The 144,179-nt window shown below is 39.3% G+C and overlaps 7 protein-coding genes and 1 long non-coding RNA gene across 14 annotated transcripts; 3 read left to right on the top strand and 5 right to left on the bottom strand.

The window, feature by feature from the left end:
* Positions 1–2,986: 2,986 nt before the first annotated feature.
* On the bottom strand, positions 2,987–10,771 carry LOC119265380. Its single transcript, XR_005131614.1, has 3 exons — positions 10,695–10,771; positions 3,468–3,541; positions 2,987–3,248 (listed from the first exon to the last, which is right to left on the bottom strand). It is a non-coding gene; the product is annotated as an uncharacterized LOC119265380 (long non-coding RNA).
* Positions 10,772–12,952: 2,181 nt separating this feature from the next.
* btc (betacellulin, epidermal growth factor family member) lies at positions 12,953–24,289 on the bottom strand. 4 transcript variants are annotated; one of them, XM_017714002.2, is made up of 6 exons: positions 24,051–24,289; positions 23,429–23,533; positions 21,728–21,845; positions 18,143–18,289; positions 16,351–16,483; positions 12,953–13,897 (listed from the first exon to the last, which is right to left on the bottom strand). In XM_017714002.2, exons 1-6 carry the CDS (start codon positions 24,088–24,090, stop codon positions 13,832–13,834), a joined length of 609 nt encoding a protein of 202 aa, XP_017569491.1. In that variant the 5' UTR covers positions 24,091–24,289; the 3' UTR covers positions 12,953–13,831. The 4 variants fall into 4 exon arrangements, with proteins under 4 accessions (XP_017569491.1, XP_037401660.1, XP_017569486.1 ...); XM_037545763.1 differs by having other exon boundaries at positions 16,344–16,483; XM_017713997.2 differs by having other exon boundaries at positions 16,351–16,486.
* A 1,910-nt stretch (positions 24,290–26,199) lies between these two features.
* On the top strand, positions 26,200–31,062 carry LOC108436717 (myosin light chain 5-like). Of its 2 annotated transcripts, none has more exons than XM_017713379.2 (7): positions 26,200–26,439; positions 29,920–30,027; positions 30,104–30,179; positions 30,264–30,368; positions 30,579–30,657; positions 30,757–30,805; positions 30,892–31,062. In XM_017713379.2, the coding sequence occupies exons 2-7, from the start codon at positions 29,992–29,994 to the stop codon at positions 30,991–30,993; spliced, it is 447 nt and encodes a 148-aa protein (XP_017568868.1). In that variant the 5' UTR covers positions 26,200–26,439; positions 29,920–29,991; the 3' UTR covers positions 30,994–31,062. The 2 variants fall into 2 exon arrangements, with proteins under 2 accessions (XP_017568868.1, XP_017568877.1); XM_017713388.2 differs by lacking the exon at positions 26,200–26,439 and adding an exon at positions 28,109–28,168.
* Positions 31,063–31,250: 188 nt separating this feature from the next.
* hpse (heparanase) lies at positions 31,251–41,911 on the bottom strand. Of its 2 annotated transcripts, none has more exons than XM_017714043.2 (12): positions 41,544–41,911; positions 40,756–40,895; positions 39,362–39,490; positions 39,088–39,261; positions 38,744–38,915; positions 38,370–38,417; positions 38,019–38,112; positions 35,643–35,749; positions 32,966–33,023; positions 32,512–32,636; positions 32,249–32,401; positions 31,251–32,134 (listed from the first exon to the last, which is right to left on the bottom strand). In XM_017714043.2, the coding sequence occupies exons 1-12, from the start codon at positions 41,777–41,779 to the stop codon at positions 31,978–31,980; spliced, it is 1,593 nt and encodes a 530-aa protein (XP_017569532.1). In that variant the 5' UTR covers positions 41,780–41,911; the 3' UTR covers positions 31,251–31,977. The 2 variants fall into 2 exon arrangements, with proteins under 2 accessions (XP_017569532.1, XP_017569527.1); XM_017714038.2 differs by having other exon boundaries at positions 32,909–33,023.
* A 306-nt stretch (positions 41,912–42,217) lies between these two features.
* On the bottom strand, positions 42,218–55,874 carry helq (helicase, POLQ like). Of its 2 annotated transcripts, XM_017714026.2 has the most exons (18): positions 55,405–55,874; positions 54,516–55,116; positions 54,047–54,225; positions 52,739–52,939; positions 52,567–52,639; positions 52,367–52,464; positions 52,156–52,254; positions 51,917–52,062; positions 50,854–51,093; positions 48,830–48,971; positions 48,524–48,628; positions 48,225–48,435; positions 46,639–46,796; positions 46,391–46,489; positions 45,998–46,171; positions 45,123–45,236; positions 42,576–42,710; positions 42,218–42,396 (listed from the first exon to the last, which is right to left on the bottom strand). In XM_017714026.2, exons 1-18 carry the CDS (start codon positions 55,576–55,578, stop codon positions 42,313–42,315), a joined length of 3,033 nt encoding a protein of 1,010 aa, XP_017569515.1. In that variant the 5' UTR covers positions 55,579–55,874; the 3' UTR covers positions 42,218–42,312. The 2 variants fall into 2 exon arrangements, with proteins under 2 accessions (XP_017569515.1, XP_037401628.1); XM_037545731.1 differs by lacking the exon at positions 54,516–55,116 and having other exon boundaries at positions 55,405–55,535.
* Positions 55,875–56,155: 281 nt separating this feature from the next.
* On the top strand, positions 56,156–59,374 carry mrps18c (mitochondrial ribosomal protein S18C). The gene is made up of 6 exons (XM_017714082.2): positions 56,156–56,316; positions 58,516–58,571; positions 58,668–58,751; positions 58,850–58,907; positions 58,992–59,051; positions 59,221–59,374. Exons 1-6 carry the CDS (start codon positions 56,238–56,240, stop codon positions 59,295–59,297), a joined length of 414 nt encoding a protein of 137 aa, XP_017569571.1. The 5' UTR covers positions 56,156–56,237; the 3' UTR covers positions 59,298–59,374.
* A 54-nt stretch (positions 59,375–59,428) lies between these two features.
* On the bottom strand, positions 59,429–65,105 carry abraxas1 (abraxas 1, BRCA1 A complex subunit). The gene is made up of 9 exons (XM_017714067.1): positions 64,817–65,105; positions 62,334–62,424; positions 62,188–62,224; positions 62,034–62,100; positions 61,736–61,932; positions 61,532–61,651; positions 61,359–61,443; positions 61,150–61,264; positions 59,429–60,129 (listed from the first exon to the last, which is right to left on the bottom strand). The coding sequence occupies exons 1-9, from the start codon at positions 64,901–64,903 to the stop codon at positions 59,759–59,761; spliced, it is 1,170 nt and encodes a 389-aa protein (XP_017569556.1). The 5' UTR covers positions 64,904–65,105; the 3' UTR covers positions 59,429–59,758.
* A 1,296-nt stretch (positions 65,106–66,401) lies between these two features.
* On the top strand, positions 66,402–78,460 carry gpat3 (glycerol-3-phosphate acyltransferase 3). Its single transcript, XM_017714055.2, has 13 exons — positions 66,402–66,589; positions 67,018–67,214; positions 67,943–68,009; positions 69,716–70,010; positions 71,286–71,360; positions 71,588–71,677; positions 71,787–71,880; positions 73,018–73,133; positions 73,243–73,298; positions 76,957–77,042; positions 77,140–77,268; positions 77,352–77,431; positions 77,536–78,460. The coding sequence occupies exons 2-13, from the start codon at positions 67,068–67,070 to the stop codon at positions 77,624–77,626; spliced, it is 1,326 nt and encodes a 441-aa protein (XP_017569544.1). The 5' UTR covers positions 66,402–66,589; positions 67,018–67,067; the 3' UTR covers positions 77,627–78,460.
* Positions 78,461–144,179: the final 65,719 nt, after the last annotated feature.

Here is a 144,179-nt window from a genome sequence, read left to right on the forward strand (position 1 = left end):
CAAGAGTTACTTATAAAGTGTATTACGAATATTACTTTTAAAAAACACATTGAGTCAGTGTGCAGTGTGCATATGTGGGTTAGTCTACCATTTACCATGATTTTTTATAGTTAATAAATATATTGAATTAATCTAATTATAGGGAAAACTTATCACTGATATCATACTCGATTATAGCTTAATTTTTATACTACTTGAAAACGTCTGCAGCCCTTTACATGGTGTAAACACCTTTCTGGATAAAAGAAATTCTCCAAAAAGTGGTTGGAATAAAATCTCATCACAATAACCAAGAAATGCAATTTCTTCCTTATCTGGAGGGCCCTCAGTTGAACTGTACATGGGTTATTCTAACACATTTGAACTGACTTGGGCTTTAGACTAAATCATTTTACTGGGAATGTCCCTAAGTCTTAATTATGCTTATTTTCTATTGAAATAAATGACTGAATATACTTTTTCACTGCATAAACCAATCATAACACTACTGAAATTTTACCAAATGTTTTGGTAGTGAGAATTTTTTTATATCATTTTAACTCAGAAACATAAGCTGGTAGAGGACTAGTAAATCCAGTTTTGTTAGTGACAATTTTTCAGACTTTTTACCTATTTATTTCCAAACAATGGGACCTAACAGTTCACCATGTGGCCATGTGGGACAGGGAAGTGGTCTCATTTCCTGCTCTGAAATTCAGGGGTGTGGCAAAAATAATGCTCACTTTACATGTGAAGAACAGGAAAAGCTGAAAAGTCATAGATTTTTATGTAGTTTTTCTTGCAAACTGTACTTATGAACAAGCAAATGCATGAAAAGGAATGTAAGTCACACAATAGTCAAGCTATGTCTGAATAAACGTGACAATAAGAGCTTACTGAACTGAACTGTGCTCTGAACGAGCTGATGTGCTCACATGAGATTCACTGGGCTGAACTGGACATGCATGTGTCATAACTTCTCTGGTGGCAGATTTAAATAAAGGAATGCAGGCAAATTCTCATGCAGTTTCTTGGGTTAATCTTATAACACAGTTATGGAGGACAAAAACATTATTTATTTAAAAAAATCCAATTTCCATGCTGCTGAGGGAATGACCACTAGAGTCCTGCAGAGAATGGGCTATGAATATTTTATATATATTTTACATTTATATACTGCTCAAAAAAATAAAGGGAACACTTAAACAACACAATATAACTCCAAGTAAATCAAACTTCTGTGAAATCAAACTGTCCACTTAGGAAGCAACACTGATGTCACAGACGTGACAGAGTCTGGAGACGCCGTGGAGAGCGATCTGCTGCCTGCAACATCCTTCAGCATGACCGGTTTGGCAGTGGGTCAGTAATGGTGTGGGGTGGCAGTTCTTTGGAGGGCTGCCCAGCCCTCCATGTGCTCGCCAGAGGTAGACTGACCGTCATTAGGTACCGAGATGAGATCCTCCGACCCCTTGTGGGACCACATGCTGGTGCGGTTGGCCCTGGGTTCCTCCTAATGCAGGACTATGCTAGACCTCATGTGGCTGGAGTGTGTCAGCAGTTCCTGCAAGATGAAGGCATTGAAGCTATGGACTGGCCCGCTCGTTCCCCAGACCTGAATCTGATTGAGCACATCTGGGAGATCATGTCTCGCTCCATCCACCAACGCCACGTTGCACCACAGACTGTCCAGGAGCTGGCGGATGCTTTAGTCCAGGTCTGGGAGGAGATCCCTCAGGAGACCATCCGCCACCTCATCAGGAGCATGCCCAGGCGTTGTAGGGAGGTCATACAGCCACGTGGAGGCCACACACAATACTGAGCCTCATTTTGACTTGTTTTAAGGACATCACATCAAAGTTGGATCAGCCTGTCGTGTGTTTTTCCACTTTAATTTTGTGTGTGACTCCAAATCCAGGCCTCCATTGGTTAATAAATTTGATTTCCATTGATGATTTTTGTGTGATTTTGTTGTCAGCACATTCAACTTTGTACAGAACAAAGTATTCAATGAGAATATTTCATTCATTCAGATCTAGGATGTGTTATTTGAGTGTTCCCTTTATTTTTTTGAGCAGTTTATATATATATATATATATATATATATATATATATTATATATATAATCATTATTAATTAATATTCTATAAGTTCTGTTCATTCAAATATTAACACTTTTCTCAGCAAATAAACACAAACAACACATATAAATAGATTTTAAAAATGTGTCTTGGGTGCCTAAGACTTTCGCACAGTACTGTATATATGTACAAATGCATATGGCAGCATTGTGTTTTGAAGAGATATCTGCCCAACACCAAAGACATGTACATTAAACACTTGAAGAAAATTCAATAAAGCTTCACTCAGAGAAGACTAATGACTGCTCACACAATAATAAGTACAAGAATGTCCATTCACTGAGAGCTTTAAGCATTTAAGTGGGCGTGCAGTGTGTTCCAGCAGAGTAAAACTGGCCATTTACATCGGTGAAAGACTGCCTAAAGCGTGATAAACTGAATCAAATGCTGGACCACTAGCCCATTTTCTCCACAGCTGTCAGGTTGGTAATTGAAGGTTGAAGGTACAGCTACAATGACAAAACAGACAAACAGATGTAGACAAGTCATATATTTTTAGAGTGGCCTGACTCCCCCTGTTCACTGCAATTACTGTTATTTGGGGGGTGAAATGGAAATTCCTGTACTAGAAACATCTATTTTTCTTTCTAATTTTGTTTGTGTTCTTCTAGCCATAGTAAGTGGATTCATTTGGTCCTCAACCAGAAAAATAAATCAATACTATATTATAAATGTAACTTCTGAATAGATTCTTGTGACATTTTTCTTGTGAAAAATGTATGTATTTATGTATTTATTTCACAGTAATCACAGTGGTAATACAGCGAGTTTTAGATCAGAAATCTTCTCAGACATTTTTGAGACTTAGTTCTTCAAACCTCGTAGATGATTTCTCAAGAACAGGTCAAAATGAGATCAAAATGAGATCAAAATAATATCAACATTTCTTTAGTGCTCACATACACACAACTGAGAAGGCCTGAGCAGGCACTCCCAACACATCACAGACTTTACTGGTGTGAAAAAAAAAATTAATAACATTACACACAACTTAGTTGCGGCATCTCTCTGCTAACGGCTGTTTATGACTTTTTAATGGTTTTGTGCTGTATGTGAAGGATTGTGGGTGACTGAAGGCTTCTGGTCCTCAAAAATGAAGGACGTATTTCTCAGCCCATTCGAAGTATCCTATAAAACAAAGGAGACAGCCTTCAATGACAGTTCAGAAATGCAGCCGACTTCAGCTGCATCTTTAGCTTTAAGACAGGGTAAATATCTGCCCAACAATACCAGAAACTGATGAATACTGGACGGGGTAGGGGTACTGATAAATCGTGCAACTGTGGTCCAACAGCCCAAAGTGACATTTTTTCTCATACAATTGATGGAATTGACTGGAAGTCAAACCTTTATTGGTAGTGGTGGTTATTATGCCAGTGGTTAATGTGACCTGTTAGGCCTTCTGTTCAGCTCCTGAAGTCCTAGCCAAAATTAACAGTGAAATAAGATTATTAATACAAATCATGCAGAGTTTAAATACAAAAGTAATGGTTATTATATTCAATAAATCTGAGCTATTTTTTTATTTCACAGAAATGATCCGCCTTCTCTGAAGGTTCTCCACTGAGTCGATCAATAAGGTAAGTGGACCTCATTAAGTGGTCAATGAGTGGAAATGCAAGTCTTTCTGATGTAGTGGATGATGAATGTATTGGTCTTATGTGCTGCTGAAATTCTGAGTAGGCTGTTGTGATGCTGTGCTAGAGTCATTTCAAAAGACGCGAGTAAGAGAAGAGTATCTGAAGCACTTGGCAATGAATTAACTGGTGAAAACAAACATCATAGCAGCATAGCATAGCAGGAACCTGCAGACAGTTTGTTTCTATGCCAGTCTTCTCAGCCCGCTTCGGGTGTCTATTCATCCTTGTTTATCTCTTCGTTCAGACTATTTACTTTGTCTGATGATGTTAATAGTTCCTCTCGTTTGTCTGTTAGAAATGAAGCATAATACATCATTGATTTCAAAATATCACTGTATTTGCTGATGATTTGTGAAGCTCTTGTATGGTTAGCCTACATGCTAACCAGAGAAGTATATTGTAAAGTGGTAATAACAGTAATACTTTGAGAAGGTCATGGAACCCAGTGGTGGGTGTGCAGCTCAGGGAATGGGAAGGTGTGTCAACAATGGCCTCTGAAGAAAGTTTCTGTAGTGAAAAATCTGATTCTACTTGCAGGCCAGTTTGCTTGCTTTTATTTCTTGAAATGATCTGTCAATTAATGGCAAGAAAATAATTGCACTACATAAACAAGCAGAAATATATGGCAATAATAATAATCCTATAATATGCTTATTAGAATCTTACAATGAGAAAAAATTATATATAGCTATGATTCTGAATCAAGAACAGCTGTTTCAGCACTTAACACATAACACACAACAACAACAGCGCACAAACACCCAGGGGAGGTCACCATCAGCCACAGGCCTCCTGCTACTGCTAATCCCAACTAAACCCACTCCCTGACCTAGTAAAGCATCTAGAACACACATATACCTTAACTAAAGAACGAGGAACATGAACATCACAAACAGTACCATTTTTTGTCTCCCATGAGCCCCCATGGCCGTCGACACAGTATTGTATATATAGTACATTTCTCCCATTCTTATTTTTCTTATCTGAACAGCCATAAAAGTTGAGGGGTTCACAAAAATCACTAAATTATTAAAAGGTAAGACTCTAACAACCGTGAAAGACCTGGTAGACCACCACAACTGTCACCATCAGATAAGCAGTGATTCAGCCTTTCATCTTTGAGAGCCAGGAGAAAATCAAGCTTCCTTCTTGCTTCAGATCTGAAAACATCCCTAGATATTTCTGCTCATCCTCAACATTACTGAACGTGATTGGGATCGTGAGAAGAAATTCAGCCAACTTCTAACTGAACCTTGGAGGTGTGGAAAAATATCCCTGCAGATTTCTTTGAGAAACTGAGAGTAAATCTCCTGAAAAGAAAGGAAGCTGTAATAAAGGCAAAGAGTGGACGCACTTAATGCTGAAAATAGATTACATTTAGTGTCGAAGGGTTCTGAATAACATTTGACTGGAATTTAAATGAATGAAGCGTGGTCTCTGACTTTCGCTATATTTACTGAATACAGAATATGAATATATAGAATATGAATAATATAATTTCACTATATAATTTTTTTGCAGGGCACGCTGATGATGTCAATGGAAGGAGTGAGATTTTTGAGCCTCCTGTTCAATGTCATGCAAATGTGATTCACAATGATAAAGAGTTTAATAAAAGGGATTTTCCATGCATGTAATATGACCTAGTTTGGCTGATTTGCCCTCAGGTTTCATCCAGACATGAACAGAATTCCGATTAATATAACTGTAATTGTGGTAGTGCTGAAAAAGCCAGTGTAGCTATTCCACCTGTCTTCTTCCCTCTCACATATCTGCTCCAGTTCACCTAACACACATTATTGGACATCACAAGAGAATAACCTATTAGGAACAGAACAGAGAGTAAGAGCTGAACGTGTTAAGCAAAGTAATTAGGCTTTTGAAGTTGGTCATTTTTATTCGTTTTATTTTATAGAACTGTTAAATGGCTTGTGCCAATGGCTCCAGCACCAGGACAAAAGAGTTCAGCTCTCCATCCCAGAGGAAGCTTTGTGGACCTACAAGGACTAATTTGGACAAACACAGGAGCATTACAGAAAGTACAAAGGCCATTTTAATAAACAAAGGACCAAAGCTAAACCCAAAACACCAGCCAAAGGAAACAACAATCAAATAAATCCTTTGGAGCAGTTGTTTAAAAGCAGCTGAAATCTCCAAGGTTTGACTATATTATGAAAATGTACAGTAACTCTATGCAGTATGGTCCTCTAACTTCTGCCATCTGACCGCTAAAATGGGCATTTCTGTGACAAGTAAGGTAAATGTTTTCTTCAAAAACCCATGTTCATATCATACATGATCCCAAACTTCACGGTAAAGCAAACATGACACCATGTCTTGTATAATGCATGAAGTTGTGAGCACAAATAGTTGACATAACCCTTAGCAATTTGATTTGCATTCAGCAAGTGGGTGGTGGACGCATCATGAAAGTTTCATGCAACATTTTGATGTCTAATCAGACAACAAATTGATATTGGGCTTTTAATATTTCAGAGCGGTTATCACAGCAATGAGTCCTGCCAGGCAGCTCCGTATTTCATATTCCATATCCTAGAAAGGAGCTCTGCAGGGCAGATAAAGTAGCAGGATTTGTTTACATTTGGTCTCATATATATAACTTGTTCAAATCGATGCAATAACCCACCTGTCTTTCATAAAGGCCTGATGTTAAAAGCAGTTTAGATCACAAAATCATATTTTCCATCCAGACTTTTGTAGTAATGGTACGTGATGAAGCCCTTGTGATAGAAAGTGATGGATAGGAAAATGACACAGGGACATGAAGGTGAGAAAGGATGCACTGAAATGTGAAGACCTCAAATGGACAGCTATGAAAAAGCTCAAGAAAACAGAAATGAGGTATAAAAAATTCTGTCATTTGGCACCTATGGATTTAATATATGTAGAATGGCTGGTCTGCTCGTGTTTCTCTATGCATATCGCCACTGTTTTATCAAAACACCAACTGAAATGGTAGCTTTGAAGGAGAAGGAAAAAGCATTTTAACCCAGTGATGTCTGTATAGTGTAACGCGGGGGAGGACGAGGCGGACGCACATGCTGAGAGAAGCGAGATTCATTAAGGGCAAATCCAGAATCAGGGTCTAAACATTCCAGGGTCAAAGAGTCAACATGGAGAGACTGAGGGACAGACGTGACAAAAAGGAACACAGGATAAACACAACAACAGAGAACAGAAAATACCACGGAGGCCAGAAGAAGAATAGCACCGAACACATTTTTACACAATTGTTTTACACACTTCTTTCAATTTGTCCAACATTTTCATCTGATGGACCTACAGATTTTTTAGGACAACAAAAACCAATGATACGAATAGAAATTCCAAACTGAATTGTAAATAAAAGCATTAAAAATGTGATGTAATAACCACAATCCAATTAGACGTTCATCTAATGTCCTAGTATTCATCTCTTTAGACCACAGGTTCTCAACTCTGGTCCTGGAGTACTATGCACATGTTAGTGTTTCCCTGCATCCAACACACCTGATCCAACTAATCAGCTCTTTAACAAGCACTTCATCACTTGAAGTAGGAGTAGGGAAAATGTGCAGGGCAGGGGGGCACTGCTTTAGACCAATCAGAAAAGGGTTCTGTGGTGTTTTTCTTTGTCCTGGACTAAATGTGGTTGTTGAACGTGAACGTTTAGTATAAGTTTTAGTAAGAAGATTTTATTCATTAAGTCATTGCAGACCTTTAATTGGTCCTTTCAACTTGAATAGGGTCTAAAGTGCAGCTGGCTTTTTCAAATGGTGTAATCAAATAAAAACTCTGGCTTTCACACACTTTTTGTTTAGGGATAATCATACAGGAGTTGTAAAGAGCATGTGAGAATGCAGAAAGTTTGAACCAAACCACTGTGGTTCTGCCAAGAGTATGCCTGGTGAGCCAGAGTGCTGTCTTTCATCCCAAACCACAAGCTTCAAAAGCCCTGTTCATATGATCGCCAGGAGCATATTAGGATTTTAGTGAGTTTAAGTCTACTATCAGCTGGAAAACGTGTTCAGCTAAATACGCTATTGTTGGATTAAGGGCTTTATTTATTTGTACTGTACTTCATCATATTATTACATTGATCAAATGCTGAAATGATTATATCATGAAGAATTGCATTTCCAGTTCTTTTGTTCTTTTGGTATCTTTTACTGCAGGCCGTTAACAATCTGTCATGCTGGGTTGTCTGTTGGAGTGCAAGCCAACCAAATCTGCTGAATTTTTGCGAACTAGTTGGAAGAGACTCTGGAGAGGTGGAGGTTTGCACTGGAGAGGAGAGGAATGACGGTCAGTAGAGACAAGACAGAATACATGTGTGTGAATGAGAGGGAGGCAGGTGGAAAGGTGAAGATGATTTTCGTTGGGAGTGACAAGGATGGACAAGATAAGAAATGAGCAGATCAGAGGGACAGTGAAGGTGGAGCAGTTTGGAGATAAAGCCAGAGAGGCCAGGTTGAGATGGTTTGGACATGTGTTGAGGAGGAATAGTGGATATATTGGGCAAAGAATGTTGGAGATGGAGCTGCCGGGTAGAAGGAGAAGAGGTAGACCTCAGAGAAGGTTTATGGATGTAGTGAAGGTGGACATGGAGATGGTTGGTGTAAAAGTAGAGGAGGCAGTGGATAGGACAAGATGGAGGCAGATGATCCGCTGTGGCGACCCCTAAAGGGAGCAGCCGAAAGAAGAAGAAGAAGAAGAAGACGAAGAAGAAGTTGCAATCATGAACAATGACAATGACAGTGACATAGCATTAAAAGCATGTGTAAAAGAGATCTGGTTGGCCAGCTGGTCGGTGAAAACAATAAAAATGTAAACTTGTGTAGAGGCTTCAGAAGGTCAGGTGTCCAGCCATGCAGCTGTGACTAATGTATAAAAATTGCTAACTTCAGAATTCTTTGTGGTGCACAGAAGCAGCAGATGGTGGGATACATCTGTCCTACAGTTACTTAATGAGGTGACAATTGAGATCCAGATCCTCAGAGAGAGAGAGAGAGAGAGAGAGAGAGAGAGAGAGAGAGAGAGAGAGAGAGAGAGAGACCAGATTTTTATCTAGGCAGGTATATCATATCTGTACTAATATATAAATACAAACCAACAGTTGGCCTCCCCACATGTCTGAGGTTAATAACAGTATCAGCTTTCAGCAGCACACGGAAAAGCAGTATGACTCAAAAATATTCCAAAGTGTCTCTAATCCTGGCACACTGACAGGCATGTTACACAAACACATACATGTAAATAGCTTTAGCACCAAGTCACTGGCCATCAAACACAACAGATGGATGTAATATTTAGACATTCAGTGTGGTTGAAACTTTCTGCAACCTTGCCGTGAATATAAGGTTTTGTGCAATCGATACTTTTATATATGCTTAAGGAAATGTTTGGCACAAAATCAAATGTGCATAATTTTCTCCTTTAACTAAATGTGGTCAATCAGCCAGGACATGTGTGGTGTCTCAAATTTGCATATTTTTGCCACTTTTTTGACACAAGTGATGGAAGTCAATTTCTTCTCTTGTACGATTTAGGAAAATGCATATAAGAAAAGCATTTGGCAGACAATCTTATCCAGAGCAACTTACAATTTGATCATCTTTACATGGGTTAGGACTCTAGCCCAAGTCTCTCACTGGTATAGGGGTGGGGTGAGGTGGGGGATCAAACCCCAATCTACAGTGCAGAAGACAGAGGTGTTAACCACTACACTATACTTGCCAAACCATACCTTTACTTTGAGTTACAGTAAGCTGAGGTTATGGATACTATCATATCAAAGGGTTTTTATGGTCAAATAGGGCTCTCTGAAACAATCTGTGGAGCAACACCAAAACCAAACACAAAGCTGATAACAAAACAAACAGCCTATAACATACAAGATACTGAAGATATGAACTACAAATGAAACTCAGTAATAAAATAGCAGGTTCTGCTCAAGAACAGCATCAACCGTGTCTTGTGATTGCTGAAATCTTCTTTAAATAAGGTGACAGAAGCACATGGCACTCCTCACATTAAATCACCTGCCTCAAACATGCCACACTGAAGAGGACAGGGCTGCCAGAGGCCTGCACACTCTAAGGCGCGTGCTACTCTATTGTTGGGCCTGAAAATGCTAATCCACAACACAAAGAGAGAAAGCTTTCCCATTTTTGGCTAAGCTTAGGTTTACTATTTGGTCTTAAAAGACTAGAAGCATTAGTAGAAGCATACCGTCATGTGCCTTACATAATTCAGTACAGTTATGATATTGAGAAAATGGTTCATACTTCTTTTATATTTTCTTTTAGATTTAATATTATACTGTGTTTAATTGAAACCATTTATGCGTTGCCATGGACAATAATTATTACTATTACACATTTTTTTAATCCTGTAAATAAACGGTCTGTAGTTAGAACTTCTGTGGACTCATTATACTTTCAATGCTTTTTATTCCATTAATGAAATATATATATATATGGAATTTCTGCAGATATATTAGAATATCAAAGCTCCACATGCAGCAGTGCTCTGCTTTAATCCAATAATAGCCGTTGTGCAAAGATGTGCAAATTTCAGAGCCCCCCACTGGAGCCTGTGCCTTGATTAGCTTTTTCTTAATTATTTTCTGAGGCTTTCTTCATCAGCCCTATTATATTCCCTAAAATGTAAAGAATGTCAACACCACTCAAATACTGGAGCTGAACTCTAGATGGCAGTGTGCACTATGCACGGAGACAGGGCTTCATTCATGCATGTCCTAGAGATCTTGTTGTGCATGCATGATACATACTGTTCATAAATGTACATACATGTGTACGAATATATTCATGAAAGCACATGTCAACCCAATCCCATGTTCTTTAGCTCAAACATTCGTATCAGGGATTTCTTTCATGCTCATGTAAGAATGTAATAAATTAATTATTTTTACCTGACTTGGCATGATGATTATTTTTCATTCTCTCTTTATCTCTTGGACTTCAACAGGATGTTTTGTTACTGTGTCTTTAATCGGCCTCTTTCCTGATTGACTGCATCGCATTGCGTCCAATTCAAAAAGCAGTCTGGGCTGAAAGACTTCTTCAACTTCAATGTAAATGGGTGGGGCTAAATTACTATGCGCTCTTTGTAAAAAAAAAAGTTTCGATGTAGCATCAGATAAAGGTTCTATGACTTTTATTGCCTTCACTAAAAACCCTTGAGAAGCCAAGTTTGGTATAGGCTGAATAACAAGAGGTGTGTCAATGCATTGGTTTTTGTGACATCACAAAAATAATGAATTCAAAATGCGGGTTTAACAGCTTAGTTTCCATATATGGACTGTTAGGATTGAACAGTATATCGCTGCTGTCGGGACAAAACCTCGGATCTCCATTTTTGTCGTTTTTAATTTTTTTGACATAACTTAAAAATGCTCGTTGGCCTTTACATTGTGTGTAAATTTCATGAAGAATGGACCAAAAGAAATGAATCAAAATGACTGAGAAAGAAGTCTGGTTCCATTGACTTCCATTAAAAGTAAAGTAGGTTTTTTCCTTCTCCTGTAAAGTTACCATTTTGGAGATACAAGGTTTTGTTGCGACAACAGCGATATTCTGAAACTGAAATTTACATACAACATGTATAAAGTGAGGGAAGCCCCATGTTACTTCCATGACATGGGCCCTTTAAAAATGATACTGTGACTCTGTAGACATCAAGAAATCCGCCAGAGGCCATGATGGTAACCACATTAGTGCCAAAGAATCAGACTGAACCATGATCTCATCCTACCGTAATTGTTTGCATGAAAGATATAAGAGGGATGCAGTGAAACTCAGTGCAGCAGCTGGGAAGCACACGTGTCTCATGAGCTGACCGAGGTGTTGGATTCCAGACGTGCTCTGATCACTGTCACCAGGCCAAGGCAAGCTATTTATGGCCCTGCTGAAACACGAGGTTGCCTGTGCTGATTGCCGCCAACAGTTTCTGTCTAAGACTCGAGGACTTAAGAGCAATAAAAGCCCTTTTAAAACTGCGGCTCTCCAAAGCTTTATCAGTTGTAGTTGTGGCTCAATAATACAGACTGGATCACAGCAAAGGCTGCAACTTCATAATCAGGACACAAAGCACAGACTGGTAAATGTGCATGGAATGTTATTTCCCTTAGCAACAGGATCAGAGGAACAGACACTCTAGCAGAGCACCTTTGCACATTCCCTCTTAAGGAAGTTTTCAAGCAGTGGTAGGGCGTGGAAATGTTCAGTTCACTGGACAAAGCCACTCTCACTGGAAGTTCACCTGAAGGGTGGAAACCAACACACATACAAGAGGTTATATCTGAAAATGTATTGCACAGAATGAGTTGCACAGAAGGCTGCATTGAAAATGTGACCTTTCTTTTGGATCTGAAGTGTTAATGAACTAGACCAATTCAGTTTGGTCCACTGTTTTCCAGTAAATGTTCAAATTAATATGCTTCAGCAAGAACAAGGATTAATCTGGTGAACACATCACACATTAAAATTCACATTATTGCAAACTAGAAAGAAGAACATCAATTATTGTTTGTGGTTTGATTTCACTGTAACAACACAAGCACAGTACAGTAAACAGCCATTAAATACAAGTTATCAGTGATGGAAACAAGCAGAAAACAAAAGTTCAACAGAAAAAAAGCACACAACAGCATCCACCCCTAGGTATAATAAGCAAAGTACTTAATTTTTCCACTCTTTACTCTCATGCACCCTAATGCCACTTTAACTCTTCCATCCTTCCAATCTAAAAAGAAGAATTTTTGCACTGGAACTGGACATCTGAGGTGTGGAGTAAGGTTTTATGGACTGATATGTCTAAATTTGTATTTGGGACTACTTGAGCCATGAGACGCAGAAAATGCAATCAACTTCAAAGACAAAATTTCTGTCCAGCTAGATCTGCCCCAGTCAACTGTAAGTGCTATTACTGTGAAATGGAAGGCCCTATGAGCAACAACAGCATAGCTGTTAAATATCAATTATATATGCTTTCTACTTATGTTCTGACACTGAAAAATGAATAACTTAAACTTAATTGCCAGTTTATCTTGAAACAGAACAAAAAAGAAAGGTTTCTGATTTTTGTACAGTACTGTATAAAAGGCTGTATAAAGTAACAGTATAGAGTGAAAGCCTGGCTGTGAAATAAATTCAATTTTGTAGGCAAATGTGCGACAAAAAAAGATTTATTGTGCATATAGTTTACACAAAAAGCTCTCTACAGAGTAACTAATGTGTTTACTTTTTCTGTTGTCAAAACAGCAGGGAATGTTTAACACAACTAAAATATTACATGAGAACACTACATATTAGTAGAAGACAGTAATAAATAGGTCAAAGAAATCGAAAACAAGATTTTCTGTTGGTCCTTAAAACTTTGGACAAAGCAAAAAGCAAGCAACATGAAATGCTCCAGCGACTATTAAACTGACTCTGAGGTAACTGCCAACAGAGAGATGCATTCAAAGCCTATCATTGCACGTTGCCCCAGAGGGTCTTGAGAGCACTCTCCATAAACCTTTGTTTATCTGGCAGGAAGAGACTGCATAATATAATACCTCTATTATGGGTTCATTTAGAGCATTACAGAGTGACTGATCCATTGATGTACCATCCAAGTAACTTTTATCTCCATTTATCTCAAATTATCCATCAATCCGGTTCATTGACAAGAACGCAGCTTCTTTCTCCTGGCCTTGTCAAATGACAGTTGTTCATAACACACATAACATTCCACCATAGGAATTACACCTGAGTGCTAACCTCACTCAAACTGCAGACCACCCCTGCAAAGATTGATGGCAAAGATTCCATGATGACACTGTTTTATTTTAAAGTACATCGATGCCCACTTTCCTGCCACCACAACAACTTGCAGCTGCTGACCTGCTTTTTATCCAGCAAGGCAGTTGTCTCTTGAAAGGAAGAGAACGCAACAGTGCATTTAACAGCAAAGGCTTGCTGACATGTCACATCCTCCAGGTCCATTTAAAGTCCACTTTCACCCGCATTCCTCAGAGGAACACCTCGGTCCTTCACGCCTTAAGGTTCATTTATCAGTCAGGCTGTCATCCTGTCCAGCAGGAGGAAAACCCTGCAGTCCTGCTTCACAGCACTGGAAACAAATGAATACACACATCTGGGTTGTTAGCACTGTGTGGGGTTGCTAGAATGATAACAGTGGTCATTTTGAGTGGCACAGAGTGGCAAAGTACGCTGAATGAATGACTGACACATAATAAACCTCACATTCGGCACAATTTGTTTTGCATGCTGAGAATGATCATTTGCTGCTCAGCGCTGTTTTATAATAAGCATTAGGGGTGGGCGATATAGCAAATAGGATGGTATTTAATTTAAGATAAAAACCCCCAGAAGAGCCTTATTTTCAACCCCCTGTTCAAAAAAACAAAATACAAAGATTTTTATTTAATGTTTTACATATTGCTCTGCACTCAATCCAACTACACAGGACTAAATATGTTGTCTTTGCAATGAAATGTGCAGTTGTGTAGGAGTCTTCTGCCTATCGTTAAAGAGCCTGGTGCATTTTGCCCCAGGAACTGCCTACTTTGACAGGAGGTGAGCAGGTGAGCAATCGTGGCCACTAGTTGCCCGGCGTGTACTGCACTACCGGATCTAGTCCGTCGCTTTTTTTGCTGATTGACCCTGCCGAATTCGTGTCAGCGGTGGAAAGTGAGACAGGGGGAAGAAGGACAGAACCAAAGAAAAAAAAGCCACACAAGAAAACCACACTCTCAACAGAACACACACAGAGAACAGGCTCATTTTTGGACATTTGAACTATTTTTGCTACCTGAGTGTCCAAACATTCAGGTGAATAATCTGTAATTACTGTATTCCCAATGGGAAAAACTAAAAAATAATAATACTGGAATGAATAACTATAGATGCTCAAGAGCTCTGAAGTTGCTCTGACAAGAGACTGAGGTGGGAATAATAGGAAACTCATTCCATGGACCTTTTTTTACTTTTTGTCATATAATTATGAACATGCAACCATTTAAATCCACTGTTTGTTATTCAAACATTCAATATTTTTTTTTCACCCATCCAATGCTGATAACCACACTTCACTTTCACACTTAAGTTTTATTTAAATGTGGACATTTGAAGCTTGTAAGACATTCAAACAGCATTTTCTTTACTGTGAATGCTACAGTTATACAGTAATGCTGCAGTAATATAATATAATATATATATATATATATATATATATAGCCTGGTTCAACAGAACAGTAAATGGCCTTTCCAGAAAGCGAACAGCAGATTTAAGAAATTACTGTACATAATTAATATACAATACAGTTAATTGTCTGCTACAGAGCAGCCTGTTCAATCACATTAGAGGTTATTCATTTTCACTCAAACTAACACCCAACACCTCTCTTCCCCTCGCAAAGACACAGGATGTTTCACTGCGGATATCACACCTACTCATTTATATTAATGAACCACTGTTACACTGAATGGCTGTGTGCAAGAGGCTGCCAAGTCATTTTAGTTCATCATAAAGTAAACAAACTCAGGCACTGTGTAAATAATTCAACCTAAAACAAGCTTCGCTTAGATTTCCATCTTCAGGCATGGAAGTCCCTGATGTGATAAGCACCATTCACATCATCAACACTATCTATGAGCTTCTTGTTTCTTTCGTTTAAGCACTGAATTTGTTTACTTGTATAATTTTTCATGCTTTCAGTAGTTACATCTGCTAGTTTTGTGATTTGCTCGAGGGCACAGCTGTATGGGAAGTAGATAGAAGGAATACAGAATAGGTCAAATAAGGCTTATCAAAAAGACGCCAGACGTTGCTTCAGTCGGGAATGTACTATTTTTCAAAATAACTGACATCTTGATCCCATCAAGTGATGTGGCTTTTTTCTTCTAAGACCACATTCCACTCAAGAAAAGGTTACTTTGACCAAGGGGATATTTCAGCGTGCCTAAATCATTTTGTATGTAGGTTAAAAGTGATTTTAAGCACATCTATTTGAGCCAATTTGCTAAGGCTGAGGTGAAAAGGTGAGTCAGTTCTGTTGTTTTATTCATGCTGAGACATCAGAGAAAGAACTGGCACACGGTACTACTGAGGTGGCCAGATGTACAATGTAATTTGACTTTCAGTAGACAGTCTGGGTGTGAGTTAAACAATGCCTACCACAGTAGACATGCTTTATGGCTGTTGACTTTATGCACACGTTCCCTTTTAAAGCAACCCACAGTGACTTGCTGCTTTTGATACAACTCAGTAAGGATCACTGGGTCTCAACTAAGCTTAAGAGAAGCCAGGGATTCAGCCCAGTAAACACACTGGAACACATGAAGTTGTACATTAAAGATTCCACATTCAATTTTTATAATTGGATCAATAACTGTTTTTGTTTCATTCCTTGATCAGTCAGAGGTTAATCCTACTACTTTACTCCAGATAATCAGATCCTGAGCAGGTCATTCACAACGCACAGGTCAAGTGAGCTGCATATGGTAAACAATTCTGACCGGACCTAAAGGGTTTAAGGGATCCTGAAGATACTCACTTTATACCTCATTTGTGTCAGACGTGTCTGCAGGGGCAGATGAAGCTTCATTTGTGTTCAGTGTATGAAGCGCATGAAGTGTTTCTACCTCGTCCATTTTCTCCTTTTTTCTTCTCCTTTTTCGACATAATTTCAGCCTACTTCTGGGAAGAAGACACAAATATTAGGCTTCATTCATGTGTTAGCGTACACACACCGTTGTATGCAAAATCTGTGTGTCTCTGGTCAAATTACACGTTTTTGATTTTCTCAGTGAAAATACATTTCACAATGGAACACACTTCAAATTTTTATTCACAATTTTTGTTTATTTTCTGAAATTAACATATTAGGAAAAAAAACATAAAATGTGGCCTATGCAAAAGTTATGCTATATGTCAAATGTAGTATATGTTGTATTTTTTTCACTATGTCAAACTTAGCAAATAAATAGAAAATGTGGAGCAAGATTTTTAGAAACATTTTTCATCTTGTTCTCTGTAGAGCATTTTTACAAGGTATGTTCACATAAAAAAATCAGTAAATCAAGTAATTTGCCAGGGGGGCGGGGTCAAACTTTTGCATACAACTTCAATGGGGTGGGCAAAATATACGATTATTCAAGATACACAAAATGCATCACAACATTTAGCTTTTCCGATGTCTGATTACGTGGGACAGACCAAAATAACCAGTGGTCCCACATTTAAAACATATTATCATAAGCTATGCATTTTTCAGTATTTCACTAAAGTGGACTTTTGTAATCAAACATGCAGTTTTCCAGCTTTCTTTAAGCACAAAAGCATATTGTAACATCATGTGACATCAGTTATCACATTTTTTTTTTATAATTGTTGTTGTTGTTATTTTATTTATAATTATTAATATTGTTTATTACCATTATCGTCATACTGTCCACCTCTAACACATAATGTATTAAGACTAAAGCTTAAACAATAAGAACAGCATCCAATTTCCACTTGACATTTAAGGCCCCTGAACACATAAAGCTCATTCTCATTGTCCGGTCAAGGGATCGGCCTGCTTTTAGGTCCAACCACTGCACCTGGATGTGTGATCAATATGACACTCCAGCAGAACATTTAGATTTAAAAAAAGTAAAGACACATTATGATCTTAGAATGTTATCAGTATTGACAAATATCTGTATTAAAAAAACATTGGCATTGGACAGATGTTTACATCTGACAACTATCTCAAATAATTATTTGATGAGGTATTTATGTTATTCTAGAAGAGTACAACATTTAGACGATGCTGGGATACTGTGACAAACAATCTGCATATTTTTCATTTTAATGTGTTTGTAACCCTATAGAAATACATGTTATACTTCTCTGTAATGCTAATCCAGGTGTATCTGGACCTTATTTCTACGCTTTGTAAACATGTATGTATTAGCATCTATGTTGAGCAGAGATTTTAAGGAAAATATTGGCTAAATATTGGCAGCCCACAATTACCATATCAGTGCATCCCTAGTTAAAACCACATATTTCAACAGCACAACCTGCTGAATACAGAGAGCTCAGATAGAATTTCTTCACAACCCTAAGAAATGTCTCATAAACAGCACACTGCAATCTGATTACATTCCACTCGTTGGTGCCCACGCCTTTTAATCACACTGGAATGCGGATATTTGGATGCAGGGGAGTTTTATTGTAAGTAGAGGAGCCCTTACAAAATTAAATTGCGATCATAAATATGAGACGCATAGTAAACATATCAGAACTAGATCATATTACAGTCATATTACACTCTACATACTAAAAAGGATGTTGTCTGTCACTTACTGTGTACAGATGCATATGAAGACAATGACTAGAAGCAGAAAGACCAGTCCAGCTATAACACCAGCAATGACTATCTGCTTCTGACCTCCCACCAGCAAGTCAAGGTCTAAATATTCACATCTTGAACCAATATATCCTTTTTCACATCTGTGTAAAAAAACAGAGATTAGGAGAGGTAGGCGATGAAACGGAGAATGGTGAAAAAGCACACTGTTTATTTATTTTATTTAATTTAACACCATTTTCTTTGCAGTGTATCCTGTACAATGTTGAGCTGCAGCACTTACAGTTTTTTTTCTATTTAAATGCTGGAACATTGAGGTGTTAACAACAAAATATATTGCTTATGGATATCGCTAGATGTGAGTTTTTGGTCATATTTGTGCAAATTATGCTATTTTTATTTGTTGTGAGTACAGCGTACAACTTTTCTTTGGGGTTTGTATTTTTACTATGAACTTAAAATCATACAAAACAAAAGATGAATTCCCGACTTCCAAATTAAGCAGCGTGACGGTCAAAAGACTGTGATGCTCCTAGGCTCGAGGCTTCTACCCTCTTCTATGCGTCGTCACCCTTTCTTACTAAACTCAGTGGCCAATCAGATTACATCATATTAAAGCAATTACATTGCTAAATTCTTATATTGCCCAAATGCAAAAACTGCAAATATTAATGAAGAATTAAATCCAAATTTACAATATACGTTTTCACTTAAAAATACAAAAAGTAAATGGCTCTATTATTGTTTTTATGCAATTTTTTCCCAATCGTCTCCAATTCCACCCACTTATTAGGACTCCCCCAATCACACGATACTACCAATGCTAGGAGGGTGAAGGCTAACACAGGCTTCCTGTATCCTGTAACACCTGCGAAGCGCCACTACATATTTCCGAACTGCTGCTCACGCAACATCATTGGACAGCTAAACCGCTCGAAGGAAAGCGCCAGCTGCCAGATCTGTTACATCAGCTAACAAGACGAAGAAATATATTCTTGTATTGGTTTCATTTTTGTTTATTTTGTTTATTTATTTTTTTTTTTTTCAAAAATAATTGACATTTGCAGGTCTGGTAAAACTAAAAGTTCACCTGGCTACTGACTGATATCATTTTTATAGATGTTCTGTGAAAATACAGGGAATTACTGTATTTAATTATGGCTTATCACTGTGTACAGGAGAACACAGCTACATCACAGCAATCATGTGGTCCAGGTGACTGTGAAGTTACAGTATGAAGTTGCTATTTTACTGTTAAATATTGTTCATTTGGTTCAGTAAATTACTGTGAAAGTAATACTTCCACATTTAAGTAAAACTAGTAGCCAGTAGTTTACTGCAATTTTACAGTGATCCTTTTTAACACGGCATATTATTATAACATAAAGAACAGGTCATCTTCTATTATAAAGACAAGCATTATAAACCAGATAAACCAGATTTAAAAGATTATAGCTATATCTGACCAGCACATCTGAGGGAATTAAACCTATAGTCAAATAAAAGTATTGTTAGTAGAAGTAAAAGTAACCTGATGAAGAAAACTTGAGTAGGAAAGTATTAGGTCAAAAAAACTACCCAAGTATTAAGTTCCCTGTAGAACCTCAGTGGAATTTCTTAGTACATCCAGTTTACAGTAGCATAGGAACCTGATATTTCTCTCGTTTTGGTCTAAAATAAAATGCTAAAAGTTGAAAACAGGAGATGTGAGCGAAGCAGCTTATGTGCTCAACCAACATAACAAAATGAAATCCCCAAAAATCTTGCTTTATTTAAACAGTGTCTACCAAAAAAAACAACCTGAGCAGAAGAACAAACATGTAACATCAAAAAATAACAATTTGCTGTAGAACTGTTGTGGAACTTCTTAGTACATCCAGCATAAGAACTAGGGGTATCTCGATACCACTTCCTGTCCAATACCGATATCTCAACCTTGAGTATCTGCCGATACTGATATCAATCTAATACCATCCTTTTCTCTCTCTTAAACACCTGAACTGTTAATAGTACATTTGTCTGGATATACTTTGCTTAAGCCAGCCATCTAAATAACATCATGCTCAAACTGTGAAACAAATATTTTACTCCCCTAATGGAAGTAATACATAGTCCCCAGCATGACTTAGTAATACAGTACTGTTGTTTATTTTTATCTAAACTACAGAACACATACAGAACTTTTAAAGGCATTTTTCATTGGTCCGCACCATTCAAACATTCCAAATAAAACTGCTTGTGTGAACGATGAGTGCAGCCTACAGCAAACAAGTTGCAATGACACATGCTGCTCTCCTGTCTTGTGACTAGGGCTGTCAAAATTGGCCAAAAATGATAAACACATAGGTTTAAAGCATTTGAATATCTATTTTTTGCGTAATATGTCCATAAGAGGGCAAACCAATACAATAAAACTGTTGGAGCCGCTGCTGAAATTCACATTCTCATTCACAAATCACGTCGCCAGGCGTGCGCAAATGCACTGAGAAGAAATCAGCACCAAACAGCACTGCAGCTACAGAAAGTTAAAAAGAAAGGTTCGTGGAAGGTGTGAAACTTCGGCTTTGCTGCTGACTGGATTACGACTTTTTCATTGCGCTGTCCATTGTTTCAGCCCTGCGTATGTGGGTACCCATGACCATGCTTTACCAGAGGAAATGTGAATTTGAGGAGGAACTGAACTGGATGTGTTTGGGTGCATATTTTTCAGATGTGCCCTCAGGCTGCTAGAATGGTAAGCAAACTGTAGCTTGCATAGCTCTCTCTCTGTGGCCAGTCATGTGAACTCTCTGACCTTGTTACCACATGGCTGTTGAATCACTCGATCAATTCAGCTGGACCAACATTTCATTTTACATCATAAAAGTGATGTTGTGTGACTCCTGTCCATCACGCAGTGCATTCAGTGCAATAGTGCTGTTTTTTTTTTTGTTTGTTTGTTTTTTTACAATCGTATAAGTTTTCACCATCGAATGTCTGTTTTTGTTGTTTTTTTTGATGATATAATTAAATTCAGAAAATTCATTGACAGCCCTAGTTGTAACACATCTTGCTCAGTTTAGTTAAGAATTTACCTGATAGTTAAGGCCAATTAATCATATCACATTATGCCTTTTTTTCTTCCGATATCTAATCCAGTGATTTCGGCCAGTATCGGACTGATACTGATGCTGAGTATCGGATCGGCACACCCATACTAGGAACTACACTTGTTAGATCTTTTTATTCTGAACTATAATGCTAGACCTCAATAATTATGTGAACAACAGTAATCTTGCCTAGGTGCCGAACCAACAGAACAAAATGAAATAAAACACCAAACAGGAACCAAGAACTAAATATGAAGGGCTAAAATGGAACCAAGTAAAAAGTAGATGACTTTCCTCACAACTCTATTTGAGTACAAGTAAATGTGTTATCATTTTGAAATACTGAAGAGAGTAACTTTGGTAGAACTGAATAAATGTAACTAGCTACTATCTGCCAACATTTTGCTCCTGTGGCTCCTATATTTCAAGTGACACACTGCAACTAAAGCCTGACCTGTTGCTTGAAAGGCTTCAGACAGATCAAAGTCTCACCTGCAGGCAGGACTGTTCTGCTCCTGCACAAAGTGGCAGGTTCCATGGATACAGTAATGTGTATACTCTTGAGGACACTTGGAAAAGTGGCCACTCCATCTGTGGTCATCCTTTGCATCTATTCAGAAAGCAGCGATTAAAACACTGACACAAAAGCAGTTGTCCATGTATATGAATGCAGTACTAAAATCCACTGCATGTATTTGAATGCAGTGCTAAAAGCCTTCCATTTTCCTTTCCCCTCATTTTTTGTCCTGAAGAGACATGTTGGCGAGACAAAGATAATCAGATCTTTGATGGAGCCAAATAAAAAGGCAGCCTTGCACACATTTTCCACTCTGCACAGATAATAAGGAAGAAAAGATAAACAAAGGACTAAAATGAAAGTAAAACCTTTTTTCATATTTTTTTTATCCAGTGCCAAAATGGGCAGATCTATTTTGTGTGCTACTATGCAAAAGGGCAACCTTAGCCAAAGGGGTGAGGCAGCAAATTGGTTGCTGTTCAGCTGCCCCACGAAATGAAACCTGAGCACCCGACTCCTTCCGATTTACTTACAAGATGAATGGAGTTGGGTCTGGTTACTACAGCCAAGCGCATGCAACATGATATTCTAGTTCAGTATCAGAGGATTACCTGTTATAGGGACGCTTTGAAGTATTATTAGTTGAGGATCCTTCACAAATCTAACCGCCCTTTGTGTTTAGGTCAACTATGAAACATCAGTAGGAACCATTATTTATAAAGACAATGCCTTCTACGGTTAACTATGCATGGCTACAACTTCTACACTACGGTACTCAGACTTGTAGCGTGATGAGTTTTCCTCGTTGGTTCTTCGTTTTAAATTAAAGACAGACAGAAAATGGGACTCATGACAACCGTGCAAGACCTGATCGACCACCAGAACTGTCACCATCAGATAAACAGAGCAGGAAAACTTAAAGCTTTCATCTCTGAAACACAGGAGAAAATCACACTCTTGCTTCAGACCTGAAAGCATCTAAAGTGCCATCCTTCCACTGTGAGAAGACACTCAACACTATGAGTCTGAAAGGATGCGTAGCTGTCAAGAAGCTCTCACTGAGAACAGGAAATGTGCACAAGAACAGCTGAATATATGTTCAGATATATGTTTATATATATCAAAATATATGTTTTCCTGACGCAGCAAAATCAACAACTTGTACTTAATGGCCATTTTCACTGGAATTAAAATAAAAAAGGCTGGGCTCTTGCACAGCCCTGCATTTAGAGCAGTGTGATAAGAAACAGTGAGGCTTACCTGATGCTGAAAAATGAACAGCTTGTACTTGTTGGCTATTTTGACTGGGCATTAAATAAATTAAAAAACGATCTTTGACTTTTACACAGTAACATATTAACTAAAGGGAAGTGGGAGAACAACCGTGTCAATGAGAGCCATGTAACACCACCTGGTTGAAACATGCCTTCATTAAGATTTAGGTCCCCTGTAAATGTGTCAGAGTAGGGCGCTGGTGCGGCTTCCAGCAGATTATAAAACAAAAATGTTTCACCTTTATCTTTTACGTTCCTTGTGAATATCTTCCTGGTGTGTTATAAACAGCTGGCAACTGGTATACACTGTTTCCATTCACAAGGTTGAGGCTGTTTTGCCTGAAACTCTTGGCAGGTAATTGGAAATGGATAAACAGGGCGGTGCATGTCTGTGTCATTTACCTGTGCAGTTGCTGCTGTTGTCATGGGACCTGCAGGACACGGTTTTATTTGCTGTATCTTTTGTGGCGTTCCATTCAGCCTGGGAGTATTTGCACAAGGCAAAAGCTGCAGGCAGAAAACAAACAAATCACAGGTGGCATAAAGCACACATGTGAAGACCAATCCACACAAATCCTCAAGCATTTGTTCTCCAGATATGGTAAAGGGACAAGACAAGGCCACATGTGTCCTGAATCTTAGACTAGGGGCCTAGTCGTAAAGCTTTATTGCAGCAAAAGATATCCAGAAAACATTCCGGTCTGTGGTTTAAAAAAAAGTATCAGTTTCAATGACGAAAGCTTTTAAGAATAATTACAGCATGCCAAACAGGCTCAGGGTGAAGGTTTCCATACTAGGTTACTACAAGGCATTCTCTTCCACTGCATTACACTCTCACAGCTAACCACTCCCTCTGTGCCATTCATGTGCAAGAACTAGCACAGACCTCCTAATGCATACAAAACAGCTTTGTAGCCAAAGTGCAGACCGTTCAAATGCCATTATACAGCACAGGGTACAGTAACAAGTCAAAGCAACACTTTTTTCTGACTTTCCTCTCTGAAAGTAGCTGAACCACTCTCACCTGTTAATAACCCCAGCATCAGTTTGAGAGTCTTGTCCATCTGTCATGTGTTGTGGCTCCAAATCAAGAGCTCATTCTCCAGGTCACCCTCAGACAATACACCGAGAGAAATCTCACCTCACCTGCTTCACACGTTGAGAATGTTTCATAAATTGGGTTTTACACCTCATTTGACGTAGTTATATCCACACCGCACGGCTGGGTTAACTTTCCTCAGCACGGTTGACCAACCCTCCCCTCAGCACGAGGGCACTTTCGGCTTGGTTTACCGAGCCGAGGGGGCGGGGGCTCTGCGTTCGCCACGCCCACCCCAAAAACCTCCTCCGTCACACAGTGCGGGCTGTAATGAGCTATTAATAACAGTAATAACAGCACCTGCGCCAAAGTAACCCCACTCAAACCCCTCTTACTCGGGCATATAGTGCGGGGGGCTGGTAGCTGAGGAAAGTCTGGTTCAGTTTTTCATCCAAAGTTTCTGAATATGACAAATTCCATTTGAACAAATAGAAAATGCTGTGGAAATTCAGTTTGTATAGGTAGAAACATCTGTAACAACACATTAAACAACACAAAAGACAATTAAAAACTCAATTAGCACATTTCCATCCATTAAATGTCTTGGAAAAAGCCATAAATTGACTCAAACAGTACGTGTTAAAATACATTTCCTAGTTGAATTTTGAACGGTAGAAATTTATTTTTACACTATTTCATGTTTTTTTAGTAGTAATAACTCTTTTCCTAATAGTTGTTTTAGCCCCCCTTTAAAGTAGTGGGGGTCCGGCTGCGGCCACGCACCCTCAGCCTGACCCGCACCGCCAGCCTGGTGATGACGTCAGTGCTGCTCTGCCACGACCGTGTTTTTGTCGGTTTTATGAGGAAAAACAGCGAAACACGAACTGCTGGGCAGCAAGAGCTACACTGGGTGAATATCAGCGTTGCCATGTCGACAAGAAGGTGATTAAATATAGAAACTTTCAAAATAAAAGCACGACGACCAGACGGGAATGTCGGCTTTATTCACAGAAAAACACGAAACGGCCGCCGCTAAAACGCATGAGCGCCGCGCTGAAGACGCCCAGAGCCGGCCATTAAAACTGCCATGCTGATTAAAACTGGGCTTGTGAGGGATTCCAGGAGGCCGTCGACGGAGTACAGATTACTTTAGCCGTCTCGTCAACGTCGTCACGACCTCCTAGAAAACCGTCAGACGTGCTCAGAGCTTTTTTAGGAATTACACTGCAGGGGGCGCTGCGGCGCCACAACAGCACGTCGTCCCAACGTAACGGATGGTTTTGCTTCCCGACGGGAATCAGTCCCAGAACCCCCGATTAAACGACCAGAATCCTTTACACTGTGATATCAACCCGTCAGGAAAACACAGACAACCAGCGACTACCGAAAACCACCAGGAACCAACAGACTTTTTAATGGGCTCTGTGGTCTTTTTCACCAGGAAGGTGCAGTAAATGTGGCTCTCTAGCCGAGTTATGGAGGGAACATGGATTTAGTGATGATGTCGCTGAGCAGCAGCAGCTGTAAGTCTCTGTGCTGCTGGGCCGCTTGTGGCAGAGTGCATGTGCACGTGACGTCACTGGGGCTGGGGCACGTGACGTCACTTTCTTAACAGCTTTAACTGACTACTAGTCTAAGTGAGTTTGACTTATTGGCCTTATGTGACAACCACAGTAATCACTGCAATTCACTATGAAGTCTAGGCCAAAGTGCTGTCCTATACTTATTAAATCAATGAACTCTTATGCTTCGCTTTGTCATTGTTTACATATGCGTACAGTAAAAGATAATCAATCCATAGAAAAACTGCTTGAAGACTATAATAGATTTAAGATTACAAAACCTTTGTGATTCCATTGTCTCAAGATCCCTGACATACAATGGAGACATTGTGTTCTCCAAATGGCTCTGACGTTTCAGTATTGAGTATGTACCTCTGTGGCCAGACGGCGCCTCTTAATGAAGCTGAGAGTCAGCTGAGAGCTGTGGTGCGCTGTGGATACACCAGCCGGTCAGAGCGTGTGTTTGTGTTCATTGGCCAGCAGGCCCGAAGCTTTCTCCCATGAGGCTGAGATGATGTGTGGCTGGCACAGCCTCCAAGAGCCTGCTCTGCCTCTCTGACACAAGCTAGGCATTATCAAGTGCCATGACAAACAACGAGCCCTTCAGCCTCGCCTATTTCCACCTTTGCACTAACAACAGAGGGGTTTTACTGCACTCATCTAAATGAAAACATCGCTGATGATCACATTAGTACATGGGAATAAAGAGCCATGCCAGTAGTCAAATCAAGATCTCCAGCTAGTTCAGTTTGTTAAAGATTCTCAAGAACCCTCATCCCAACACAAGCTGAGGACTGAATATTGTCTTAAATGTAAGTAACATTACAAATGTAACCACTAAACTGACCATCAGGTTTAGAAGGCCAGGATATAAATTCATTTTAATAAAAAACAAGAACAAATCATTCACATAAACTGCATAAATAGCAAATTATGGAATGTCATTCCCACAAATTCTTGCCACCTAAAGTGACGAGGTTGATTTAATGCTGGTAACATGTAAACAATGCATATTCAACTTATGCATGCCAATCAAGAACATTGATTGGTATTAATAATTTTGTAACTATAATAATAAACTAATAATGAATTTGCTCTTCTGGATCATAAACATTCCAAATGGGTTGTGAAATGTAAAAACATTTACTCCAGAGAAAAACAGAAGTCTAAAGCAGTGTTTCTCAACCCTGGTCCTGCAGGCCCACTCTCCTGCTTAATCTAGTGCTTCTCCTGCTTTAACACACCCACTTCAACCTAATAATGGGCTGTAGCTGATTAGTTGGATCAGGTGTGTTGAGAGCATTGAAAAGTACTAGACACTGCAGAGCTGTGGGCCCCCAGGACCTGCGTTGGGAAACACTGGGCTAAAGTATGGAAATATCACCACCTTGTGGACAAGACAACTAGATTCAAGTAAACTAAAGGCGGAACAACAGTCATGTAAACTCATTCACTTCATCCGGAAAACGGAAGCTAACTTTATTGCTTTGTTTCTGGTCCTTTTATTTGCTATGGACAGGTTATAAAGCATTTTTAAGGGAAAATCAGCTTCAGCAAACTGCTGCTGTCTCTTCCCCAGTTTCATTCACTGTTACTCTTCGTTCTCATGTTACATGTTCTGACCATTTTATTAAGACTCCTAGGCCTCTAAACTGACCTGACAGTTGGCTGCTTCAGATGGTGCCTTGTAATTACTTTACTAGAATAGCTGACCTCTAGGGCCTGATTCACATTTTGTGGGTTATTTTTAGACAATGTTAACTTGCTAACCACGCTCTGGAATGAATGCTTAATGGCCCATCTGTTTATAGAGCATTGTACATGTGTAAAGTCAGCTGTGTTAAATAAACATTTACAGTATTAAATAGTTCTGAAATGTTCATTATATATATGTATTTGGGCCAACCTCATATGAATATGTATTGCGTGTGTTAATTTCCCAATGATGATTTTGTTATATGTTACCTGAAACTTTTCTTATTGTTGTTGTTTTTCTTTAACTATTAGTATTACATTAACGAGTTCATTGCAGAGTTAAACCAGGCAGCTCAACTTCACAGTCACACTTTGTTGAAGCATTTATTTAAACATTTTGTCTGAGAGAGCCAAAGTGCAATGTTTGTGGTAGACTGAAGGTCTAAAATGCAAAATAAATTATGTAGGTTTCGAATACACACACACACACACACACACACACACACACACACACACCCACACACACACACCCACACACACACCCATAGTCTAAGCCGCTTCTCCCTCAGGGTCGCGGGGGGTTTCAAATAGAGTTCTTAAAAGTGTATTTCATGACATTAAGCTTGATTTTGTTACTAGAATAATTAAATAATTAAAATGAAAATATCAATTTAACTAAAAGGGCAAAATTCATAAACAAACCCTAAGTTGGTGTGACAAAGCAATTGCTATGGTATCCCAGGTGGTTGCTAAAATGTTGCTGTTATCCCAGGTGGTTGCCAAGATTCTTTGTGGCCATTGCCATGGAATCCCAGGCGGCTGCCTAGAATAAGGAAATGAAGAACAGTAAGTTGGCTTTGTGTTTTGTGAAATAGTACAATAACTCTTTGTAAGTTTGTCTGAAGGCATGTGGTTAGGGTAACTTTTTGGCAAGCAAAATCAAATTTACATTTACAGTTACAGCATTTAGCAGACGCTCTTATCCAGAGCGACTTACAAGAAGTGCTTTGTCAATCTAGAGAAAGTATCTTAGCTAGTTACCAATAGCTTAGAGAAAAAGACGGTCCTGGGCTCAGATACTGCTAGAAACAAGATGTCACTGCGGACCCCAAGAGAAAAAGAACCAGAGTTGAACACAGAACTGTGCCATTCAATGCAATACAATAACAATAAGATACAATACAATAAACTACAATACACAGTACAATACAATAAAATATATTACATAAGTGCAGCTTATAATAGCTTATAAATCAAATGTTCTCACAGCTCACTGGCCTCTTTTTTGGGCAGCTCTGATTCAAACTCTACACAAAACTTTTTTGGAATAGACAACACATTTGAATACAATGACAAACAGAAGTATCTTTCTTATCAAAGTATTCACAAATATTGGCTTTCATTTAAACTTACAAATGTTTCAGTTTTAAAATATTTTCACTTCTTTTTCTTTGTTACTTATCAGGTTTAAATAAGGAGCAAATGCTTTTAAAAATGTTCGGATCATCAAGAACACTAAATTGGCCTCTGGAGGATTTGGGCCTTGCTTGACAGCTTGTCCATGTAAGGACTATTTTGGCCTAATTGGTGGTCCCTGTCGGACCAGACCTATCCCTACTGAGGGGTGCTTCATGCCGGTCAGCGGCTCTGAGCCTCTCCCTCTCACTGACAGCTGTTGTATATAAGCTGAGACTTTCCACCCAATTAGACACACATTCGGATAGCAGCATCAGTGCGTGTGGAAAATGGTGAGTTTTTTTTTTCCCGAAGATTTTCCATTTTGTTATGGAGCTGATATGAACTAAGAACCATCTGATGCTGCCCAATTGATTAACTGAAGGATCATTGATATAATATCTCAATGTTATCTAGTTATAATACATCGTAGATAAGTCTTATCTGGATAACAATTTAAGTTGCATTATTTTTCATTTGCATACTAAGTTTGCTTCGTGTTGGCATTTCTGTTTCTAGCACAGGTTAGTCTGCCACTGAGCAGAAGTCTTTTAGCTCCAGGGAAAGCCATATTTTCTTTCTAAGCAGATTCATCTTGCTCTTGTGGGCACACAGTATACATGTACAAAGTATATTCTGTGAATGAGTTTCAAATGGCTGATGTATTTTGCCGTAATCCCTTGCCCTTTCAATGTAATTGTGTGAGGATGTGGTTCCTCCCACCCACACAGCTTTAACAAAACTATGTGTTTCTCCACAGTCTCTCTGTTGAGTCAGAGAAACTTACAGAGTGAAAGCTAACAACCAAGCGAAAGCTAACTAGTATGCATAACAGAGCAACAGGACAGAAGAATGTAAATCAAGCATTCTCATTGGCATTCTAGGAGAATGTCCAGACAGCTTTCTCATAGGTCTATTGAGCATTAAGTTTTTTATCATCATTTCTAGTTTGTTTATTTCATCCGAACTATACTGGAAGTCTAACACAACACACAATACCAACAGCAGGCAAATATGTTCTAATATTGTACTTCTTTAATGCTAAATACTGCATCCTAAAGATGCAGAAGATAGAGTCACATAAATGGCTGGAGTACTGAATGAATTTTATAGTAATATCACCACTTGAAACTTCCTTTCAGGCCAGCAGGAAGACCAAGAAGAAGGAGGGAGGTGCCAAGCGTGCCCAGCGGGCCTCCTCCAACGTGTTCTCCATGTTTGAGCAGACTCAAATCCAGGAATTCAAAGAGGTAAGGAACGATCTGATAAGAGGAAGCTCACAAATGAACCTCAGCATCTAATATTAGCACATTTTTTTCGAGACAGGCGTTTACACTCATCGACCAAAACAGAGATGGCTTCATCGACAAGGAGGACCTTAAGGACACATATGCGTCTCTTGGTTAGTGCCGCCTGCTTTTAAATGAATTTCTAGGATTAAATGTTTATTTCAGGGGCTGCTTGAGAAATTCCTTGCCATCCACAGGTAAACTGAATGTTAAAGACAATGAACTGGAAGACATGCTTAAGGAAGCCAGTGGCCCCATCAACTTCACCATGTTCCTTAATCTGTTTGGAGAAAAACTGCATGGTAAGTTAAAATCATTGTGGATGCAAATGAAAAGACTAAAATTTCTATTGTAATGCATGGCACATTGTGAAAGGTGGTGCACTGTAATGCATTGCAATATGTAACATTCTTTATGCACATATTTATGAGCATATCTATTCAGCACTTTATTGAACACGGTCTTATAGAACCACCAAAAGCAAGGGGTATTTAACATGTCTCTAAATTTAGGCACTGACCCTGAAGACACTATACTTAACGCCTTTAAGATGTTGGATCCTGAGGCAAAGGGCTACATACACACAGCTGAGTAAGTGCATATTCCTGCTTAATACCTCACATGAGAGAATTTGACAGCTACTCAAATTGTGAAATCCAGATTTCAATTATGTAAACGCTTAAATTCCAGATTACAACACATCCTAATGACGCAAGCCAACAAGTTTAGTGCAGAGGAGGTGAGAAATCTTAAATATAACCCCGTCCTTACTGCGATGCTTAGAAACCTGCTTTATGTTTGTTTCACTTTGTGGTTTAATCATAGGTACGTCAGATGTTTCATTCCTCGAACATTGACTCAGCAGGCAACCTGGACTACAAATCCCTTTGTTACATAATCACCCACGGCGAAGAACAGGAGGAATGAGGAAACTGCTGGGGGAAAGCTGCATATCACTGTCGCTACTCTCGGCTCATGGGGCTAATAAAAGCGAGCTGTGCCACACTTTTCATTTTCTTACTTGGAATGAAAATGTCTGTCTTAAACAAAGAAACAAGTACATGTTTTTTATTTTTATTCTCTAAAACGCTATGAAACCTCATGAAGAGAGTGATAAACATATCTAGAAATGAAGGAAAGAACTGATACCAGAACCATAAAAACAGCATTTTTAAAAATCGTAATAATGAACATACTGTTTATTATTAAAGTCAGCGACCACTTTTTCGTTCATTTAGTGTCCAGGCAAAAACGCCAATAAGTTCTTCCCTTGTTCAGTGGCAGAAAAAGGTTACAATTCTGATCAGATTATGTGTAAAAAAAGGGGAATCAGGAGTTTTAAAAAAACTCGAGAAATTGTTATTTAAAAAAAAAAAAAAAAAAAAGTTAAATAAACTTCTCTTAACTCCTAACATGCATGACCTGACAGACCACCAAAACTGCCACCATCAGATAAACAGTACTTAAAGCTTTCACCTTTAAGCGAGAGGAGAAAACCAAGAAAATCAAGCTCCACCCTTGTTTTGGTTCTCAAACCCACTATTTATGTCCATCCTTCCATTTTGAGAAAACACAACGAAAGGACATGTAGCTGTCAAGAAGCTGTTACTGAGAAAATGGACAAAAAATTAGAGCACCGAAACTGGAGACGTGGAGAATCTTCATTTCTGCATTGATGTCATATATGACAAACCATGTCACGTGTTTATAAATACCACAGTAGCTTAACAAAAAATGTTGGTCTTTTCGTGGAATGTACAAATTTTATATAAACATTATTTTTACACATATTCACTACCAGGTACTTTGGCATCCATCAAAGTTTACAGCACATTCATTTCCAACCTTTGCAACAGCAAAAAAACAAGGCCGTCATGGTAAACAGTTCACTGATCTTATTCTTAGCCCTTATCAGCAAACAGGAGCACGTGCTTGTTTCACAACATAAAAGGCGAAGGACAGTCCAGGCAGTTTAAGATGTTCTCCAGGACGCAGGTCTGTCCCTTGAAGAGGAGGGAATGTCTGCTCATCCACCATCTTAAGCAAAACTCCATTCAGTCTGGCAGCCCTGAAAATGAAAACACACAGATCTCAAACCAGAATAATCTGAACCAAGATGGGGTGCAACCAAACATACTGGACGAGCAATAAACCAGAAAACAGTCTGTGTAGGACACAATACCTGGACTGGAGTCCATCCACACCTGGCTCTGCTGACTGGAGTACATAAGCCTCAATGGTGCTGTTGGAGAAGAGGGCTGGCAGACTGAGTGTGGCTTGATTTTTGCTTAGGTTTAGGGCAAACAGTGTGACTGAACCTTGTCTGTAACTTGAACTAGGGAGAAAAGAATGACAAATTGCTTCATTGTCATTTTTGAACTATATTTGCACAGTTTCACTACAGAATGTCTCAAAGTGTGGTCATACATGCTGAAGATGCAGTACCTTTTTCTGTTAGTGCAGTGAAGATACACCCGTAATAGCCGTTTTTGCTTTGAATTTGAGGCGACTTCAACTTTCAGCACTTCGGGTCCAACTAGCCTTTTATAAAGCACTGACAACCAGTAATCCTACCATAAAGACACGCAGGGTGAATGTCCTGATGAGAATGTAGCATAAAAGATCAGAAAATGCCACATAGGACTTTTATTACTACTATGTTTTTGTGAAAATGAGTCAAAGCAAAATGAAAAAGAAAAAACTGCAGACAGGTACAAACTACATTGCCACATACTTTGCAGGTTCTACACATATTAAACATAAAAGAATGGACATTCTGGTTTGACAGTGAGCTGCATGTAATGGTAAGCAACTCTACATGGCATCGATACAAAATACATACTGGAAGTGGATCAAGGTTATCATCCACTAGATGGTATGTACCAGAGCCAATTAACACCTGTCTGATGACGACGTCCAAACCCAACTTGGCAGCAAGTCCAAGTTTGTCCAGCCACCTTCGGTAAACAAATGACATTCATTCAAAAGACAAAACTGAAACAGATAAGACCTTGGATAACAAACCAATGCATGTTCCTCCTATCAACACAAAGGGGAATTCCACTGTGTTTTTCCATAAATTCTGCACAATTTAAACTACCTCAAAGAAAGCTATTATAAAATATCATTATAAAATACTGCACAATGCCTGAGACTTTGTTTTACGAGAGTTCTCAGACAAAACTTTGCCCTACAATGTATTTAAATACATGCACAGTCCATCAACCTACTCTGGATGTCATTATTTCTATTTCAACCACTGATTTTTGCAGAAGCTTTAAAAAAGTGGAATATCCCTTTAGAATAGATATATTATAGCATTGTTCGATGTAACAAAGTGCTCAACAATGCGTTCTTCTTTCGGCTGCATCCTTTAGGGGTCGCCACAGCGGATCATCTGCCTCCATCTTGCCCTATCCACTGCCTCCTCTACTCTCACACCAACCATCTCCATGTCCACCTTCACTACATCCATAAACCTTCTCTGAGGTCTACCTCTTCTCCTTCTACCCGGCAGCTCCATCTCCAACATTCTCTGACCAATATATCCACTATTCCTCCTCAACACATGTCCAAACCATCTCAACCTGGCCTCTCTGGCTTTATCTCCAAACTGCTCCACCTTCACTGTCCCTCTGATCTGCTCATTTCTAATCTTGTCCATCCTTGTCACTCCCAACGAAAATCTCAGCATCTTCATCTCTGCCACCTCCAGCTCAGCCTCCTGTCTTTTAGACAGAGCCACAGTCTCCAAACCACACATCATAGCAGGACGCACTACTGTCTTGTAAACCTTCCCTTTCACTCTTGCTGCTATCCTTCTGTCACACATCAGCCCTGACACCCGTCTCCACCCACTCCATCCTGCCTGCACCCTCTTCGTCACCTCTTTTCTACACTGTCTATTGCTCTGCCTTTACGACCTCTACTCCTTGCATCTTCACCTTTCCACCTGCCTCCCTCTCATTCACACACACACACACACATGTATTCCATCTTATCTCTAATGACCTTCATTCCTCTCCTCTCCAGTGCAAACCTCCACCTCTCCAGATTCTCTTCCACCTGCTCTCTACTCTCACCACAGTTTACAATGTCATCTGCAAACATCATGGTCCATGGAGCCTCCTGCCTGACCTCATCCGTCAACCTGTCCATGACCATTGCAAACAAGAAGGGGCTCAAAGCTGATCCCTGATGTAGCCCTACCTTCACCTTGAAACCATTTGTCACTCCAACTGCACACCTCACCACTGTCTCACTATCCTCATACATGTCCTGCACCACCCTAACATAAATTTTCAGCTACACCTGACTTCCTCATACAGTACCACAGTTCCTCTCTTGGCACCCTATCATATGCCTTCTCTAGATCCACAAAGACACAATGCAGCTCATTCTGACCTTCTCTGTACTTCTCTACCAACACTCTCAACGCAAAAATTGCATCTGTGGTTCTCTTTCTGGGCATGAAACCAAACTGCTGCTCACTGATCTGAACCTCTCGCCTTAGCCTTGCTTCAACAACTCTTTCCCATACCTTCAAGGTGTGGCTCATCAACTTTATACCTCTGTAGTTACTGCAGCTCTGCACATCACCCTTGTTCTTAAAAATGGGGACCAGTACACTGCTTCTCCACTCATCAGGCATCCTCTCACTCTCCAGGATTTTGTTAAACAACCTGGTTAAAAAGTCCACTGCTTCTCTCCTAAACATCTCCATACCTCCACAGGTATGTCATCGGGCCCAACTGCCTTTCCATTCTTCATCCTTTTTAAAGCTGCCCTCACTTCCACCTTACTAATTCTCTGCACTTCCTGATCCACTATCTCTCCCCAGTTGTCCTCCTCTCTCTCTCGTTTTCCTCATTCATTAGTTCTTCAAAGTACTCCTTCCATCTACTCAACAATCTCTTCACTCACTAGTACATTTCCCTCTCTATCCTTTATCAGCCTAACCTGCTATACATCCTTTCCAGCTCTATCTCTCTGTTTAGCCAAACGATACAAGTCCTTTACTCCTTCTTTACTGTCCAGCCTCTCATACAGCTCATCATAGGCCTGAGCCTTTGCCTTTGCCACCATTCTTTTCGCTATGCAACTAGCCTCACAGCACTCCTGCCTACTTCCTTCATCTCTCTGGTTATCCCACTTTTTCTTAGCTGCCTTCTTCTTCTGAATACTCTCCTGGACTTCCTCATTCCACCACCAACTTTCCTTGTCTTTCAACAACGCATTCTAATTACAGAAAAAAATTAACATTGCATTGCCACTGTACTACTGCACTGCCACAGGTTTTAATATATTTTGTGTCAGGCCACAAAACATCACACATCTCTAAGACAGTTCATGTAACTACAATACAGGTTTATTTTAAAAATCAGAAAACACTTATTGTATTAAATAAGACATTGACTTGTATAAAAGTAACTGTGTTATGGTTCATGGCATGCTACCGACTTTCTGAACATCCGTTTTATAGAGATATATGAATGTTCATAAAATGCACAATGGTGCTCACGTCATTTATTGACTGTTACATAACTTTGACCAAAGGTATCATAACAGGTACTCACATAAAGCCAGCAACAAATGTGTCGGAGAGGCCCAAGGCACCACCACCATATGCTGAGCTCGTCTCTCCAAGCCAGACTCTCTTCCCAGGAGACACAGAGTGGACAGTCTACACAAAGATCAATACACTGATTAAATCAATCAGTGTGTATAACAGAATCACAGCCTGCTGTACACTTGCCCACCTCATTTCGGGAGACCATGAGAAACTGGACAAATTAACAATCTTCAATAAAATCTTTTTGCAAATTCTGATGCCTGTGACTCACAGACATGATGAAATACTGGGCATCACTCTGTTGATGCTCTGTTAAGTTTGTAATGTTGTAATCATCAGTTCCTGTTTGTTTCAGGGGCTTTTTGCAATCAGTCTTCTGTAAATTCCATCAACAAATTCCGGTTTATTCTGATAGAAAAGCAATGCTAACTGCTTTATTACTGCATTTCATGTCATTTTCTTACTGTAAGGTGAAGCACTAACTGAATTACATTTGCTGAAGAAAAATGTGGAAGGGGAGAGGGCCATGCATATTCCATATAGGTTAGGGTTAGGGTTATCACCATTTGGTATATAGTACTGGGCAGACCACTGTGCATTATTTCATTTCAAATCAAAAACAGCCATTTAGCACCTGTTATTCACTCATTCAGCCTCAGGGAAAAACAGAAAACTATTTTGCATTTTAACATTACATAGAAGCCTAAACTAAATATATTCTTTTTCTGTATTTAGTGTGTCCCTCTTCTGTCTTTATTACAGCTTACAAATGTTTCTGGGGATCTGCTTTCAGCTTTTCAAAGAAATATGCAGGGATTTTTCAGTCCTTAAAGCTGGTTGTATTTTCTGCTTCCCCAAACACATTCATGATGTTGAAGTATGAACTTTGGGGTGGACAGTCCATCTTTCTCTCAAAGATAAAAGATCTTATCTGATAGTTACAGTTTTAGTGGTCTACCAGCAGAGCCAGCCCTATATGCTCACTACAGATGGTGCGTAGGGCGCCAAAAATTACAGCTTCCCCCTTTTGTCAAAACTGCTTTTTGCTTACAACTTCAATGACAGGATGAAGCAGAAGTGTTCCTGGAACAGCAATCAGGTAAATTTGTGTTCAGCAAATAACAATAATGTTTATCAAATAAAAGAAAGAATAAAACCTGGGCAGCACATTTCTATCTCTCTCTCTCTCATGTGATGTTCGCCAATGGGCAACGGAGTTTACAAACTGCAGCTCGGAGAAGATAACCACATTGCACATAAATATATGTATGTGTACAAAATTAGACGTGTGCTTTGCAGCCAAAGCCTCTGTGGAGACCTGTCCAGTCAGGACAATATACGGGCGTGATGGCACAGTCCTCATAGGTACACATCATTTTAAAACAAGACGATGATTATCTAGTCTCTCAGTCAATTTTCAGTTGCAATTCTGGACTAATGCAAAATGGAAAGCAATTGATTAAAACTGACTATTGATTAAATATTAAATGCTGGGCAATAAAGATGTTCATCTCTTAGTAAATAATAAAGTATTCAGCCACATTATAAATATTATTTTATATTTGAAAATGTATTAAAGGAAATCTGGGAGAGGCAGTCTGAATGGGGCTGTTGGAGCTGAAAAAATGAATAATCTTATCTGTAATTTACTCCGGTGTCTGAGTTTGTAGGTAATTATGTTAAATGTTGAGATTCAGTTTTCTTCCAGATTCTTTAGCAAAAAAAAATTGATTCAATAAATATTGTTCGTTTATACCTCATTCTATTCCGTACAGGCCTACTTAGTCCTACTTAGTCTTAAACCAGCGGATGGAGCTTTTTTTAAAGGAGGGAACTGTTTTAAAGGAGGGAAGACTGTAATGGATGCACTGGGATGACAGGTGACTGTGTGACAATTGCAAATGAGTTGACAAGGCTCAGAGCTCAGGTAGGAGAGCCCCTTGGCAGAATTTTTCTTAGGGCCTGAGGGAGGTCAGGACTGGCTCCGTCTACCAGGTTTGGCATTGTCGTTTGGAATCTCGTTAATCGTTTTTGACTTCCCTCTTACTCAGCAAGTCTATTATCTACTCTTCTCAGAAATACTGTATCTTCTGAAAATGAATAACTAAAACTTGAAAACGTTAAATAAATGAAGGGTGGTCTCTGACTTTTGCACAGTAATGCAGATATCAACACCTTAAAATATATCTGACATTGTGTAGTTCAAGCTCAGTCACTGCTTCATTTCAAAATAGATATCACATAACCAGAAAATGGCACTTATCAATTATCTAAAATCTGCATGCAATTTTAACAAATGTTATGACTTTTTAAAAATGTATTATGCCCTTCATGTAGGATATGCTAATAAAAGATAAAGATACAGTAAATAGTCTTTTACCTCAAGGACCTCATTAGTTTTGACAGCCAGTCTGTCCAGCACTTCAGGATCTTTAAAGTCCTCCAAGGATGTATCTCTACCATTGACATAATAGCTAATGGCCAAGAAAAAAAAAGGCATTTAAAGTAAAATACGATGAAACTGATAATAGATTATTCAAAAGAACTGTAGACAAATATGGATATAATATGGTACAAAAGACATATGAGGACAGTCATGCTCTCTCTGTGAAAACCCACATGTAAGGTTTCACAAGAAAAACCACAGCCTTTCTGTTTGCTCAACGATCAGACATGTGTGAGACATGCGATTCAGTGTGCTGTACACGAAAAGTTATGCAGTGTAACATACTGGTGCCAAGTACACGCGTCAATGGCATTACTTGCAGTCTCCAAAAACCTGTTAAAAAATAAACACAATGGTTTGAGCTTGCAGCATGACTTCCAATAGCTTTATAGTCAACAATGTTTGGCTCATTAAAATGCACTATGCAATCTACACTGAACAAAAATATAAACGCAACACTTTTGTTTTTGCTCCCATTTTTCATGAGCTGAACTCAAAGATCTAAGACTTTTTCTATGTACACAAAAGGCCTTTTTCTCTCAAATATTGCTCACAAATGTGTCTAAATCTGTGTTAGTGAGCACTTTGCTGAGATAATCCGTCCACGTCACAGGTGTGGCATATCAAGATGCTGACAAACAGCAAACAGACACACTCACCCTGTAAGTAGATCTTTGCGGTGGTTTCTTGGCTGACCGACGTCTGGTCCGTACAGCCCTGAAGACCTGTAGATTCTAGTTTTCTGCAGGACCTTATGAAGATGGAGGAAATCCTGGCCCAGCTGGTAACCATCTACTCTGACTCCTGCCTTCTTCTCATAGCTGTTGGGTTCTGGAAAAAGCCACAAAGCACTATGGTTATAAGGACAATAACTTGTGAAGGCACTTCAGACTAACCACTAACCAAAGGCAGTGGCTCCACTGTCTTAAGAATACAGCACAAGAAACTGAGCATCTTTTCTACTGCAAACAAACTCAGAGTAAAACCACAGATTATAACACACCATTTCCCAGCTCCCAGGACATGATGTACTGTCTTGAGTCACAGTAGTTCATCAGCAGCTCTGCATTCTGGCTGTCCCACACATTGTCAGGAGTTCGGAGCAGTGCGTTCAACCCAAAGATCAGGTCCAATCCAGAGCAGTTTGCAAAGGCATACAGCAGGTCCACTGCACTTTCTGTCCAATCATAAAAATAAATCTGTAAACTCCATTAGTTCTCACAATCTTTGCTATTAACAAAGCTCTTGCCAGACATTATTCAGTGGTAGAGGATTACCTGAGAAATTCTTTCTGTCAAATTTTCCCAGCAGCTCTTCATGTTGTAAAACTGAGGCCTGCAGTGCCCATTCCTGCTTCAGCCTCTTTTCTAACAAAGGTGGAAGCTCAAACCTATCACAGGAATGTCCTGTAAAACAGAATATTTCCGTTTTGGAACAGGTTCTCACAGTATGAAGTAGAAACAGAATGTAAACAAACATCAGTAGAATAACAAACCAAAGACACGACCTCTTAAGGGTGCTTGTGCAAAAAAAAAAAAAAAAAATGAAAACTCTCCAATCTGTCTTTACCCCCCAGAACAGCTCGTTCTACGTCACAAAAAAACTCCACTGATTCCAACTGTCTGCACTATTTGAGCTCAGCTGTCCTTTGCATTGTGTAAAGAGCTCCTAATGAATGGACCAACAGAAATTTACATTTACATTTATGGCATTTGGCTGACGCTCTTATCCAGAGCGACTTACAATTTGATCATTTTTACACAGGTAGGCGAAGGTGGTGTTAGGAGTCTTGCCCAAGGACCCTTATTGGTATAGTGTAGGGTGCTTGCCCAGGTGGGGATTGAACCCCAGTCTATAGTGTAGAAGGCAGAGATGTTAACCACTACACTAACCAACCACTATGCCACAAAAATGCTAGAAAATTACTTACATTATTTCATGTTCCAAAGTTTCTACACTGTTGAATTAAAAGTTCAGAAATTTTGAAGATGCTTGTTTATGCAAGATAACAACAATATGTAAATGAACTTTGTTCTGATTGGCTCTGATTGATTTTACCTCATTCAAAAAGCTGTTTGGGCTGAAACAATTCAACTTCAGTGTTAGCTAAATAAGGGGATACAGGCAAATGAATTGGGCTTTGTGACCTCACAAATTCAGTGAATTCAACATGAGCTGCTGTCGCAGATCATTCACATGGACTGCACGTTTACATATAGCTCGACTTCTATCTTAAATCAGCATACAAAGTGAGGTTTAAAGTTTAAGAATTACAAAGGAGGAAAATATCAGGATGTAGGCTGTGAAAAACGGTTACCGTGGCTGAGATGCTTCAGAATAAGAGATAAACAAACGTCAGGGCTGTCTGTGTAAGGTTGAATGAAGCGGTTTTATTTTTGTGAGGGGGAGTTTATGGAGGGGATTTACACACTAACCACATATTTAAAATCAGCAACACTGCAATGAGAAATCTTCCTTATATGTTCTCCATAGACTCCAGCTCACATGGGGAATTTCACTGAATCAGGGTCCTGTTCTCTTTTTAAAGGAAAACAGGAATCATGCTGGAGAAGTCAGGTGACCAGAGTAAAGCTCTCTGAAGCTCACTCCAGCCGCGAAGCCACACAAGAGGGGGAAGAAAATAAGACAGATGAGGACAAAGTCCGCGTACCTGGATAATGAAGGGAACTGTGGTCGTTTGACGAGAAAGGTTCCCTCTGTGGGCGGAACTGCATAAAATCTTGCTCAGTTCCTCCAAATCGCAGAAAGGCTGGAGTCAAAGCTTTTGCTAGAATTCTCAGTTTTGGTGATCTACAGAAAAGTCACACATACGCTGTGGTTCAGAGCCATAAACTACTAAAAAGACACAAAACCTGGACACAATGGCAAATAGCCAAACGTCGGTTGGCTCTGCAGTAAAGGGTGAAGGGGAATTCCACCGAATTTTCAAATTTTCTTTTATAATCAAATGGCTGTAAACCAAGTCAGCCAGAGTGCTATGATGTGAAACGCTACGTGCTGGAGAAGTTTCCCCTACTCAGCATGGCTCACAGTGGTGCTCATAACCAGACACATGACGCGTTTAACACCTCTAAAAGTTCCTTCACAGAAAATGATCACATGCAATGGCGAGGCCTGATGTTTGAGACACTCTTTGCGATAGTTTCACTATGAGACTTTGGCCTTTGTCGACAAACAGACCCTAATTTCCCACTATATGCCCATCATTAACATCACCTTTAAAGCCCAGAAGACACGTATGTTCACAGGTGGCTTTGGATAGTAAATAAATATTCCTATCTGTGTTGCAGACGTTTGGTTCCAATCACCATTACTTTCTTTTACGCACCAATCTGCTCTGAATGACTTGTTTAGATCACCGAGTTATGCGCAAATTTTGAAAAATTGGTGGCGTTCCCCTTTAAAGTGGCAAAACGTAAGTCACATGGTGAGACTCACCCAAGTAGGTACATGAACTTCTCCTGGGCCATTAAATCTGCATCTATGGCCACGGAGAGAAATCTTTCGTTCACTTTTTTGTCAACATGGGAAACACCCAGTTCAAGATTCACCGATTCAAAATCTTCAGCCAGAGCTGGAACTGCCTCCGCCTGCAACGTGCAGAAGAAAAGAGCAGCACACAGATGAAACGGAGCAAAGGCGCCGGCACAGCTCCTGAGTCTAGGCTGCCCCATGGTGTCTGTGAGCTTCAGACTGAGCTACATCCCTGTCGTTCTCCTCCTACCGAGTACGAGGGGAAAGGAAACATCGCCAAAACTATTAAAAACGCATGACTCCGCTGAACGCGCGCACGTTTCCTGCGACAGCGCGCCCCAGACTAAACAAACAAGGCGGCGGCGGAGCCGGTGGAACCGGTGGGAGGGGCTCGGGGCCCATACGTGTTTCACGGCTCACAGCGGATTGGAAGACAAGTGAGCGCGTGGGCGGAGCCGTGCGTCATGATTGGCCACAGAACTCTTTGAAATCCAGGCGAACATGGAAGGCGTGGCTTTGTTGAGAGGCAAACAGGTACAAGGTGCGCCGCTTCACAGCGTCTTTAACCCATCACCGGATTCATTCCTCAGAGGTTCGTATGATAAAGGATTTCACACTAATGTAAGTCAAAGTCACATGTCTTTTATTTAGGTTAGCCGCATGGCCACAGCAGCAATGAATATTTATAAAAAGCTCAAATAAATATGCATATAAAATTACATTATAGACAGATTTACACTGATGGCAGGTCAACAGGTAGCATAAGCAGGTCGTCGACCTCCTCCTGCAGGGCCTCTGCTTTCTCTTGTAACAGCATCTGAAACAGTTACAGTGACCGTTAAGAGGTTGAATGAGTGCTCGCTCATTATGAAACTGGACAGTCTTAAAACTGACCACACGTCTGTTGTAACGTCTCAGTTAGCATTTTATTTAATATATATATATATATATGTATATATATATATATATATATATATATAATATAAAAACACTAACCTTTGCAGAAGCCACAATCTGACTGGCTTGCCTCTTAAAGAGGTTCTCCACTTTTTTGACCAGTACATTTGGGTCAGCATTGGCAAGATGAGCCAGTGTCTTGTACCCAGCATTGTAGAGCTGCTTTGCCCGAAACTACAAAACAAAGAAAGCAAAGATACATACATGAGTCTTGAGACGGACATATGGTATGGCTTTGAGATATAAGTTTACAGGAGAATTCCACCAATTATTTCACAATTTCTGCATAATTCAATCACGGAGATTTAAACAAAGTCAAACAGAGTAGTCTGATGTGAAACTGTTCGTTGTACAGAAACCTCCTTCTCATTGTATTATGCCTTGTCAAGGAGGTTTGTGTGCACCTGAGAAACAGAGATTGATGCCACATGGAGTTTTAAACCTACTACCGTCATTGGGCAACAGCAATATAGGACGATCTCACTGGTGGATGATCCCAGACATCAATTCAACTCAAACCGAAGACAGGATATTGAGGAGAAACGCTATTTATATGGTTGTCAGGAGTCAGACTTGACTTAACAGCACTTAACAATTAGAGAAACTTACCAACTCAATGGTTTACAGTGGTAGCAAGAGGAATCAGGTCACAATGTGTATATTCATTTTAGTTACTATCCAAAACAGCCAGTAAACCAACACACGTCCTCTGAGTCTTTATTTGTGAGGTTGATAATTATGGACTAGTTCATCTGGAAAAAAAATCATTTGGGTGCTATTTTTTTTCTTACAATGCCCTATACCTCTACAATGCACGTTCCTCTCCAACATGAATGTTCTCAAAAATATATGAGATAAGCAAAAGCTTATCTCAAAACTATCACAAAACAATGTGATGTAAATTAAAGATTCTCAAAATTAAAATGCCATGTATTATGCAGGATAAACCATAAATAAAGGCCTAGCACATTGGAGCAAGTGCCCTAAAACAAGATTCCTCAGTAGGGCGTAAGAGAGAAGACAGACACTTTATAGGGAGCGAATAAACTTGTGAACTTTTCAAGGCCAAAAACCGAGATGGAGAAATGCCAGCGATTATGCTAGAATGTGCCTGGCACAATGTTCTTTTTAAGAATGATTCAGATCAGACTTGGAGATAATGGTTTACACAAGACCCTATATGATAGACATTTTGTCATTTTGGATATAATGGTGGTTTTGTGAAATCAGGAGATGACAAAAAGAGGTGGGGCGATGTCACCCCACCTTCACCGAGGGTATAAAATGTGTACAAACTCTGTATATTTGTGAGTGTCGCCCAAGGGCCCATTGGGAATAGACTCTCCATGCTCAAAAGGAATAAAGGACCTGCACTTCTGAATTCTGAAGAGTCTTCTCGTATTTCTTAGTTTGTTCGATTCTTTTTATTTTCTTTCTTCAAACAATTGAATTCGTTTTATTTTACAAACCATAAATAGTACTTAGTGGTCAAACAAGTGTCGAGCCTCGACAAATGTCTCAGGCATTAGGCAGTGTATTTATAACAAACTCCTGTTGTAACTGTCTGTGTGGGAGCTTTTAGTGGCATCAAACTCAGTAACTTCCTCTGGAACAGCACATTTCACAGCAAAGCACTCTGAATGACTTTATTTACACCTTAATGATTTAATTATGGAGAAATTTAGCAAAAATAGTGGAATTCTCTTTTCACCAGACGGCTTCATTACTTTATCACTTATTCAATATTAATGTATGGGTATAAAAAGAATGAAGTACTTAGTCTGTGGATACTGAGCCAGAGTATATATAAAATCCATGTAAACGGTTTCATTTCTGCATTAGCAAACCACTAAATATGAGTCATTAACAGCACAGGACTGAACTGAGACTTTGATACATGTGACCTTACTGTACAGTATTTAACAAATGGTTCACCCTAAAAATACACACACACACACACACACACACACACACACACACACACACACACACACACGCCACTTTATTAGGTATATTTTGCTAGTAAAAGATTGGACCCCCTTTTGCCTTCAGAACTGCCTTAATTTTTCGTGGCATGCTTTCAACAAGGCGTTGGAAACCTCAGGAAGTTGCCTTGACCATCTCTACATACCTAAATGCATTGAGTTGATGCCATGTGATTGGCTGATTTGTGTTGACAAGCAATTGAACAGGTGTACCTAATAAAGTGGTCAGTGAATGTGTGATTATATATATATATATATATATATATATATATATATATATATATAAAATAGACTAATGCAATAGAAGCACACGTCTTACATTATGTTTTAGCTATTTCAACTTCGTAGCTCCAGTGCAAATTAAATTAAATTAATTAATTGGATTTCTGGGCACGTCCAATTGAACATGTCTTGGCCAATAAACTGTATTCCTTAAAACTAGAACACTATTCTTTACTGTACACTTTATATTGTGCCCTTCGCATTTAAAAGCATGCTATTCAGTTGTATTTCTGTTCATTTTACAGGAGATAACGGTTGCATGCAGAATGATCAGATGTCACTGCGGAACTGATGAGAAGAGATGAGATTTGACACACACCTCCATGACTCCAGCTACCTCCATGAGCGGAATGAGCTCAGTCTGTACACAGTAGGTCAGCCTGCGGGTCAACTCTGTAAGGAGGGCTTTATAGGCCCAGAACTCCTCCAGCTCCTGCAAGGACAAACCAAGATTGAAATGTGCACAAACACCAGATTCTGATTGACCAGAATAAAATAGAAAATGCCAATAAATAAAAAATGGCCAATGATATTATTTAGAGATTTTAAAGCTTTTGGCTGACACGTACAGCAGTGTGTAAATGTCAGAGACAACCCTTCATTTAAGTAATTTCCAGTAAAATATTATTTCTTTTCAGGAGATATTTCTGAAGAGATTAGATATAAAACAATCCACTTGCAAAAGGAGTTCACACGATTATTAAAAGACCTAGAAAACTCAAACACCATGCAAGGGCTAGAAGACCACCAAAACTGTTGCCGTCAGATAAACAATACTACAGGCTTTCATCTGTGAGAGAGAGGAGCTCCACACTTGCTTCAGATCTGAAGAATCCGCTGGTGTTTCTCTCCATCCTTCCACTGTGAGAAGACAACTCAACACTATGAGAGTCTGAAAAAGTGGAAACAGTGTGGAAAAATATCCCTGCAGATTTCTTTGAAAAGCTGAAAGTAAGTAAGTGTCTCAAAAAGAATAGAATATGTAACAGTCACATTTACTGTGGATACAGTAAATATAAAAAAAAGATATATTTATTTGTTGAATATGTTTGCTATTTTTTCCTGACGCTGAAAGATGAATATTATACCTTATACTTAAAATTACATAAATGAAGGGTGATCGCTGACTTTCGTACAGTATATTGCAAATCAATCCAACAATAAAGCAACATGTGGAATGTGCTCTAATTATACCTCTGTGAAGTGCAGCACACAGGAGCAGAAAGCTGAGGCTGAACTGAGAAGTGTCTGAACAAAGCCTCTAGTCAGCTGGAACCTATCAGAGATGCTCCATAGGCTGGTCTCCCTCAGCAGTGAATATAGTACCAATGCCAAGTACAGCCTGTTCACCACCAAAGCATCCATACTCTGAAACACAAAACAAATCCCAAGCAACTTAAGGATCAATGTATGGGTAAATATAATTAAAGCACTAAACCACTCCATATAGCTTTTAAGAGGATTGGGATTTAAGAAGCAATGTTTTGAAGTTTTCAAAAAATTCAGTCCAAAAGTCTAATCCAATTTAATTCCATGTAAAAACACTTTCAACTTTAATACAAAGGTACAAGAAGAATGCAGTCCAACCTTCCTCACGCTCTGTCCAGCTGCTTTCCTAGCCACAAAGCTTTCAGGCACCCCTATTGTGGTTGCCATTTTTTGTTCAGCAGTGGACAACTTGGTGAACTGAGAAAAAAGAAAAACATTTTTAATAAAGGATCACGAAGCAAGTCATAGATCATTTAGCCGAAACATGTCAAAAGCTATTTTTCAAAATAGTTTTACAAGGTTCTACATGCAAACTGTAAGACAAAATTGTCCTGCAAGCCTCTCACCTGTGTGAAATACAGCATCCAGTCTGGTTTGCTTTGGGAAACCATGTCATAAGGAGTGACCAGGTAGACCAAGTGCAGGAAGCTGTTGAGCAGCAGACCCTCCAGACCTTTTGATAAGTCTCTGTAGAGGATATCACAATAGCTTAGGTCCACCGATCCTGAGAAGGAAACAAAGAAAGAGTGTAATTTAAACTTGTATAGTACTGACTCAAATGAACTGCTCACTAAGGCTGCTACAATAAGTTGGCAGGTGCCTCTTTCTTTCAACGTAGCACTGTAGAGTTTTCATTTAACAATTTAAAATGCCTGTTCAGCCCATTAAAGAGCCAATAATGACATTTACATTGTGATTTTAGCAGAACGTACTGGTGCAAGTGTGGTTCATGTGTTTATTTGGCTGTAAAGGAATCAAAACATCCATTATTTAGTGGGAAGAATCCAAACCCTCACTGTACCAGGGGAACCAGCCTGATGTCTGGAGAAGTGAACTTTATTTGTGCTGTGCACAGGTATCAGACACCCAGCCAGCCCGTAAGACTTTGGACTGACACAGTTTTATAGCTGAACTGACGCCAAGATTAGACCCAGCTTATACAGGACAAGTAAGGCTACATTTACACAGCAGGTAAAAGTGGCCCAAATCTGATTTTCTCACCAAATTTTTTTTTGTTTGCGAACACTAGTAGATCTTGGTTTCGTCTTTGCCAACATCATAGGAGCGATTATGAAGTTCCAGTGGTTGACAGCTGGGCTCATCAGCCACAGTGTGTTTTTAAATCGAGTTTGGCATAAAAACGGTGCGTTATTCGGCCATGGTCACTTCTTTGGTTCATGTCCTCGGATTCTTTAAACTGTCCTCTGACGCTGCAGCCTCGGGCTCCTCCAGCCACGCTCGGCTGTTTCATTCGAAACCTTTTCAAACGTGGCTGCGATGAATCTCTTCTCATTTTCGGTACTGAAACATCCGCCTAAATGTTTACGAGTCTCAGCAGCGCAAGATTATGACGAATGCCGAGTTTGATTGACGTGAAAGTCGCATGAATTCCGATCTGGCTGTTCAGACCGAGTCGCATTGCCGCGGATCGGATTTTAGTACCACATATGAAAGCGTCTCAAATCAGAATTAAAAATGTCCAATGCGTTTTTTGCTGTTCACACAGCCATACAGATGACACATCTGGGTCACATATGAGGAAAAAGATCGGATTTGGGCCACATAGCCTAACAGGTGTGACAAACACGACCATGTATGGCTAAACACAAAATAGGCAGCCTAAAATACAACTTCAGCGCATGCACACACAATACAGAATGTATAACACAGCATGTTTCACAACAATAAATTCCTTCAGGTGCATCCTTAGTAAAGTCCATCCATGTTATTTTTCCTTTTTTTAAACTCTGATTACTTAATCATTCACCAAAATAATCTGCCAATTACTAATGCCATCGATAGTGACAGCCCTTTTTCTCATGCTATCAATATAAAGTGCATTGTATTATTCTTTTATCCCTAATTACAACAACAAAAAACAACCCTGTACCAACACTTAATCTCACAATCCAAATCAAATATGAAGTCTCACCTTTATACGTTGCCTTTCCAAGCCTGGTGACTTGCAGACTAGGTTCATCAGTTATAGTTGAAAGAGCTTCAATGAGACCCTTCTGTTTCAGTACCTCTATGGAATCCACTGTGAGCTCCTTTAGGCTTTTTTGCTGACAAGCCTGAGTCTCTTGGACACTGAGTAAAGTTCCAGACATGAAGTCGGTGACCTGCTCCACTGTCCGGGTTATCTGAAATCAAAATCATGTGTGCGTTACTTGTAACTTGGCTATTGACCTAACAAGCTTGAGAAGATTAAATTGTCACTAATGGACTTACATTAAGGCCAATAAGGGAGAGAATGAGGCTCAGAAGACCCTTACTTCCATCATGTAACAAGTTGCTGTAACATTTCTCCATTGGTGCAGACACTAAGTTCTTAACCTGCCAAACATGACAACATGGACAACACATTTTTATTTGTAGTGAATACTTACAAACTAAATGGTGGAAATCTGGAAAACATTTGATGTTGAAATTAAATACTTCATGAAACATATGAAGTCCATTTATTGAGCTATATAGGCTTTTGTGGAAATATACACTGCAGTGTATATGACAAGAAAACAGGATGCTTATATTCACCATTTCTTTGTCTTTCTCCTGTAGGATGAGAATACTTTCACCAACTGAATCAATACCAGCACGCCCTGCTCTTCCCACCATCTGTTTGTACTGACTCCTCTTTAAGAAGTCTACACCCACATAAGGGGAGCGGAGTATCACCCTAATTATATCACAGACATAGGAGATTAGGATTAGCAAGCGCAGTAGCAAAACTATTAAAACACTGGTATGGCTGTTTTAAGACATACTTAGCATAATTTATAGAATATTTAAAGTCATCAGCAATATTCTCCCATCCAAAAAATGGTAACCTCTGTGCAAAACTGAGGCATCACCCTACATTTATTTCATTTCCAATCAAAACAATCATTAAATAAAGGTTCTCAGGATCAGGAAAAAAGCAGAAAAACATGTATTTACAAGAAAACTACACAGAAGCCTGAGCAACTTAAATATAACAAAACATTTTTTACTATTTAGTGTGTCTTTTTGACTTTATTACTGCTTTCTCTTTTCTCAGAGACTTGCTTTCAGTTTTTCAAAGAACTCTGCAGGGTGTTTTTCCATACCTCCAAAGTTCAGACTTAGAAGTTGGTTGCATTTTTTTGCTTATCACAATTCAAGTCATTCCAAACACATTTAATGACACTGGCTGTGTTTATGACTGAATACATTGAATACATATAGATTAAGACTGAGGTGTTTATATATTCACTCTACTCAACAATCTGATGGAAAATCACTGTTTACATGCACACTGTAAGTAATCCGTTCCAAAAGCATGCGAACGCATAGAGCACCACTTAGTATCGACGTTACCATGACAACAAGCATCATGTGAGTCTAGTCAACATGAGGCAAGCAACAGTGTGTTACCTGAGTTTTTAGGTGGTGTGCTTGTGTTTTTAATTGCTTTAAAATTTGTGGCAGACTCAGAAAAGGTTACTTCACATGTACTTATTAAGAAGGGCAAGAGGAAGACCTCGTAAACCCATAAACTGGACGCCCGTCCCACTGCCATCTTTTAAAGTTTAAAGCAACTTCATCTCCTCTGCGGACCAGTTTCTGCTCCTGCCATGCTGAACAAGATAAACTCTCACTATAACGTGAACGCACATGCACAGAACATACTTGGTGATTGGGAATGTAATCAGATACAGACGTTTTCATAGCCATTATTTTTGTATTTAACCAATTATTTACAGGATTACCATTTCAGTAGTATTCCGAATGGCTTTGATAGGACTAGTCCATTCTGACTGAGGTGTATACTGGACACGTTCTATTACAATTGAGCCATTAGTCGGATTATCAACATATTGTCAGGCTGCAGGTTAATGTGGCTATTAAGGTTTGGGCTCTGGGGCGGTTCTCAGTACATTGCTCTGAGAACATCAAAAGCTTTTTTGTTTGATTCAAAAGTTTTATTCTTTTCTGCCTATTTCCTTTTCTCAGTAATGGCGTCTTGACACATCCTTTCACACATCCTTTCAAACCCATAATGTTGTCTTCTCACAGTGGACGGACGGACAGAAGCACCTGTATATTTCTCAGTGAGAATGTTGCTTGACCTTCTCATATCTCTCAAAGATGAAAGCTTTAAGTACTGTGATAGTTTTGGTGGTCTACCAGGTCTTGGGTATATTGTTGTTAAGAGCTCAATTTTCTCTAAATCTTTTAATCATTTTTTTAACTCCAATTTTGGGTACTCCTGTTTTTTTTGTTTTTGTTTTTTATTTGACCTCCTGGCTTTTATTATCCAAATGGATTATCTAATATATATTCTCCCAGGAAACATCCTGAAAAATTGAATAACTTGTACCAGTTTGACCACAAATTACACAAATGAATGGTAGTCTCTGATTTTTGCAGTGATGTATGTTAAGGCAGCAAGACTTTAGTCTACATGCCACATTCATTATGAGATCTTTACACAATATAAGGGCAACCTGGCATTTTCAGATGATTTAAGAAGAACACAAAATAGTGAAATACTTGTGTTATTGTGTTTGAGGACTTCACAACCTATGAATGAAACTGACCTGCGGGCAGGCAAGTTGACGCCTGCAGCCAGAGTAGATGTGCAGGCAAGGAGGCACAGAACCCCAGAGGAATATGCCTCCTCCACCAGCTTCCTCTCATCACTGGTCAGGCCGCTGTGGTGGTAGGCCAGGCCATAAGGCACGGTTTTCTGCAGCACTGGACACAGGGACCCATTCCCACTGTTTTTCAGTTCAGCGAGCAGAGTGGCCTTTTCTTTCTGTTTGTGCACCAGGAAGTTTCTGTACAAAACATTTAACACAGCTGTTAACACCTGCAGGCCTAGTTCAATAGAAATGAAGAAACTAAGAAGGTCAATTTTGATTTCTGGAGTCTGTCCCACAAAGCGGGATTTCTTGCTTAGCCAATTAACTTTAAGCTTAGTCAAATCCAATTTGTTATTAATCACTTTTTACATCACCATGGCAACTTATGATACATGCCTATCCTGCTTTGGGGTAGGTTATATTTAGGATTGCTGGTCATCCACAGCTCTTGGACCAATCAGATTACACATTCACATTAATCAGCTATTTTGTTTTCTTCCTTTTTGATGTTTATAGTGTCAATCACAAGAAAAATATTCAAACAAATCAGACTACATAGATACCATGAGTATAAAACAGTTATTATTCAAATAAGCAATAACATTGTGGCAGAGGTGAAAATACTGTTTTTTACTGTTAGAAATTCCATAATTTCCACAAATTTACATAGTACAATTCCCTTTTCTTTAAAAAATAAGGCACTGAAGTCCACTCAACTCAGTCTTTTAAACAGCTGAAGACAATTTTCAAATTATACACCTATTAGTTTCAGTCGCACAATCTGATTGATTGAAAAGCTGTGCCATTATATCTGATAAAAACATTTTTTCACCTTTTTAGTGTTATTCTGTTCACCATTTATTGCTAAGCGACACCAGTGACTGCAATACTCTAAGCTATTGGAACTGCATCTTAGCCAGTATTAAAAACATAGTCCATGCACTTGGCTTTGGCTCAAGCCTGTGACCACATCACAGCAGTGATGTTATTCAGTTAAATGTTTTAATAGAGTACTTACTTCTCCAAATATCTGCAGATCATAGCAGCTACATTCTCACAGTTCTTCTTGGTTGCACAGAAAATCAAACAGGACTGCTGTGGTATCACTTCAGTAACCAGAGCAATAATGTGATCTGGGTCCATCTTTTGCATTCCACTGGAGTACTGTAACAAAATACTGCACATTAATAATGACCTATGACTTTAACTCAGCAGAAAAGGAGAATTGCCAGCTGATTAAAACGGACTTTGAACCACCTTAAAATCTAGAAGACGAGAGAACTTGAAGCACTGCTCCTCCTTCGGGTCAACTTCATAAATACTGTCCCTGAGCTTCACATACTCTTTCAGCTCAACCTGAAAAATAGCAATGCACAGTCCTAATAACCGGAATATTATCTAAAATACAATGTTTCTGGTAAACTGTCTGTTGTGGATACAGTAAACAGGCATAAATGGTGATGCATACAGGTCTGAAGTCATTGGTATAATTCTCAGCTTTTAAGAATCTCTGAAGATCTCTAATGTTGCCCAAGGTTGCGCTCATTCCAATTATTTGGGTGTTCTCTGCAATAGAGGTAATATTAATATTAACAGTATTGTGGTAACATTAAATTCATTAGAAAGTAAAGTTAGAATCATAACACCCCAGAAGGTATGTTGACTTACTGTTGATGTACAGCACTTTTGCTAAAGTCATTTCAAGAATGGCCCCTCTGCTGCCATCGCCAAGCATGTGGAGCTGAGGTTCATGTTAGAGAAAGTATAAATCCAGGGTCACTTATTATTGAGCAGAAAAAGACCACAGACCTAAATAAAATACTGCTGTACTGGAACAAACCTCATCTACCACAACAAGCCCAATACTGTCCAGTCGGTTTGTCTCAATGAGTGAATTCACAAGGCTGTGGCCTTTCTCGATTGTGGTGATGTAAAGAGACTTCTTGGTTCTTCTTTTCACTGGAGGGAACTTTCCCTTACTCCCAGCATACTCCTCCACCATGAAGTCCAACTCAATACCAAAACTAGCCAGTCCTCGAACCTAACAAAAACAAAATGACTCAACACTAAGTAAGGACGGAAAAATGAATTAAACTGATCTGACCACAGTAATTCAACAGCATTGATTCAGGAATGATGGAGTCTATTATAACATATGATACTAATATTCGGTGAAGTACAGTATTGTTCAGAGATTTAATTTCCAGTCAAAACAGCCATTAGGCACAAGCTAATAATTTTTCAGGACATATTTCTGAAGAAATTAAACATAAAATAATCCATGTGCACAAATAAGGGAAAAGTCAAATGAAAATAAGTGGAAAAACTTAAGAAGAATTTTCCCCCCTGAATTAAACAATATTAAAACATACAGAAAAAAAACAGTTAAGAGCTGTAAAAAACCTAAAAGACCAACTAAGCTATCACCATCAGATACACAGTGTCGCTTTCATCTCTGAGAGGAGAAAATCCACTCCTGCTTCAGATCTAAAAAAATGTTTCTTTTTCTGTTCATCCTTCCACTGTGAGACAACAACCCAACACTATGAGTCTGAAAGGATGTGAAACCATCAAAACCATTACTAAGAAAAAAAAAACAAAAACAAAAAACAGGCAAAAAAAGAGGAAAAATTACAATGAATGTGCTTGGGGTTACTTGGATCATGAGGAGCAGAAAATGCAACCAACATCTAAGACTGAACTTTAGAGGTGTGGAAAGATATCCCTGGAGATTTCTTTAAAAAAAATGAAAATAAGCCTCCAGAAAAGAATGGAAGGTGTAACACAGACAAAGAGTCAACACACCAACACAGATAAGTGTGGTATTATATTTAGTTGCTGAGGGTTGCTTCTTCTTTTCTACTCGATTCCTTATACTGAAAACCAAATGAACTTGTTGGCCATTTTGACAAGAAAGCAAATGAAGGGTGGTCTCTGACACTTGTGTAGTACAGCATGACCCGTTTTTAGTTTACATAAAAATATTGGGTTAATTTCAAATGTGTAAAAGTTTCCATTTCTATATAAATAATTTCCCTAACAATATTTGCAATGTTAATTTATTTTAAATTCGGAATAGTACTAAATTTGCTACATATTTAAGCTACTGTTAAGACGGCTTTTCTAAATTTTCTGTGACTGTGTTTACCTTTTCTTGCACCAAGGCTACATACGGTAAGATCAGCAGTGCATCCATCTTTCTACAAAGAAGCTCTTTGAAAATGAGAATTTCTGCCACCAGGGTCTTCCCACCACTGGTTGGTAAAGAGTAGATAAGGTTCTTTCTCTGTTTCACGGAGTCCAAGTCCAGACATGCTTTCTGCCAGTCTGAAACAAGGAAAGACATTGTTAGTTAAGCTTTGTGATTATGTGCAAAAGTCTTTAAACAACTTCACCATGACCTTCAGCCAATTTGCACTGATGAGCTGTCCTAGCTCCCAAAAAGTCAACCTATTTTCTGCGCCCATGACACCCCTTGAACAATGGGTTGGGAGACACGACAACCAGTACTGACTGAAGGCCCCTTAGGACTGAACTGAAGGCTGTAGATATGCAGAGCAAAATGGGTGGACAGGGGATTATTTTGTAGAGTATTATACAGAACGTAAATTAATCACCATACAAGTCCTGGATTCCTTTCAGTCTCATGATTAAATCCTTGACTTTGGATGGAAGCCCAAAAAAAGGACCAAGGTCCCCTTCCATGGATACGGATTCAAACACCTGCATGGCAACACTAATTTCTTCACTCATCACAGCTTCTTTGTGCTGAGCCGTCTTGGAGACCTTGCTGGATGTGCCTGCATTTTCCAGCATCGCCTTCTTTAGCTGGTCTGTCATACTTCTTCTAGCTTTTGAGGCTGTTTTCTTATGATGAAGGGCAGGAACGGGGGGCTGTTTTGAGTGTTTAATGTCTGGAGTAGAAGTGTTCTCCATGCCAACACCAGGCTGTCTTTTTGGGTTTGCCACATCTTGATGAAATGCAAGCTGAGAGCTCGGCAAATCTCTCAGTGACGTATCAGGGAAATCCTCTGTGAAGATAGAGTCAGTGAGATCATCATCACGTGAATGCTTAATAATGCTTTTAGCAGCAGGGGGGTCAAAACACACATTTTCATGTTCTGCTTTCAGTTCCACATCATCCAGCTTGGCGAGGAAGGAGCTGTCACCCATGATGCTGTCATAGCCATCAAAAAAATCCTCATGGTCACTGCAGCACTGGGAAATATTCAGAGACAAATAATAAACATCTTTCGAATGTGATTCAGAACAACTTGTTATAAATTAAGGCAGCCAGCTGATGTACCACAGCACATCATAGTAATAACCATAGTAATACTATTAAAAGCTATACAATTATGCAACATACTAGTGGTGCTGTAGTGGTGCACTTATATAACAATCCTTATGTTTGTGCTACTATTTTATAGCAGGGTGGGGTACTGGTTACTATAGATGTCGTTCAGTGATCTTACAAAATCAAAGATGTTCAGGTAAGCAAGCTACCTGCTCTGTGGCTGTGCTCCCCTCCGTCCTGATCTGAGCTACTGTGCTGTGCTCAACAGCACTCGGCCGCTTTTTGGCTGGAGTGAAATGACTCCTCTCGGCGTCCCTAGCTCTCTTTTGGGAAGAAACACGTTTAACAACGATTTCACGCGTGTTGTCAACGTCTACATTCATATCCGTTCATTTATAACGAACCCCCATAAACGCATTCGTACACCACTGGCTGCAAGGTGTGACTGTTAACTAGAACGAGGAAACAGCGAGCAGGTAAACAGCCATGTATTGCAACCTAACGTGGGACGCTGGGTGGTCTGAACAACCCCTGACACGCATCGCATAGAACTCGAACATGCACCGGTTAAGTTGTTCATCTGAGAGTCGTGTCAGCCGAGAAACTCAGAGATGAACATCATCAACACAACACCGCTCCTCGGCTGTGAGGTCGGATACTTTTATTATTGTGAAACGTTTGAAAAAGACAGTTGAGGAAACGGACCAATGACGCTCCAGCATTTGTAACCCGTGACCGACGCGCAACGTGCGTCTACCAAAATAGAAGTCCTCCAATTTGAAGACTCGCTGTTCCATTTGAAGTATTTCGTTTTAAAGAAAACGTTACAAACCACGCGGACTCGTCCTATGAACGAGCTATCATATGAACGGTCTAATGCTATTTTTTTCCTTGTTGCTGGGTTTTTAAAAATCGCTGTAACGTTCACTGCTACACGAACGCAGCGTCAGTCCAATGGATGGCGGTAAAGCGCTGAAGCTAGCGGACGCGCGTTGGCGTGTTTACAGAAGAAGACGGAGGGGCATGGTGGACTCCAGGAGAAATGTTTGCCCTTAGCGTTACCAGGAGTCGAGTGTTTCTCACAGCCCTGTCCAGGCATGGAGCCACGCCTAACATTGCAGGTATTAAGGGAGCTTTTTCTGTCCGTGCAAGCATTCGTTGCCCGTTTTGTAAGTCTTCTATCGTTAGCCGTGTAGCGGCTGCTGCTGTCGCCTTTCGTGTTGTGAATGCCTGCAAGTAATAATAATAATTATTATTATTAATATGAATATTTTTTAAAATTCCACCTCCGCATTTAACCCACTCGTGAAGTGAAACACCACATACACACTAGTGAACACACACACTAGGGGGCAGTGGGCAGCCCTATCCACGGCGCCCGGGGAGCAGTTGGGGGTTAGGTGTCTCGCTCAAGGACACCTCAGTCATGGACTGTCAGCACTGGGGATCGAACCGGCAACCTTCTGGTCACAGGGCCAGTTCCCTAACCTCCAGCCACCAACTAGTGAACACACACACTAGGGGGCAGTGAGCACACTTGCCCACAGTGGTGGGCAGCCCTATCCACGGCGCCCGGGGAGAAATTGGGGGTTAGGTGTCTTGCTCAAGGACACCTCAGTCATGACTGTCAGCACTGGGGATCGAACCAGCAACCTTCCAGTCACAGGGCCAGTTCCCTAATTTCCAGCCCACGACTGCCCCCAACTAATGAGCACACACACACACACACACACACTAGGGGAAGTTGGGGGTTAGGTGTCTTGCTCTAGGAGACCTCAGTCATGTGCCGTCAGCTCTGGGGATTGAACCGGTCACGAGGCTGGTTCCCTAACCTCCAGCCCATGACTGCCCCTGTGGCTGTGTTATAGCGATATTTGTAATGATTTAGTACCGTAACAGAGCCTTATAGCTTTAAAGAGCCGATATCCTAACTATTTTTTTTTCTTTGTCATTTTTTCACTGAGGCCCAGTTATAACATAACAGATATAACTCTTTTTTTAAATGAATGTAAGAAATTAGCCTATGCTTTTATCATGTCTAGTTACGTTGGACTGTTGTAGCTAGTGTGCTACTGAATGGATGCCAAACACAGACCAGAAAGTGTCACCCATAGTGCTTACTAGGAAAACACAAGCTTGAGCACATTGTTGTGGTCTTATTCAGTTTATAGTGGGTTCCTGTTACGTTCTGCATTGACCATGAGGTCTCTGCTGACATTTGAAGCCTCAGTGGCGGCACACATGCCTGCACTATATTGTGGAGTTAACCAGTACTAATTGCTTGAATAGGCAAAGATTTTGTGATCTCACAAAAGCAATGTTTGAATCTTATGAAAAGGGGAGTGAAAAGTATAGTTTGCAGCAATACTTGCATATCTACGGAGCTCCGCTGGTGACATCCTGTATAAATAAAAATAATGCGTGGCCACGACTTAGTAAAGCGTCAGGACAAGATCCTAATGCGTGGCCACGACTTAGTAAGCCGTGATCTCATCCCCACGCCTTAATAAGGTGTGGCCACACATTATTTTTACTTATACAGGTTGTCACCAGTAAGGCTCTGTACATATCAAAGCCCCGAACCGCTTGACGTACAGACTCCATCCAAACTGCGTTTCGAAGGTCTCAGCGCTGTGACTTGTGCTGTGTGTTTTTGGAGTCGATCGGATTGGTAGTTTTTAATAAAATTAAGTTTAAAAATTAAAAACCTCCCATAAGAATGAACGGCGGAATGTTCAGAACTTCAAATTCTAGATGACATCGATGACGTCACAGCAGGCCACTCAGTCTCACAGACACAGCCGATCACGCAGGGAATCTGCTTTAAAATCCTTAAACTTTTATTTATTTATTATTAAACTAAATTTCAGTTTTAAACGATAGAGAAACTTGTCATTTCTGTTTATTTCAAGATTTTCTCTGTTTAACTCGTCATAACTCAGACATTTTCTCCTCAATACACAAGATCACACCAAAATAATCGTCGAGGGGCCTTACCTCACACCATCTATCCGGGTAAGCGAGAGAGTAAACATTTCCAGAGTTATGACTGTTTGTTGAGAGGGTGCAAATCGGACTCAAACAAGGCTTCTCCACTAAGAGCTGCATAATAACAGAGTGACGCTTCATTTGTATGACTCTCCGCCCCCCCCTCCCCCCAACACATACACAAACACACACCTAAGGAGGTGTTGTTCACCTACACAGAAACACACACTTGCAGTTCTTTTCAAGCACTCTTGCAGTTCCTTCAGGAAATGCACATCTAGTTGTTATTATAATTTAAATATTATTATTTCTTCCTTCTCACTGTTGCTTAGGTTTGTGTCTCAGAAGTATAGCCACCATCCAACAAGAGGCCAAAATAAATGACATGGTAAGTAGTCAGTAAATAAGCATTGTCCTTCTTACATCCTTGGACCTCTATTTAGAACAACAGTTTGAGATATGATCCCTGAATGTCTCCTTTTAGCCCATCAAAATGGAAAATCCATTCAAACAGCCTCAGAAAGGATGCATTCTTTGCAACATGTCAGTAGATTACAAAAATGTTCAGGTTAGTACTTAAAATTTTAGCAATTTAATTCTTGAGTGTTTGGAATTATACTCACTTTTAAAGAAGTAATAACCTTTGAATGAACTACCTCTTTGCAGCTGTTGTCACAGTTCATCTCACCCCACACAGGCAGAATATATGGAAGGCACATAACAGGTGAGGCTGAATTGATTAAGCAACTCCCAAATGTAGTTTTTTTTTTTTTGCCTGCATTAAGTAACAAAACGCATCCCATTGCAGGCTTGTGTGGTCGGAAACAAAGAGAGGTCACCAGAGCAATCAAGAGGGCTCGATCAATGGGTAATGTTGATGGTTTCTTTTTCATTAAAACAACCATAAATGCTAGCACAATATTTTGTGTTGCCTGTCTATAATAACAACTGAAGTATGTGTTCATACACACAGTAAAACACTGCTTATTAACTAAAGTTGTATGTCTGAGCATTGAAACTACTTGTCCTTCCAACAGGTTTCATGTCCATTACACTGAAGGAGCCACAGTTTATGAAAGATCCCAACGTTTGTTCCATCAGACACTTGGATTAGCTTGAGTCCCGCCTGAAAGATGTGAAGGTTATACCTTTGATTAATTCAATAAAAATCTGACCGTGTTAACCCTTTTATTAGTGACTGGATGTGTGTTTTTCCTTTAAGACTGCACAAGAGAAACAGCTGACTGCTAATTAATATTACATTTAATTCAGAAATCCAATATTAGAACATGGTTAAACACATTTTCCATAAAAAACACACAAAAACAAGTGCAGAAAATATTATAGGTTTTCTTCATTGGAAGAAACGTTTCTAAAGTCATAAACAAACAAACAGGAGTTTCTGATTCCTGTTCCATACCTGATACAAGACCACTAAGCAGATCTTTTTAACTTAACGTGTTTCTAAATTAACAGGCTACACTGTCAACATTGCAGCAAATAATCACATGACAGTAGTGGATCTGACATAGGCCATTCAAACTGATGTCTACCACAGCCCAAGGTAAGAGGCATTTAAAAAACAGGAGAATTACTGGCATTTGGGCTGGTCATCTCAATCTCTGTATCTGACCCACTATCTGATTCATTTGGATCAATGGTGTTCTTTCTTTTATTTGACATACCCGTGACATGGCTTTTCTGCTTTAGTAAGCCGCCTCTGCTCGCTTTCCTCTTCCTCATGCCACGTTCAGGCTCCAGGACCAGTGGCAATCTGGTAGGAATGTCAATGCCATGGTCAGTGCTGCAGCACAGCTCTAGTACAGGAAAGCCCTGAACAGTCAGAGTTTGTGTCCGTAACGATGGCGCATTTGGGAACAGCGCTCTCAGAGCTGCGCATAGTAGTAGGTTCTCCTTGGGCTCATTTGAAGTGGATTTTTCAATGTCTGAAATAAGACATAGGAAGAGTCATTTAATAAAGTTAAAAGAATTGTTCACTGTAAAATCCAATTTACACCATACCCCCTTTTCCAACATCAAATTGATGAGCCATGACAAGTTTGCTGCTTTAGTGCTTTTCTTCTCACTGGTACTAGAAGGCTGATGTACCTAAACAGTCATTAAATGAATGCTCTGACGAATAAAATGTTGAGCAGACTGAACATTAGTGCAGGATGTGATAAGACAGTCACCAAGAACAGTCTGTCAACAGCGAAACTGAGAGGTATATTATAGCAGGACTGCAGAGCATGAACTCCTTATTACAAAGGTGAATTCACCTTTAGAGTTCAGTGGTGTAAGAACCATGAGCACTGGCCTGCAGAGAAAAAAAGTTATCTGGTCAGATGGGTCATTCTTCATCATATTCTCCAAGTGGGAGAGTGTACATGTGGGCTGTGTCATGCTGTGGGGGCGCTTAGAAGGAAAAACTCCTGGAAATCAATACAAAGGTATGCTGACTGATCACTTCATCCCAAGACAAAACATTTCTATTCCTGGAAGTTTCTTCCCCCATTCACAGGACATGAGGGATCACTGAACGGTTGAATAAGTATGAAGATGATGAAAATACAGGAAGCTCTGGGCCAAGGTTAGACAGTGTTCTCCACCACCATCACCAAAACAGCAACTGAGAGAATATCTTGTAAAAGAATGATGTTCCATCCCTCCATTACATTTCCAGAGACTTGCACCACGTTGGCTGAAGCGTAATAAGTCTGGTGGCTTGTGGCGGCTTAGTGCCTTACTAAGATGTTTCGTGTTGGTTTTTATTCGAGTTTCTCACCCCAAATTTTTCTCAATGACATTTTACTCTAGTGCAAAAATAAGCAAAGTTTAAACACCAAAGTTCTTGGCCAATACGTTTGAGGAAAATTGTGTAAATTACGGTAAACAAGTTTTTTTAAAACTATTTTGTAAATCATGTAATTAAATCTCTGTTACAAATATAATAAGGAAAGGCTCACCATCACAGTCTTGATGCTTTTTCTTTCGTTTGCGAATGGCCTCCTTGAGCTCTGTGATATCTGCTTGAAGCTTTTCCACCAAGCGCTCACTCTTCTCTACTTTCTCACTTACGGTCTGGAGCAAGGGAATAATACAATGAAGTTTAGAAACCTGAGCAGGTCTTCAGTGACTAAATTAATTGTTTTAATAAACAGTCTCATCTTCTTACCTTCATTTCATCTAACAAGGCATCATTCATGTCACTGACTTTTTCCACCTCCCTGAGATCATCATCTGAACAGAAGAATTTAGTTCTATGTACAGAAGAAATAAAACAAAGTTAAGGTCCAGGGAACATGAGACATGTGAGCTATGGTCATTTTTGAAGGGTGTGTCTAGTACCGGTGTTTTTTTACAGCTTGACAGTGGCTCAAAGAAGGGCATGTGGCCGAGACTCTCCAGTAGTCATGCTGGTCCAGCATACCCAAGTTGCTAATTGAGACAGGAACGCTGCTGTACTGACTACAACAAAAACAAAGGGAGTTTAGAAACGTTATAGCCATCCAGGCTTTTTTAGTAGTGACACTTGCAGCGTTTCCTCCTAACCTGCCATTCCATATGAAGGCTGTGTATTCAAGACGATGAGTGGAGCCTGATGATGTACCATCTGAAGGCGTCAGCAGCAAGAAAATAAGTTCCTGATGTGGCCAAACCTTCCTTAAATTCTGATGAACCAACTGTTCTTTTAAAGTCATCTGTTGGCTGCTGTTTCTCCGCTGCCGGTACCATCCAATCACATTCTCCTTTATGCAAAAGTGGGGAAAATTGTTAAAAACAATAAGATTTTACATCTACGTTTCCTTCAATGTATGGCATCTTCAGCAGAGAACAACGGTGATGGTACCTCTTTGAAATTCGACAGAATTTGCTTAATTTTCTCCTTGTCTACTTCACAAGCGTTGTTGTAGAAACTACCAAGGAGAAAGCAAGAAAGAATCAGAGATGTGGGGAATTACATAAACACTTAAACAGAGCCGTTCTGGAAAAGGTCCACGTACCTGTGAGTCCTTCTACAGGTAACATGCTTCTGAATATCTGAAAACAAAAAGCACCAAGATCTTTATGTGCATTGCTAACAATTTAAATAGGCTACAGACTTCTTACAGTAACACGTGGGACGTGTTAAAGTGGCAAGCTGGCTTACTTATTGTGTGCACAAACTGAATATGATCGGTCTGGGAGTCTGTGATTTTACTGTTCTCCTCTCCTAGACTCTCCCCAATGAAGAGACCTTCCTGTTCCAAAAACACAAGCCAAAAGAAGACTGAAGGGTCACACATCATCAAAACGTAATTTAAGAACACTTGAAAAAGAGCTTGATGATGTCTGTACTGTACACACCGTTTCAAAATGTACCAGTCACTCTATATCTCAAAGCTTAGCTGCAAAAATGGGCCACTTTGAATTCATTATCGTTGTGATGGGACTGCATTTACACCGGGCAGCCTATAGAAGGTTCGTTCATCCATTCCTGCTAAAGCTGTAACCGGGAGCGCTTTCTGAATGAGGCGCAATACAGGGCAGCCAATCAAAACCATCCATCCATCCATCCATCCATCCGTTTTCTAAGCCGCTTCTCCGTCAGGGTCGCGGGGGGGTGCTGGAGCCTATCCCAGCAGTCTTCGGGCGGAAGGCAGGATACACCCTGGACAGGTCGCCAGACAGGTCGCCACCCTGGACAGGTCGCGACCCACCGGCGCACCGTGCCGCCCAGGCAATCAAAACCATGCATTATTATCAGTCTTAAAGGCTCAGAGAAAAATGGCCTATTTGATTCTAACGCTGCGTTTACATTATGACAGTGAGCACTCATAGTGGAAGCCCAGGTGCACCTCTTGATATTCACACAAATGAAACCATTAGAAACACTGAATGTGTTTAAAACACTATTGTAATGGAGAATTCGAGAACTCCCTGATTGTTCCATCTGCAGAGGCAAGAAGTCTTGGTGTGACCCTGGATGGCCAGTTATCGTTCTCGACTCACATCGTGAACCTGACTCGGTCATGCAGGTATCTACCGTACAACATCCGGAGGATCCGACCCTTCCTCACCCGAGAGGCCACCCAGGTGCTAGTGCAGTCTCTGGTCATCTCAAGGCTTGACTACTGCAACTCACTCTTGGCTGGTCTTCCCATGCAGACCCTCAAGCCTCTGCAACTCATCCAGAATGCGGCAGCACGACTCGTCTTCAATCTGCCCAAGTTCAGCCATGTCACCCCACTGCTGCGCTCCCTTCACTGGCTCCCTGTAGCTGTGCGCATCAGATTTAAAACCCTAATGCTTACCTACAAAGCCAAAAATGGACCAGCCCCTACCTACTTGATGGCAATGGTGAAATCTCGAACTGTACCACGAGCCCTTCGAGCTTCGAGTACAGCTCGGCTTGACCCGCCATCCTTCATGGTGCACGGAAGACAAGCGTCGAGAATGTTCTCTGTACTGGCGCCCAGGTGGAATGAACTCCCCCTGGCTGTCTGAACAACAGAGTGTCTTGCTGTCTTCAAACACCGACTGAAGACTCGTCTCTTTACACAGCACTTAAATGAGCACTGAATTATAAGCTGCACTTGTTTTATTGTACTGCACTCTGTATTGTAGTTTATTGTATTGTATCTTATTGTTATTGTATTGCATTGAATGGCACAGAGTTCTGCGTTCAACTCTGGTTCTTTTTCTCTCGGGGTCCACAGTGACATCTTGTTTCTAGCAGTATCTGAGCTCAGGACCGTCTTTTTCTCTAAGCTATTGGTAACTAGCAAAGATACTTTCTCTAGATTGACAAAGCACTTCTTGTAAGTCGCTCTGGATAAGAGCATCTGCTAAATGCTGTAACTGTAAATGTAGTGTTACCAAAATGACATTTACATGCACTCGGGCGGGGGCTTCTTTACGGCGACATCCTGTATAAATAAAAACAATCTGTGGCCATGACTTATCAACGTGTGAGAACGAGATGATTAAGTCATGGCCACGACTTAGTGAAGCATGGCAACGAGATCCTAATGCGTGGCCACGACTTAGTAAGCCAGGATCTCGTTCCCACGCCTTCCTAGGTCATGACCACGCATTGGGATCTCGTTCCCACGCGTTAATAAGTCGTGGCCACGCATTATTTTTATTTATACAGGATGGTCACCAGCGGGGCTCCGTAGTTCTTCAGTAAAAGGAAGGGTTCTATTAAGAACAAGGAGCTCTACATAGAACCATTATAGAACGTAACAGAAAGAACCTTTTTGGTGCTATTCAGCCTATACAGAACCATAAACAAGGCATTCTCCCTCAATCTGAAGAACTGCTTCACCACGCAAAGAAACACTTAAGACAGAAATGGTTCCATATAGAACTTAACAGAACCACACCATTCCATTCACTAAAGAACCCTCGAAGAACCGGCTTTTTAGAGAGTGTGGCTGGCACTTGGTTTTCAACGCCAGTAAGGGGTGAAGACACTTTGTTAGCTACAGAAATTTTGATGGGGAAATAAAACAGACAGAAACGCGGAACGTGGGCCCTCGATGTGTCTTACAGGAGAACTGGGCCGTTAAATGAAACACAAAAGGCCGTCAGCTGTAATAACAGCGGGGCTTCACTAGTTAAGCTTCAGGCAGAAGGAGTCCAGCCTACCGCATCAGAGTCACTGTTCAAATGCTGAAACATCAGCGACCCCAGCACGAATCCAGAGACGCGGACCGTCGTGCTGTACTCCTCCATGGCGCTGCGCCCACAGGTCGCTCTCACCGCGCCTTCTCTAACCCGAAACGACCGCGCCGGCTACAGCGAGCTAAAGGCACATCTTCGCAGTCTTTAACGCAGCTGCCTCGGCTTGAAGCTAACCGCTAATTCCTTACTAACTTTTCTGAACATCACTCTCTCGCTGCTTGTGGCTTGAGAGCTGGTTCAGTGTGGCGCCGCCTAGCGTCGCGGAATGACGATCGCCATCAAGCTACGTTGAACATGAACCGCACCGTGACCTGTTCGCTTAAAGGGCCCATACAACCGTGTATTTTCCCTGCATATTATTTTTTTCACCATGGTCCACTTGTGGCGTTCGCGCGAGTTTCTGTACCAAGAACAGTTTATTTTTACTCCACTTCATCACTTATAATCAGAGGGGCTGTTCTTGTTACTGGTACCTCTAAGACGGATGTACGCAAATGACTTCTGTCCCGAATTGAGCCAAAAAAACAAAAACCTGTACTGCTTTTGGATGAATTCATCCATGAATTCACAGTACAGGCTGAAAACGTCTTCATAACTTCAGCGTGATTGGTCAGTTGTAAATGTGACATCACAAACTCTGCTTTTGGAGCTTAACGCCTGTATGCGGACTGAGGAGTGAATGGTATGCCTTGAGACCTTAAAAGGGTTTATATATAGTTTATCAAAGAGCTTTCTTTAAAATAAATAAATAAATAAATAAATAAGCAAGACGCTGTTTTCTAGGATATGTGCCCTTTAATGCACCACTCATTGACTTTGAGGCAGAGGTGGACAGAAGTAACTAACACAAACAAGAGATTTGTTAGTTCAGGGAAATACTGACACAGATACAAACAATAAACAAGTATGAGGTCTAAGAACTACTGAAGTATTAAATTCCCTGTAAAACTACCGTGCAACTCCTAGGAATCCAGTATCATTCTCTCTCTCTCTCTCTCTCTCTCTCTCTCTCTCTCTCTCTCTCTCTCTCTCTGCTATGCTAGGGCTCAAAAGCACGGCTTTATTCCCACTCTAATCCTGAATGGACGTTCGTTTCGCTTGATTATGGTTTCTGCGATTGCCAAGTCGATTTCTGACGCAATCACAGAGAAACGATCCCGGTCAGCTGTAGAGCGAGTCTGGGTCCAGTCCTCACAGAAAACCTTTATTTGTCTACGTGATTCTAACAGGCGCCAATTAACCGCATGAGGAATTAATCACATGCGGTGAAACACGGTTAAATGGATTTCTACACGTAATCACAAAACTCACACAAGCCACAGGTGTGATCACTTCTGACCCTGAACGCCTGCAGTTTCACATGTTCAACATGCTGTAACATGTGGTCACTAAATATCCACATGATGTCACACGCGTTTGCTTTCTGTAATAGGAGGACCTTCCCGGGGTGTGTGGTGAATAAATCGCGGTGGGTGTAGAATATAAAACCCCCCTAGAGCCTTTTCTCTTCCATTGGCTTGAATCTGGACAGAGCCGAGTGGCTCTAACCGTACACCCGACTGAATAGAACAGTTTCCTGTGTCCGCCAGTGGAGGCGCTGTTTCCCCACATTCACCAAATTTTGAAATACTTGTAGTTGAACTTTGTGTTCAGTCACACGAAAGGTATTCGGGGAAAAAAGAGGTTTGGGGCTGGAGCGTTTGCAACATCTGGGAATGAGGAATGAAAATCACCACGGTGAGTGTTTTTAGCAAACTTTTGGGGGTTAAAGTTAAGTGGATGTGAGGGGTTTTGCTGGCGCTGTTGTTTATGTGTTAGTACACAGTTACAGCCCAGCGGTTTCTTATGTAAATCAGTACAAGGGACGGTGTGCCAACAGACGTAACATATAAAAAACGTATTTTAAGCTCCCCGATTAGTTGTAAATGGGATAGATTTTTAAAAAGTTTGCGGAAAGTTCACTAAGCTCGCCTGACTGCAAGACGAAGAAAACAGATAACAGCGTGCACGAGTGAAGAGGGCTTCATCGTTTGTATTGACTTGGAGTTGGACGTCCGACTACCCAACTTAGCCAAGGGTACCGTTCCTTTAAGCCAACAGAACTGCACTGCCTTAGAGCCTGAGACCGTTATGTAATTTAGTTTCTCCTCGATTCCCACGTGCAGATGACCTGACATCAGTGTACTCAAGCAGTGGCTGACAGGGGCTTGAAGAAATGGAGGGCACCAGCTGGGACTTGGCGCTGGTGGTCTTCGAGGTGTGGTTGTCTGTGGTGTTGGGGCTCATCGTGCTCCCTGCCATGTTTGGGGTGTCACTAGGCTTCACGGACCTCTACGTTAAAGCCCTGGTCAAAACACTGGAGGTAAATGCACAAAACACGTTTAAACCCCACTTCAGTTGATAATGAGGGCACTGCCTCTTTGACTTTATCAATCAATGTGAAAATTGTTCTAGGATGAACTGAAAATGGAGAAATGGCTTTGAACCACATGTACAGTACGTTTGTTTCTTAACCCCTTATACCATAATGCATCACATGGGGGTTCACGCTTCAGTTCCTCACTCTAGTGATTGTGTGACTGCCATTGCAATTTCACAGTTATTCAATAATCATAGGAGTCACTGAGTAACAAGCCTTAACTGATGTTCCTGTGTTCAACTACAAAACAACTAAGCGCCACAGAACATGTTCTGAAGTGATGAAATCTTGCATAGATACGATTTGAAGGAACATCTAACGGTCACAGTTTGAATTGCATGTTCTTTTCTAAGTTTGATTCGCACTTACATTTGGTTTTTCTCTTTTTTTTATGACCAAAATTCAGAATTTACACTCAGATTTGTACTCAGATTTGCTCAGAGGACATATAGAACCAAAAATGTAAAATGGCATATACATACATTAATGGGCTAAGATTAATAACTGAATAATAAGCCTAGGGTTAAAAAGGGGTTATGATTCACATACGCTCCGGTATCATGGTAGAGCACTTAGTCAGGTATAAATATTCATGGCAGTTTAAACAATGTCTCATATGCGTGAGGCTGTGTAATAAAGGTCGCCCAAAAATAAACTTGTTCTACGGGCAGTGGGCCACTCTGAGGATCCAGAGAGGACAGAAGGAGGAGGATGCAGTCCCTGCTCATCTGCCCAATGGTGAGTGGAATCATACTGGCACTGTGTGTGCACAGCACATAGCAAAAGTGAACAGACAGAGCACAGTGTGAGATGCTATCACATACAAAATGCTATATGGTTTCATTATTGTAAGAGATATGCATTATATATTAAACCCATAGGCTACATGTTCACTTTGTACACGTCCGTGGCTCTGCACATTTGCTTTTATTGTTTGGCCTTAGTGCTTTGGTGAGCAGGCTGGTATTTCAGCTGGTATCTATGAATCTCAAAAAGCCAGTTTTGCAGCACGTGTACCGATGCTTAACTGTGTGTTTGAGGTCAAAAACATCCTGTTTTAAAAGCACTGTCAGTGTTTTGTACTATGCTATTTAATTGCATTGAATTATATCGTAACTTGTTAAGAGTTCGTTTAGTGGCAGTAGTAGTCTGCAGTGACCCGTTAAGGGAATTTGCGTGATGTTACAGAAGGTCAGATTTCATAATTTCAGTTGGACAGCTCACATTCAGATGTGAACTTTAACCAGTGTAAGGCACCAAACATCTCTAGAGACATGATTTATTTATTTATTTATCTGAAATTTGGTGAAAGACAGATGTTTCAAGATACAAGAGACACTGATAACAAGCTATAAAAGTTTACTTCTTAGTTATATAAATAGTGGTATGATAGAGTGCAGTATACTAATGCTTGGATTCAACTGGAAAAAAAAACATTTAAAAAGTATTATTTTAATAATTAAGGCTTGTATTGAGAATAAAGTATAACTGCATTTTGTTGTGATCCATACTGTAAAATCTGGATATAAAAGAAGCCTTTTTAAGTGACTAGGGAGGAAGGAAACGTGACAAAAGGATTGCATAACACCTTTAACCACAAACTCCACATTGATGGCAAAAGTTTGTCTTGTTTGTTTGTTGGCATGTCATTTCCGTGTCCTCCCAATGCTTCATTACATCCAAAATAGTACAAATGTTATTATATTGAAGATTTTAAAGCGAAATGCACCAGAAAACTTGTATAATATTGATTTTTCCAGAAAGTGGTTTTCTTCATAACTCATTAAAGGGGATTTTTTTTCTGCATAAATAAAACAAAGCAATTCAGTGGTTTGATGTGAAATCGCATTTTGAGAAGTTAACCAACTTGAATTTCTTTCCAGTGGTGGTGAAAAGTCGTGATATCCACAATGTACACATAGCCGTTTTATTTACCACACTGTAAAAGATTGAAAGTTATTTCTAAATAAAATACTGGTTTGTTACTTGATCGCACTGTAAACGATTGGGCATTTAGAGCAGTGCATTGGGTTACATAACATACCAGACAACACAATTTACAGTAATTTACTGGCAGCAGAGTGACCAGTCATCCAAAATGACCCGTGAACCTACACTTATATATACTATACACTTCTCTACAATATACTTGAGAGATCTCATATCTGTTGTAAACAAATATCTCAGGCATCAGGCAGCATGTAATAGCTTTGAGGTTGCTTTTAGAGGCAATAAACTCTTCAAATGTCTGGTTGCCAACTCAAGGTGAATGATAGCCTATGGTAAGTTCTTCTAGAATAGATAATTTCACAGCAAACCACTCTGAATTCATTTTGTTTACATTTTAATCATTTAATTATGCAGACAGCTTTGAAAACTCAGTGGAAAAATCCCTTTTAGACCACGGCTACTCAGCTGGGTCTGAAGATGATCTGTCATTTCAGGGATTATTGAGAAAGACGATGGCTCTATGGAAGAAGAGATTGGGGAGCTGCGACGATCACACCCTAAATCTCTCGCTGGGGGAGACTTCACGCTCTGTGATGCCTTTTATTTCTGTAAGAAAGGTATAGAGAGCATTGTTGAGGACCAAGTCACTCAGCGCTTCACATCTGAAGAGCTGGCTTCCTGGAACCTTCTCACTCGAACCAACAACAATTTCCACTACATCAGCGTGAGAGTGACCATCATATGGGGCCTGGGTGTGTTCATACGCTACTGTATACTCTTACCACTCAGGTAAGCCTGTTTATACAATGCTTTCCTTCAGTCTGTGTATACTGGGTCAGTCACTATCGATTACACAGTACTGTGCAAAAGTCAGAGGCCATTTATTTATTTAATTTTCAGTCAAAAGAACCCTTAAGTTTGTTAAATTGTCAGGACATATTTCTGAAGAGAACACAGATAATTCATATGGAATAACTGAAATGAGTAAAAAATGCCTTTGAAAAAGAGACGGAGAGAAAATGAGACTGATAAACATGATAAACCACCAAAACCGCCAGTTCTTGAAGCTTTCATTAATGAGAGAGGAGAAAATTAAACTCCACTCTTGCTACAGATCTGAAAACATCCACAGATGTTTCTCTCCGTCCTTCCACTGTGAGAAGATAACTCAGCACTATGGGTATGAAAGGATGTGTCGCTGTCAAGAAGCCTTTTCTGATCACCCCAGACTGCAGTCTGCCAGTCCAAGGGTACTGTTCCTGAGGTCCATGCAACATTGCAGAAGCATGTCATCCATGGGAGCCCCACAGCATCCAGAGCCTTAAGCATTTCTGGGTGAATCTCATCCACCCCTGGCGCCTTGTCATGACGAGCTTACCAACGACCTCCGTGACCTCAACCAGGGAAATGGAGTCTGACACCCCAGAAGTCTCTAGCCGTGACTCCCATGAGGGAGGCATGTCTCTTGGGTTTAGGAGTTCCTCAGAGTGCTCCTTCCACCAACCGACCATATCCTCATTCAAAGGTATAGACTTTCTCCGTCTTTGTTGAGCGCAGCTTGAGCAAAGCCACTCCGGCCACTCCTGAGTCCCTAGATGGATGTCCCTGAAGGCCTCCTTCTTCACCTTGACGGCTCCCTTCCCACAAGTGTCTACCAACGGGTTCTTGGGTTACCACCCTGACACCCTGTCCCATACCTCCTCCAGCTGTAGAATGGAAGCTGTATTAAATGTAAAGAGTGGAGCAATAAATATCGAAAAGGTTTATGTCATATTTAGTTTTCTGTTAAATGTGTTTTCTGCTTTTGTTCTAATGTTGAAAGAATAATTAACTTGTACTTAATGGCCTTTTTGACCGGAATAAAGTGTGTCTGCATAGTACAGTACATAATCCATAAATGTACCAGTTATTTTTTGTGACTGAGTTGCAAAAGCTCAAATGCTAACAATGAATTTACCTCAAGTTTAATCTAGTAATCATAACAGCCTTAGTGTATACATTATTCTGTTGTCTGAAGTTGTTTTTCACAAAGTGCTTAAAGATATCTGTTGTTCTCTGTGACAGGGTCACACTGGCTGTGCTTGGACTGAGCTGGCTGGTGATAGGAACCACACTTGTAGGCCTGCTACCCCACAGCAAGTAATATTCTTGTTTGAGAGGTTTTCAGAGATAAGGCTTAAAGACTTGTGCTTCAAGAGCAAGTGTTTTGAACCAATGACTAACAACTGATTAAACTTTAACAGAGGTGATTTCTCTAAGGTTCCTTTTTAGGCTGAGGAACTTTAGCTATGTTTATATAAAGTAATAAAAACCCATCTCAGAAGTGAAGTATTATGTTCTAACACTAGCACCTCTATCTGTGTCAGTGTGAAGACCTGGATCAGTGATCTGATACATGTTACATGCTACAGGATCTGTGCTAGAGCCCTGTCAGCCAGGATCCGTTACCATAACAAGTGTGTAACTACTTCAACTTCCTCGGCCCCCTCCACCATTTTATTCCATGTTCCTCTTATATCTGTTTGTCCTTGAGCAAAATAAAATGGCATGTATTTATGTTTGCAGAGAAAATCATCCGAAGAAAGGCGGAATTTGTGTAGCAAACCACACCTCTCCAATCGATATTGTCATTTTGGCAAACGATGGCTGTTACGCTATGGTAGGTGTTGAGCTTTTTTCTGAACTTTTGTAAAACTTTTATTTTAATGCGTGGAGTCAACTGGTCCATGTTATGAAGCCCTAAAGTACACCGGTGAAGGCTTAGATATGTATGTATTAAATTAGTAAGGTAGAACAGAAACATGCAGAACTGTTTAAAAGACCTTTTTGTTTGCGTCAGGGCCCCTGTGTAGTCATTTTCTAGATTTTCTTGTAATCATTATCTTTCATTTTTGTCAGTTTTTTAGTATGCGCTGCTAGAGTATGAATGCTGTTGGTCTTTTCTGTTGAGATTTTTTAAAAAGACTTTCTGCCATGTTCCTCTGTTCGATTTGAGTCGGATGGGTCTAAATTCGGCGCAGGGAACATCAGATCTGCCAAAGTAACGATCAGAGTTAGCAAATATGTATATGTCAGCTACTCACAAAAGGTCCCAGTAAAAATGTAGATATTTCTTGAATGTAACACTGGTAAATAGCACATCTTTGCTATTAAAACAAAAATGTTAGAACCATGTATTTGAACTGTCTTGAGAGGGGATTCAATTTCTAGTCTAAACATCTGTTAAATACAAGTTATTCATTCTTCAGTGTCAGAAAAAATGCAGGAAGCCTATTTAACAGAAGAGTACACAAATGTCTCCAACGTATATATCCAATCTATCAGTATTTAATTTGTCCATTCTTTACTGTTATGTACCCTATCGCCACTTTAACTCTTCCAATCTTCCAATCTTAAAACCAGCGATTTTCCACTGTGTCCTCCCAAGAAAAGCTGGTCCCAAAGCAGTCACTGATATGTTTTCCTTCAAATAGACACCAACATTCACACATGCAGCTACCCAAATTCACCTTAGCTGCCATGCAAATTTCTCTCTCTTGTGCAAAAAAGTCTTAAAAGATGTAAAGTAAATGTGACTCCTAACAACTGTGCACAGCAAAACTGTCACAATCAGGTAAACAGCAATTTAAGCTTTGATCTTTGAGAAATAGGAGAAAATCAAGCTCCACTCTTGCTTCAGATCTGAAAAAATCCACAGATGTTTCTGTCCAACTGGAAATGCATTATATAGATGTGGATGAATAAGGCAAGGCTTACAGCAGCTTGTGTAAGTATCAGTGGCCTTCTCTCTCCACAGGTGGGTCAGATTCATGGAGGCCTGATGGGGGTCATCCAGAGGTCAATGGTGCGATCCTGCCCTCACGTGTGGTTTGAAAGGTCGGAGATGAAAGATCGCCACGCAGTGGCCAAAAGGTGACAAAGTGTGGGAGAGTAAAACTGAGCGAGTGAAAACAGTTTCTGTGAGCACATTCATGCGTGAGGCGAGCTGCATAAAGAGCGGGGTTTCTTTTCTGTGTCACAGGCTGAAAGACCATGTTGCTGACAAAACCAAGCAGCCAATCCTTATCTTCCCAGAGGGTGAGGGCTTTTATGTGCTTTTGTATTTTGCATTACTGTCATCCTGTCTTCTGTTGATTGGCTCTGTGTTTGCATGGGACCTGTCAGTACAATATGGCGTGATATGATATATGATAGTACCTCTTTCTCGGAAACTTGTCTTTTTTAGTGTTGCAGGAAGTTCTAATTCATGTGGAATAACATATTAATTAGTTATTCCATATTTACTACATAAAAATAATAATCACATTATAATCACCGCAATGATAATTGTCATGTACTTATTGTACAATACACTGTCAGAAAAAAAGGTACTGTCTTGGAATATTTGAATCCCCAGAAGTACAAACAGTAAATGTACCCCCAATTTAAAGGTACAATGTGGTCAAGTCAAAAATAGTTCAATTGTCTACCTCCAGTGAGTTTAAATGTACATTACCTTCATGTTCCCAAAGGTACATATTTGTACCTGTTGGTAATTGAAGTTTTTTTAAGCAGAAAACTAAAATATAGCCTGAAGTGAAGACAGGGCATACAGAGCCAACAAAGCTTAAATTACAGTATATTACATATGAATTGAGTGACGCCCCATTCTTAATCCATAGGGTTTAATATGATGTCGGCCCACCCTTTGCAGCTATAACAGCTTCAACTCTTCTGGGAATGCTTTCCACAAGGGTTAGGAGTGTGTTTATGGGAATTTTTGACCGTTCTTCCAGAGGTGCATTTGTGAGGTCAGACACTGATGTTGGATGAGAAGGCCTGGCTCACAGTCTCCGCTCTAATTCATCCCAAAGGTGTTCTATGGGGTTGAGGTCAGGACTCTGTGCAGGCCAGTCAAGTTCTTCCACACCAAACTCACTCATCCATGTCTTTATGGACCTGCTTTGTGCTCTGGTGCGCAGTCATGTTGGAACAGGAAGGGGCCGTCCCGAAACTGTTCCCACAAAGTTGGGAGCATGAAATTGTCCAAAATCTTTTGGTGCTGAAGCATTAAAAGTTCCTTTCAATAGAACTAAGGGGCCGAGCCCAACTCCTGAAAAACAACCCCATAATCCATAATCCCCCCTCCACCAAACTTTACACTTGGCACAATGCCGTCAGACAAGTAGCGTTCTCCTGGCAACTGCCAATCCCAGACTTATCCACCGGATTGCCAGACGGAAAAGCGTGATTCACCACTCCAGAGAACGCTGCTCTAGAGTCCACTGCTCTAGAGTCCAGTGGCGGTGCTTTACACCACTGCATTCGACGCTTTGCATTGCATTTTGCTTGGATGCAGCTGCTCAGCCATGGAAACCCATTCCATGAAGTTCTCTACGCTGTTCTTGAGCTCATCTCAAGGCCACATGAAGTTTGGAGGTCTGTAGTGATTGACTCTGAAGTTGGCGACCTCTGCACACTATGCCCCTCAGCATCCTCTGTCATTTTACATGGCCGACCACATTGTGGCTGAGTTGCTGTCATTCCCAGTCGCTTCCACTTTGTTATAATCCCACTGACAGCTGACTGTGGAATATTTTGTAGTGAGGAAATTTCAGGACTGGACTTGTTGCACAGGTGGTGTCCGATCACGGTACCACGCTGGAATTCACTGAGCTCCTGAGAGCGACCCATTCTTTCACTAATGTCTGTAGAAGCAGTCTGCAGGCCTAGGGGCTTGGCTTTATACACCTGTGGCCATGGAAGTGATTGGAACACCTGAATCAATGATTTGGATGGGTGATTGAATCCTTTTGGCATTATAGTGTATATGACTGCTATGTCCAGCTATGTTTCCTAACTAAAGGTAACCGCATTTTTATGACAGTGTGTTAATTATTTCTTTGTGTCCATCACAAAATAGGTTACAAGTGCAGCATCCACCATGTCCATTAAAAAATTCCCCAGTTTTCGCAGTGCATTATAATGATGGTGGAATTTTGTGAAATGTGTTCTTCTAAAATATTATATGGTGCAAAAATGAATAGAACACAAAACTGTTTAGTAAACAAAATTGCTTCTATAACCTCTAATATAGGATTAATGCAGCAATGTAATATACCAACATTGAACAATGGTTACCATGTTATGGTAAAATCTGAGCCCATAAAATCTGATATTTCAGTGGAACTATTTTACTGGCCTGTGCATGTTTAAAGGTTATGGGTAGTGATGCATTTCCAAATGTAATGGCTTTGTGCTGCAACTAAGCTGAACTGCCTCTTTGCCATAGGAACACAGGTAATTAAAGCAAGCATGGCCAGAATATTAGCTGCATACAGACAATGAAACTTGAACCAATTTTTTTCTTGAAAAAACAACTGATGCTTTAAAATAAGCTTTTAACTTAGGTACATGCTCAAACTAACCAAACATTCAACAGAAATATTTCCATCAGTAATATTCATAAATCACATAATAAACATGCAAATCATGTAGATAATGTAATGTAATATAATATTATAATTTTTATGCTTGTGGTTAAACAAGACAGCATTTTCTTTTTCAGTTTCAGTGGTAGATTCTTCATAGCTACCAGTGTTGTTGTGTGTACATGGCCTCAACAAACTTGCAAAGGTCCGTGTAATATCATAGCGCAAAATTATTACTAAAAATACACTAGGTTACACATGTATTTTCAAGAATTTAAATTGGGATTGATTTTAGGAATTAATTTATAGATAGTCAGTTAATTTATATACAGAGAATTCCTGTATGACATTACTTTATGTTTTTATCTTTAGAAATCAGTAAGAATAGCGTTAATAGTTCATTGAAAACTGAATAATTTTTTTTGTATCGACACTAAATACAGTTTGGACTGTCAGGTCTTTAAGAAAGCCCAATTCAGTCTACATTTGGTGGTAAGGCCTTATGAAGAATGTTATAGGGAGGTGATTGCTTATGTCTTCAAACATCCAGCAGGGGGAGGGCTTGCTGATTTTACTCTAAAGGACAAAGGTGAAACACCACACTTTAGTTCCACTTCTTTTATTATCCCTTTTCAGAAGTACAACACAGATTTCATTCAAATTAAAACCACCCCAAATTAATATATTGGACTGAAAAAAAAGGAGTCATTTTTACTAAAATTCTGTGATGAAACAAGCTTAGATGGTAGCTTCTCCTAGACGCTGACATAAACCAGCTTGCGTCTACCACACTGACTGACTCTGTACCGCAAATGGGATCTGAATTTAGTGCATCTTTAAAAAGTTGTTCATAACAATTTGAAAAAAAAATATATTATTGTAGATTGTATTGTCAATGAATGCTGGCCATTTTGAGGCTGAAGCTGGATGCAGTTCAGTTCCTGTAGAAACCTAGGCGGAAGTCATCTTACCCTTAACATAAAATGACATATTCCACAAAAAAAAACACTTTACACAATTAAACATAGCTTTAAAACACTGGGGAAAAAGTATAAGAAAGAGCGAAATAATTTTCCTTCGACTACTTCCTCAGCGGGAATTTACCTAGGAGTTTTAATATAGCTTAAATGACTGCTACACCACAGTATTAATCCATACTACCTACATACAGAATAAGATCTGACTCCTTGCTCTGAAGAGCTGAAGAGTAGAGCAGATATAAATACACGGTTGATGCAATGCAGATGATGGACTGTAGATTCTTTTGCATGACACTTTAAGGAGCGCATGTTGAAATGTTTGACTTCTCTTTCCTCTTTTGGCAGGAACTTGCATCAATAACACATCTGTCATGATGTTCAAAAAGGGAAGCTTTGATATAGGGGCGACAATATACCCAGTAGCAATAAAGGTATGTTTAATAGCTGTAGCCAACTTTGAAGTGCTATTTTAAGCATTTCTATCAGAGTTTAGCTGACATGGTGATACCTACTGTCTTTCTGTGTCAGTACGACCCGCAGTTCGGAGATGCATTCTGGAACAGCGGAAAGTACAACATGGTGAGCTACCTACTAAGGATGATGACCAGCTGGGCTATAGTGTGTAATGTGTGGTACCTTCCACCTATGAGTCTCCAGGTAAGAAGGCAGATGAAAATGGCTGTGAATGGCTGTTTAGCTCTATATGTTGTGTATTTGGCTTTAACTGGCTTTTTTGTTAGGATGGGGAGGATGCTGTCCATTTTGCCAACAGAGTCAAATCTGCCATAGCTCGGCAAGGAGGACTGGTCGATTTGTTCTGGTGAGTATCCAGATATTTTTATTGTTTATATGTATAAGACATTTGTTTATTGTTTATATGTATAAGACACATGTATTATCTTTTTTAAATTGGTTTTGTTGCAGGGATGGGGGACTGAAGAGAGAGAAAGTGAAGGAGTCCTATAAAGAAGAGCAACAGAAGATGTACAGCAGTATGATCGTAGGACAGGACTGAAGAGACTTCTCTGTACCACAGCTTTAGGCCAGGTCTTCCAGATACTGATTAAGCTTACAGCCTATTACAGGTCCTTTCGGTTTCCTTGTTGATAATGTTTTGTAGCCTAGAAAAACAGTTCATCTGGAAAAAGTTGCCTCTCATTATTTATGGGCTTGATTTGAAATGGCTTCTTTATTGAGGCATGAGAGACGAGCTGTGTGCCAAACTTGCATAACATGGTGGGCTTTTTGAAAAATAGAAAATAGATACTATATCTGACTTTTTCAGAGACTCTTTATATTTTTTATTTTAAATAGTGTTCTAATACCACCATAAAAACACCCAAGACCACTCTTTTATACTTAAATTTAATATTCAATCACAATTGACTCTTATTGCTGTTACATTGCTCTACTCAGGCGGGTTCTTTTGGATCATTTATTGTGTTTATGTAGTATTTTAGTGTTGGTTTAGTCATCATTTTTGTGTATAATCCCTGAAAAACAATATTTGCGTATCATGCAAGGACTACTTTGATCATATGATCACACTTCATTCCAGTAATATCAATGGTATCACATTGCTTTGTTAGGAGATTTTGCAGAGCCTGTTTGAGTGTTCCTCTAAAAGACCACTGGGGGTCACACTACACCAAGAAAGGAAGGCTTCCTTCACATGAAAGACAAGACTGTGAGGTCTAAGTTCTCATAAAATAAGCACGACTTTTAATCAGTGTTATCTTTTCAAACTGTTGAAAATTTCTCTGAAACAATTGTGATGAAAGTGTATTCTGTAGTGTATTTTTATTAATGCATTAAATGGCCAAGGCCCACCAGCGGGCCCAATGTTTTATTGCACTGTTAGTAATTAAGGTTCTGTGCAGGTACAAATCCTCCATGTTCATCAAGGTATAAGCTACATAAATGTACCCTAAAAGGTACAACAGTGGTTTTAAGGTCCATTTCAGTACTTTAAGTTTTTCCTAGAGGAAAAGTACATATTTGTATCTTTTCATAATCAATGTTTTAAAGCAAACCAATAGAGTTGAAAGCCTGGAGAAGAGACGGGGTGTGTCGAGTCAATATAACTTAGAAAATATCATTTCAATGGATTATAGTACAGTTATGTTCCCATATTAAAGGTACGGAGATGTATCCTTGAAGGTACCACCCCATTGACAAGAGGGACACTGCCCCAATGACAGTTTCATACCTTTATTTCTGAGAGTGTACACACTTCTGTTACCTAAGAATAGCTCAACCAGGTTGCACTGAAGTCTTTTTAGTCACTGAATAATAAGCATTAGTATGTAGTAAGCCTGGGGTTTTAAGGGGTTAATTGAGACGGTTTAGTACATTAAGCATTTTGCATGTTTTGTCTGCTGAACCTTAAAATGAAATGGTTCTTGGTTTGCATGTAGGAAACTTTCCTATATCAAACGTGTACATTATGTAGAGGTTTTTCAAACTTTACAAAGGTTTTTTTTACACTCGCATCTCATTTGCAAATAGGGCTATTTAAGGATCCTGGTTCTTTAGTGATCCAAAAGTGGTTCTTCTTACGTCACAGAACTTCTTTTCGGCAGCTTTATTTAAAAGAGTGCACCCTAACATATCATCTGAATGGTAGCGATTTTAGCAAAAAGCCTAAAATGCTGTGAGAAAGTATTAAATTTACCTTTTAAAAATGACTCCAAAGCTAGCGGATACTTTTCAACCTTGTGAAAGAGGATCCATCTCTCTTCTGTCATTCAGTGCTAATGATGGTAAGAGCATCATTGACTTCTCGATTGCAATATTACTAGCTCATTTTACTTACAGCTCAATTGCAACGCCGGCCATTATAAACTCATTAGAAGCTGACATTTTGGAGCAGAAACTGCACCAGAAAACTCAAAGTTTCCTCAGCCAGAGCAAGGAAAATGGAGCTCCGGTGAGCACAAAGAGAGAGACGAAGAGAGGGCCATAATACGTGTTTACTGTGACGGCGCTTTAATAAAGAAAGCAGAGAGTGTGAAATAGCACAGAGTTATTCTCTGGCACAGAGGGATGGAGCGAGCTTAGGTTCCCTAGGTTCTCTCTCTCTCTCTCTCTCTCTCTCTCTCTCTCTCTCCGGCTCACATCCAGACCATCCTGTAGCCCCGTGGCAACACTGGGCTTTAATAACAATCCTGCAACTTAAATTGCTTGAACAGAAATGTTTGTTCTCTCCTAACAGGATTGTGAATTATTAATCGGATCTGGAGCCGATTTTATAACCCGATTGTTGAGGTGGGATTCTCCACGAGAGATGCTCCGGCACACCATTTACTGTGATGTATGTGTCTGCACATCTTTATATCCAATTTAATGTGATTCAGATAGATTTCAAAGAGACATCATAAAAAGCATGGGAGTGACCCCTGCAGGCCCCCCCCCCTCAACGAAGACTCTATGTGATTGCCCACCGCGTCTCAGCGCTTTGATTCAATTTTCCCGATTTCTGTTTTTACCCAGATGTGATCTATACAAATGTAATGCTAGTACACTCAGTAAATATGAATAAATCGCTAAATTAGATCATTTTCCCGGAGAATGTAGTTCAAGCCGAACATCATTTTAAATCACAGCTTCCCTGGAACAGAGTGGCTTACCTAATCAGAAGGGTAAATGACCCTGGCTCTGCCCTAGACCCGCCATTAGTTCGAGGAAAATGTTTTTTAAATACATTGTTCTACAATCCTTTCTGTGACTCAAGCGGACCCTCTGCACTAATGCAGGAGATTGTGAGGTACGATGCGTCTCTCTGAGAAAAATCAATAGAGGAGCACTGAGAGAAATCCCAGCACACTCACTCTGCTCTCCGGCAGCTCTACACCTTGATAGGTCTTAATACTTGATCGTGCCCTAACACTACCCCATTAAATTCATCTCATAGAGTCAAGCTGTACATGCTAAGTGTTCGCGAAGGAAGAAAGTTACTCACGGTCGGCTTGATTTTTCAGATAAGAATCTGCTCGCTCGCACAACTGAATGAAACATCAACTTGTTAAGTGTGAATCATTACCATTCTAGCTCAGCTGCTCTTGGCATTTGCTTCAACTTAATGTGCTCATGATTATGCCAATATGTGCTATTTTCAGCTTAATACTTTGGGGCATGCTTAATGGATTTGAAACACAGCACTACACAGTGCAAAAGTCAGACATCCTTCTTAATTTATTTCATTTCCAGTCAAAATAGCAATTATGCAGTTTTTCATCATGGAGGAAAATAACTGAAAACATATTTAACAGAAAGTGACCCAAAGCCTCAGCAACTAAAGATAATACCAGATGCTGCAGATGCCTTTATTGTGGCATCCATTCTTTTCACTTGCTTTCAGGTTTTATCAAAATCTGCAGGGATATTTTTAAACACCTCCAAAGTTCAGTCTTAGAAGTTGGTTGTATTTTCGGCCAAAGACATTCATTAATAATCTGGGCTCTCGGTTTTTTTTGTATGTTGCCTTTTCGCAGTAAGGACTTCTTGATGGTCACTTTCTCTCCAGATCCAAAGCGTTGCCATGGGTTATCTTTTCAAGCATAGCTTAGAATGGAAGGATGGACAGAAACACCTGTGGAACGAGAGTGGAGCTTCACTTTCTCCTCTCTCTCACGCTGTTTATCTGATGCTGACGGTTTTGTTGCTCTACCAGGCCTTGGGTTGTTCTAATCTCCTGAGAAAAATCTCCAGCAAAATGACTAACTTGTTCTTTATGGTCGATATTATTGGAAGTTAAACAAGTTATTGGGTGGTCTCTGATTTTTTACACAGTAGTGTATATAAAATATATTTTCTTTTTAAAGCCGGTCATTAAAGCCAGTTTGTGTGCTATAACTGATAAGCAGCGGAAGAGCAGGCCAGTTTTATGTAGCTAGACAGTCCTGCCCAGTCACATTTACACTGGTTAAACTCAGACCTAGCTGGAAAAAAATGAATTACGAAGAATGTGCATGGTCCAAATGAAAGGGCTGACTACATGATCATGGAGAGGATAAATAATCCAGTTAGCCTCCAGTAGGCCAGTCTCTTACACTGGACCATGGCTGGAACCAAAGGCCACGTATTAGGCTGTAACATGGTACATGGAACACAAAGCTCAAAGCTTCTAAGTGTATTTCACCCTCCCTGAGTGCACTGCCAGACTCCTTTGTGGTCTTTCAGATGTACAGTACTGTGAAAAATCAGACCACTCTTCATTTTTATTTCCAGTCAGAACCAGTCAGAATTTCCAGTCAGAACACCCATTACAATCAAGATAAAAGCAGAAAATATGTATTTAACAGAAAGTTACACAAAAGCCGCAACAACTAAATATAATGAAAACTTAGTTTCAGTTTTCCAGGGAAATCTGCAGGGATATTTTCCCACACCTTCAAAGTTCAGTCTTAGAAGTTGGTTGCTTCTTCTCAGCATCCATCCAAGCAGTCACAGACACATTCTGTGATGTTGAGGTCTGGACTCTGGGGTGGTCAGTCCACTGTTCTGAGAACTTCAGAAGCTTCTTTGATTTGCAGTTTTTCTTCTCTTTTGTCTATTTTCTTTTCTCAGTAAGGGCTTCTTGACAGCTACACATTCTTTCAGATCCACAGTGTTGATTTATCTTCTCACAGAGGCAGGATAGATCTGAGTACTGTGGCAGTTTTGGTGGTCTACCAGGTCCTGCACAGTTTTTTATTACACTTTTTTTGAATTCCAGTTTGGGATTTTTCTTCCTTTGATTTTTCCATTTCTTATGCATGTGGATTATATATATATATATATATCATTTTATATATTATCTCTTCAGAAACACCTCCCGACAAGTGAATAACTTGTTCTTACCGGAATCGGAATAAATGAAGGGTGATCTTTTGAGTTTTGCACAGTGCTGAATTTTTATTAATATAAAACCAACTGCACATCAGTTATGCTGCACCAACAGCTGTTTACAGCGCATAGAAAATTAAGCATCGACTTACTGAACATGTTCTATTCAATAACAGAACAATATAAGCCAGTTCTGTGGTTGGAGGCTGCCACATAGTTTCCAGCACTGTAAAAATACAGTACTCCAGCTCAGTGTTTGTTCTAACCTTTCTCCACATTGTACTGTACTACGAGGGTCCAGGAGGGGGAAACATAACACCAACTCATTTGCAGCTCTGCCTGATTAACATAGCTTAATGAAACAGGCCAGAATTCGGCTGCATTGATTTTTTTCTTCTTTTTGATTGAGCTCCGATGGAGTCCGAACTTCTTTGAGTAGAGAGCTGATTGATTTTGCGGTGAGATTCCAGACTATTCAGTTTGAGAAATAATTATGTTCTTATTTAGTTATCACCAGCTTCCTCTGTACTGTGCCTTTAGCGCACATTTTGCTCTGTCTGTTGCAATTTTGTTTCTTTATTGCATTTGTAAATTCATTAGCTTTAAACTGATAATGTACTGGGTGAACTTAGCATAACAAACCTGAGATTAAGATGGAACTTCTTTCCAAACAAACATTTAATGAATTAAATCATGGATCACATCCAAACAGCACCGAAGAATTTATTATAATAAGCTTTTGAAGGGAACTGTACTGATTTTTCTCATTTTCTGCACAATACAGTTGTTCAGATGTGAAATGGTGCATTGTAGAGAAATGTATTGACTGACTTCTTTACAGTGGTAGTGATAGGAACCAGGGGTCACAGTGTGCACAACACAAAATTAGCCATTTTATTTATTAACTAAAATGACCAGTGAACCTACATGTGCCTTCTGAGGTGTTATATGTAATGTTAATGATGGTAAAATAGTGGGTGCTATTTTCCGTATAACGGCCTGTATATATTACTCCAACCTCATTGGATTAAAAAATAAATACATAATATTCTAATATACAATAATAAACAATAAAAACATCTTACACCTAAACTTTCTTTCAATAGTCTTTGCAACAGGCAATAGGCAACATATTCGTAAGCCTTTTGTATAATAGCTTTCCGTGAGGGAGCTTTCAGAGGCCTTCGGTGTTTCAGATGTCTGGTTCCTATCACCACCACAGTGAACAATCTGGTAGCATTTCACATCAAACCACTCTGATCTTAACTCTTTACATCTTAACAATTAAATTATACACAAATCAGATCCTTCAACAGTGCCAGTACCGTTCTGTTTGAGGATGCCGTGCTATTGAGTTTATAATATTATTAACTGCAGAACCAGAACAGTATGAAATAATCCTGTTTTGGGAACATGGTCATAAGTAGTCTGCAGCGTTCTTTGATGTGAGACACATTCCTTGACACATTTTATTGACAGAGTGGCAGAATCTCACCTTGAGTTTGAGTCACATGTGCTGCACTGTTCCAGGCATTTCACCCTGTGCTGAGATTGCTTTTGTTTTCAGGTCACCTCCTATCTATCGCTCCAACTTTTCCAATTTGTCAGGACTTGTTATATGAACACCAAAGCCGTGCTAAGATGGTGGCAGAGGCAAGCAGGCTCTGAGGCAATGAACATAATGCCATAAAGAAAAAGCAACTGATTCGCAGTGCTGCACTTTCATGCTTTCTGAGCAATGTGTGTCTTACTGTCGAACAAATTCTGCAAAACTTCGCTCTGCAAGTTCATCAAATAAATTATGAAAAAGAGGTTGCGGTCCATTAATAGAACATTATCCAGCCTCATGATTAATTGCGTTAAAGTTGTGAAAGTGTGTTTTTGTACAAATCAAAGGGAGGAAATGATGGATGAGGATGCGTGATGAATGAAGAAAGCATCTGAACTAAATTGAAAGTGTACTCATCCGTTCTCGCTTCACAACTAATGATAAATTGAGCGTGTCACATTGAACAATACATGTAGAGGTTTAAACCTAATCCCCATGTGAAGGTGGGAAGAGGCCACAGCAGGTAGTTTTGCATCAAATAGATATGAAATGTGAATTACATTAGATTGTTTGCAGGCTGCTTGAAATAGGAATGGGTGTAATTATTAACATTTGGGATGATTTTCCTATTCATGTTTAAGACGGTAGTGCATGAAGCTGATGTTAAGCTCTTATGACCTACAAAGATTTAGCTGCAGCTACAAACATTTAGTGATGCTGGTCATCAGTAGAGCCCTATTTGAATTGAGAATTGATAGAGATTTATAGCTGAAACTCTGCAGTAATGTACTGTAAATATAGCTGATCACTGCAAAAAACTGGAGCATTCTGGGAGATACAGGTCGAGCTTCTTCTCAGTGAAGTTACGGTGTTGGATTTTAAAGTAATTAGCTGTTATTAGCTTTTATTTTCAGAGCATATTGTGAAAGTTACTGTCGTCTTCAGCAGCCTAGATATAGCAGTGACAGAAAGAGAGCTTCCCAGCATTTCACAAGATAATTGGTGAATGATTTTGGCACATTTTTGTATTTCAATCGTGATAATATTTGGTGTGTCCAATAACTGGTTCATCTCATAAAATTACAATTAAAAAAGGAGATACTGATATCTTTGTAGTCTGAACAACTAGCATAACATCACTGTCAAAAAAAGGATCTCGATTTTTTCTATTATTTATTATTTATTTTTCTACATCATTTGAGGTCAGCAGCTGCCCTTGTATAGATCACATTGTGTGAAAACTGCATGATGAATAGACAAATAGAACTGCAAGGAATAAAATATATTAAAAATAACTTACAGTACAAGTACAGAATGTTTGCCTCTGTCTTTAACATAGACATAATAGACATATAGACATAACATAGCAAAACTGAGGGCCCTCGGGCAGCTGGGAGAGCACGAGAGAAGTGCAGGTCTGCAGGAAAAACTATATATATATATATATATATATATATATATATATATATATATATATATATACATACCTTCTAAACCGCTTATCCTTCTGGGTCACGCTCAATAGATTTCCTTTTGTCAAAAATAACTGAGTGCTGTTATTTAAACTATGAGAATAAAACTGATTTGGCTTCTCACGAGGGCAGGGTACTGCCGTAAATAAATGCCTTTGAGCAAGAGAAAAATAAGGATGACAATAAAACAACATCGCAACTTAAGATAAACAGAGAAATAAAGCAAATTCTGAGAGCTGTGTCCAGCAGGAAGCACCTCTAATTCTGTAAACAAGTATGATTGGAGCGATTTTTCTATTAGGGATCTAGATCTGTAGATGCCTTCTCAGCTTGTAAAATGAAAGACTTTCTGTTCCAAAACTAACATTAACAATAATTTGCATTTGTTTTGCATTGTCAACCAAACAAATATCAGAAGCTAAAAAAGAAAAAAAAACCTCAGTAAAAATACTGATGGACATAAAAACAGTCTTATGGAAACGTTGAAATATTTACATGAATTTCTGTATTTCTTAGTATGCGGTATGTCCCTCTTCACTTTAATAACAGTGTGTACTCAAACTAATACAGAAGCCTCTGAGGAGCAGATCAAGGCCACCTAAGTGTAGTCTGAGCACTTCAACATGGTGCATAAATTTGAGTAGTGGTCTAGAAATAGTGCAGTACTTGGAATGCATCTTCTTCATTTTACTTTTCTTTCTTTTAATGTCTTCAAAATTCTAAAACACGGTTTATTTCCATCTTTAAATGAAAAAAAAAATCAGATTTTTAATGTGGTCTCAGACTTTTGGATCCACTAATCATTGCATATAAATACAGGATCAGAACAACACAAACTCTTCCTATTTTCCATCTCAGGGTATCCTAGCCTGGCTGAAAATCACCCAGATACCATGTGTTTTCTCTCTACATGCATACAGAACGTTCGGTCAGACTGGACGTGTGTCCTCTGTTTAATCTAGATGACACAGTGCCGTCATCCATTAGTCAGGTCTAAGGATCATCTGACAAAAGCATGGTTAAGGCCACCCCTTCAGACTCACTGTAGTTTTATACTCTGTGATACTATTTTTTAATATTTTCTCTGTAAACTATCCTTCTTTTTTCCTTTATATTCATATATTCTGACGCAGCGTTCTCCTATAGCAAAAGAAAACTTTGTCCAAAGAAGAGAAAACAGATCAAGCACTCTGTTGAAAAACTGTAGCCTAATTGACAAGCTGCCAAAGTTACAGATGATCAAATTCATATTAAGATTGCATCTGGCCCCGTTCCAGGCCGCAGTGTGCATTGTAAATAATATTGCCATCTGTGAGGTGCCGACAGTTGGGAAATAAGAAGTCACATGACTATAATTAATGTAGAGAAAATAAAGGAGGCAGTGTCTCCATAAAGATTCCTGTTCATTGTGAGTTGATTTTCCTTTTCTTAAGGCGGCCCACCTAGAATAAATCGCGCACATTAACGCTGTATGAACTGTTCATTTTGCTATTAACCAAACTGAGGATTTGTCATTGCTGCCAAAGTGGTATACTGCTCACACATGAGGACTAGTCAGCTAATGATCATTTGCTATGACAGCTAATGAAGTATAATAACAAATGTGGTGATGATTTCAGTTTGGATTTTAAACGCATTTTTCTAGGCCTGCTACGATTTGTTTTTTTCTCCGCAGCAGAGCCGAGAGCAGTGCTCCCTGGGACATCATGGGAAAATCATAATGACAGTCACACTGTCTACATTTCACATCAGGGCCAACAGCAAGCCATGCAATGATATTGAAATGCACTGTTCAATTTCATTTTCTCCAAAGAGGGGAAAAAAATAGAAGCCGAAAATATCAGCTCAGCGGAGCAGCACGCTACAAGTTCACACAGAAATGAATATTTTCTTTAATTTCTCTGCCTGCAATGGGCTTTGAGCCCCCAGACAATGTTGATGGATGATGTTTTAATGCTGCCGAATGTTATTTTTACTGAACAGGGAAAACTATAAATTTTTACTTCATTGCCAATGATCATGCCCTATGCATAAAAGTGTGGCGAGCCCACGTTGCCCATGAATAATCGCCTCTCGCAGCAGATGTTACTTTGCAGAAACCAATTCTTCAGATAAGATTTGCAGAAGATTAATTGTCTACAGCTGTTTCATGGCCCAGTGCAATCTTAATACATTTATGATAAGTTTAAAAGCTCGCTAGACGCAACACACGCTCCCAAGTGAGACAGCAGGGAGAAAGGGAGGCTTTATTCCTACATCTGGATTCATATCCTCCATCATATTCATTATTGCCTTTATGCAAGCTGATGGGGGCTGCATGGATTATTATTGTGCAAGGTGCGGCAACGTTCGAGCCCTCAACCCAATTCTTTTATCCTCTCTTTCTTTCTCGACGGCCCGTATTTTCTATCTTTTTTTTTTTTTCCGGGGAGCGAATTATTCAGATCTGTGCAAATGAGTTGTTTCCATTTCTCGCCCCTCTGGGTGGAAATTGAAAGTGACCTGATGTGACCCTCCTCTATTAATCGCAGCAAATTGCAGCAAATGCACAATCCGGATCATGCTGATGGTACAGGGCTCCCCAATGAGTCCTTAATGAGGGGGATATGACCCAGCTGCCTTCTCTCACTCGCACTAGTTAAGAACAATCACAATGTTACGACCCAAACCAGGGGTCTTATCAAGTGGCTTTACATTTTTCCATTGACGACTAATCATTTGCCTTGGCCTGGTCATATGCCAAATGTTCCACATGCGCAGCATGTTATTTAAAGAGGCCTTTGCGGTTCCTCGCGCAGTCCAACAGAGCAGCAGTCGTGAGAGAATATGAGATGGCGAGTGTTTAACCTGAAATCTCAACAGATCCCCTAAGGATGCTGGGTGTTTTATTTCACATCATTTATTATAATAATAGCTAGAAAAGCCTGAAAGCTCATTTTCTCAATCATAGGGATACATTGACCACAACCACTGTCAAATTGAGCTTTATGTCCTTGACATTGTCAAATGTATCCACCATATGGTTAGTATGATGATTACTTTTGATGATTTAAAATTTCCTAATGAAGATGCAATAGCTAATACAATAGCTAATACAACATGCACCTGTTATTATTTGGAACGCATTGCACATGAAACAAGTTTATAATACTGCAACATTCTCAATGATACCTATCAAAACCCAATAAACTTTAACTGTTTAATTTTATCTACCTAATTTGAGAATGTTGTTCTTTATATTGTGAACATTTCATGATGAATGCAACAGTAGAAATGGTCCAAAATTACTTGGAATGCAATATTCTAATGTCAAAGCCACACTATGTAAGTTTTGGAGATTTGGAGACCTTTCTGGTGGAAACACTCACAGAGTAGGTACTATTTGGGTGGTGGGTCATTCTCAGCACTGCAGTAACACTGATTTGGTGGTGGTGTGTTTGTGTGTGTTGCGCTAGTCTGAGTGGATCAGACACAGCAGTGCTGCTGGAGTTTTTAAACACCTCAGTGTCGCTGCTGGACTGAGAACAGTCCACCAACCAAAAATATTCAGCCAACACCATCCTGTGGGCAGCGTCCTGTGACCACTGATGAAGGACTAGAGGATGACCAACACAAACTGTGCATCAGCAGATGAGCTGTCGTCTCTGACTTTACATCTACAAGGTGGACCGACAAGGTAGGAGTGTCTGAGTGGACAGTGAGTGGACGCAGTGTTTAAAAACTCCAGCAGCACTGCTGTGACTGATCCACTCAAACCAGCACAACACGCACCAACACACCACCACCACATCACTGTCACTGCAGTGCTAAGAATGATCCACCACCCAAACAGTACCTGCTCTGTGAGGGTTCATGGGGGTCCTGACCACTGAAGAACAGGGTAAAAGTGGGCTATAAAGTATCAGAGAAACAGATGGACTACAGTCTGTAACTGTAGAACTACAAAGTGCAGCTATACAGTAAGTGGAGCTGATAAAATGGACAGTAAGCGTAGAAACAAGGAGGTGGTCATAATGGTGTATATCATCGACCAAAAAATTCCTCTTCCCATATTAAATTTATTTTCAACAAATAAAAAATGAACAATTTGCTTATTTAATTGCTACTGTTATGTCTCAAACAAAAGATAATCTGAAGGCATGCTATTCCACTCACTAGCATCTAACATTAAATCTTTATGTTAGAACCTACTGGATCGCAATAATTACATCATGTTAATCTATCTGACATGCAGTGGGCCAGATAAGAAGACTTTACTTGAACCCTTCTAACAGTGCCATAAACAGATCGCTGTCATATTGTTTGTCTGAATACTCTAGTTAGCCATCATGTCATCAAACAATATGCCATCTGTCATGGCAATTACTGCAGATGACACCATTATATCACTTGACAAACTGTCATGATGACACTGTCAATGTTATTTTGTATGTGAACTGCTATCGAACGTTATAGATTTCAGAGAACCCTTGCTGTGTGACATATTGCATTTTGATAAAATGCATATTTTGACATATGGCATTGTAATAGAATCATTTTGATCTTTTAAATTTAAAATAAATATTGTGAATAACTGATTTATCATGTTGCAGGCTGTAATGGATCTATTTGAAAATGGTTGCAATGGATGAGATGCATCATGAACGTGGAGATAAATGATATCAGCTTTGTCTGTGTAGTGTTGATGGAAGCGAACTGGTGAGGTTTGTTGTTAAGAAAATGCATATTTCTGTAAGACACGGGGGTACAATTGTGTCAGCATCTATATGAAGGGCCCCTGATACACCCCTGATGACAATAACCTTAGTCAGCTCTGACTCCAAGAGGCAACAGACAGTTGGTCCCATTGGTCTGACCCTAGAACTCACTCACTGTAAGCTTCCAATGTTATTTCATCAAAGCACTCATACAGTCACCTTTGGCGAATGCAGTAAGCAGCTAAACAAGAGTGGTCTGCACCACAATCTGCTCTTCTGTAGATCCGTCTCGTGACAACCATCATAACCGTGCTCCTTGTTATTGCTCCCCAGCACATTAAAGAGCAATAAAACCCAACTGAGTATTAACTGACAGGTAGGCCATAAATAAAAGCGGCTAACCTTGGCTAATGCTTCACTTCAAAGCCACCTTGTGCATCGAACATGACTTAATATGGTGCAATAAAATGAAACCTTCACTTCATAAATTTGCATGATTTATATGAGGAATATTAAATTAATTTAACATTATGAATATGCAACAACATGAAACTGATGTAGCTCCTTAATGTTCATTTATTCCAATATGACGGCGACTTAATTAGTGAATGGTTGCCTTTTTCTTTCTCTCTCCTTTGTGTGCGGGAAAAAGAAATAATTAAGTTAATGAACTTAATTATGTGCCTCCTGCTCACAGTTTGAATCTCATTACAGGATGACTTTCAGCGACTGCTTTTCCCTTTTTGCCTTCTTTTAGAAATTAATGCGTGGCGTTTGGCATTTAGTATTCAGTATGTGTACTGTATACACATACAGCTCTGTGCAAAAGTCAGAGACCATTTATTTGTTTGATTTCCAGTCAAAATGGCCATCACGCACACTTTCACTTTTCAGGATGTATTTCTGATTAAATTAGATATAAGACAATCCACATATACAAAGAAGGGGGAATAAGTAATTAATAAATCGTTTTAAAAAAGCTTCCAAAAGTGGAGCTCAAGAACGCAGATGGGGTTCAATGGTTCAAAACTTGGTAGACCACAAAACTGTCACCATCTGTACACCAGCAGTACTAAAGCTTTCATCTTCAAGAGAGGATAAAAATCAAGCTCCACCGCTGCTTCACATCTGAAAACATCCACAGGTGTTTCTGTCCATCGTTCCACTTTGAGAAGACAACTAAACACTATGGGTCTGAAAGGACGTTTAGCTGGCAAGAAGACCTACTGGGAAAAAAAAATTGCACTAGACAACCAAAACTGGACATCTGAGATGTAGAGTGAGGTTTTATGATGAGACTGATGAGTCTAACATTGGTGTTGTCAGAACAACAGACTGACCACCCCAAGGGCCCGACCTCAACACCACTGAATGTATTTGGGATTGCTTGGACTGTAAGAAGAAGCAAATGCAACCAACTTCTAAGACTGAACTTTGGATGTGTGTAAAAACACGTCTGCACATTTCTTTGAAAAACTGAAAGCACGTCTCCCGAAAAGCACGGACGCTGTAATAAATGCAAAAGCAGACACACTAAATGCTGAATAAATAAAGATGATTTTCCTGGAAATGAAATAAATATAGGTGCAAATAAATATCATATATATGATAAATCTGATATCTGATAAATGATCGTTCAAAATGTTGCATAATAAGCTGTTCTGGAATGCCGACATAAAAGAAAAGGAAGCATGCTGAGCACAGTATTACCTATCCGTAGCTGTGGAATATATTTGCTGCAGGCTCTTTGGGAGTGGCAGGACAGAAAAGGCTGTGAATGTGCATCGTCTCTTCGCATTTTACATCATCATTCCACTCCACAGCCCCATTCCGCTTGCACACCTTCCAGCCCCGCATATGAACAGATAGCTGTCACGTATGAAAAATAGGATGCCTCCTTAACAAATGTCTCATTCTCTGCAGATTATTTACTTTTAATGGGCGGGGGATGAGAAAAGCACTTAATATGTGGTCACAAAGGCCATGATGTATGGGGTCACTGGAGCGATGGTGGCACCCCAGTTTGCTCTTTTCTAATAAATCTATCAAGGCCTGGCGATTTTGTGTGGCTTATAACAAATTGCGTTATAAAATCTCTATTCCTCCCACAAAAAAGAGACACAGTGCCAGTGCCAGTGAAGTCTAATACATTGCGTTTGCTACTGCTTTAGTTTACTGTAGAAATATGACGCTTAATGGAATTAGAACTTAATTTATAACTGATGTTAAGTAATGTTGAGCTGGTAAGGCACTGTTTCTGAGCCCGGTATGATGTTTTCATAAATTCCTAGTCTTTTTAAGAGTTAACTTGACCTAGTTGTGTCATAGCAGCATGACTGCAGTACAACAATGCTTTGTATTCAGCTCATACAATACGAGTTAAGACCTCCTCTTATTTAGCTTTCAAATGTTTGATGATTAACGTGTGTAAATTTCATATTCTATTATTAATATCCTGAATAGTGGTAATATCGACTGAAGTCTCACATAAAGATGACGAGATGACTTCTATCGTTTGTCTTATTTAAATACCAAATGATAACACTTTATTTCAATTCATAGAGAGATTAATTTTCCTCCGATTTTAAGTGCTGACTAATCACAGTAATTTCACTAAAGCTTAATCAAAACCCCAAAATCTGCCATCAATCTTCTAAAAGAACTTCAGAGGATGATTTGCAATTTAAATGTCCATCCTTTTTTATCTCCTTTTTTTTCTAACCTCTGAAAATGGTCCACATTTTAGCTGGATATAATTCGTCACAGGCATGTCATCACTAATTGAGGCCACTGTAATGTAGCACACAAGGAGTGCTTTCAGTGCTCTGGTAAAGTTGTATAAGTTAACACAAACGCAAGTTAGGATAGTGTGTTTCGTTTTATTGTTGATCGTGAAAATCCTCGGGCTTTTTTAGGGCCGTTTTCTGAGGAACACTGTCCTATAAAATTCAATCTCATCAGGACGGCGTCACTTTAAGGGAAAAAACAAACAGTAAAGTGACACTCACATCAGAACTTCCATCATGCCAAGATTTAAATCAAATTTAGACAAGCACTGTTTGACAAGAGGAAAGATTTAGAGTCAGTAAGAGTGCTCTGAGCATGTAACTGAGCGTGTTTGTGTTTTCACTTGAGGTTCTTTAAGTACGTATAGAACAACTAGGCCAGTGACTCTAGTGAGCCTATAGGTTTTCAGCAGTCAATTTTTCTTGTATTTTATTTTCGATTCTCTGTGGTCCACTTCTATCAATTGTGTGGTTTTACTGACCATCGATCATTTAATTGTGTGATTTTATTTTAGATTTTTATTTTTCTAATGACCATTTTTCAATCTCTCTTAATCCATTAGAATTAAGGCTGTTTTTGTTATTGTGCCTTTAAGACTGATATATGTAAATGATCTCTGATCTGCATTGAGCCTCATTCAAAAAGCAGTCCAGGACTGTAACTCTTTCTAACTATAGTATGAATGGGCAGAGCAAAGCTGCTGTAGGAGGAATTGTGGATCACTAAAAGAAGTCATTTAAAACAGGCTGTTCATGCAGCTTAGTTCACTCACACACACACACACACACACACACACACACTTATTTATTTATTTATGTATTTATTTATTTATATATCTTTGTTGTTGGAAGAAAACCTCATATCTCCAAAAAGGTAACTTTACAGGAGAAGAAAAAAACTATTTTTAATGTAAGTTAATGGAACCAGAATTTTTACCAAGTCATTTTGAACCATTTCTTTTGGTCCATTCATCACAATGTAAAGGGTAGTAGGCATTTTCAAATGATGTCAAAAACTGAAAAACATCAAAAACCACAAAGACTGGGGCGTGAATGGTAAATGGTGAAATAATGCTTACACCCTACATCAAGATCTTTGATATCAAATTAAATTGCATTTAAATTTTTTCCATGATATGGGTCCTTTAATGAAATCATTGCACATCTTTGCTGCCATGCCTCGTTTAAATCTTTCATTTTTTACACCATCTGAAAATTTTGTACCGATTTTTATATTGTGTGAGCATTTCTTGATCAATGGAACAACGGCCATGGTCCAAATTATGCAGAATAAAATCTCATTACATTACCGTACATTAAAAACGCAAAGAAATCCACAGATTTTTCCAAATTTCCTAAATTTTGAAATGAGCTGTTTTAGAGAAATTACAGTTAGTATTGTTTACAGCAGTTTTGATGGTAACCAGACATCCAAAGTGTTTAATGCTTCTAAACTGTATTGCAAAGAATGTTATTATAAATTATGAATATGTTGCCAGACTGTTCATAAGACAATGTAAGATAATATTTTTGAGAAAAGGTTTTGGCCTAAAACACACTTTTAAAAGCCATTTATAGGGCTTGGTAAGGCAAAACAGCAGGTTGGATTTACCACTTTAACATTATCAGTATCACATGAAATTGTTTTTATTATTATTATTTAGGGTTAATAAAAACATAGAAGACTGGTCATTGGATAGTATATTAAATGCACTGTAGACTTTGCAACCCCGCTTTCCTATCATCTTATCATCAATCACATTAAAACACTTATGCGACTGACGTGACTGATGGGACTTTGTTTATATCTCACTGAGTGACTTATTCCGATTTTTTAAGAATCTGCAAAATTCCCCTTTAAGCACATTTTCTCCTACTAAGTCACCAGTTTGGAGATGTGAGGTTGTTTGTACAGAGACTCGGCCTCAAGAAACTCCAGAACTGAGTGTTATTGGACAACAGTAGTGCAGCAGACAGTGTGCTGGATGGCAAATGTTTGTGTTTAGAAGGTGAAATGAACACAGGAGCTCATCATTGGGAACTTGAGCCTGGACCCACTTGTTGAAGGGGAGGGTGAAGATGAATCACTAGATTATGCGGCGAGCCATGCTCTTGGTAAATGAGAAAAGGGGCATCGGCCGACATACGCCGCCGCTTTCTCATCATCCTTTTAATAACCTGTAATACTGTAGCGGGAGCTTTTTGCCATCATGAGTCTGATTGATGGCCTCGTCCACAGAACACCACAAGAGCAAAGTAAATTGACCAAACAGCCAAACATATAAATTATTAAAAAAGGCGGGGTTCGCCGCAAGACACCCAGGGGAGGGAAGAGCAAATGGCCTTTATTTAAGATCATCCCATTTCCAAGAGCAATTTATAGTCTATTGACTCGAGACAGTTTCTTTTCAGGTGCGGAAATTGTCTTACATTGCAGATGAGATGTTGACACCGGATTCAGGGGCCATCACAAGAGCACACATAACATTACATATCCGGGAAGAGGAAAGATGCTATCCAGCAACAGAGCAATCGTGCTCTTCAGGACGCAGCGACTTAACATCTGTTGTCGGCAAAGGCAACCCAACCCGTGAAGCACTTGACGTTTTTCCTGCCCACTCCAAGTCACACTATTACAATGATTAGGAAGAGAAAAGAAGCGATGTTTTCCTGAAACCTATCGTGTCAATGCCGGCTGAGGAGAATTTTCAAGTGGCATTTCTCATTATCTCCCCGTCTCTGATGTTTTGACAGGAGAAGATCCTTCACTGCCACTCAAGTCTATCAATGTCAGGAGAGGGCTTAGTAGCAGACTCATATATTTGGATTAAACAGTCAAAGTCATTATACAAAATGTTATTGACCTTTTAAGATACAACTTTAATAGCTTTTTGTTCTCTCCTCACTGTGTCTGCGTGCCTCAAGCTCAAATGGCAGCTCTCCTTATGAAGTCCCTGCAGGATTTCCACCGAATGCAATCCTGTTGTTTATATTCGTCATTGCGTTTGACTGGAGATGTCGCTGTGTTGTAAGCGAGAAGAACGAATTAAATAAGACTACAATGGAAACGGGGATCGTGATTAGGATTACGAGAAAAAACACTAATTTTCCAGTTGCTTGAGCAAGCTTAGGAAAAAAAACGGACTTTTCTGGTTTATGATTTACTGAGGTGGAAAATCAAAAGAAGACCAGAAAAGGAAGTGAATATTTGAATGTGATTATGGACTTGTATGATTGCAAAGGAGAAAAAAGAGTTTTATTGACCACAGAAGATGCGCTAGGTAGTATTTTGTGAGCCGTCTGCAATGTGATGCATTTGTGTCTATAACAGCCTGTCAGCAGTAAGTGTTAGCAAAATCCACAAAGAACTGTGAGAAACAATATTTAATATGACTTCCTCAGCACTGAGAAATTGAGGGAATCCAAAGGTTTTGAGTGAGCTGGGTGGTCTCGGCGGGCTCGTCCAGCAGGTTGTGTGTGTCCGCTGTACACTCTCTCACCTGTCTGCTGTCAAAGCCAGCACAGTTATTCACCATCTCATCAGCACTTAGCTTTTTTCAATTTCAGGCCCAGGGAAGTTACAGCTCTTTGTAAAAGCGCCTGCAGTAATTGAATTTGCCGCAGAAATGGTGGGCTGGAAAATTTCATTTTCTTCCCCTATCAGCCGTGTATGAGTGTTGGGAGGCCCGAGCAGACAGGCACCTCCCCTCTCTAAACTTATCTTATGTCTCGCCTATCTTTCCATTATGGTCACTCTCTCTCTCTCTCTCTGTCTCTCTCTCTCTTTCTGTCCATCTATCTATGTCTCTTTCTCGTTTTCTCTCAGTTTTCTTTGGCGGAATGCTTACCAAGACTTTAAAGCCCTCTATTTCTCTCTCTATCTATATTTCTTTCTACCTACTTTCCTCTCTTTGGTCGATGACTCACATAGCACATCTCTCTTCTTCTTCTTTTTCTTCTCCTCTCTCTGCCTTGTCTGTGTGCCTCTCTCTGTTTCTTTCTCTCTTGTTTGGGAGAAATCATTCTTATGAATCTTTCTCTCTCTCTCTCTCTTCCCTCAATCCCTCTCTCTGTCTGCAGGACACGTTATTCCTCCGAAGGGACAGCCTGGATCCCCTTCCTTCACCCTTCTCTCTGCCTGCGTCCAAATCCTCGTCCGCGGATAATCTCCGTGAGCGTGGGGGCTTGTCACCGTGGCAATTTTCCCCCTAAATGCCTTCCACAAATAATGGTTTTCAGAATGAGCATTAACAGGCTTGATTACACGAAATGGCCCTTTTAATTTACAGCGGGATTCTATTGATCACAGGAGTGCAGATTAAAGCGTTCAATGAAGCCGGTGATGAGGTATTAACCAGCTGAAGCCCCCCAGGGGAGCTGAGGGGAGCAGGAGGCAGGCCGGCCGCCGCAGCCTGTGTACAGTTATTCCCCCCCGTAATGAAGTGCCTCTATGCGGCGGCATGAAGCACAGACAGGAAAAATAGATCGAAGATGATGAGCTCTTCAAAGTCATTTCTCGCTCTCTCATTCCGCCTCATGCCCTGCTCCTCCTGCCATTTTCCTGCACCACTTCTTTGCCAAAATGCCCCGGATTTACTTAGCTGGACCAATGCAATTTTTATGACCTTATTGCTTTTTTACTATGGTAATAGTTTTGAATCAATTTATCAATCTGCAGGAACCATCAGCCATGTTGCCCTCAAAGATCAAGTCCAGGTCATTCCATCAATTCACTGAGGTGCACCGAGATGGAAAGTGAAGCGAAAAAGAAAAAGACGACCCCCCACTCATCCTTAGCCCCACCGCCCTCGTCTCGACTGCAGCCTCCTATAAAAGAGGGTGCTCAAACTGGCTCAGATGACATTCTAGGACAGGGTTAACTTTATCCCTGTCCTGCCCTTATCATAATCATCACCAAATTGTACAAGCACAAGGCTGTACATTATGTCTGCTTTTAAAGGGGAATTCCACCAATTTTTCAACTTTTCTACATGGTTAGAAGATTTAAGATGTAAACAAAACCATTCAGATTGGTTTAGTGTGAAATGCTCTGCTCTGGAGAAATTAACTGAATGAAAACTGTTCACAGTGGTGGTGATAGGAACCAGACATCTGAAGAGTTTAATGCCTCTAAAAGCGCCTTCACAGAAAGTTATTACATAAAAATGGTTATAACTACGTTGCCTGACACCTGAGAGATTTTTTTTGATAGATATAAAATAAGCTTTTGGCCTAAAACATATATTTAATGGTGGAGATGCAAAATAGTTGCAAAATAGTGCCCCCCCCCCAATATTTTTTTCTGATTTTCCACTATTTTACCATCATCAGCGTTATGTGTGGGTTCACTGGTAGTTTTAGATAATAAATAAAATGCCTATATGTGTGGTGTTGACATTGCCATCACTGTTTCCTATCACCAACATTGTAAATCTGAGCTGGTAGGTTTCTCTACAGTTACCCATTTCAGATCAAACCACTCTGAATGACTTTGTTTACATTTCAGTTACTGAAATGTTCAGAAATTCTCTTTTGAAAAATAATGCAAGAAATGTAAAACACAGAGCCTGATGATATTCTGCATTCTTCAAAATCAAGGTGCCACAAAGAGCTGTAGAGTGATGTGACTGAAGAACCATCTTTGCTTCATTAAAGAACCTTTCAAAGGATGAGCGATGAGTGTGAATTACGTTTAAAGAACCAAATGCAAATGTTCTACGCCAATTAAAGCTTTTTCCTATGAACTGAAGGACTATATGCTCACATCAAGAACCATTCAGGAGTCTTATTTTTCTGAGAATATGACAGCTCAGTACCTTTCAAAGCATGGCTGGTCTATATTTGTCTTCGATATAAAATAATCTTTGTTGCATTCACTTTGATGAAGCAGTTGATTTAAAAACCTTTTCTACAGCATTCGGACGTTTTTTTGAAACTGCAGCGGTCCTTGAGAATTTATCCTGTGCGTTTGAAAGTCTTTTAATTTGGTTGTATTCCCTTGATGTCCTTTGTTTGGCTTGAACAAATGCCAATTAATGTTCCATTTCCCCAGTCAAATGGGATCTGAGCCCCCTAATGCAATTGTGATGAATTATCTGAACTGGCTACTGTACATCGAGTAATGGTAATGCAATAATGTGATAATGACAAAATAGCTTTTAGGGCCTGGCTTTTAAAATGAGCTGCATTTATCAGTGGTTTCATTTCAAACGCATCTCTCGGTAAGGAGCATTCATTGCCTCTTTTCGTATTACATTTTTCTCCTAAATGTTTTGGTCACTTTTAGAGATATTAGAAACCCAAAGAGGACCAAAAACAGTCAAAGACCATTTTAGAAGAAATGTCTCAGGTACTGTGAGCTGTTCAAGGTCTAACAGCTTATATGCATAAACTGCACATGTTTAGAAAAGGAGTTTAACAGGGTAGACGCTTTCATATGAACCTAAACAAATGATGCGGCATAGGGATTTGCCCTTCACTGTCCCTTGGCCTTTCTCCCTCTTTACAATGGGGCAATAAGTCTCTGGAAGGCCCAGCAAATCGGATCCTAATGAGCCTCTTTAAGGCTGTTTGAATTTCTAATGAATAACTCAAGGCACAAAAATAAACACATTGCTATTGATCATGCCATGAAGATTTAGGATAATCTAATAACTGTGGTCAGTATTTGGCTGGAGTCTGGAAGCCCTGTGATCTATCCACAGGGTGCTGCTGTCTCTGTGCTGTTATTACTGTACGGATCATCTCTCTAGATCAAACCCAGGTTTGATATCTGAAACCACTCGCACTGCAAGACGCCTTAGAGGATTATTTGTGTCCCAATGGTATAATTCATCTGATTTTACATTTAGGTCAGGAAACTGCTAGTGTATACTACTTTGTTTACATGCAGTGACAAAACACAAATAATGATTATTTGATTATTTTATAACTTAAGCAAATACTTTCATCGCCAGTCTCAGGAATCATATCTTGCCAAGGCAACAAATCGGTCTTGCGAGCCTCTGACAGTGTCTTTATAGAAATATACATTAGACTATTTCTCTTGGCAAAGCAAGACCTAAAGGAAAAATAAAGAACACTGCCGCTGCTGAACACCACCTATATTTTAAAAATGAGAAGGAAAAAAAAAATAAGCTGCCAGATCATCAGGAATTGTAGGCTACATTTTGTAGCTCACCCGAAAGGCACTCTATCTCTAAAACAACAACTCAGTGTGCCAGAAAAAAAAATCCTGAAAAGCATAAGTTGTTTATGCCTTTGGGCTCATTATCATGATGTCAAGCGATGTTCTCGGATTTTAAGAGAAGCCATTCAGTTCTGGTTTATTTGTCATGTGCAGAACTTGCTTCTGGGACAATAGCAGAGCAGCTGGAATTACTTATCCTGGAACACATCTTGCCAACTGAAATTATTTTAAATCTAGTAAACGTATAAACTCTTATTTTTGAGATTTTTGTGTGAATATTATAAGAGGATTTAACTTTTTTTCTAGACATTTCTTGTTTTTAGTGAAATAATATCACTATATTAGATAATGTTCTTGAATTTTGAAATTTGTTCTTGAAGCATATTTCTTGAAAAAAAAATATCTTCCTATATAATCGGAGGTTTTCCCTTGAAAAAATTATTTAAAGTAAGTAAAAAAACATTGGGGTGGCATGGTGGCGCAGTGGGTAGCGCTGTCGCCTCACAGCAAGTAGGGCGTGGGTTTGATTCCCTCGTCGGGTGACCGGGGTCCTCTCTGTGTGGAGTTTGCATGTTCTCCCTGTGTCTGTTTCCCCCCACAGTCCAAAGACATGCAGTCAGGCCAACTGGACATGCTAAATTGCCCCTGGGTGTGAGTGTGTATGCAACCCTGAAGGAGAGGCAGCTTAGAAAGTGTGTGTGTGTAAAAAAATGAGAAAATTTTAATCTTATAATTATTTTACAATAATCTTACAACAGTCTCAAAGTGAGAAATATTAAATATATCAACTAGATTATTTTTGAAATCATTTTTGTAAATATGCATAGTGTAATGCATATCTGTTTGTCTATCCATCTCTCTCTCTCTCTCTCTCTCTATATATATATATATATATATATATATATATATATATACACACACATGTATATATCCTATACACACACAAACACACACATAAATATATATATCATATATAATGAAGGATTGAAGAATGTATATTTACTTAAAAAATCCAGAAAACATTGTTTGACCAGGAGCTGCTGCCAAATTTGTGTAAAATTATATGAATAGACTCATAGTTGCTGCTGAGGTTTAAGTTGGCTAAAGCATGAAATCTTGCACAGGTGTACTAAATGGATGTAAAAGGCTAAACTCTAATTTCTACATTCTACATGCCTGATTCCCTCTATAAAAACACCTGCAGCAGCTTGGTTGCCATGTCCTCTGCTAATTCCCATGTAATGTATTAAAATGTTATGCAACATGTTTAGTAATAGATGAGTGCAGTCACAGCTAAGGTACATGATTGATTATTCGATGACACTATCTGGTAGTTTTTAACTCATCCCTTTAAAGCAGTGCTATCTGCCCCCTGGGGTATTGGGCCTGGGGATGGTAATGGGTCTTTAGGGCCGGCTCTAATGAATATTTAAAATGTATCTTACATGCGAGTGTGTCAAGGGCATTTTGTTAAATGTTGTATTAGCATCACTCATAGACATTTTAAAGGTGAATGCATTAGGTGCATTAGAAAGGTCTTTATGTTTCAGCAAAATGCTTATTTAAGTCAAAGCACAATTAGTCAGATAATGAAATTTAAATGTTGACTTATTATAAAAAAAATGATTACACTCTGGAAAAAAAAGCCAAAAAGGATTTTTTGGAGCAAAGTCTAAGAAGAACCATTTTTGGTTCCCTAAAAAACTTTTAACTGGTGAAGCATTGTTGTAAATGGCTATTTTCCTATGAACTATGAACTATAAAGGATGGATATATATTTTAATGGAAATTTGTATGAATGTTTGCATGTTTTTAAATGTGATTAAGTGCTATTTTTCATTTTTAGTTTTTTAATCAAGCTGTAGTTGTTCTGTTTTTTCTGAGCATTTTTTGGAGAGATATGAATTGTTTGTACAACAAGAGTGTGGGGGGGGGGGGGGGGGGGGGGGTTCACAAACAATTCACTTTTCACCAATCGTTGCTCACTAGCGGCTCAACACGGAGTCACACCATTTCACACACAGTGTTCAGGTTAATATAATAAAATATTTACATAAAATATCTATTATTTGACTATATTATTTAAAAGAGGCTAGAGTAAAGAATCTTAACACCATTTTAAGGTTCTGTACCAGTGGTCTTTCATTAAGCCCTACATTAAAACCAGGATTCTTATAGCACTCTCCAGATGTGTACACTGCATAAATGACATGATCTTCAACATTGTGAATGCATTTCCACATTCATTCTCAGGCAAATCTTTCAAATCCCTCTAAATTAAGACTCAGGCTGGATCATGTCTACAGTAACTGTGTCTGTTTACTGTGATGCATTCGAAAATTCCCTGGGAGGGACATCCATCTTTCTGCGTGATGGCCGCATGGTGATGCTGCTCTTTTAAAGCAGTGGGGGGGCTATGTGCAGGCCAATAAAGAGGTCATGGTAGTGTATACCCGATTCAGTGGGGAACGTTGCAGCATCCAGAGACCTCTGCAAGCCCTGACCTACAGCATTCCCAGAAAGAGGTCCAGCATGCAGCGGCTATTATTAGACGAGTGCCCCTATCTCTCTCCCCTTAGAGGTCAGCCTTAAAATGAGCATTAAGCAAATAGCTAATGGAATTTAGGGGTATAATAATATAGGGATATAGTGAGAAAATTCTATTAACAAGATATAAATCATGTTGAGTGTGAGGTAAGTGTTTTTTAATTGATTGATGGAAAAGACGATCCATAGGTTTTCTGAAGACTAACAGCCATTTACCGTCTCCTCTGCAGTAAAAGAGGCAAAAAGGGAAAGATAAGGAAATTACACTGTGCAGGGAATAAATTATTCAGAGAAGATAATCATTTTGTGCTGACATTACTAATGTGAAGAAGCATTTAATCTCCCTGTGCAAGGGCCGCTCCCCCGGGACAGAGGACTTGGGTGAAGGTTTTTATAAAGATTAAAGCTGCATCCTCCTCGCCTGGACAGCGATTACTTTTAGCCTCCTGTATTCTAATCACTGTGGGCGGCGGTGGGAGCGCAGGAAAAGTGAAGATTTCAAGAGCACTCCAAAACTCCTAAACTCTACTCAAATGATCGCATGCTAAAGTCACAGCAACTTTCAACTGTCTTTATATTCAGGGCGATATTATGATTAGATTTTGTTAACTATATGTAGCAGCTGTAGTTGCTTATATAGTAGTTTACACACAGAAGTTATAAAGTGGTTAAAAAGCTACTACATATTGTCCATTTCAACACATTTTAGCCCTTAGCAACATACTATTTGGGGGCCCCACAGGAACAAGAAAGTTAAAGGAAAATAAGTGGATAAAACCTGGAATCCCAAAACTGGAGTTCAAAAAATCGTTAAAGAGAAATAGATATAGAGAAAATGGGGCTCCTAACAACCATGCAAGACTTAGTGGACCACCAAAATATAAAAAACTGAACCAAAAATTAAAAAACCTCACTCCACTTTTGCTTCACATCTAAAAAAATTCACAAGTGTTTCTTTCTATTCTTCCCCTGTGAGAAGACAACTCAACACTATGGGTCTAAAAGGATGTTTAGCTTTTTGTGAGAAAAGGAAATAGACAAAAAAGAAAAAAAAATATGCAAGTTAAAAAACAAAAGCTGCTGGTGCTTTTAGAACAGTGGACAAACCACTTCAGAGTCCAGACCTCAACATCTATGACTGTGTAGAACATGCGACCAACTTCTAAGACTGAACTTTGGAGGTGTGGAAAAATATTCCTGCAGATTAATTTGAAAAACTGAAAGCAAGTCACCCAAAAAGAATGGACGTTGTGATAAAGGCAAACAGCGGAAACGCTTAACACTGACACATTTGATATATGTCCAAGCGCAGAGTCAGACGTTGCTGTGTGCTTCCAGGAAAGGTAAGCTTTAAGCTTTCCATGGGAAAAACACTGCCACGTGTGTCTGTTGGGTATGTGCAACCTGATATAGATGTTTCGTTCTGGGCCTGAGCCACCATAACAGACCAGTCCTTTCACATGCACATACTTTCACATGACAAATCAGTCAAAACACTGATTCATCCACACAAACTAACGTAGCACCATCTACGCCACCCGTTCTGAAGAACGAACAATAACGTCTCCTTAGAATTAGCTGGAGACAAGAGACGTGTTCATGTCTTAGATCCTGTAAACATCCTGTTCCTCGCGAATCAACAGATGTCTCCATCTGCCCGGGACGCCCTCTGATCATTCACACGCACCCACAGCCACACACACCACATCTGCAATGTATACCCACATTGATCTCGGCATAGATCCATTGTGTCAGGATGATACACATTATTTACAAGTGGCTGTTCTCCCCCTCTTGCTATTTTTCACCTCACCTCTCTTCAAAGGGCAAATTAGAGGAGGAAAGGGGGGAGGAAAGAAAAGAAAAAACCAAGAGACAAGAGCAGGTCTCCGATAACCATCTACCATGACAAATTATGAGTGTTACAAAATAAAATGACAAACGGGGTGTGCCAGGCTGGAAGTTAACAAGGTGCTGATCAGCCGGGCCCGCTGTTATCTTCTCTTCATGTTTATTGCAGTCAGGCCTCTTATTGCCCCCCACCCTGACATTGATCGACAGCTTCTATTAAGGCCTCTTCCCTGCAGGGAGCAGATACATTAAATAAAACAGTTATTGCTTTTCATTGGCCGCCCCATAAAATATTGCCACTAAATAGCTGCTGCCATCAGATGCAGTTTTTGCTACAAGGTTTTAATTTGAGAGACTGCTTTATAACGCCGGCGCAATTGACACCAGCCTTTGTTTTCTCTGCTATAATGATTGTGTACATATCGCTGAATTGATGGGCCTGTCTCCTCCAGGGGTTTTGTTCTGCTTTAATGTGTGGTCCTGTTTGCCAGGCAGTGGGGGGGGAGCGATGTCTGAACATGGATTTTATCTCTCTGTTTTCTGTCTGCTCCTCCTCTCCTCCCTCTCTTCTTGTCTCTTACTCAGTGAGCGTGTACCTTATCTGGAGCTTTTGCCCTGGAGTGGCCCTAAGCTCTCATCTGGCTACAAGATAAGACATTCTTTGCCACTGGTGTGCATGGAAACGCAACAAAAGCTCAGGTTGTCAGGTTCTAATTACATCTCTTTTTTGTGTGTGGATGGTAACCCCCCCCCACCAAACATACACTGCAGTCTAAATTACAAGCGTGAAATGGGCCCTGAATGCTGGTAATAATGATGCATTTGGAACAGGATTGCACTGTCCAGTGCCACCCCCCCCCCACTCACACTCCTCTCCCCACCCGCCGCTGTTATCTCGGCGGTGAAGGCAGGACAGCTGTGCTCTGCGGTGTGGGTGTCATGTCCCTGCTTTGTGCACTGCATATTAAAAGCTTTATGGAAGCAATTAAATGTGTGCTTAATGGCAAGGAGCTGGCAGAATGAATGTACAATTGAATTAGCAGTTATGATGGGGACATTACAAGATGAAGTAAATGCAATTACCTCAGGCATTTTCTCTCTCTCCTCACCGTCAGGTTTGGCAGCATGACATGACTTAATTACCCCTTTGTCACATGCACTTTTCTCCGCTGATCTAATTTATTTTTTTTTTTTACGCAACAGCTGGAAGCAGCCGACTGAAAGTGAGCGCTCACCCTCTTCTCTGGGCATCCATTGATATTCCTAATACCTTTTTGGAGCGTGATGCATTGGAGCTGACTCATCCCAATAATAATTACCTCGCAAAGTGGCCCCGGCAGAGAGAAGCTGCTGCACCTCACAGCCGGTCTGACCAAACTCAATTATGGGCAACGCTCTCACGACAGCCGAGCCGGCCACGGACAAGGCTCAGCACTACGAGACTGCTGTCACGGGAGTGACTACACCCAACATATTTTGTCTGCACTATTCAGCAATAGCGGTGATTGATAAATGCATGGATTCTTTTTTGATAAGGATATGAAATGTCACCAAGTGTGAACCTGAAAGATATAGTGCCCGAACACTTTGGAAAGGTGGGATTGATGTTATCATTAACAAGTGATATTTACGCCCCAGAGGTCATCCCAAGATCAGGAAAAAGTATTGAAATAATGTATCACAGCAGCTCACCTCTGTCAAGTGAAATAACATGGAAAATGTCCTTCTGTTTTTCAGCAAAGAAAATTTCAGGGCAGAAAATACTGGATTGGATTATGACGTTTGAGCCCTTGCACTACACAATATGCTTTAAAGGAACTCTTATTGTAACTTTAAAAAGTATGTATTCTGGCTGGTTTTTAGGCTCACAGAATTTAAAAGTAGTGAATAAGAAGTTAAAAGTAACTGATGTGTTAAATTCTGCCAGTTTCTTATTTGAGGTTGATTATTTGAATATAATCTCAATTTTGAGCCAGCCAGGTTACCCTACGTTCGGTTAAAACGTGGGTTGGTTTCCCAGACAGAGATTAAGCCTAGTCCTGGACAACACACCCTTTAAATAAAGAATCTCTGTCCAAAACACTCTGTACTCCAGGCCTAAGTTTCATCTCTGTCTGGGAAACGGACTCACTATATTGCACTTTTTTACCTACCTCTGGCTAAATGTGGATAAAAACTACATATCCCAGCAATATAGCATTACTGTGATGGGAATTTTTCATATTATGAAAACATTCAAATATTTAATATTCTGGAAAAAGTTTTAAAAATCATCGCTGTTGGAACAAAACTTTGTATCTCCAGAAAAAAAGTAATGTTACAGGAGAAGGGAAATATATTCTTATATTTATTATTATATTATTTTATTATTTTATTATTTATTATTTATATTATTATATTTTTAAAGCTTACTGTTTGCTCCCCAGTTTGTACAGACCATATATAAAAACTAAGCCGTTTTGAATTCAAAGTTTTTATCATGTCATGAAATCAAGCACTGCCTATTCTGCCCATTCAGCCCATGGCAATTTAGCTCCACCTATTCACACTGAAGTTATATGGAGTGTTTCAGCTTAAACTGCTTTTTAAGTGAGACACAATACAGTCCAGCTACAATGCAGTAACAAACACAGCCTGTATAATAAGAGATGTTGGAAATGCTCATGTAAAAATAAACAAATAATTAAAAACAAATTAAAAACAACAAAAATGGAGATACAACAACGCTAACAGTACAAAACCAAAATCCACCTCAAAGCAAAATACATATAAAAATCCCTACTTACATTGTGAATGGGCTCCTAAATACAGTTTACAAGGAAAAAGAAGAAAATGCATCAGCAAATTCGATGCTTGGGCCACTGAGGGTTAAGACCTCCTGTGCAGTGTTTCCGCTGGACACCTTATCAAAACATTAGACTTTTTCCATGAAATCACATTTGCAAAAGCTGTCGTGAGATGAAAGAAAAAAGCGAGGGAGAGACTTTTTCTCTCCTGCTTTGCAAGAAACAGACGATCATCATGGCACTGAGAGAATGTGGTGTCCTTGCAGATTGAGTGGTCACTTGTTCAACTTTGGCCATTAACCTGAGTGCACCAGGCAGTTTGCACTCCCACTGCGCTGCATTGGCACATTTATTGTACGGGGACAGACTAATGGAACCCAGTTAAGGTGTGTTAACAATTTTTCTATCGATTAATGAAGGGGAATCATAGCCAGACTAGACTTAGCCCCCAAGATTTAGTGGCTTTTAAGGTAGTAGCGATGAATATAATGCTTTAGAAAGAGCTTCTGTACATTAGATATATGACACCTGCTACATTAAGCTACATTAAGGTTTAATACGTCTTCATTACTGGCAGGCCGCCGAACCCCTTCAAGGTTGAAATAGAGATCCACCTTTCATTATGCCACCCATCATCGCTCTGTGGAGAGATATCAAATAATAATGGAATTGTTGAAACAGTTCTGCCCGAGTTGTTAATGTTAATCGATGTATTAAATATTAAGGATTTCCATAACAGGACTTTGAACAGCTGCCACAGTGCTTCGGTAAGGGCGATTCAGAATTCCGCTAGAGGCCCAACTTTTCTCTCATGCTTAATTAAACAAAGTAGAGTGTAATATTGGCCCCGCCACCTCTCACCTCTGGCCTGCGGGAAAGAAGTCAGCTGAGGTACATGTGATTTATGACACAGCTGTCAACCTGAATACATACTTCTCAAACCAACACTCAAATAATGTTGCTGTCATAACAAATCTTGTCTCTACAAAACTTTAAAGGAGAAAGATCAATAATATAAACATTATTATCAAACTGAATGTATATTAATGCAACAAGGTTTTATTCAGAGTAATGTTGGACCATTTCTACCGATCTATTCATCAGGAAATGTTCATCACACAATGTAAAGGGTCGGATGCAGACGTCATTTTATAATTATAATATTATTATAATAATAATGAAAAACGGATTTGATGTGATAAATATGATCCAATCTTCTTAAATTTGATCAGACAGAGATATAAAAGATATCCTGAATTAAAAAGAGCCTAACATGTTTAAAGAAAAAGTTTAAAGAACCTCCACTTAATGTACTATACCGATTAAAGGCAAATTTCACAGATATTAGTTGAGTTTTTCTATATAATTAAAGGGTTGAGATGCAAACAAAGTCATTCAGAGTGATTTGATGGGAAACAGTTCATTGTAGAGAAACATACCGGCTTTGATTCCGTCACTGTAGTAGCGACTGGAACCAGGGGTCACAATGTCTACAACACAGATATAGTCATTTTATTTACTATAAGACATGAGCAGAAAATCTACATGTAATGTTGACGATAGTAAAATAATTGTAAACCTGAAAAAATGAATGGATTTTAAATAATAAAAAAAAACTGCAGGCTAAAACTTGTTAATACTTTACTTGAATAGTCCACTTCAGATGCTTTGTGCATACTTAATTTAATTTCAAGCTACATTCATATAAATATCTACTAAATTGACAATAATTTTCTTTAGTTCTAAACCGGCTCTAATCCTAAGCCTAAACCTTTACCTAAACCTAAACCCAACCCCCAACCTGGTCCTAGCTCTAACCCTAAACCAATGTTTAGAATCAACTGAGGTTCAACAAATAGTTTGCTAACAACGTGAACATCTGTAGATAATCTACAGAGGACTATAAATAAAATGAGACCTAAAATTTTATCTCTAAACAATGTCTCCGTCATGAGGCAGCATAATCAAAGCCATTTCATGCAATAGCTTTCTGTGATCCAACTTGCAATGACATGAAACGGTTTGGATGTCAGGTTCCTATCACAACCTGACTCAGTGATTCTGTTTACAATACTCCATTTCACAAACAAACAAGCCTGAATGACCTGAATGATAAATTAATCTTGTACATCCAAGCCAACAACTATTCAGTATTGTTTATTTTTAAGAGTGTATAATATTATTCTAATAATTATGATGCTTTATAATAACCGTATTACAGCCAATCATAAAAATGAACCCTCTTTCTGTTATATGCAGTGCTGTGTTCACATATTATTATTATTATTATTATTATTACTATTATTATTATTATTTCCAGTGCCATCCAAACCTTTAGTGCACACTGCACTGCACTATTACTGATCTCTGCCTTTTAGGCTGCAACCAACACATCCACTCTGGTCATGACTTTCATTTACACTACTAATGCACAAACACACGCCTGATTTCAAACAAACACTCACAGTGCACGTAACACACTGTGGAACCTAAACAGAACACCCTGGATCTGAGCACGAGTGACGGTGGCCATGCTGGATTCCTGCACGCCGCACACGATGCAGCACAAATAAACGCAGCGCAGCGAGTCGGGGTCAGGCTGCCCTCGCTCAGGCCGGCACTGCCCTGCCCGCTGTATAGAAAGAAAACAGGTTACCCTGCAGGACGCCCAAGCAGAGCCCCGCCAGCCAGATATTCAAGCCCAGTCTCTGTTTCTCTTTCCTTCAGAGTGTGCAAAGGCTTTGTCATGTTTGTCTTGCAGTCCTTTGATGAGAGTAAATGTCTTTTTGTCTCCCGACACAAATTCTGTCAAAATAGTGACAAATCAACTATGGTTTTCAGGTCTGTGGCATGCAGTACTAAAATCTGTGTGTGTGTATGTGTGTGTGTGTGTGTATATATATATATATATATATATATATATATATATATATATATATAGAGAGAGAGAGAGAGAGAGAGAGAGAGAGAGATAGATAGATAGATAGATAGATAGATAGATAGATAGATACATAGATAGATAGATAGATAGATAGATAGAAAAGGTTCTTTAAAGATCCACATATATCATATTCTTAAACATGCTACTACCACTACTACCACCACTTCTACTAACAGTAATGACAATAATAACAATAATAATGATAATAATAATAAAAATAATAAGAAGAAGAAGAAGAAGAAGAAGAAGAAGAAGAAGAGAAGAAGAATTTAATAGAAGTAAACGATGTTATTGGAACATTTTTACTTTTATAAAAGAGCAACAACATGCAAAATGATAACATATAACATAAAAATGTTGTTATTAATAACAGACTCTACAAAAAATTATTTCACCTAGAAATGTATTTTGTGAAGCAAACTGCTGAACAAAGACGAGAAGTTTCAGTCATCCTTTATAGTAAAAAAAGAAATCAGGAAATCTTTCAGGATTTTCATGGGATTTTTTTTGTTATGTAAAGATGACAATATCATAATAAATCACTGTTTAATGCAGAAATCTTCACCTTACACTTTTTTTTTTTCATGCTAGCTTTAATACTACTAAATACTACTTTCCCATGTTAGCTAAATACTACTAAAAACACGGACATTTGAAGCTTGGAAGACATTCAGGTATCATATTCTTTACTTTATTTCACAGTCGCTCAGTAAATACTTCAGCATGAAGCCTGAAACACTGAATATTAAAAGGTTGCTGGCCTGTAGTTCAAGTTTTTAAGAAAATAAGTTCGAAGAAAACAAGATACAGTATGTTTAGTACAGTTTCACAGTTTCAGGCTTTTTGTACTATATGCATGCTGATGCCTGGTTCTGTCGAAAGGCTCAATGGTCCATGTGAGCAACATCATGCATTAATACACAATTCAAATGTTATGAGATGTTCACATTATGTGCATACAAAGTATTACACAACAGCTTTTTATATGGCTTATCCACCATCAGATTTTAGGTTCTGAACTATTTTTTAATCACTCCTTTAGAAAGAACCAGTTTCTGCAGTGAAAGACGTGTTGTCATTTTTTTAAATTAGAATGCGAACATCAATTCCACATTAATAAAATATATCAACACAATTCTTGCACAAAGTAACTAAAATGAAAGGCTGTAATTGTGTTGATGCAACATATTTATTTGATGTGGAATCAATGTATATATTTGAATCAAATAAATTCAAAGTAACATTTTTTACAGTGAGAAAATCCAAATAATTATTTAAAAATTGACTTTTTTTGAGTTGCCGTTGTTCTAATTATTTCCTTTACTAAAGAATCCCTGAAGAATCACTTTTCTCAATAGTTCACTGACCAAGTTTATCACAGATAAAGATGTAGGTCATATATAATTTATGTAGCAGTGCCCCTTAATTATTATTATAAGTTCCTCAGTGAGCTACACAATAAAAGTCCTGGCAGAGATGGAATTATTCCAAATCTGAGACAACAGAATGTGCTAGCGTTGACGGCGGAGCGCTGCAACAATTATTGATGACAAAAATTCTCCATTCGTCGTTCCGTGGCACTTTTACAGTCTGTAATGTGGAACTGTTGCCAATATCCTGCGTGGGGCAGATGGGCAAGTCAGCAAGATGGATCAGATGCCACATAAATTGGCGAGTGCCACCAAAAGCGAGGAGAGATACAGCTATCTGTGCTTTATAGGCCAGAGCAAAAAGGAGGGTTGCCAAAGGCAACAGCTCAAACTATCTATCCTGATTATTCCCTATTCAGCACAGCGAGGAACACATTCAAATGATATTTGCTCTGCTGCTGAAACATAGGAGAACTGTTTGCCATGTAATTGCTAACCATAATACTTACAGTTCAATCATATCAGATGCACCTTTAAGAAACGAAAAAGGATGGCTCTAGAATACGCTCTTTATTTTCCCATTTGAAGTCTATTTCGTTGATGTGAAGAAGCTAATTCTTTTCCCCAGGTGCCATAAACAGCTATAGAGCTGAAATGCTTAAAATAGCTGCATGTCAAGGTGAAATTTGAATGTTTGTATTTCCACGTCATTTATGTACATAAATGGTTGATAGAGTCCTGGAGATTTACACGGCGAACAGATGTGGAGCAGAGCATGACGCGTCTCGTCGCACCTGCTTAAGAAAACAGAGGCCTGCTGAAGCCTGTTTTCTTTCCATAGGCACCTTACTGCATCTCAGCGGCGGCATAGGCCTCCGTCCCCTTGCTAGCCACAGGTGTCTCCATAGTGCACCACTATCTTCTAATTCTTAAGGCCTTTTGAAGGTGTAGCCAAAGTACTTGGACATTTCAGGTGTGTGCAGGCAAAATGGAAAGATATATATTATTTATTTTGACATTGCAATGGTATTTCTGAGGCCTATAAGGCAGACACTAGTCTGTTTTACAACACTATGAAAATGAGGCTCTACTGACAGAAGAAACGTCAAAGTTCTAGACTCTTTTACTTCATCTTTTATATAATTTTACTCCACTGATGCAGCATCCAGTGCTTGGGACCATTTTAGATTTACTGTTAGAAGAAATACCAAAAGCAATGCCACATTTCAGAGCTGTAAGTGTCCATCCCTATTGTAGCTCTTTTTATTAGCTCCTGTGGGTGGGATAAGGGATGCCTGACTGTATCCACCAGCTCGGTGGAACTGTTTAGTGCCACATCAGCCCCAGCCAGACACCATTACATGTGTATCTACTGCAGGCAGACATAGACTCTGATCACTGCTTCATTCTGTGTGCCCCCCCCCCCCACCCCCTTGCCACAATTGACTTGTCATGTATTTCACAGCTAATTAGGCCTTTACAAATGAGGCCCATGTCCACTGATAAGAATGTCGCTAAATTGACCGTAAATGCTACCATTCAATCAGACACAATGACCAGCCCAGCAGCAGTAATCAGGATTAATTAATGCTGCTTTATTGGGAGCAGAAGAGATGAGAGAACAGTGAGGGCTTTGAGAGTGGGAACACCCTATTATGTTTTGCTATCGGTGTGTTTTGTCAGAGCTCGGCAGGGTTAAATAGAGGGTCGAAGGTGAGAGCGTGATCAAAAGGAAACAATGGCGTTAGTGGATTGTTTACGTGAAGACTCCTTTCATTACCTTATCTAGCCTTCTACCTACACAACCCCTACACAACCATTTAGGAAAGGGCATAGAAGTGAAATTGCACACTGCTTTTATTTGGCTACTTTTTGACTTTGTTATTGTTGACATGAATTTTATTATAGTATAGTATAGTATAGTATAGTATAGTATAGTATAGTATAGTATAGTATAGTATAGTATAGCAATAATGCTTATGATAAATGTTAGGTAGCTAACTTTAACTGGCTTATACCACAGTTATAATCAGTACAATCAATATTAGGTAAGTACAGCTAGTATAGCAGTAACTCTTACCATCAAATGTTAGGCAGCTAACTTTGTCCAGCTCATGTGTAGCAATAATTCTTGCCATTAAATTTAGGCAGATAACTTACAGTATATCAATAATTTTTTTCTGTCAATATTAGGCAGCTAAATTTAATTAGCGTATAGTTTAAAAATGATTCTTACTATCAACATTAGGCAGCTAACTTCAGCTGGTCTATAACATCATTCATACTATCAATTTCTCTCATTAGTTGGCAGCTAACTTTAGCTTATGTATGGCAATAATTGCTATGTTGGACAGCTAACTAGCTTCATAAGGACAGAATTGAAATTGGTGCTAAAGTTAGTCATCTCATCAAAAATCATTCAGTCAAAAAGGTTTTGTGTTTTCACTTTTAATGGAGACATTGCTACCGAATTTTGATCCAAAGCTGCACTGACCAATTATGATAGGTCACTTTTTAGCTTCCGTTTTCGGCAGAATATCAAAAACGTAGAATGCATATTTCAGGTTTTCTTGAATCGTAAAGTGATGAGGCAAAAGAGGCTGTGTAAATAAAAGGATTTTTACCCAACCATCCCCCCCCTCTACATTAATTCCATCTCACACAAAGTTTATTGCTATAAACGTTTTTCTTTGTCCCAGAGTCTTGTTTCCTTTTAGAGAGTATTGGGGTGCCTTTGGATGCCCCTCACTGTCTTCTCCCATTTGCCTTGCCCTCACAATCAGCTGCGAGTCCATAGGCTGTGTGATTACTTGTGGCTTCACTAGTTTTGTGGGATTAAGATCCAGTGTCCCTAATCAAGTCAAGCTCTCATGCACCACGAGATGACAATCAGGCAGGCTGGCATGGGATCTGTCCTGAGGGAAGCGGCTGCACGCTGCCTTGCCCTCCCTTTAGCAGCTATCACACTGTTTGTCTCCGGCAATTGCCGGGATGTTTCAGTGCCTGGCAGCAGCGCTCAGCTCTGCTTTGATCTCTGGCTAGGCTGAGGCAGCCATTTTAGCGCTATATCATCAGAGCCAAGCGCCTTTAGTTCAGTTACTGTCAGCATAGAGGGTCACACCACAGCAATATTGTTATTGCAAATCATCACTGTAATATCAAAACTGCATTTCTGCATTGATTTATTCACTCATTTTACAACACTTGAGAACACCAGCTGCCTTTTATGTTATTTCAACATTTCATGATAAATAAAACTGTACAAATGGTCAAAATTACTTGAAATAAAATTTAATTACATGAAATTTCAGAATGTTTTCCTGCTTCTGTGAAATGACTTTCTTAGAACAGCAGCTAAATACTGAAAATTAATCTAATTTAAGGAAAGCAAAGTCTATCTTTTTTAATGCAGTGCTCAGAGGTAAATGCTAAATGTACCAAGTTGCCCACACGACTATATACTACCAATATCATTCTCAATGATGTCCTGGTGTCACGATTGGCCCCTCCCAGTCCTGTCCATGTGCTCCTGTTGTGTTTTAGTCTTCCATGTGCATCTGTTTACATGTCCATGTGCTTCTTTGTTTGGGTCCCCTTGTTTTCTGACTCCGCCCCTGATTGTTCCCACCTGTTTCCCACCTGTGTCCTGTTATTCCTCGTTATCCCTGTTTGTATTTAAGCCCTGTGTTTTCCTGAGTTTCTTGCTGGTCTTTGTTTGTATGTCCTGTTTGATGTAAGGCTTGTGTGCATAGTATATGTATTATTTGAAGAGTGTTTGTTACGTGTTTGGACTTCTCTGTTCCTTGTCATGTCTGTCCCTCCTGCTCTTCGTGTTGGCTACCTGAAGCTGGACTGTCTTGACCCTGATTTTGGATTTGCCCATGATTAATCTCGCTCGTCTCTGCACATGCGTCTGCCTCAACATCGCTCCCCAACGTTACACCTGGATGCAGAACTCCAATTGTTCTACATCCAGGACATCATTGAGAATGATATTGGTATATTGGAATGATAAACATAACAGTCTTCTGGCTTCTGCACGTACATTTTATTCACCACCTGTGTCACAGACCCCCACCCTGGCTCCAGTCCTGCGTCACCTCGTGTTGGCCTGTAACAAAGCCCACACTGGCAGTTTTGTGTGCTTGTTTGCAGGTTCATGTGAAAAATCACTTCAAATACTCCAGTACTAAATAAGTATACGGTTGCTGTCAGGACAAAACCTTGTACCTCAATTTTTGTCACTTTAACTTTATTTGAAATATGTCAGTTGGCTGTTACATTGTGTTTTCATGACTTCATTTTTCTGATGGACAGACCAATAGAAGTTGGGCTCTGGCTAATTAATAGCAAGCCTATCTTACATAACTAGGCATAGATGATTAAAGCAAATGTCCGAAGACCAACTCACCAAGTTTTTGTAACACTTTAGTTTACCACAGTCAACTTGCAAGCTAGGAAAGTAGTAGCCAACCCAGGAAGCAAAGTGATACTTTTTTAATCCCACAAACGGGGAAATTCCACCTCCGCATTTAACCCATCTGTGATGTGAAACACCACATACTCACTAGTGAACAGACACACTAGGGGGCAGTGAGCACACTTGCCCGGAGCGGTGGGCAGCCCTATCCACGGCACCCAGGGAGCAATTGGGGGTTAGGTGTCTTGCTCAAGGACACCTCAGTCATAGACTATCGGCACTGGGGATTGAACTGGCGACCCGGTGACCTTCCGGTCACAGGGCCAGTTCCCTAACCTCCAGCCCACAAACACAGCTCAGCTAAGTTCCTACAATATGCAGAAATAGTCAAGCAGCATGATGTTGTGTTTACATGTTGCCATTGAAGAAAAAGCACTGTTTTGTGACTTAACCGGTGTAAAAAAGCCAAAATACTTCCATGGTGATAGTGTCCTCTGAAAATTGACAATGTCCTAAGAAGAACAAGAAACTTTTACCATCATATGTAAAAGTTTGGACAGTCCTGGTCAAATTACATTTTGTTGTGAGGACACATTTCTTGACACTATAATGCACAATTAATGTTCATTAGCTGAATTTAACTTATTGGGGGGGGGGAGCTTGAAGAAATGCTAAAAAATGCTTCCCTGTAGAAGATGTGTTAACTTATTCCCATTTAGAAAATGTGACTGGGAGTTTTCAAACAGTCTCTAAGGTGGAAAAAAGCCATAAGGATGGACAAACTCCATAAGCGTAAATGTCAAATTACATTTTCTAACATTTTCACTGGCATCAGGGGTTTGTTTTTGAGCAGTCTGAAATTTGGGGAGAGGCTGGCTTCCAAGTTAAGAGGCCTATGCCCTCCCGAGTCCCCATGTATCTAGTAAAGATTGCTCAATCTAGCACCAATACCACCAACTCAGCATTTCGATTATTGGTTATTATCTTATGTTTCTTTCCCTGTAGAAGATGTGTTATTATTGTTTATTATTAATGTGTCTTATTTTTCACTTAGAAAAAGTGACTGGGAGTATTCATTACATCACAATGAATCTAAACCGTTTAAGCTTTAATAGTGTGAAGAAGAGAGTAACAACATATTTCACACTGTATTGCCAGGAAAAGGTATGAAAACGCCTGTGTGTTCCATATAGTTTACTGTTGATGATAAACAGATGACTGTTGATGAAAAAACTCACTGTAAATTTAGCTTTTTATCCAAACTGTAATCTGATCTAAGTGTGTTAAACTTATTTTCCACTTCAAGAGGATTAGCCACTGTTTCAGTTCTATTTCAGGTGAGAATGGCAAATTAAGTGATCTTCTTTTCCCCCATGTTCTTTTTTTCTGTCAGCGGATTCGACCTTCATTTCCCACGAGACAGTGAGTGCTGAAGGACGCTGTGACTGGCTGACACTGCACTTCCACTGCCCGCGGCCTGCCCGCTGCCAAGCCCCGCCACCGCCCGCTTGCTCCCTGCAGCCACTTGATGAAGAAAAGGAATCGATGGAGTGAAGAATGATGAAGAAATAAAAGTGGGAGACAGACAAGCTGCAGAAATGAGTGTGGCAGTTTTTGCAATGACAAAAACTCTTATTCAGACTGAAATGAGGGAAGTTACAAATGGCAAATAATCTGTAACTGAGCAATAATTTTAATAACAAATGCTTCATGGTTTTAAAACACTCAGCCAGTGGACACTACGTACTACTATACATCTCAAAATACAAATATTTATGTTTTGTAGGCCTTAAGAGAAAAACCCTAATTTATTGAAAATATATTATAATATCAACAAACAAATGGGGAACCTGAAGGGCTTCCTAGGCCTTCAGATTTGGTTAAATTCTTGGAATGTCTAATGAAAAATTTGTCAATCACAATTCTTTTCACTGTGCTATCTAAGTAGATACAACCAAGGGAGCTCTCCCATTTGTTAGGACTTTAGGAGCTGGATTGAAGGTTTAATGTGTCAGATTAATTGAGAGCATTTATAATGGGACCAATTTCATGAGAAAAAAATGTCAACCTAGTGGAACCAGATATGTTCCATATGAATGGCGTTTTTTTCTCGTTCTTCAAACAGGTTTTGGTATTTATGACCCGAATGGAAGGCCAAGCTTTAAATAACAACATACAACCATACGCTTCAGCTGGTTTACTAAGGTCTGAGAGGACAGCATGGTCAGAGGGGCAGGCCACTGTAGCACTACGCCTAGCTTAAGTAAATGCTCTACTGCCATTAGTTTAACATGATGTCATGTTAAACTCATTCCTATAATGAAAGACAATGTATCATTTTAATGTTTACTGCTTAGTTTGGATATATATATGTGAATTATGATCACTACTTCAGACAATTGCTTAAACTATTCTGTTTCTACTGTATGCAACAGAAAACTGATTGATGAACATACAAAAGTTTGAATGGCTTTTTGAGATGGTTGGCAGACGTTCAGATAATTTATCTTCATTTTGAGAGCATCTTTGTTCATATTCGGTCTAGGAGAAAACCATTTATTGTAATAAATGTCAATAAGTCTTTGAGCAAACACAGCAGGTTAGACTGTGTATCTTTCCATTTTGCAGATTCTTCCACATACTGTCATAACAGTTACTCCATTTCAGCCACTTCGGCTCTTTTCTAAAAGGAATTAATCATCCACAAGAAGGTAAGTTGCTTCTTTGTTGTCAGCCAGTGTCTCACACTGTTTTTGAGGTAATCAATACAGCACATGTTTTATTCATACCTTCAGATATATGAATATATCACAAGTTTGGGGACACTCGTCATCTTTGGCAGTTTGGGTTTCTCGCTTTTACTTTTCAATTAAGTTAGAAAAATGCCCACAAACTAAATATAATATCAAATTGTTCAGCATTTAGTCAGGAGCTCAACTGAAGGCTCAATATTTCGAATGAATTGCTAGCATAATTAGGAAGTGACCGCAGTATAAAGCAATCACGTTTTGATTCATAATGGGTAGGACCAATTCCACGAGGAAAAAACATCACCCCAGCCTTGTGGAACTCCACTCCTACGTATGTGACTGACTGTGAATATGAATTGTAGTCTAACCACTCTTTGCCTTTCTTGCTGTTTACACACTTTTTGGGGAGGCTTGCTTTCAGTTTTTCAAAGAAATCTGCAAGGATATTTTTCCATACCTCCAAAGTTCAGTCTTAGCAGTTAGCTGCATTTTCTCCTTCATATGATACAAGCAATCCCGAACACATTCAGTGATGCTGCCATCTAGACTCTGGGAAGAACAGCGCATTGTTTTGAGACTACCAGTGGCTTTTTGGGTTGATTTGCAGGAAAATGTTCTACTCTTTTAATTTTCTCAGTAACTGCTTCTTGACAGCTTCAAATCCTTTCAGACCCACAGCGTTGAGTTGCCTTCTCACAGTGGAAGGAAGGACAGAAATGCCTGTGGACCTCAGCTGAAGCAAGAATAGAACTTGATTTTCTCCTTTCTCTCTAAGACCTGGTCAAACCTGTCTCTTCTTTTTTTGTAACTTGTTTTGAAAAATCCTGTTTTTTTTTTTACTATTATTCCTTTGACTTTGCCCTTCGACTTTCCCCTGAACCAAGTGGATTATCTAAACATATATGGTAACACAATTATTCCAATTATCAATTTTTGATAAATGCTCGACACACTGATAGATATGAGATTTTGAAATGGTGCCACAATACAACGGGACTGAATATTTACATTCATTTTCATCCTCCTGCTCCTGCTGCATGTGATGTAGCAATGGACACCTGACCCAACATAGGTGCTGTTGAATGAATGGAAACACACCACATGGACATACATCATCAAAAGATGGGGCTAAATGACCCTCCGACAGCGATTCCTCTATTTCCTCCACAATTGATTTATTTCACATTATTAATGAACTTTGCAGCAGTTCCACTTGTCAGGTCTGCTCTGCAGGGGTCAATAACGAGAGGAAACTTGATGTTAGTGGATCCAGCTTAAGTGATTCTGTCGTGCTAACGATTCAATATATCAGGACAAATGTCAGCCGCTTATAATATGTTAATTCACCACCCTTAATCTGCATAAGCGCTGTGCTCGCAGGGATCCGGGACCCTGCCAAGCCGAGAGATTTATAATGGCCTGCTTAAAAGTCCCTCTGCTTTTGGTAAATATTTGATGTAACAGGTAGAGGCTGCTGAATTGGATGGCCTGCTGAACAATAAATAACCCACTTCCTGTTTCTCTGATGTGAGCTCCAGCAGGTTTGGGACACTGCTATTAGAGGAACGATACATAGCTTTGCTTTTTTCATTTCGCAGGTTGGTTGCATCTGGCTGTCTGCTGGTCACATGGCTGGCTGCGCACATTCTCAAAACTGCAGAAAAGGAAGCAGAGGGCTTCTCTGAGCCTCCACATAAGCTTGTCATGCAAGGTCTACAGCCTTCACACACTGCAGTAGCTACAATGCATGTACTGCTCAAAAATGAACACTATAATGAATTTATTACACAGACATTGTGTTATTGTACAGTAATTGTGAGTATTAGGCTATTTAGTGCATTTTTTGCAAGTTTAACATGTAATATGCTAATGCCATGTACATGTACATTCTGACTAATTATCATTTTACTGCCCCCAGTACTAGTGTACTAGTTTTTTTTAATTAGTTATTTTAACATGCAACACGCAAAGTATGTAACAGATATTCCTGTCAGGTATTGACAGTCATAAGCAAAAGTTTGGGCACCCCCCCAGTTTAAATGACATGTTTTGCTGAATTATTTTGTTGAAGAAAAGCAGACATCCCCTGAAGCAGGGGTGCTCAATCCTGGTCCTGGAGATCTACCACCCTTGAGAGTACAGATCCAACACACCTGGCTCATACCTGGATCAGGTGCGTTACATTTGGGTTGGAGCTCAACTCTGCAGGGTGGTAGATCTCTCGGACCAGGATTAGGCACCCCTGCCCAGCAGAGAACATCTGCACACTTATATATATAATTACTATTTATTTGCTGAATTTAACAAAATATGGCTTTTGAACGTTATGACACATTCATATGTTGTTTTATTTTTTCCCAATATGTTAAAATCAGTAAATAGAAATTTTGCACTAAAATTTGCTGAAAAAAAAAAATCATATGTAAACTGGTTCATGTAGGTGGTGTGTTAACTTCTTTTCACTGAGAAGACAAACAAAAGCTGTAATTTGGCAGTGTTAAAACTTTTGCATACCACTGGAAATTACTTATAGACAATATTTACTATATACTATGTATATTTTTGTGAAGTTTGTGAAACTGGCATTCACAACTATAATTGCTTTACCTGCATTCAACTTACTTGAATAGTCAGTGAATGTGCCGTTAGTAATTCTGTACATTTATGTTCATTCTAACTTGTGTGAGGTGTATACTCCTTTTAAAGGAAGGAAATAGGGCCTTTGTCTGAGAAGCTGCGGGGCCACTCTGTTAACACTAAAGGTGACTAAATTGCTGGCTGCAGTTTTCTGGTCGGCTGCAAAAAATCGGTGGGATGGATTGGCAGGGAGAGATTTAGTTGTGCATGGCAGAGGTCAGTGTATTGTGTATTCTGTGCAGTCAATAATAAAGTTAGGACTTATGCCTGCTGAAAGTTAATGAGCAATCACAAGGACCTTGAAAAGTCATTTGCATCCCAGCATTGGCTGCTGGGCCTGGCTCTGAAAGGACCCAGGGGATCTAGAGTCATCGGAATGCCACCGCAGAACCGACACAAAGCAGATAGACCCACTCTAGCCTTTCATTCAATGGAATCAATGTCAAACAAATCAGACGATTCTGCTGCTCTGCCACCGTCATAATGCACTAAATTATGCATCTGCATCTGACGTATTTAATTGGTAGAAGACATTAAATTCATAAGGTGTTTTTTTAGGAGCTCACTGGTTTATACCGCTTCACTTTCCAACAAAACACACCAGCACTTTTTATGACGCATCTTTAAACCGAACTAGGCAATCTAAGAGATCACAGCTGTTGACTCTCTTTAAATCTCCATGTCAGCTTCACAAACACTCTTGCCTTCTCTCCCGCTCTTTCACTCTTCTGTCTTTACCACAGTCTCAGTAAAAGAAATAACAGAAAACAAACACATACACAAACCCTTTCACATAAGCTTTAGCGGTAACAGCTGCATTCTTTTATGAGTGTTATAAGACACACCGCACAACACAGAACTTAAGTCACACATTACCATGCTTTCCAAGAGCAGAAATCCATCATCAACTGGTGCACTGGAGCTAAATCCATATTACCCCAAGTTCCCAGCTTTCAGAGAGCGTGCCTTAACAAGGGACCACTGCTGAGCCGGAACAATCGGCTGAAAGAGCAAAAGGTGAATAGTCAATCGGAATATTCAGCAAGCCCTTGTAGTCAACAGCCATCTCTGCGCATGCCGGAAGAATTCACTTTATCAAAAGGTTGCACCATGCCACAGTTCGGTCATGTAATCAGGCTCTTTCCTTTCAAATACACTGTAATGTGGCTCTAATCTGAGGCTGTTCCAGCATAACATGCACTATAATATGCTTACAGATGGCTGGATATCTGTCCGCATGCACTACAATCTAGGCCAGTTTCATCATAATAATTTAAGTATAGGTCTGTATCTGTCTTTCCTATAGCAGTCTACATTCTTGTCCTCTCCATCTAGCTTGCTCTGTAGCATAGCCCATGTTCAGGAGTGGCTACTGCAGCTCAGGGCACAGGGCATTGAGCTGGGACAAGAAACTACACATGCTCCTGGTCAGCTTCAGCAAAAATGCAATTTGTTTGCAACAAAATCCACCTAAAATCTGGAATACTGCCACTGATTCTGAAAATTCACCTAAAAAAGCTCAAAAACTAATTCTGCAGACCCTTTAGTGGCCTTTCTGCTGGCAGAATGGACATCGACTGAGATTTTTAAATCAATTTTTGACTCTGTAACTCTGTTGTCAGAATAACTAGGACATTGTTGGCTCTCTGCATGTATGTTATGATTTTGTGTTGAGCTGCTAGTGAGCAACAAGGGCTGAAACTCCCTTGCTGTGAAAACAGTTCGTGCCTCCATAAAGATGGCCATGCTAAAACAGATCAGCATCTTAAACAGCGTCCTCAAAATCAAATAGTCAACTGTCCCGATAAAAACAGCATTCATAAGACTCTTTTATAAATGCTGCCTTGCTTGCTCACCTACATAGATAACAATCCTGTTGACTTTCAGTTTTGTAATTCATACACATATATTTCCATCACACAAATATATTCCATCAGACGTTACTGAAGTAACATTTGATGGAATATACATCAGTAACACTGAAGAAAATAAGGATAACGCAACTCCAAATGGACGTCCAAAACACACAGAAATAGCTTTTTGTGGAAGGAATTCTATGATTTTCAATCGTTTCTGCATTTGCAGCATCAGTAGCACACAGTCAAATACCATGCACAATCATTTCGAGATGCTCTTTTGTACTTAGTGAAGCACGTGCCTCTTGGATTTAACTGTGTGTTTCGATTCTACAGGTTTCCAGTTCAGAGGAAATTACCACTGATGGTAATTGACTGCATGCCATGGATACTGCAGAGATTAGGTTGAACAGGGAATCTAAGAGTCTAAGAGAATCTGAACAAAACATTTTGCACAATTTGCATTTTGCACTTGTTATATACTTATATGATCTTGAAAAGCATCTTGTGTAGAATAATTCACTTTTGTTTACTCATTTCTGAACGACTCACGAGGCTAATTCCAACTTCTCAGACTATAGGAGTCTAATGTGATGCAGAAAAGGGTAAAAAAAATGAAATAAAGTATAAAAAATGGCACCCAAGTTAAGCAAAGAAAATCATGCAGATTGAGGTTTTGTCTTTAAATAAATTTGAATTTCAAGGTGTTCCTAAATCCTTATGATGCAGAAATACAGGCAGGAGGAGAAAGACATTTCATTACTTTGCTTGGTGCCATTTTGCAAAGCAATAATGGAATATCATGGCGAGAAACAGATTGTTCTCCAGCCCACAAACAACAGGCCTTATTCTAATGTGCCAAGGCCACGCGACTCCCAGCTTTGTTACAATCAAGTGTGAGGGCTTTTTCCCCCTCCTATTTTTAATATATCTGTATAGAGAGAAGTAGATGCTACGCTGTTCTGACAAGAGACAAATGTTTCATTCAAATGTTGCTTTCGCATATTGTGGGAGAAGTAATGAATTCTGCTGCTCCGGCAGGCCCAGTTCACCGTGTCAGGCCCGCGCAAGGTGGAACCAGGTTGCAGCAGCAAAATTAAATTTAATGTTCCGGCTGCCATCGGAAAGGTGCATAAATCAAGGCTTTTGATTTGCATGGACTGTGGCGAACCACCCCGTTCCGTGCAAAAATAAACCAAGCCTCGAATATGATGTCAGGCTGAGAAACAAAGCAATCTTAAGAATCCCAATAAAAGCCAGCAAGAGGGTGGGAGGACTTTAATTTCCACTGGTATTATGTTGCTCAGATGTCAAGTATATTATTAAAAATCTAGCTTACACCACCTCTTTTCGATTGAAAAGGGAACCTATTTGTTTTGGACCCATTTTTTTTTTCAAGAGGAGCAAAAATAGGAGTGATGAAAAGTTTTTTTATTAAAAAAGAGTTTTGCTTATTTGGTTGTTTTCTGTGGAATATTTTAATCTGCAACTTGCCACATGACTTTATTAGTATAGATCATCTCAATAGTGTCTATATAAATATATGAAGTTCACAGAAGTACAAAATGAAAATAGTGCCATCAAACTAAATAGTAAACAGTCAAAATAAACATCGGAATAAACAGTGCCAACCATTTGTTCACACAACATCAAGACTAAGCTTTTGCTCAAAACAGCAACATTTCATATACATATAAGCACTAAAGAAGCACCATGCTTTGCAATGTATTAATTAGCTAGTGGTCTCATTCACTGTTGTTGTGTGGCACATGCACACAGTATATAATGAGAGCTGGGAGCTCATGATTCTATGGACAAGCCCAGAGGAAAGCCATCATTGGTATTCCAACACCAGTCAGCTTACTGTAATTTGAAACAGGTCTGCAGTCCCATTAGAAATCAGCCTTGATCAATAGCTAGTGAATTAGTGTCTTGCTGATCCTATCAACTCCCCTACTTCCTTCTAGCTCTAATTTGAGATGCATGATGAGAAAATAGCCTGAGCTCTTTGTTTTTTCGCTATTAAAATACATATATAAATGCTACACTGGGGAGTGCAGTGCTCAAACTAACTCAAGGCAGAATGTAATATGGATATTTCATGTAAGCAGGTTTACGTTGAATCTGCTCTCAGTCCCATGTTGGCTGGCTACTAACTCACTCGCCATAGTGACACTGATACTAGCTTCAGTGACAGCAAAAGGTTTGGGAGCGTGGCCCTACCATCTCCTCAGTCTGAGAAAGGATTAACAATTCACTCTTTCCACCAAACTCTGGGTGAGTTTTCAAATTTACAAATATGCTGTGGTGTATTGTGAAGTTTTCCAGCAATATCTGTGATGGACCAAGTAAGTGAAACGATCTGCTACAGCGCCACCTTGAGGCAGACCCATGCAGCCTCTCCAGTTAATTAGGAATACAAAAGTTTGCTGCTTTCTGCTTGAAGTGGCTAAACAACGAGCTTTCCCTGTTTGTATTCAAGTGTCTACACTACCCTAATAAAATACTTAACATCATAAGTTTCATTTCAGAGACCCTCCAGAATTTTGGACTCCCATGACCCCCTATATTTCACACCCTGCATTTGGCACATCTTACTCGGGAAAACTGCACTTACATGGAGTTCTTCGGACAATAAGATGTTACCAATGTTCATATAAATCTGTTCTGAAATGAAGTTGCTAATCAAATCCTGTGGTTCCTAATAAAATATGTAGCATATCACTGTTGGAAGAAAACTTCATATCTCCATTTTTGAGAATTTTCAGTTTCTGACATAATTTGAAAATGCCTGTTGCCCTTCACATTGTATGTACATTTCATGAATGATGGACTAAAGGAAATGGCCCAAAATTACTTTGAAAAAACGTCTGGTTCCATTGACTTACTTTAAAAATAAAGTAGGTTTTTTCCTTCTTCTGTAAAGTTACCATTTTGGAGATACAAGGTTTTCTTCCAACAACAGAGATATACTAGTATAGAATATAGTAAGTATATAATATATAATATAGAATATTATAATATATATAATAGAATATATAGTAAGTATAGAAGGCTGAAGTGAGGCCTCCTGCACAGCTTCCTCTGCCCTCTAAAGAGAAAAGGCATGAGATCCAGGTTATTGAGATGGAATGGCTCTACTTTAAATCTATTTTTCTTATGCTAAAGCCACTTTTAAAGCCACTGCAGAGGCCTTGAGGTAAGAGAAGGGCAGTGTCCCCCGGCAGAATTATGGGATTAGTGCTGATGCTATAGAGCAATTGCAGCAGCTTCAGATGAAGAGGTTCAGGTGTAGCGACTCACCCCTGTAGTAAAAGAGATTATCAACAATAAAGATAATCTAAAGAAAAGTTACTCCTTTCAATGGCTATGATGAAAAGTCTTGCCTTTTTTTTGAACAATTTCCCAGAAAAGGCTTTTTATTGTATAAGCGGGCAGGAGCCAAGCGGCCCATACAGGTGGCCATGCGCTCACCCTCTGATCCTTACCTGCATCACTCCGCTCTGCAAACTCAATAAAAAAGATAGAACGGATGATAGGCTTTTACATTAAGAGCCATATATTCTGATGAATTTTCCTTTTTCTTACAGTTGACATTCTCTTACCATGATGGAATGAAAGCACAACACACATTGAGGCACTAAAGACAGAAAAGACGCTGCTATATCATGGGACCAGAGTGTGAGGAGGGCTGTGCATGGAAGGTGCTGGTTTTTGATGCATATAGAAGGCATGTAATGTTGATACTTCAGTTCATTGCTGACTCAAATACAACTTAAAGGTCCCATATCCTACAAAGCCCATATCCCTTCATTCTTTCCTCTGAGGTCCACTTATAGCATTCGTGTGGTTTTATACACCAAAAGCAATTCATTTCTACAGAACTATTTCCCAACCTTTATTTAAATGTTTCAGATCATCCAACTAATTTTGACATAAGATAGACAACACTAGCAAACATAGAATGCAGCTTTTAAATGATCATGTCATTCACTGAAGATGGAGATTTATTCATAACCTATATCACCCATGTGAAAAAGTAATCCCTCCCTTAACCTAATAACTTGTGCTGTCCGTAACAACTGCAATCAAACGTTTGCAATAACTTGCAGTGAGGCTTTCACATCGATGTGGAGGAAGGTTGGCTCACTCTTCTTTTGAGAATTGTTTTAATTCTGATACACTGGAGGGTTTTAAGCATGAGCTGCCTTTTAAGGTCTCGCCACAGCTTCACAATGGGATTCAAGTCAGGACTCTGAATCGCCCCCCCCAAAAAAAACCTTCCTTTTGTTTTGAGCCACTCAGAAGTGGACATGTTTATGTGCGTCAGATCACTGTCCTGCTGCATAATCCAACTGCGCTTGAGCTTTAGGTCACCAACTGACTTCTTCAGTTCTTCTTCAAAGCTTCACATTGCTAGACAGGTTCTATTTACAGTGATGTTTAGATTCAACAAGTCTGGCATTAATCATGTCTCGGTGTTGCTAGTAAAACTGAACCGAGTAGTCGACTGAATATGGTTCCCTGGATGACTTAGTAGCTTAGGGGGTAATTACTAGGTTTTTTTTTTGTTTGTTTGTTTGTTTTACATAGGCCCAGGTTTTCAATAAATGAAATCATCATTTAAAAACACCATTCCGCATTTAATTGGGTCATCTTTGTTTAATATTAAAAGTAGTCTGACGATCTAATACATTCAAGTGGGAAAAATATGCAAAAATAGTAAGAATATGGATGGGGCAAATACTGTTTTCACAGCACTGTACATCAAATGTTTTGATTTCCCGTATATAAGCTCTCTAAGCCCAGAAAGGAAGCTGGAGCTAATGTGAATGGCTAAAGTGGAAATAAGTCACTTTTGTAGAAGAAAAGTTTGAGCATTTGAAATAACTCACGTTCAAGTTCATCAGAAGTTCAAATTGATCAAAACTGTACTTAAATACATGTAACAGAGTCAGGACATGTAACCTTTTGCTGACCTACTGAGTGCCTGACATTACCATATTATCACGTATGATAAAATGCTCTTAACTCCCACCGCATTACATAGGATTATAGTAGACCAACATCCGTATTTCATAAGTTTAAAGTTGATATGAGCAGGAGGATAGGAGGAGGTGGGAGAAAGCTTTGTCAGGCCAAAGCTAACAGATGCCTCTTTGACGTTGTGTTCTCAATTAATGGCAAAGCCTTAATTTGGAATGTACAGCTATAAACAGAGTAATTTATGCCGTTGTCTTTATCGTTCAGCAGAGAACTGTGTTTCAGAGTGATTTTATGAAGAATGCTGGAATAGAGGAAGTCCTGAGCATCATGAAACTGAAAGCCCATCTGTGTTTGAGGTTGCACTGCGAAACAGTAACTATTAATGTCCATATGGCCAAACGGAGAGGGCTATCTCCAAGTGACAGAGCTGTATAATGCCAATGGCAAATGGCTCACTGAAGTGAATGCATTAAATGGTTTACTGTTGTCATATCAAATGTATGTTGCATTATGATTTAAGGCCTCTTGAGTCCAATTAAATATTTTGTTGGACACAAGCCCAAATATGCTGTTCCTTTGCAGCATGGGATGTGATTCTATGTCATACAGAGCCAGTCAAAGCAAAACACACAGAACCAAATGAGTGGGGTGCACCAAGGATTACATTAAATAGAGTTCAGAGCTAATCAAGGATTCGTTCATCTACGTTACATATAAAATCGAGTTGTGTTGCCCCACTCAATTACAAATGTGGATTAAGAAACTGGTAAACCTTCATCTGTGATTAAAATCTTCACCTGCTATTCATTTGATGCAGGAGTGTCTGCAATGAGAGATTCAGCGGTATAAATAAACTCTTGATACTCATCATTATCTGTACTTTTTTCTCACATTTTCAATGAAAACTAGCACAGGACCACACCAGAAACAGCTCTCACAGGCAAAGGAGGGACTTAAATAGTCTACCATTATTAGACCAGGGAAGATGAGAAGACTATTCAATTTGTTATAAAATTACTAATTTTATTAGCAATTTAAATGAACATATCTTAACTATAAAGGCTGATTTGAGATCAATTTTAAATTCATAAATACGGACAGTTTTTTTAAATGCATGTGGCCGCTGTATTTCTAGGTCAGTGGTCTCCAACCCCAGTCCCGAAGAGCTGTATCCAACAAGGTGCCCTGGCCTTACTTAACTCTAATGCATGTGATCCAGCAAATGAGGGACTTGGAAAGAGGCTGATTAGCTGGAGAAGGTGGGGCAAATTGTGGTTAGAACTAGGCTCTACAGGTAGCTGTCCAGGACCCACTCTTCCTGCTTACAGCCGAAATATCTGGTTGGGGAATGAAAGTAGCCTTAATACCTGTTGCGTCAAGGAACGTGTGTTTTCTTGGAAAGTCATTGTTTTATGTCTCATTAAATGTCTTGAAGGTGTTTCTGGGACAACCTGCAGTTTGAAACTGAAAACATGGCAAAAACAACGGCAGACAAAAGTGTAAAACCTTAAAAAGGACATTGGCGTCATAGAAACAGCCCAGTTGTTAATGTGTTCCCACTGCACATTGCTATGTAATTGCACTGTTTTACGGTTTAACGCCAGTGTAAACAAAATGTAACTGCACACAACACTTGCACATAAGCATTCAAGCATCTCAACAATAAAGGTTATCAACATTTTTATTTATTCCCACAATTCTATTCCATGCTGATTTGGTCACATCGCAGTTTCCTCACTGAATCTTCGAAAACCGTCCCGAAACTACCAAAGACCTCAGTAGCTTCATGCTAGTTATGAACATGACAGGCTTTCATAACAAACTGAAGGTTTGAAGCAACAATAGCAATGGTTGCTAAGCAGTACATGGAGAGACAAGGAAAATGTGGCACATGGCAGAGAACATAATGATTTTAACTGAAACTACCCATTTCCAGACCCACAAGTCCTCACAGCTAGTTACGGTCATGATAAGGTGAATAAGTAGCCTGTTATTCCTTTTTCCGCTGATAAAATGATGTTAGTGAGATTTCCAGTGTTGTGTTAGTGCTTAGCTAATGGTGGTTTATGTGTACATTCCTACAGTGGATTTAATATTATTTATGAAAAGCCTAAATAATTAAAAAAGCCTGCTTAAATACAGACATATGAAGCATGTAACACATTCAAATAACAAATTCTTTACTTTTAGATATTCTTCAATAGCATGAAATTTGACCACATTGTGAAGTGTGGGCACAAACTGAAGACAATTCAGATGATGGTTATTAGACCTAACCATGATCATTTTTAAGCTAATTTAAAGTCCGAGGCGGGTAGTAACCGGTTACACTTACTCAAGTACATGTACTTAAGTAAACTAGTGATGGATTGTACTTTTCCTGAGTATTTTCAAAAAATAATACATTTACTTCTACTCAATCTACGTTTTACCAATTTTTTGCTATCTGTATTTAGGTACTAATTCCTTTTTTGTGTTTAATTTCATTATGTTTCTGTACTGCTTTGTGACTGGTCACAACTCTGACTTTGGAGCTTCAGTATTTTATTTTAGACCAACAAAAAAAAAAAATAGAGCCAACTAATTTTTTCCAAAGAGGCTCTACAAATAACCCAGTACATAAGTAGTTTTTGACCTGAGATTTTTGTACTTCAACTCAAGTAGACTTTCATAGAATAGATTTATGGGAAGGTACTTTTACTTGTGCCCTAATTTTACCGAAGTATCAATACTTAAGTAGAGATTTAGGCTGCTCTACTCTCTAATCTCCACTCAAGGTTTGGTGCAACTTATTCAATAGATAAACTTTGATTTGAGCTTAATCTCTGTTGGTGCAATCAAGCCTAGGTGTAGATTGCACACTTCATCAAAATCTTATATTTTTTGTACTAAAGCCTTTTCTTCCTTTTGTCTCTTAGCTAACATCTCTACCTCTTTGCTTTAATTGATATCATTTGTCTAATTGCTGCGAGTGTGTGTTGTGCTTTCTTGCCCACATACACAATGTCAGGACAAAAGCCGTGTGAGAAAAACACACAAACCTCCACAAATCAATCCTGCTGCAGAGCGAGAGAGAGAGAGAGAGACTGCAAATTTCTGTAGCAACGAGCTCAAGACACCAACAAAAAACAAGTACAGCAAAAGGGGAGCAGGGGAAAAAAATAAGGCAGGGCTAAAAGTACTCTGGATTTCCAACTTGCAAATATAAAAGAAAAGCAATCAATCATGTGTGAGGGCCTTCATTCCTGGGTTGCTCTTCTGGGCAGCTAGAGAATGAAATGGGACAAGACTAGAATATGCAAACTTGTGCACTCTTTCAGGAGAGTTGCTGGGGAGGGTAAACGGGTAAAGAAACAGTCGCACTGGCATTCCAGTGACAGCCATAAAGGCCTGGTAAATGTTCACCATCACAAACACTAATTAATCACTTTGCCAGCTGCTATTAATCATATATTAATGAGACTATCTCTTTGCTTTGGCCAGTGCAGAATGCTACCCTCCCTGCCACCCCACCCCACCAACATCGCTGGCCCTGGAAGCAGGACGCAGGAAAAGTCTCCAAGGCTCAATTAATCTTACAGCACCTCTGCTCATACAAGACAGACTTTTTATTGAAAGAAAGCAAATAGTCAGGACGTTCACACTGTCCGTATCTCACCACACAATTTCAGGACTCTTTAATCACCCAGAGTCCACACAGGAAGACATGCTCTTTTCTGCTTTCAAGGATAATAAAGGAGAGAATGAAGCAACATGTCAGCCTCATGAGGGATTTTGATTTAAGCATTCTTTAGAGAGAGAGCAAAAAGTGTTGCATATAATGAACTTGGCAGATGATTTTGATTGAAGAGCTTTCAATTATTCAAATGCGATTCAGACTCACTGCAGCCATGTAGCCCTGGGCATACATACTTTTGTTGTACAATTACAAATAACAGTCAAATGATTTAACTGCATGAGAACTGTTCGTTATTGTCCTTGAATTATCGTACTGAGTGCAATGCTTTTCTTCTGACCCCTATACAAAATAGTTAGTACATTATAGTTAGCCTAAATATAATATATATAAAATTTAAAGCCATTCATTTTGAATAATTTTCATCTTAGCGAAACATTCGATTTTGATCATATTTTCACATCAATTCAAAACACTATCAATAAATGTCACTTCTATAAGAAACTGATTACAGGTTGCATTCATAAGGCATTATAAACATGGTTATAAACATGTTATAATGCCTTACATTTTATAGCCATAATCATTATGCATTATAAAATGCTGACATGCTTCATAAGCATTGTTCCCAATACATTCTGTTGTCATATTGCTTTATAACCAACAAACCTGTCTAGTGATAGACACACTTATATAGCCATATAGTTTCTCTATTTTGGTAATATTTCCTATCAATGTCACGCTTGTAAGCATCTGCAAACACATTCATAACATGTTATAATGCATTCATAAGGCATCATAACCGTGGCTATAAATATGTCTAAAAATGCATTACACATTATAGCCATGATAATTATGCATTATAAATTGTCAACATAATGCATAAGTAATTATAAGTACTGTCCATAACACATTATAGGGGCTCATAAGTCCACTCTAAGTAAAGTGAGGCATACTGTACTAAAGCCAGTCTTAAGAGTGAGACTTCCAAGTTGAAGTATATACGAAAGAATTTACTGAAACACTACAACACAGACAATAAAGCACATTACAGGCTTTAAGTGTCAGTGATGCCATCAGTGTTTTATCAAATGTGGGAAAGTCGATGTACACCACTGTTACCTTGGCAACTTAACACTGCAGCCCTAACAGCACTAACTATATAACAGTTGAAATCCCATATAAAAATATGAAATCCTATATAATACTGGAAATCCCAGGGCGTAAACAAACTTTGTATTTGTCTTTATTTTACACTGACTTACTTTGGCACTGACAGTACAACATGTTATTAACACTACTTATAATGCATTACAAGTCATAATGTATAGTAAACATGGCAATAAAGCGTAATGCAGTGTAACTCATTTCTGTAAAGATTTATAACCATTTTTATAACGCCTTATGAATGCATTATAACATGTTATAAATGTGGTTATAGATGCTTACAAACGTGATATTCACAGGAAGTGTTACCTAAATGTTATGTATTTATATTTATATTTATCTGTAATTGAATAACAGCTTATAGTTGTTTTTAATGTAATGTCCTAAAGTAAAGTGAAATAATTTCCATGCGTGCTATTATGGGTGTAGAATATTTTTGATAGACATGTTATGTGGGACTAAAGTGATATGTTTTGTGTTTAAAGGGATTAGGTGGTAACTTAAGCGCTAATATTTTAGACAAACTAGCATGGCTCAGTGTGTCTTTATAACTGTGCAGGTGTTTCACATATAATACACTATTTAAGCCGGGACTGTGGCAGTGTAACGTGTTACAAACACTGATTTAACCCTTTAACATTCCAGGCTTATTACATCCTAAGGGTTACCATTTATTAACTACAGGGACTTCAGTGCAAACCACTGGAGCTTTTCTTAGGTTATGAAAGTGTGCAATAAAATTTTGGCTTGGTAATCGGGGTAAAGCATGATGTTAAAGGGCCCATATCTTACGTCTTACATAGCGTTTGTGGGAGTTCATGTACCAAAAACAGTCACAGGTCATTATTACATGACCCTTTTTCAGCCTCTTTTTATCCCTTACAATTAAACAGGCTGTTTTCGTTACTGCACCTTTAAGACTAGTATGCTGCTTTTTTCTCAGAAGAAAACCTTGTATCTCCAAAATGGTAAAAAACCTACTTTTAATGCACGTCAATGTAACCAGACTGTTTTCCAAGTCATTTTGGGCCATTTCTTTTGGTCCATTCATCATAAGATTTGCATTCAACATAAAGGGTAATGAGTATTTCCAATTTATTTCAAAAACTGAAAAACACCAAACATGGAGATACAAGGTTTTCTTCCAACAACAGCAATATATGCAAATGGGCTCTATCTTGTATAGTGCCTCATTAACAAAACACTCAGAGCACTCAGAATGGGTGGAGATAAAGTGCCACAAGCTGAATAGGTGGATAGATGTAAATGAGATGTTCCTGTGACGTCACAGAAACAACAAATACAAAATGAGCTCTTTTTCATGTTTTGAAACTTGAACAACCTCCTTCTAACTCCTTTACTTACAAAAGCGAGGAGAAATTTGGTTTTCCATGATATTGGGCCTTTATATTTATTAATGATTACAGCTGTTTTTATGTTCTTAATGTCTTACATGTGCATTAAAATATGTCATGAATGTCATGTATTCACAGCCTTTTTCCATCTTCTTTACCAAGGATGCCTATAGTTCTGCAGTGCATTGCAGTGTACACAGAACAATAGAAGCTGCAATATTGTACCCTGTAAGTCTCCAGGGAAGCTGAGGTTTTAGACAGCTAGTCTGACATAGCACTGTAGTTAGTCCTCTACTAATCGAGGCTCATCTGTCAACTGTCAGGAGCTTTACAATGTAGATGTCTGAGAATATTTCCCTCTTTCCATATTCCACTGCCACAGCCGCACCTCACCCTCCACTATCTGGTTATCTGTTTGCTCGAGACATACTGAAGCAGATGTATACTCAGACCAGCTGGAACTATTTGATGTGCAGCTTTAAAATGCCATAAGGGGACTACAAGAAGCTCATTCTAAAAGCTTCCTCATTCATTACCTCACACACTAAATCAGGTTACCATAGCATCAGTATGGTTTTGAGTAACAAATGAAGTCCTACATGTAATCTAATAAAACCATTATGTAAATATTGCCACTCCTGTGCAGTTGCTGCACTGCTGAGATGATTTTACATAAATCATTAAGGCTCAAAAGACGAACCAGATGCATGTATGTGGCCTGAGGTCACTGTGGACGCAGGAAGACATCTCCTTCAGCCTGCGGATGACCTGGGCACCGGCTAGGAAGAAATGTTTATCGCACATTGGGCATTTATAAACTGAGGGAGTGCATTAAAGAGAGGAGGTGTCACTGCATGCTGATGGAAGGAGCTGCTTTGCTTTCCCAGCCTTATGCAGATGAGCAGAAGGGTCAGCCAGCCTATACACTCTCCCCTACGACCAGCACATACTAATCACACCACTGCAGCACAGCGTGGAGCTGCTGACCGCACATATATACACACATTGCAGAGCTATCGGTGACATGGAAAATGATCGCAGAAGACACTGTCAACTGTCAATCAGGAGTGATCAGAGGTGGTACACAAAGCAATCAGGGCCGTACGTCATGTCTTCACACAATTTACCACTTAACATTAGCTCTTTAAATAGCTGCAAGGGAGTGTGAAGTTGACTATCTCTGTAAATGTCATGGATGTAATTATATACAGCAGGAATTTGGGCAGTAAGTATTTAGAAAAAAAAACATGATCAGAAAAGAACAATAATATAGGAATTAATATAAATGACAATAAAACAAAAGATGTATTTTGTGTATGTCAATGTTTTTCATGTTTAACCATTTCCAAACTTCTTCTCGTGGCAGCCCATTATTATTATTATTATTATTATTATTATTAGTAGTAGTAGTAGTAGTAGTAGTAGTATTCAGTACCTGGTTTAGTTAATCAGTTCTTCAAATTAAGAGTTGTGGTAATTTAATTCAAAACCCTATATCATGAAAAAACAAAACTTACACAGTTTTTATAAAATAAGTTTGATGTAATGTGTAAACACTTCTACAGTCAATATAAGGAAAGGTAATGGCCTGTTCTGAATGCTTTTGTGACATTAAAACACCCAAAACATTCACATGAATCCACATAGCCAGCTTAGAGTAGCTTATCCCCACCTGTTAATGCTGAATTTTCAAGGAATGTTTCAGGCTGTACTGCTTCTTGAGTGAGACAGGAATAGAGGACAGCCAATCAGAACAGAGGTCATTTACACATATCAGTCTTAAAGGCACAGTAACAAAAATAGCCTGTTCAACTATAAAACAATAGAGTTGGAAATCGATGTTACAATGAAATAGAACAGTTTTGGTACGTAAAACAATACAAGTGGACCTCTGTGGATCTATCCATCCATCCATCCATCCATCCATCCATCCAATATGACATAATTAATTGTGCCGCCTGGAGCCATTGAGGAGAAATCTAGAACCAAATTTTATTCTTCTAACTAGCCTAAAGCATATCTACTTTTTTAAAAACAAATACTTTTTATTATTTTTTACTGCATTCATCATTGATAAAAACAAATGTTTTAAACTATTTGCTTTGGTACTTTATAGTACTGTGCAAATGTCAGAGACCATCCTTCATTTATTTAATTTCCAGACAAACAACCATTAAATACAAGTTATTCATTTATCAGCATAAGGTAAAAAGCAATGACTGTGTTTATTACACTTCCATTCTTTTCAGGGACTTTGAAACGAAGTCTGCAGGGAAGTTTTTCCACACTTCCAAAGTTCTGTCTTAGAAGTTGGTTGCATTTTCTGCTTCACATGGTTCAATAATGCCAAATATTTTTTTCTGCAATTTTTCTTCTTTATTGCCTATTTTCTTTTCTCAGTAATGGCTTCTTGACAGCTTCACATCCTTTCAGACTCATAGTCTTGAGTTGTCTTCTCACAGAGGAAGGATGGACAGAAACACCTGTGGATTTTTTCAGATCTGAAGCAAGACTGGAGCTCGGTTTCTTCTTAGATGAAAGCTTTAATTACTGTATTTGATGGTAACAGGTTTGGTGGCTTGCCAGGTCTTCCATAGTTGTATCTTTTTTGTTTTCTTTATGTCTTTTAAACTTCCTGGACTAGTTTTGAAAACTGAAAATGATTTAAAATTATATTTAAAAGCCACTTATCTGGACAGTAAGAGTAAGAGAAACAATCATCAGAATAAGTACAAATGACATTGATCTAAAAATGATTCATATGCAAGTCAATATTTTTTGAAAAAAATTTTAAATCCACAAAATCTACTTTATGCAAGTAGATTATCTTCTACACTCTTTAAAATATAATTCTTCAAGGGTTCTTTAGTAAAGAACTTTGCATCAATATGGAACTTTGCATGATTAAAAGGTTCTTTGTATCATGGGGGGTTCTTTAAATTGATGTAGAATGTGCTGTATATGTTTCTATATAGAACATTTTTCAAAGGGGTTGTGCTATTATGATGTCAAGCTTGTACCAACAGAAGAACCCTTCTTAGTGCTATATATAACCCTTTCTCTTTAGAAATATCTCCTGAAAAAAACAGAAGAAACTCACTGTACTGATTAGACATTATCAAAAACACAGCAAAATAATAAGAAGCTATGAGTATCACTTCTACTCTTAGTCTTCAGGCAGTATTCTGTCATTTAAAGTGGTCTTTAAAAAGTTACAAGTGATTCTTAAGCTGACTATCCCTGCGAGTAAACCAAAGAGAATTCCGCTTGGTGTAATTAGGCCGTTTGGTGTGTTTACTTGACTCATTCACAGCTGAGTCATTCTGTTCCAAGGAAAATATTTTCAGATCAGACGTGTGCCTTTGTTCTCAACAGGCCATGTCGTTTATTGCCGTATATAGGAAACCCTTCATCAATTAAACAATAACAGAGGAACATTCTAGCACCATTGAGAAGATGTTGGCATGGATAATCTCTTCGCGTCACACCCTCTTTCCCTCCAGAGAGTAAGATGGGGCCTCCAAGCCCTCCGCATGTGGCAGTTCATAATTCCATGATTGTACCCTGCAAAGAGTTAATATACAGAGGAATGCTAATGAAGTGAAACTCATCACTCCCCCCGGCGGAGGAGGCCTGCTGTTTAATTACCTTTTAAAAAGTCGTTTGATAGTTGCTCACAGGGAGCTGCTTTTTCAAAGGAACAATGACGGGCCTGTTGAGAGCACAAGGTTTGTCTTTCAAATCGAATTCAAGACGATGCCTTTTGGGAACAGGGAAACATGTGTAAAGACTTTCGGCGCTGCAGGAGATGAGCGTGCTATAACCTTTTCTTGTTCTCTGTCTCACAATGATCTTTGCTGGTCATTTTTCAACTACCCTTTTTAAATGGATAAAATGGAGGCCGGAATCAAAAATGAATCCCAGGCGAATGCTAATAATGAAGCACTTAGAGGGCCATTGGCATAATCGGACAATGCGGGACATCATGCAAAAACAGAATCCCATTTCCTCCAGTGACCTCCAGACAGCGACACTTATCTGTAATAAAGGCCCCAGCGGCAGAAGGGATGACATAATAAACATGCGACCCTTTGGCCAGGTTTGTCAGGGAAGTGTCCTTTAACGGCAAATACACTCTCTAATTGGTTTGCCTCCCTCTTGGAGAGAGGGGACATTGTCTGTACTAGCCTCCCAAAAGGAAGGTGGGATGTTTCTCGCTCGTGCCGAGCTTCGAACTGATGGGTGCACCCGTGTCCTTCAGTGCATTACCCGGAGATCGTCTGGAGAGGGTGACATAGATATATCTTCTACACGCGCCCCATGGGGGTGGCTGATGGCTTAAAAGCAAGGTAGGCACAGGAGACCCATCGACCTCTGGACAGGAGATGGTGGCACATGTGATGGAGCGGAAGAGAGGGAGAGGAGAGAGAGAGAGAGAAGTGTAATGCATGGAGAGTGGAAGTGTAGGACAATCTTGTCCTAGTAGCTCTGACAGCTGATCCCTCGGTGGGCCCTCACCCAATCACTGTTGCTTTAATTAAGGGCAGAGCAGAGAGAAACGCTCTCCTTAAGGCTCTCATGGGCAGCTTTAGAAGACAGAGTTAAAACATGTCAATGCTGTCATGTCAAAACCTTGCAAACTCATTTCCATTCTATATTTTACTTTGTTGCACCATCTAAAAAAAACAGCTCCCTTTTACTTTCTGTGAACATCTCATGATGAATCAACTAATACAAATGGTCCAAATTACTTGAAATAAAATCTTGCTACTTGTAAAGGTTTAACAAACAGACATGGTGCAAATATCAAAACAATGAGCAGAACTTAGTCTTTATGGCTAAATAAAGTCTGTGACTTGGCTCTGAGGAAAACACTTCAAGGCATGCCTTGCTGGATAGCAGAGTTTTAGCAGTCAGTAAAAATCCAAGAAGAGATAAAATCAATAAAAATATGACCACCTTATGCTAATCATATACTTTCATATTAATAAACCACAGAATGAACCACCATAAGACTTTTATTTAATTTGTATTGTATCCAACAACAGGCAGTCGATACATTTTTGATCAAAATATCTAAAGTCATAAAGATACAAAAGTTTTTGTTTGAATTTATAAAACATCAAATACTGACATAACTTATAATTGGAATTGTAACTGACCAAAATTAAAAGTATATATATTGATTAAGGTGTTAATGCACATTAAAGTTATGAATAGAGTTACAAAGCTACCATTTCAGAGATACAGAGGTTTTGTTACGACAACAGCGTGCATTTATGCCAATGTTACAATCTTAAAAATAAATAAGTCAAAAAGGGGTCTTCGGGGAAACAGCAGAGACAAACCATTTTTGCTTCCCTAAAAATCCTTTGAATAATGTTTTTCGGGAAAAAAAATTGTAAATGGTTAAATAATGAAAAAAAAAACTCATTACACCTCTATAATAATGCAAATACGGATGATTTACATAATACTCCAGCATTAACACTTGTGCATATGAACATTTTGGGGTGTTCTGGACTAAACACAGACATCTGAAGCTTGCCACAGACATTTTAGTATATTTGACTTTTCTGCAGTAACTCTTGTCAGTGATGTATTTAGTACTTAAAAGGCCTAGAGCGACTCCTTTCTGTTCAAATTGGTCCCACCTATTGAGCTGGTTGATTCCAACATCAGTTCCAAATTATGTTGACAGTTAATCTAATGTGGATCTAATTCTGTCCAGCTTCTGAAGTTCTACCCAATGAGGGAGCTTGTTTTACTGGATCTACCTAGATACTGTGGAGGAAAAATACTGGCTGGATTATTTTTCATTGGGCATTTCAAGGTTTTAAGCCTTTTTTAAACACCCCATTCCAACTAAATACTAAATGAATGAATATTTGCAGAGTTTAAATATAAGAAGCAACATCATTATTATTATATTAAACAAAAATGAAGGAGTATTTTTTTTTCATTACGTTTTCTAAAGGCCTAGAAGGCTCGTTTGTCTGTCTTCTTAACTTTTTCTGTATTACTGATCTTGATTGCTCCTGTATCACTTTACACTTTTAACACTTCTTTTTGTTTTCTTTGTTGTCTGTATGTTCTTGTTCTTTTTCAAACTTGCAATCTAATGACTGTACAGCCTTTGGGCTATCTCATGCCCTTGGTATTTTGATTGAAAAGTCCAACAAAAAGAAGACGACAGCAGAGCTGAGCGTGGCACTGCTATTTGTGTATGCATGTCAGAACTCATGTGTGCTCATGATCATGCATGCTATGATTGCGGTCAGAGCCTGCAAAGCTCGCCTCAGCCTGAGCTCCCTCGCTGTGGAGGAATGATTCAGCCTGCGCAGGCATGTTTGTGGAGTGCTCAAAAGAAGCGCGTAGCTGTGTGGTAATGTCAACGCTAATGTTATGATTAGTTGGGCCGAGGGCCTTTGATGACACGGTTAATGAGAAGTCTCGGGGTCCGGCCCAGCAGGATGAAGCTGAGACCTCCCACATCAAACACTCACACTGCTGGCCTGCCATCCACCCACATCTTCCATCTCAGCGGACTGCTGTGGAAAAAAATCGCATTTCTCTGGAGAAATTCCCTCTTCCCCAAAGCTGGTTAGCCCTTTCTTTTAGGAGGCTTCATACGACAGGAGGACTCGTAGATCTACCACAAAAACCACGGGTGCATAGCTGGAGCTGCACTCCACATAGTTATGTAAGCATCAAATGCCGAGAAATGAAGATCACAGTGAAGTTGACCTATTCAGGCTCCTCCCACAAACGCATTCTTTCGTAGCTACTGTTGCTACGTTGGACAAGCTTTGCACACCACCGGCAAAAATTCCATTCTATCCACTGAAAAACTTGAAGTGATTCATTTTTTTGGTCAAAATAAATAAGGTGCGTCATTAATTTCAAATGACATTTAATTTGTTTATGTCATACAGTTCACATCATACTGTTAGGCGATAGGTCAGGTGTAGTTGTTTGGTCATGTAATGAAGCTACAGCCACCATGGTCATCTGGTGGATTCCATGTAGTTGCTATTTCTAACCTGCGTAGTTTGATTAGCTACAACAACATAATCCAACTCAGCAGCACAGCATATTAAACTGGAAACCGAACACTATTTATGGATTAATGCTGTTGTGGACATATTTGAATTATTCACATACTTTGACAAAGTTGTGTAATTTCTCATTAGGCTGAAGGTGATTTTTGCAAACATTCTGTAAAACTTCCCGACCTCGTGACGGCTGACATAACCATTGCAAAATTACCGCTGACACATACGGTACCTCAGTAATCACCACAGTCTCTAAACATTCCTCGGTCAAGCAAAGAAAAAACGTTGGCAGAACTTCTCAAAATGAAATCTGCAGCAAGAACGGCAGGGGTAGTAAATTAGCCTGAATTATTCAACTAAGAAATGGTGGAAAAGTGTTACTGAGGAATGTATAATGCTGGCACATGCTACCCTGGTCACCTGGTGGTTGGTGCTATTGGTTATTTCACTTCTGAAGCTGAAAATCTTCAGATTAAACAATATAAAAAAAGATGTAATTCACAGTTCCATGTCAAAACTATTAGCACACTTACGCTGGCTCTAAAGTAAGCTATTTTATTCTGGACTACTATGTTTGTCAAAGTTAAGTTTAATTATAATGGCTGATGTGAAACATTAAGATCAGTCAGTTAATTATTTCACTTAATTAATCAGTCAGATTATGCAAGACTGAACAGCTCTCACATTTAGAATTAAATGCACTCATACACATGACATTCTTTGTAAGTCTTCTAAAAGGCCTTGTGTAATAGATGACCTGAGTCCCCACTCAGCATCTAACACTGCTCTGACTACCCCCCGGTGTTAGCTTAAGCATTAGCTCATGCGAAAGTGCAGTGCCTGTTGCTAAAAACCTCCTCCTTATTAGATATGAAAGCCTGCCCCTTTAAATCTTGAACAACTAAACTATTTCCCTGGTCTGTTTAATGTAAACATGGTTCCAGGATCATGTTTTTTGGCCTACAAGCACATTTTGTCAGTTCAAGTATATCTGCACTTCGTTTTTAAGTGAAACGTTTCAAGTGTACTTTCAAGTGTTTTAATTATACTTTTCAAGTGCAAATTTTCCCTTGTACTGCTGAACCTGGTCTGTTAGTACAAGTGTTACTGATGCTACCAGGTAGCCTGAACTGAAAGTGGGATGGACACAACAAATAGCAAGCAAGCGAGGCAAGATATTCTCAGAATTTGGCAAATGATCAGTTATAAGCAGAATGGCAATTGAAATGAAAAAAGACTCCTTTTTTATTATGCTCATAATAAATCATTAAACTGCAATTAAAAGAATTCTGAATTTTATCACAAAAGCCTGAGAAGCTGAATGCTGATTCAGTGAAGAACACATGGGGTAAGGTTTCAGTTATGTTAATGATTTAGCCGCTAATCACATCTGTAATACGTTTAGCTTCCAGTAGCAACAGCAGTGGACCTAGGCGGCGGACGTGGCAGGCAGCCTTAGGGGACTGGTTAGGAGAGAGAGTGAGTTTGACTGTCAGTGTGATGTGTGCCTCGCATGTCCTCTCATGGAGCAGTTCACCTCCTGGGATGCACTAAGCTCCACATAGGGATTCATCACACCCAGGGCTAGAAAGTCAAGGAGCTCAAATAATGAAAAAGGACATGGAGGGAGGAGGAGGCTGCAGAACAAATGCCTGAGCCAGCCACCATCTAAGCCCTTGATCAGCCTCCGCAGATAAGCATGCCATGTCACTCTACAACACAGCCAGGCTAGACTCTTCATAGCTAAAGCTCACACACACACACACACACACACACACACACACACACACACACACACACACACACACACACACACACACACACACAAACAAGGTGCAGTGAGCCTTGATTGGGTGTACATCATTTTCACTTGAGTAAAATGTATTAGATACATTAGACACATAATTTGCCTTTTAGCGATGCTTATGCTGATGCAATCTGCTTCATTGAAGTTAATTAGTAAATTCAGTGCAGCTCTTTGTTCAGTGCACACACATGCATGCTTGCATACACAACAAACATATAGTCAAGCACTACAATCTAATACAACACTGTCCAAAAGACAGAGACCCCCCCCCCAGTCAAAACAACCATTCATTACAAATTATTCACTTTTTCAGACCCAGAAAAAAGAAAAAAAATCTATTTAACAGAAAATTACACAGAAGCCTCAACACCTTAGAACAACATCAAGGCCCAATCTCAATTTACCCCTCGCCCCTACCACTCAGCCCTTAGCCCTCTGTTTTGTGCGTTCACATCTAGGGTTAGGGTGTCCCGACTTTTGCTGAGACAGAGGGGTCGGGCGAAGTGTTAGGGCTATAAGGCCCTCCAAACGGAGGTTTTTCAGAGGCAACACTCCAAACAGAGTTATGAGAGAAAAAAAAACAGCAAGACGGCTGCACGAGCGACCAAAGGAACCCACAAATGTGAGAATTTTCTCTGTTAAATAATTACGATAATCACTGTTTTAGCTTAGTTTAATGTGGTTCCAATCTATTGTGGTGATTTGCTTCATAACAAGCATAAAAAATCGCTAATAGCATGCTAATGTCTCAGGTGTTAGCTAGCTAACGTTCCCGTTCCACCTTAAATTATCCTGCAGTATTGGCGCATGAAGCGCCAGAATGTACCTGCTGCACAATTTAAGGT

The sequence above is a fragment of the Pygocentrus nattereri genome, chromosome 16, assembly GCF_015220715.1.
Source record: "Pygocentrus nattereri isolate fPygNat1 chromosome 16, fPygNat1.pri, whole genome shotgun sequence".
Lineage (NCBI taxonomy): Eukaryota > Metazoa > Chordata > Actinopteri > Characiformes > Serrasalmidae > Pygocentrus > Pygocentrus nattereri.

Excerpts from the sequence above, each read along its gene's own strand:
- btc (XM_017713997.2), bottom strand. The coding sequence starts at position 24,090 with ATGGACAAGACTCTCAAACTGATGCTGGGGTTATTAACAG. Across the intron at positions 18,290-21,727 it reads CAGAACAGTCCTGCCTGCAG|ATGTGAAAAAGGATATATTG; the intron begins GTGAGACTTTGA and ends TTTTTTACACAG. Across the intron at positions 16,487-18,142 it reads TTCATATGCATCTGTACACA|AAGTAGGCTGAAATTATGTC; the intron begins GTAAGTGACAGA and ends TCTTCTTCCCAG.
- LOC108436717 (XM_017713379.2), top strand. The coding sequence starts at position 29,992 with ATGTTTGAGCAGACTCAAATCCAGGAATTCAAAGAG. Across the intron at positions 30,658-30,756 it reads GGCTACATACACACAGCTGA|ATTACAACACATCCTAATGA; the intron begins GTAAGTGCATAT and ends CTTAAATTCCAG. Across the intron at positions 30,806-30,891 it reads ACAAGTTTAGTGCAGAGGAG|GTACGTCAGATGTTTCATTC; the intron begins GTGAGAAATCTT and ends GTTTAATCATAG.
- hpse (XM_017714038.2), bottom strand. The coding sequence starts at position 41,779 with ATGGGGCAGCCTAGACTCAGGAGCTGTGCCGGCGCCTTTGCTCCGTTT. Across the intron at positions 35,750-38,018 it reads AAACTAATGAGGTCCTTGAG|ACTGTCCACTCTGTGTCTCC; the intron begins GTAAAAGACTAT and ends ATCTTTGTGTAG. Across the intron at positions 33,024-35,642 it reads ACATTTGTTGCTGGCTTTAT|GTGGCTGGACAAACTTGGAC; the intron begins GTGAGTACCTGT and ends TGTTTACCGAAG.
- helq (XM_017714026.2), bottom strand. The coding sequence starts at position 55,578 with ATGAATGTAGACGTTGACAACACGCGTGAAATCGTTGTTAAACGTGTT. Across the intron at positions 54,226-54,515 it reads AGGAATCCAGGACTTGTATG|ACTGGCAGAAAGCATGTCTG; the intron begins GTGATTAATTTA and ends TCCTTGTTTCAG. Across the intron at positions 52,465-52,566 it reads AAAAGTGCTGTACATCAACA|AGAACACCCAAATAATTGGA; the intron begins GTAAGTCAACAT and ends CCTCTATTGCAG.
- mrps18c (XM_017714082.2), top strand. The coding sequence starts at position 56,238 with ATGTTTGCCCTTAGCGTTACCAGGAGTCGAGTGTTTCTCACAGCCCTG. Across the intron at positions 58,908-58,991 it reads ATATGGAAGGCACATAACAG|GCTTGTGTGGTCGGAAACAA; the intron begins GTGAGGCTGAAT and ends ATCCCATTGCAG. Across the intron at positions 59,052-59,220 it reads CAAGAGGGCTCGATCAATGG|GTTTCATGTCCATTACACTG; the intron begins GTAATGTTGATG and ends TCCTTCCAACAG.
- abraxas1 (XM_017714067.1), bottom strand. The coding sequence starts at position 64,903 with ATGGAGGAGTACAGCACGACGGTCCGCGTCTCTGGATTCGTGCTGGGG. Across the intron at positions 62,425-64,816 it reads TGAACAGTGACTCTGATGCG|GAAGGTCTCTTCATTGGGGA; the intron begins GTAGGCTGGACT and ends TTTTTGGAACAG. Across the intron at positions 61,265-61,358 it reads CCTTGTTAGATGAAATGAAG|ACCGTAAGTGAGAAAGTAGA; the intron begins GTAAGAAGATGA and ends CCCTTGCTCCAG.
- gpat3 (XM_017714055.2), top strand. The coding sequence starts at position 67,068 with ATGGAGGGCACCAGCTGGGACTTGGCGCTGGTGGTCTTCGAGGTGTGG. Across the intron at positions 71,678-71,786 it reads AGGATCCGTTACCATAACAA|AGAAAATCATCCGAAGAAAG; the intron begins GTGTGTAACTAC and ends TTATGTTTGCAG. Across the intron at positions 73,134-73,242 it reads CGCCACGCAGTGGCCAAAAG|GCTGAAAGACCATGTTGCTG; the intron begins GTGACAAAGTGT and ends TCTGTGTCACAG.